At 38.0% G+C, this 144,179-nt stretch overlaps 4 protein-coding genes across 9 annotated transcripts in view; 1 reads left to right on the forward strand and 3 right to left on the reverse strand.

The window, feature by feature from the left end:
* Positions 1-2,869: 2,869 nt before the first annotated feature.
* VPS37A (VPS37A subunit of ESCRT-I) lies at positions 2,870-16,630 on the reverse strand (the record flags this gene model as incomplete). Of its 2 annotated transcripts, XM_081998848.1 has the most annotated exons (11): positions 2,870-2,950; positions 3,674-3,817; positions 5,774-5,842; positions 5,934-5,992; positions 6,078-6,205; positions 8,399-8,469; positions 9,530-9,746; positions 10,555-10,655; positions 11,544-11,658; positions 12,508-12,582; positions 16,503-16,630. In XM_081998848.1, the coding sequence occupies 11 exons, from the start codon at positions 16,628-16,630 to the stop codon at positions 2,870-2,872; spliced, it is 1,188 nt and encodes a 395-aa protein (XP_081854974.1). The 2 variants fall into 2 exon arrangements, with proteins under 2 accessions (XP_081854974.1, XP_081854975.1); XM_081998849.1 differs by lacking the exons at positions 12,508-12,582; positions 16,503-16,630 and having other exon boundaries at positions 5,774-5,824; positions 11,544-11,603.
* Positions 16,631-18,102: 1,472 nt separating this feature from the next.
* On the forward strand, positions 18,103-36,019 carry CNOT7 (CCR4-NOT transcription complex subunit 7; the record flags this gene model as incomplete). 2 transcript variants are annotated; one of them, XM_081999567.1, is made up of 6 exons in its annotated part: positions 18,103-18,222; positions 18,527-18,720; positions 21,811-21,972; positions 28,117-28,261; positions 33,143-33,253; positions 35,891-36,019. In XM_081999567.1, the coding sequence occupies 6 exons, from the start codon at positions 18,106-18,108 to the stop codon at positions 36,017-36,019; spliced, it is 858 nt and encodes a 285-aa protein (XP_081855693.1). The 2 variants fall into 2 exon arrangements, with proteins under 2 accessions (XP_081855693.1, XP_081855692.1); XM_081999566.1 differs by having other exon boundaries at positions 18,106-18,222; positions 18,494-18,720.
* A 15,117-nt stretch (positions 36,020-51,136) lies between these two features.
* On the reverse strand, positions 51,137-81,934 carry ZDHHC2 (zDHHC palmitoyltransferase 2; the record flags this gene model as incomplete). The annotated part of the gene is made up of 12 exons (XM_081999026.1): positions 81,742-81,934; positions 71,492-71,518; positions 68,247-68,341; positions 64,955-65,075; positions 63,952-64,021; positions 62,336-62,368; positions 58,491-58,611; positions 57,614-57,746; positions 53,121-53,247; positions 52,850-52,942; positions 51,631-51,740; positions 51,137-51,177 (listed from the first exon to the last, which is right to left on the reverse strand). Exons 1-12 carry the CDS (start codon positions 81,917-81,919, stop codon positions 51,137-51,139), a joined length of 1,149 nt encoding a protein of 382 aa, XP_081855152.1. The 5' UTR covers positions 81,920-81,934.
* Positions 81,935-98,134: 16,200 nt separating this feature from the next.
* Positions 98,135-144,179, reverse strand: part of MICU3 (mitochondrial calcium uptake family member 3) — a gene marked incomplete at its 3' end in the record, with an annotated part of 52,308 nt that continues 6,263 nt past the window's right edge. For 2 of the 4 annotated variants that reach the window (XM_081998966.1, XM_081998964.1), the window contains exons 2-14: positions 137,475-137,628; positions 133,454-133,485; positions 130,227-130,305; positions 125,527-125,574; positions 123,971-124,053; positions 119,291-119,362; positions 117,912-117,950; positions 114,210-114,305; positions 109,382-109,482; positions 107,237-107,408; positions 102,146-102,254; positions 101,008-101,165; positions 98,135-98,203 (exon numbers count right to left, since the gene is read on the reverse strand). In XM_081998966.1, the coding sequence (XP_081855092.1) occupies positions 98,135-98,203; positions 101,008-101,165; positions 102,146-102,254; positions 107,237-107,408; positions 109,382-109,482; positions 114,210-114,305; positions 117,912-117,950; positions 119,291-119,362; positions 123,971-124,053; positions 125,527-125,574; positions 130,227-130,305; positions 133,454-133,485; positions 137,475-137,628 (1,212 nt within the window). The remainder of the gene's footprint in view (positions 98,204-101,007; positions 101,166-102,145; positions 102,255-107,236; positions 107,409-109,381; positions 109,483-114,209; positions 114,306-117,911; positions 117,951-119,290; positions 119,363-123,970; positions 124,054-125,526; positions 125,575-130,226; positions 130,306-133,453; positions 133,486-137,474; positions 137,629-144,179) is intronic. The other 2 variants (XM_081998965.1, XM_081998967.1) reach the window with 2 other exon arrangements.

Here is a 144,179-nt window from a genome sequence, read left to right on the forward strand (position 1 = left end):
AACCCAGTACACCATTGTTGAATACGGAGACTTCTGTGCTTCTTTTCTAGAGGATGGGTTTGTGACTGTGGAAGGGGCAAAAAAATAGGGTGAAAAAATCCTAATAGGAACAACAATATGAGAGAATAGAAAGGGAGAAAAGAGAAGTCCTTAAACTTTCATATCCCTGAACAAGAAATTCTGTACTAAGAACTTGCATTGAACAGTGACATTTTCTTCCAGACTCTCCTCCACTACCATCAGAAGGACTCCATGAAGAAATCCTGAATTTGTAAATTTGCTCACTAAAGTAGCATGAAGGAAAAGATGACATGTAGTTTGATGTACTAGTTTGGGAAGCAAAGCCCCTGAAGGTGACCTGGCTAGAGAGTTCAGTCACAGTGGAGCACCATAATATACCACATAACATTCAACAGGAGGAGGCAGACGAAGACAGAAGTCTGTCATTCCATGCCATTATAAAATAGATAATAAATAAGTAAGATACTAGCCCAACTCAGGGTGTTTGAACATCTGTTCTTCTCTCCGCTTAGAAGGAAGAAACAGCAACAAAAAAAGCAGCCCTGTACAGGATTGTGTGTCTAGTCTATAAGCTCATTAGCTAGACACTCAACAACCTGTACACTCAGCACAAAAACAGACAGAGTTTGCCAAGAAGGTAACACTGATGACTTAGATAAATCTAACTCTTCTCCAGAGCTGCAGAAATTGCACTACTCACACCCAAGTCCAGAATAACTTGGAAATTTGTGCAATCTCATTTTTAATTAGGGCTTTAGTTAGCACATTAACAGAAGTGCTATGTCAATACACAAGCAGTATTATGTACAGTCAGTAAAAATGATTTTTCACGAGAAGATACTGTAAAATTATTTCTTAACTATGGCACTTACAACCTGTTTATTTTTTCAGGCACCTAAGTATCTTCTTTGATTTGGACCATAGTTCTATTTGCTTGGGACATCTAAACTCAGAATTTGGACCAGATTTACAAAGAAATATCCCACCAAATACCAGTGAATAGTTTACTCGCCCCTGAAAGGCAGGAGCTTAAGACAGACAATCACAGTACTGTAAAGTATGACAGGGCTGAGACTAAAGCCCCATTTGAAGATTCACTAGTCTGTGGACTTCTTGCACTTATGTGATTTTCATAACTCCAAGTTTACTCACTTTTCTCCAATTCAGAAGAAATACATTATTGCATTTTTCTACAAGACCACTGAATTTAGGACTGACTGAAGATTAGTGATACAGAAAAGAACTCGCCTGGACTGACATGCTTTAGTTTGAGACTTGAACCTGTGATGTTCTGTGACTCCATCTAGCCAAGACACTGTGTCTGTGTTACTGAAGAGGTTTATCTCCACACTGCTTCCTGACAAGAAAGAAGGATTCCTGATAGATTATTTAATCAGTGCTTTATGTTATTTATCTTTCAGAACCTTCTGTTCTTCTGGAACTTGACTGTCTGCATGAAAACCTAATGCACTGACAAGATTAAGAAAAAGAATGTGTCTTTTTGCAAGAGCGAGAGAGAACATACATGCATGTATTTAGGGGTTGTATTCTTCTCCTCTAGAATACTGCACTTGGTCCTATCCATTCTCACTAGATATACCCCCATCCTAAAAAAGGTCAGCTTACAGAGGCAAGATTCAGTGATTAAAGAGCAGAATTAAGTCTCGCTTCCAAATTCATCGCTAGCCTTAACATAACACACTATACAACTCAAGCCAACTTAGGTTTTTTGTTCCTTAAAATTCGGAAAAAAACCTTGCTACTTCACAAAGAACTTCAGAACTAGTTTTTGTAAAGTGCTTTTGAGTTCCTCACATGGTGAACATACTCATATTGCATGAAACAGAAACTGGGAGGTGAGCTGATTATTCTTCCTTTAAGTGAAAACAAGTATGAAAATTAAATTGTTAGATGAAAATTGCATTTAATTACAGTGGTAGGTACCAAGCCACTCCTGAAATCAAGTGCATCGGTGCTACTGAGCAACACACCAAATCTATGCAGAGATCATTTATTCTATTTTGATTTCAATATAATTTGTTCCAACATATCCTTGGCTTAATCCAAATCTACTTACCCAAAACACAATACAGGCTATACTTAAGAGTTTTGTATAATTACTTAAAAGTAAAAAACTTGTTCTTAAACATTTTGGCTTCCAGAAATGACCGCTTGTGAATCCACTGACAATCTCAAACTATGAACTTCTTCAGTTTCCAAAGCCCTATCACCGTTTATCTCAAATTCTTCCACAGATCAAGCCAAATCTATGTTTAAAGTTCAAAATACAAAAGATATGAATTACGTTTTTATAAAAATGTAAAAAGCTAGTCAAAATTACATGTTTAGATATTTAATCTCTGAAGAATGGAGTATAGCAGCAGGAACTTAAATATAATAAGAACTATCAACAATAAATACAAGAAATTAGTGCAAAGATTGCAATAGAAGGATTCTCGAGTACAATGAGGATATAAAGAGACATTCTAATTTGTACAAAAACCATCCCAACTCTGTATACAATCTCTTCTATAAATACAACCACATAAGATGAAATGCTTATTTGCAAAGAATAGTTATTAAAAAGTGTGCTTTATTGGGTTTTTCACTCGTTCTCTTGGCAGATGTAGTTTGCAGGAAGTCTGTAAAGACAAATTTCCATAATTAGACATTTTTAACTCCTCCAGAAGTTATATTTTAAATACAACCAACAACAGATGCAGTACATGCTTGATTTCCACAGAAAGCATTGTTAGAACACTAAGCATTGTAACAAATCCACTAAGTGTGTAACAACGAGGTAAACTATAAAAAGAAAAAGTTCAAAAATACTAAAACAGCAGTTTACCTATAGTGGAGCATGAAATTGGCTGTGCATTGCTATTGCCTGTTGAAGTTTTTCCTCTTTGGCTCGTCTACAGTGGCAGAGCTGCAAAACAAGACATAGGAAGAGTGAATTCTAAAAGGAATTTTTTATAATGCGTACTACAGGTTCTCTTTAGCTACTTTGCAGGCTCTTTAAAAAAGGAAAACCCTGTGAACCATCTTCCTTTCAAGCTTCAGGCTGAACAACTGTCTATATTGTTAAGATCATTCCATCCACAACGGCTTACAAGAGAAGAGAATTGTTTCCTATCTTATGAAATCCCTTTATTAGGCATCTTTAAAGACAGGTATGCTGCCCAGTAAGTTGCTTTTGCCACAGCACGAGCAAGAACAGTGGTTTTTGAACCTCAGTTACTTATCTGGTGATAGCCATCAACAGCATAATTAGTTTAAGAAGTTGAATAAATTAAATATTAAGGCTTAATACAACATGTCATTCTATGTCAACTTACCAAATTTAAAACTGTCCCTGTGGCTATCTTCCCTATACGTATATAGGATATAGAAGAAAGTGGCATGAAGGTATCTGCAACAACACAGGACTAGGGTCTACTGCAGATCTTTGCACTCCCGCTTCAAAAATACGTGCCTTCAGAACGCAGATTATATTCTAATAGACTGAAGCCACTTAGGCTTATATTTTTCTTTTGTTTAAGCTTACAAAAGCCCTGCTCTGTATCACAGGACTGCTCAAACTCTTAAGGCTTAAATTTATTCACTACGTGTTGTATATCTCTCAGATGATAATGACTTGTATATTACATACCGTTCTCTTTTCCATGAAACTACTAAGAAAGTCATCTATTTCTGTTTTGCCTTCCAAGAAGTCTTCTGCAATAGTGTCAGATTCCTCTTCAGCTTCATGAGCAGCTACTTTAAGTCTGGCTTGCAGAGTACTTGGACTGCAACTCTAAGAAAATAAAAACTCCTATGTAATATTAAACTGTCAATAAAAACCTACATTTCCAAAAAGAAAGATAAATGACTATATAATTATGGGATATGGGAATAGAGTATTATTATTATATAAAAGCCTAAGTCATCAGATGAAGTTTCATCTCCAAGAAACAGCATAACTTGTTAAACTAGAAAGGAATCAATGTGAGAAAAGCGTTGCTAGTTTAGGTCTTGATTCACAATCATTCTCAGAAACGTATAAAGCTTTTCAATTTTCACCCTACACTGTAGAAAGCATCCAGCTTGGAAATCTGACAGGTTTCAAGTGTCTTCAATAACTAGGGTCTACTTTTGAAACTCAGTAGTGAACCTGAGAAGTGTCAAAAGGTGAAAAAGCCCTTACTGTTCAGCTTTTAAATGCCCTTGAAATGACTGTGGAAATTACATAGGAAAGGAAAAAGCACCTACTCAAGAAGTAAATGGGCTGCTAATTTAAATCAGTATACCCATTCTTCTGTTCTTATAAACCTCAAGCTTTATTTCTGTTTATTGCACATAGTTTCATTAGTTTTCCTCTAATACATTTGGGCAGTTAATCAGAATGTGATTCACATCAGTAGGAGTCTGGCCAGAGCCAGAACTGCAAAATTAAGATATTTATAGATTTTAGATGCTTGGACTACCCCTCATCTACCCCATGAAAAATATTTTACTTACATACTGTAAAACTGTAATGTAATAGAAATTTCCTGTTAAATTTATCTTGTGCAAAATAAGGAGAGTTTGCTCTAATAAAAGATGACTATAATTCACCCACAGTACAAGTAAAAAGACTCGTCTGGAACTTTGACAGAGAGATGACAGGAGATACCAGGTAGTGCACAGTGAACATCAATATATGAAGATACAGCATATGTGAAAAAACAGCACAAAGAAACAGCTGCAACTCCCCAACTCTCGGCCTCCTAACCATCACTAATTTAATCAGCAAATCAAACTTAGAAAAAAGAAAAGGTAATATAACAGTGGGGTATTACAACCTGTTCTTAAATAGTTTCTTACAGAAACAGGAAGCTTCTCAATGCCATCTACCTCTGCTTACTTTGAAAAAGCCAACTTACAATCACACAGAAAGGAGGCATTAGGAGTCAGACTATTCTAGATTTCAAGTGAGGAAACAATTCATTTACATCACCAATGAAACCACTCAGTTTGCTGTCATGTAACTTTTTGCTTGCTATTTCATATTTTGTTACTTTTTGAGCATTTTGAAATTCAGGTACTATGCATGCTATTTTGATAGACTGTTGTATTCTCAGAGGACAAGTCTTGCAAATACTGAAGATTTCAGTGCAGAAATTGTTCTATGAGGCTACATCTTTTAATGCATACCCTGGTAAACATACTCAAATTATCGTCCTTCCCCAAACTGCTTACTGAAGTAATAACTTTTATGCTATTTGTGCTTTAGAATGCGCAAAGTTTGACAGCATATATAACATGTTGCCCAAAGTAAGCATACCCAATGAATCACAGAATTTAAGTTTCTAAAGCAATGATTTTAATAATTTTCATCTGGTACAGTTTTACAAGCTCATTATGTTAAATGGGTGCCATTAATTAAACAAGCTTCTTTAAAAAGAATTCTATTCTTAAAACTGGTTTGACCCAGGATTGCATTTAAGAACAGCTCGAAATGCTCACCACACTCCCTTCTTTCAACTTTGCTTCTGTTGTAGCATTAAAAAAAAACAAATCCAACCCAAAAACATAGTAGTGCAATAGTTAACACTGTTTTGCTTTCAAACTGTTTGGTACTTCATCCCATCTTATTTTAGATTTGATATAAATCTACTTCATATAAAATTAGAGTTTAAGCAAAAGAATATTCTTTATGGATAAAGTTACAAATCAAAACTTCAGTTTTATTAAAGTATTTTTAAAGCGTAATATGATACAGAGATTATACCTCACTAAGTTCATGCTGTCTTTGCATCTTTTTTTCAAAGGCTGCTTTCATCTGTGTGAGTTGCTCATACTGGAAGGAAGAAGAGAGAGAGTATTTTACCCCTGAAAAAACCAGAATATTAAAACTAGTATTTCTGAAAAAGATTTTATTGTTCACTCACTTTATCTAACACAGTCTGTCTTTTTGCCTCGAGACTAGGCTCCAGCAACAAGTTTTTTTCTGTAAAAAAAAGTCACTATTACTTTTTTTTAAAGGATTCAGTTTGCAGAAGACAGCCACAGATGTGAATATTTTGACATCTTACTTGCCAGCTCTTCAATGCTTTTCACTAACTCATCTCTATCAGTAATGACTTGCTTCAGTTGTGGTAGAGTCACAAACTGTTCCAGTAACACTTCCTCTTGCTCGTTCATATTGGTCAGCTGGGATATACTATATTCAAACAGAAAGAAAACTGATTTAAAGCTAACAGCAAACATTACATGTAGTTACTAATTTCTGCCAAAAGTCAAAAGTTTGAGGCATTTATTGGGACTTTTCAGATATATGACACTTGACCACAACTTATTTTTCCCTTTTCTCCTGTATTGTGGACTCTATCTGCAGCAGTAAACTTAAAAAGCAGTGTGTCAAAAATACCTCTCATTTCAAGCCTTACTTTCTATAAAGTGTTTTTTAATGCTACTACAGTGGGTTGATCTTGGCAACCTATCCGACACCCATCCAGCTGCTCTCTCTCTCAACAGGATACAGAGGAAAAGACTGTGGGTCAAGATAAGCACAGGGAGATCACTTACCAATTACGATCACAGGCAAAACACACTCAACTTAGGAAAAATTAATTTAATTTATTGCAAATTATAGTAGGAGTTGGATGAAAAGAAAAAGAAAGGAGAAAGACGAAAACAAAACAGCTCACCCCCTTTTTCCCCAGGCTCACTCCTCCATTCCCAACTCCTCTACCTCCCCCTGCCCCAAGCAGCGTGGGGGAGGGTGGAATTGCAGGGGTTGCAGTCAATACCTAACAGTCTCTGCTGCTCCTTCCTCCTCACACTTTTCCCCTGCTCCAGCATGGGTCCCTCTCCACAGGCAGGAGAGCCTGCTCTAGTGTGGGCTCTCCATGGCTGCTCCACCTGCTCCAATGCAGGGTCCTCTACAGACTGCAGTGTGGATATCTACTCCAGCATAGTCCTCTCCATGGGCTACAGGGAAATACCTGTTCTGCTGCGGTCTTTTTGAAAACGTCTGTGGGCTGCAGATGAGTATCTGCTCTGGTACTTGGAGCATCTCCTTCCCCTTCTTCTCTGACCCTGGTGTTCACAGGATTCTCATGCTTTTCCACCCCTCCCCTCAATCCTCACTGTCTCTGCAGCATTTGCCCTTTTTAAAATGTGTTTTCATAGAAGCACCACCCGCTTCACTGATCGACTTAGCTGTCCTGCAGAGGTCTGCGGCTAAGCTGGCTGTGTCTGCAACGGGGGCAGCCTCTGGCCCCTTCTCCCAAAGGCCACCTGTGCAGTCCCCAAGCTACCAAGACACTGCCATCTACACCCAACAGAGCTGCTCAGAACAGCTGCAATACCATTTGTGATTTAACACAACTACCAGCAGAAGACTCATGGAATTTTAAACCAGCATTCTTGGAAGGACCAAACTTGATTAGAACGTTTTGTTTGAACAAATTATGCTTCCTCCCCAAGCCCCCTAACTTTCATGCTACATAGTAAGGATGCTGCTAGAACTTAGTTGATTTAGCTAAATTAAACAGGCTCTTAAGAAGGTGTCAAGGTAAACAAAAAAAACCCAGAAGTCCTTCTTGCCAAAGGCCTTTTCCTTTTTGAAAGGACAGTGTTTTCAATCACTAAACTTTGACACCACGATAAAGATGTGAGATCAGAAAGAAAGAAATTAATCTCCTAAGGCCCTTTCAGAATTAATAGCTAATTCGTAATCTATTAAATCCCAGATAACTGATCTAGGAGGCTGTCTCATTAGATGAGCACATTGCTGGGAACAATAACTAATACAATATTTTTGAATTGTGACAAGATATGCTTGTGATGAAAGTATTTGTGTAATATCTGTATGAAGTATTTGGATGTGAAAGTGACTTGCACTGGGACAGCTGGCACATTTACCACCTGGATTTACCTAACCAAACCCCTCTGCACATGCTGAGCTGCTCACAAAGTAGTCCACTGTTTACCCTATACTACAGTCCTTTAAGAGAATGTCATTTGCGAAGCAGTCTGAAGTCCATTTCCCTGTCCCCTTTACTCCTGAAAAAGTTACTATTGTATTAGTGGAAATTAAGTCCCTCGCAAGGCCCCAGAAGACAGCAGAACACCAATAGTTAGGAAGAGTAAAAATAAATGCTCTTTTTCTTGATGCTGAATCCTAAAGTATTGTTCCTGCTGAGAAAATTGAAAACAAGCAGCACATTTGAATACAAGGCTGGCTTACTTTCTGGCTCTACAATTTGGTAAGTGGTAGTTCTCCTATTTATGTCTACAAAAACCTTTCAGTGATGTATAGTATACAGATTTCTGACAAAAATCAGTTACAGACCAGCAGTAATTGCCTTTTAATGACTACGGAAAGTTTTGCTACCTTCTGAAAATTTACCTTAGTTCTGAGAGTTCTGGAAATGTATCAGGAACATCAGGCATCTTGTACGTAAATCCATTCTGGCCAACCTAAACGGAAGTTTAGAAATGCTTAGTAGATTTTTAAAGAGCTATTTCTTGATATTTAACCTGATTAATCCAAAACTGGATGAATATTTGCTAGCAACAACAAAAGTAGGAAAAACAATAGCACTAGTCTCCTAACAGAAAATGTCTCAACTCAACCATGGCAACAAAATACTTGGGGATGTTTGGGGTGGCACGTCATAAAAGATGAGTCAATTTTTGAGGAAAATGATTCTGTCTTGCTATGTCCTCCATTTGACAACAGCTAGATGACCCAGAAAACACAGAGGACGAGTATAACTCAGGGAAGTGAGAACAGAGAAAGAGATTGACATTTTGATCGCTTTCATGTGTTTTTGAAGCTATAATCTCTCAGGAGAAAGTTTTTGGACAAGGAAAAAAAAAGTCTGTCTTCATAGAATGTAAAAATTTTAAATTCTACAAAGCCAGAAAAGTGTCTTCCAAGATTAAGAAAGCTTTTGTTTCTAAAGACAAGATTTGATGAAAGACTAAATATGTAGATATAAAGTTTTCAGAGGACATAAAAAAAAAAAATCTCCTTCCAGAGTGCATCAGTGAGAGAGACTTTGTGAGTACACACACCTAGAAGATCTGTGAAAAGAAGCTATTTTAAGCATGAAAATGAGAAATAAATACTCTACTGATAAAGGCTTGAGTCTGCATATTGTTCTCACATGATAGGTTCTGGGCAAGAACTCCCGTATAGAGAAAAGGATCACATTTTCTATGGCTGGAGAAACAGTCACAGCTGCACTATGGGGAAGTGCAGCTCCAAAAAAGAACAGTATATTCAAAGACATTTAGCACAACACTAGTTTCAGTGAAACTCAGAAAGACAAACTTGTTGCTCTGACTTCAAGTTAGTTCTAAAAAACTTTTCATCAATGCCAGAATGACAGTTTCTTTTCCCTAGCACCAGCAAAACAATGAAGCACAGTCACTCAGACTGTTCCCTTGAGTTTTGTGGCAATACCATGTGTGCCCTTGAGGGAACTTATACCCAGTGTCTGATAGCTTCAGCAGCAAAACTCAGCGCACAAACCTGAAGCACTGCTTCTGCTGTTGGAACAGGTAGTGGCAGATCAGCAATCAAGCCGTAAGAGGGAGCAGCAGGCTTGTCTGTAGCGTAGCTTGAAGAAACTGATTCAGCAACTGGCACAGCTGCCATTGTTCTATTTGTTTCTTGAGGTGGGTATAGAGGAAGAAATGGAAACCCCTGAGGAGCATAAGGAGGCATTCCAGCTGGTTTGTTGAAAAGGCTAAAAACAAATAAACAAACAAAATCCCACAACCATGAGCAACAAACTGCTTACAGTATACATCTTGTAATCTGAATTATAATTACTAGACCACATACAAGACGTAAGATTGAATTCTTAAATGATCATAAACTTTGCATCTTCTGTTCTCAGTTACTTCCAATGTAGTCAGTCTACTTTATGTCTTATACTGCAACATAATATACAACTCCATTAAACTATATTCTCACTGAGCAGCCAAATACACACTCACACTCTTAACTGTGAAAACTACTTCTCAAAAACTTATGAGAGCGTAAATTGAAATTGTTTCCATCTAAAAGTCCTGAGAAATGTATCTGTGTCGTATATTACTTCCTATTTACAGTATAGCATTTAACAGCTTGGGCAACACACACATAATTACTTCTAAATAACATGAATGATTTTTTTTTTAATTCACAACTGCAGCTGTATCTACACCCATTATCATTGTCAGCCACGAGAACCATAGTTGAAATGTAACCATAAAGCTGTAATGTCTTGACTTGTCAAGACTTAATTGACAGACTTGTCAATGTCTTGACTCATTTTCTGTCTGAAAACAAGCACATGAAGTTATGTCAGCATGTTGATACATTAACTCTAATGAAATCTAGTGTTTCTTCTCAAAACAATCATGCCATCAAGCATGCAGGTGAAACTGTGCAAAGGCAAGGAATTCACTACGTCGGTCCTGTTCCTGCCCTCCCAATAGTTGGTTTCATCTCTTTTTTTAAAATCTAAGTTAATACACATAATTCCATTCATCATGTTTATAGATACTCACTACGGAAATGATGTTGAGCTAGGAGCCAGAACTGGAGGATTCTTCCAAAACTCATCTAGTAAACTTTGAATAATTTTTCCAAGATCTGAGTGCATTGTAAACTGGTAAAAACAAAACACAAAATCCAATACAGAAGAAAAATTATGCCTGGAATCCAACAGTTTCAAAATGTGCTGAACTTGACCATTTATTATAACCACACGACAGCGCTGGAAGCTATTTCAGCGACATATCAGCTAATGTAAACTGTGTATACATAAGCTCCAAATAAAGTGATAAAGCCACCCAGAACTGAAAAGAAGCTAAAGTCTTTTGTATATTCCATTATGAATGGAGAATCAATCAAGTACAACATTGCTGATGAACAACCAAAAAACCCCACCTTAGTTACCAAGTTACATTTGGGAAAACAAAGAACGGGGAAAAAAAGTAAAAATCAAGATTTGATACAAAAAGCATCAATTGCATTCTGAAGAAGTCAGAATATCCTCCCCCCCGAAATACACCACATCCTTGTTGGCAGAGAAAAGGTGGGGGGAAAAAAAAGAAGAAAAAAAAGAAAAGCATATTAAAATCATGAATATTAGAGTTAAAACCTTGACATCTTTCTAATAGGATTAGAATAGAAAGAACTATGTCACAAAACAGTCTTAAAGCATCCTTCTCCCTTATTTGGCATATGCTGTAGATAAACAACAACTGTGCTATTGGTACTAACAAGAAAAGTGATAGGAACTTTCTAAGCCGTCATAACTTAAAATAGTTTTAGATATATGAAATACTCAACTCAGTAACGGTAGCAGTAAAAGAATAAATGGTAGTATACTGAACACTACTGAATTTTTGTTTTCAGACCCCTCAAAGCACAGCTTGAGAGGGATCAGGATCTGTACTAGTCTTTTTTACCGGAAGTATTAGCAATAATCTAGTGTAAGGTATTAAAATTGCTATTAACAGTAGATATATGTGAAGTTACAAAATATACATACATTATTTATTAATGGACCAGTCACATATACGCCCTGCTTGTCCATTAAATGATGTCTCACAGGTGGGAAAACACTGATGACTGGTTTTTCCTGAGGAAACTGAGGTGGAAGCAAGCTGCAAATACAAGAGTAATCATTACTACAGCTACATCCCATGATAAATCTTGCATAAGAAGATTTCTTATGCAAAGAAAAAGTACAATTAATTATGTAAACTTACTTCTCTACGAGAAGAGTTATGGAGAAATACAGAATGAATGAAACACACAGAAGATTTATTCAGTTACAAAATTAGAAGTATGACAGATTAGAATACCAGACTTCCATGGAACTGAAGAGAGCATTTACTGGGCAAAATTGTAGTATAAGAATGAAGCAATTATGCCCAAGGACAAAAAAAAAGCTGTAGTATGATGAGAATATTTTCTAATACAAATGTTATTACTACAAAGACAACGCAGTGTAACCTGCAAGAATATCACGCAAGTTATCAGGCTAAAATAGTAAAAAATTTGTGCATAGAATACCATCAGTACTTGCCAGAGCAAAAGCACCCCCTCAAAGTAAATTCACAGGAAATGTTACAATAAATCACTTAAGTTATGATCCTGAAGCTTCACTGGGGTAAAAGTTAGGACTTACAGTGATTAGTAAATTACAAACTAAGTTTATTTTCAGTTGTAGGGGATTCAAAGTCATTAGAAACCCTCAAGTGTTTTCTCCTACTTACCTTCAACTAAAAACATGCAGTTATCTTAGGAGCTGAGCACAGCAAATTTCAGCTGAGCATCTGCATCTTGTACAAAACTAGTTTCACTCATATCGCTACAACTACTAATGCAAATCCAGGTTATAGGTCTTGAAATTACTTATGAGATGGGAGCCATTTATGTTCTATTACTACTTTTTTTTGAGAACAATTTTAATTTTCAAGATGTGCATAGAGATATCTCACTCTACTTACATGTTAATATTAATTGTCAAGTTGTTTACAGTGAATGGCAGTCGATATTCCACATCTTTCTGAATTTCTGCAATGCTGTCAAAGAAGAAGTTGTTAGCATCCAATTTATGGCCAATGTAACAGCCTAAAGTCTAAAAAACTGCATGACCTCAGACCTTTGTGTTTAGTTTAGTTTTGAAAAACCTTGTAAGAATAAAATTGGAAATGATGGAGTAAGTTAATATGCTTCAGAGGGATACATTAAGTATTAAGATTAAAGCAAAAAATAGTAGATTCAACTTTTAAACCTCATACATGATCACAAGCAATAGAAATACAGTAGGACAAATTGTGCTACTCACTGATCTGACAACAACCTCAACTTATATTTTTCCACTTACTGGCTTAGTTTAGGACATCACATCAGTGATTTTTTTAATACACTGAATTTCATCTGATAAAACATTTACTTTGCCAAGGTATTACACTTGGTCCATAACTAGGTACTACTCTGCAACACTGCCTGCAGACTAGTATTTGGAACATACCCTGCACTAGGCCTTCTTTATTCATAGATTAGCTTACTATTTAATAGCAATTTTTTCTACATGTACGAAGTTCTATGCACTTGCACAGATATTTTCAAGAATTGTCTGGAGAAGAGCTACTTGCAAGAACGTAAAGCTCTGTCATCCAGTGACACTCAAGAGGAGAGCCTCCTGAAAGCACTGAGTGAAGAAAGATGTATCTTATAAAATCTGGTAAGACCAAATCAAAATTTGCTTCTCCTGTAACAGGTAAGTGACTGAGAAAATCTTTAAATAGCTGCATTAATAGGAAGTTGATTTCAATACTCAAAGCACTCTACAATTTGTATGCATAGCAAGACTGTTTTGAAAGATGGCATCCCAAAGAATGTGGAGGAGGAGGAAGAAGAGTAGAAGACTTTAGCTCAGAAGCAGAATTTCCAGATAATACGAACATACTTAAGCTAGGACTGGGAGAGAAAGGAGGGCAGAAAATTAGCTTCATCATATAATGCCTCAATCAAAAGAAACTTAAAATGCAGACTGATTCCTCTTCCATGTATTTTTCCTGCCTGCACCTGTTAACCTGTTTAATCTTCTTCTACCTCACCTCTCTAAGGCTCCCTTATAAAGGGAAGGAACACAGCTCTGGTTGGGAATAATGGCAGCTGGGGGTTCCCAGAAAGCCTCTTGGCACTCAACTTCAGAAATGGCCTTCCATCCACCACGAGGTACACTCCATACAATTACTTCCTTAAAAAACCCATAACACATTAACTGCAAATGTGTGGTAAGTGTACTACTAGAAGCATTTTGTATTTCTCCACAGTATTAGCTGCACATAGGATTTAAAACTCTAGTTCTCAGAGCTTCAGGAATAAATGGAGTAAGACACAACCTAGCTATGCACCTTGCTTTCCGCAGCCCGACCTTATTCCTCTCACAGACAACTCAGTATCTGCTCTTTCCCTGGGAAATCTCATGCTGTTTGAAGAAACTATCAGATGTCTTCAGCACAGGAGAATTCAAATCATAGCTTAGGGCTCTACTGTGATACACCACACACTGAAATCACCACCTCCTCATTCTTAACTGAAGGATTCTCCCTGGAATCTCTCACGCATGTTCCTGCCCTGTAATCATCCGTCACACATTTTAATAGCCTGCTACAAAATCCTTTTGGGAAGGGTATATAATTACGCCCCATTCACATGCACAGCCTATAGGAATTGGGGAGGAAGAGGAGAATAGGGAGAGAGAAATAAGAAATCCAGAATCTCACTAAGCTGTTATAACCTCCTTTAAGCAAAACCTTGAACCGGTAAACTTAGTCGTCCCTTCCCCAAGTGAGAATGGGTACACCGGAAAAATGATACATTGTTAACTTTGGCTAGAACAATGGCAAACGTAAGAAAAATGTTTTTTAAACACAAAAACCTGATTTCAAGCTCCTAACCTGTGAGGGATCCAGAAAAGGAAGACTACCTTCTTCAATGAAATTAAGATCACATATACCTGGGCTTTCACAACCTAAGACAACACAACCCAAACTTACCTAATTTAGGCAACTACACCATGCCAAGAATTTTATTTTGAGCATTTCAGTGAGGAGCAGCTGGGATACACATAAATGAATGACAAAATACACTTATTAGACAAAACAAACACTAGAATGACATTTATTTAATCATTGCTTAGGAAACAACACTGTTGCAATGCTTAATACATATTGCTATCCTATAGATCCGTGCTGCTATGGAGTCCATAAGCAAGCACATCAGTCCCACAAAAAAAAACCTTGGCACTTCGAAAACATGCACAAGAACACACAGCTTTTTAAAAGCACAGTAGTTGAGGCACTGTTACTCAGCCTTATTAAGTACATCTTATGAAAACTGTACACTTTGCCAGAAATTACTCTTTCACTTGCCTAGTTTTTGGTTTTTTACAGCTGCCGTCAAGAGAGATGAGGTAGGCTAGTTCACGTGACTGTAAAGTTGCATTTGAGCAGCTACCATCTCCCTACCCCTCATCTCCATTCCTGGCTGCAGGGTCCATTCCCTCTCTGTCTATGCTTGAACTGCTGCCTGCACAAATAGGTAGCAAACCAGTTCTGACAAACTGATCACCTTTTTTGAGGACTTAATTTGGGATGAGTTAGTTCATCTCCCTGGTAGAGAAAAAAGGGTAGAAATAAAAGGCTAAGTAAGCCAAATTCAACAAAAACTTCTAGTTAGGTAAGCTGCTGCGTACCCACAGAGGCAGCTCCTTAGAAAAGTGAACCACCTTTCAAAAATATTTGTGAAATCGGCTCTGAACAGATTTAAGTTTAAGCAAGCAACAATACTTAGCAATACTGTCATACTTAGGTTTCCTTGTGTGCTAACTCAAAATATCAGGATAGCGAGCGATCTGCAATTATTAAGCTTAGAAATACAGTAAGTAACTCTTCTACTCCTAGTCTCAGTCTGACATCACAGAAAACATTCTCCTTCCTTTTTCTGGGTCGTTCTGGAGGCATCTATCATTCCACTTCAACAGATATCCTAGGAAGCACGATGAATACTTACACATTCACTGAAAATATAATTTGAAATACATGAAGTGTGGATCTCCTTTTAAAAGATGAACACTCTTAAAAGACTAAAATTTAAGTAAAGCTGATCAGCATACTGATAAGCCGGAATATCTCAGGATAAAGAAAGGCATTTCCCCTGATCAGGGAAAAAACCACCCGCCTCTGGTGAGCATCTAAATAAAATAAGTTACTATAGTTATTACTCGGTTATTAGCAACTTAGCACTGTACATCAGAAAAATAGTTTGTAGAGCCAGCAGGGCTGCTATGTTCCTGCTGATGAGACCGCTGCGACACACAGCTCCTTTACGCTCTATGTTTTCACGCTTAACTTTTTAAAGAACTACGCTCCTACAACCGGTTTCCAGAACGAGGGCTTTTTTCCAACATACACAATCTGCACCTCTGTGTAGACTTTAAAACCCACTGAAATCACTTCGCTGACTTTCCGGCCAGGCGGCCGGTGTAGCCGGGCGCGACGACCTGCACCCAAGCACCCGGCCGCGCCACACCGACATGCCCCCCCCGCCAGCGGGGAGGGTCCCCCCGCCGCCCCCACAGCTTTCGGTCTCCTACCACAACCCCCCATCCCGCCGCGGCCTGCTCCCCGATGTCCTCCGGCCGACCCCCCGGGGCCCTTCACCCCCGAAACACCGCGGGGCTTGGCCGGCCCGGGCCACAACGCCGGCCGCTCGGTTTCCTGTTTACTCGCTCCGCCGGCGCCGCGACCGGCCGAGGGCCGGCGGGACCCAGCCGGGCCTCGCCGGGAGGGAACGGGGCGGGATCACGTCCCTGCGTGTGGGGACACACGACACCCCCCAGAGGCGCGGTCGCACAGGGGCCCCGAGCGGCGCCGGGCCCAGGTCGGGCGACACAAGGGCCCCCCCCACCTCGCCCCCCGCGGCCACTCACGAGGCGTGGGCGCCGCGCAGGGACTCAATCTGCCGCTGCTTCTGCTGCTGCAGGCTCGTGAGGGCGGGCAGCGGCGCGGCGGGCGAGGAGGAGCCGCCGCCCTTGGCGAGGGGGAACAGCCAGTTCATCCTCCCCGCGGCAGCCCCCGGCGGGCGCGGGGGCACCGGCGGCACCGCAGCCCGGCCTCGCTCCCTCGCGCATGCGCAGCACCAGCACCGCCTCCTCTCCCCCCTTCCCGGAGCCGATCAGCGCGCCCCACCCTCACGGCGGCACGCAAGCTGCGTCACCGCCGCGCGCCCGTGACCCGAGCCGCGGACGGGGTGGAGGCGGGAGTAGCGCGCGCCCAGGCGGGAGGACGGGGGTGGGGCGGGGTGGCGCGGCGCGGCTGGTGATTGGCGACCCGGCCGTCGGTCAGAGGTGAGGGGGGAAAGGCCGCGGCGCGTGGCGATGATGTAATGGCTTTGTGCGGCGGGGGGACGGGGGCAGCGTTTCCTGTGTCTCGTGCGGCGACTGGCGGCTCTGGGGCGTCGGGGGCCGCCGCGGGGCCTCGCCAGACCCGCCGCGGCCCGGCCCGGCCTGGCCTGGCCCGGCCCGCCCGAGAGCGTGAGTGAGTGAGCGAGCGAGCGAGCGAGGGGTGGGGGCGCGGGCACGGCGGCCGCGGGAGCCGGGCGGGAGGTAGGCAGCTGAGAGCGGTTCGGTACCCCTTTTCTCCTCGGTCTGGCCATGTCCCGCTCGGGCCTGGGCAGCCCTGCAGCGGCCCTGCGGCCCTACTGGCAGTCGTGACGGCCTGCGGGACGTGAGTGGTGTTTTCGCGGGCCGCGGCGTGGGAAGCTTTTCCCTGCACTGGACCGGGGTGGTGGGACGGAGGCATGCGGGTAAGCTGGGGCGGCCCCTTCCTAATCGCACGCCATCGAGGGGCGCTGCGCACCGTGCAGGGCGGGCTCTGCTGCTCCTCGGGGCGCTCTTGAGGCCTTATATGCACAAGGAGGTGCCCGGCCAAGGCTGTCGGGCCGCGCTGCGGTCCCCTCGCGCTGCTCCCCGGTGTAGCGCGGCCCGTACGAGCTGAAGGGGCTTCACTTGCCGCGGGAGGCCGCCTGCCTGGCGGCTGTCGGTCATCCGCGGCGTCCCCGAGTTTGGCGTAACGCTAATAGTCACTTTGCCGCTTCGTTTCATGTTGCACGCAGCCGTGGGATCCACAGGAATGGGCTCTTCTAAGCCGTGGGGGAATAACGCTTGTGGGCTCAGGTATCTCTTTTATCTGTCGAACTAGTGCGCCTTGCCAAATTCCTTGGCTTTGTGCAAGACAGTTACTAACAGAATCATAGGGGTTTAGTTTTGCATAGTTTTGGGTAGTAATCCAAACTCATGTAGCTGAAATTCACGTGGTTTTGGTGGCTATGTTGTGTTTCTTTTATGAAATTATGAAGAATAAACTTGATGCTGATGTTTAAGCATTCTTTTCAGATAAGTGAAGAATAAAAACTTACACTTGATACTTTCCTTTCTTTGGCTCTTAGGTTAAAAACCCAAATAAAGTCCTCTTTATGAAACTGATCCTCAGTCAAGTGTAACTTTTGATGTATGGTCTCTAAAGCCCCCCACTATGCCAGCAGCTACCGTAGACCATAGCCAAAGAATCTGTGAAGTTTGGGCTTGTAACTTGGATGAAGAGATGAAGAAAATTCGTCAAGTTATACGGAAGTATAACTATGTAGCTATGGTGAGTGAACATTTGATGTTTGTCTAGCAAATGACTGCAAAAACGTGATGACTTTATTTGATGTTAGTAAATTAAAGCTATAAACTTGTTCATCCATTTTCATTGAAAGAATAATGGAGACTTAATGTTGAATTAACGGTGTACAAACATAAGGATCCTAATGTATTATCCTCTTAAAAGCTAAATTTACACACGGTACTCTTCAGCTATGAAATGGTCAGATGATTGAAATATGTTTTATGAAAATGAACAATGTAAATTTTTATGGCAGTATTTTGTTGAAGTTTTAATTATGTTCTTACAGGATACAGAATTTCCAGGAGTAGTTGCAAGGCCTATCGGAGAATTCAGAAGCAATGCAGACTATCAGTACCAGTTATTACGCTGCAATGTAGACTTGCTGAAAATAATTCAACTAGGACTGACATTTATGAATGAGCAAGGAGAATACCCTCCAGGAACTTCAACTTGGCAATTTAATTTTAAGTTTAATTTAACGTAAGTGTTAAATATCTCTACTACTGAATGTTGAATGTTTCTGACTTGCTGATACTGAAAATGTATTATAGGTTGTGAAAGCTGTAACAGCTCTTTTTATCTGTATGATGGAATACCATAGATTCTTTGTGAGGAAAACTTTTGTCAGCCAAGCATGTGCTTTCTTCCCTCATTTCTGTGCAGTCTGTCTGTAATTTGGTCAAAGATGCTAAGCAATTCCAACAAAGGTGTTAAAAAAGATGCATTTATACTTAGTGCAAGAGTTAGCTCTGCGTTTTCATATATAGCATTTCGAAGTGCTTCTACCAAAGCTTAGTTTACCTCTTACTAGTGTTATAGAAGCCTTATGTTGTTCCTTTGCATATTTTTAATGGAAAATACAAACATGAAGAAAAAGTAAAGCTAGCAAAGTGACTGAAGAAGTGTGACAAGTCTTAGCAAGTTCTAAAGCAAGTATGGTCTATCCTCTTTAAAATGATGATATTCTTGTTAAAATGCTCACAACAAGCTCTAGGTAATATTCTAGGTAAAATACTGTCAACTTTTTAATACTGCAGTGGTTTTTCTTGTGTTTTCAAAGTAGCTTATTCTATTAAGCCATGGTATTTTAATTTTATAATAGGTTGAAAGGGATTATTGATTCTGCAGCATAATTCCTGTGGAGATTTTTGTTCTGGATTATCTTGTGTAAAGTGTTGGTTAAAAAGCAAACAGATTTTTATTATCTGTTGGAAACATATTGTGAACTTTATTTCAGAATGTAATTTTTATCAGTGATAAACTTTTAAATATGAACCTAACTTTTCCAGTGAGATGAGACACTTCTGTGGAGTTCTAATTATATCTTTAGCACGTAGTTGACAAGGTTACTAGTATCCTAAATCTTTTCCTGAAGTAAACATAATTGATCTGATTGGTTCTCATATGGCCTCAATTGAATATCAGAGCAAACACTTATCAAACTTAAATGTCTTGAAGGCTTGGGGTTGTCTTGTCAGTTGTGTTACAAGCTGGTAACTGGACAGCTTGATATACATGAGTTAAAACTGCAGTCTACAAAGGAGGTTTAGAGAACAGACCTTTTTTTCTGCAGGTAAAAAGATGGTTTTCAAAGTAATCAGTGTTCTTACAAAGAAAAAAATGCTGCTGCCTCTCTTAATCTTTCTACTTTTCTAAACAAGTAGTGCTGTGGCCTGTCACAAATCAGTTTGGTCTGAGGAATGACATGCTCTTTTTAGTTCTGTTTGAAGCAGGTCTTGAAAGGAAAGGAAGTGCAGATTTGATATTTTGGTATCTCTAAACATACTTGGCAGTCTAAGTGCTGGATGGAAGTTATCCATTTTCTTAACAGAAGAATATACTAATCCTGCTAAGTATGGCAGAAAGAGGAAAAGGAATGAGTTGTTAACTTTCAAATGGTGGTCTCGGAAGAAGAGCCTGCTTTGTTTTACTCATTTTCTGAGCTTCGAAGGTCTATTTAATGTCAAGCAACTGAAAACAAAAGTAGTTTTCCATCCATTTGTGCCAGATCTTTCATACATAAGACAGCTTAGTAAGGCATCATGACTAGGTAGTCACTTAACTGACTTGTTAATAGTTCACTGGAGATACTTTATTCAAAAAGCTGAGCTAGGTAAGTGTTGCATGAAACACGAGTATTTTTTTTACAAGGGTGGAGAAATGACTTATTTTTATCTGTTTATAAACTTCCTTTTGGGAAGTGGCACTGTGCCAAATGTTCTGCTCCTAAAGCAGAACAGCTGTTGGCTGTTCCTAGAAGGTGATTTTGTGTGTGTGTGTGTGGTTCCAGCCATGTCTTGTTACAATGTTCTTTTAAAGAGAATAAATATTTCTCTAAACCAACTATCCACCTGAGGAGTGCAGAGCAACAAACTAGAATTAAAACTTCTTTTTGTAAAATAGGTGTGTTTGTTTTGGATGGGTTCTTTAATGTGTTATGGAAATGGACAGCTGTTGGGAAGCTGGTGCCTTAAAGCTGGAGAATTAATGAGCAGCTGTGTGGGAGGGAGGCAAAAAGACATCTTGAGAATGTATCTCTATGTTCTGATGAATGATGAGTTGCTATTAGGAATAAGGAATATAAGCCTATGACTAAATCTGATAGTCAAGTTTGATATATTGATTGTCTTGTCTGGTTTTTTTTTCTGTTTTGGTTTGGTTTTTTTTAAATTTAAAACTGTATACTGAAGAGACTTTGTAGAATAGTGTGTTGTGGACAGTAATAAGAATATCATCTTCTAAATAGAGCTGCATTTGAATTTTTTTCAGTTAACCATTCTATGTCTGTGTTATGATGATGAAGATTAAACTTTAGGGAAAAAAACCCCATCCATTTAATCACAAAAATATTTAAGAGTTCACAAAAACGTTAGTGGTAAAGGGAATAAGCACAGGGGTAAGAGGGGGTCAAACAAGGCATAGAACAAGTTTTTTCTCTCCTGTTAAATTTAATGTCCAAAATATGGCTAGTTAAGAAAAGTTGAAGTTGATAATTTAGAAAGAAGACGTTAGGCTACCTGAATTTTAAGGATTGACTAGATGGAACAAGTACACAGTTTCCAGTTGTAGTGAGTAGGAAGTTTTGGTGAGCATGTGTCTAACATTTACATAAGCTTAAATCACAAGAAATGTGTGGAAAATATTATCTACAGAACTAATAACAGCACTGGGATCTGGACTCTACTGTGCTTAGTTCTATAATGTAATAGATATTAGTGCTTCAAATATTGTATTTAATTTGTCATAGTTTAAGTAATGGATCTTATTCGGTAAAGTATCTGTATTAATATGTTCACTTTGTAGATTGGCAAAAGGGGAGTTCTGGTTAATCAGAAGAGGAGCAGGAACTAGGTTTTTATGAAGGAGGCAAGAATGGAGGCGCTGGGAATGATGAAATCTAGTGAAGATTTAAAAAAGTGATGAAAAATTGTAATTAACACAGAACAAAGTCAAGTTGTTTTTGCTCTATACTAATCAAGTCTGTGGAATGAATAGCAAAAAGAAATGTTACTAAGTTTGTAATCACTGAGGTTTGTAGATTTTGAAAATTTGCTTTTCCTCTGTTTTTAGAGAAGATATGTATGCCCAGGACTCTATTGAACTGTTGACGACATCTGGTATCCAGTTTAAAAAGCATGAGGAAGAAGGAATTGAGACGCAGTACTTTGCAGAACTGCTTATGACATCAGGAGTTGTACTGTGTGAAGGAGTCAAGTGGCTTTCCTTTCATAGGTAAATTCTGCATGTTAAGTATTTGAGTGTTTGATTTTCATTATTGAATTCTAGAGTTTGGATTTCACATCTGATGTGATATGCATCTGATAGCATATATCAGCACATACCTTGGTAGGTAAGACTTGGAAAACTATTTCTGCAGTAATACCTATAGCACCATTCTGTATTAGAAGAATAGAGTGTACAAGGTGGTACTGGTGTTTTACTTTTGGTGTTTACACTGTAACCAGAAAACTGTAAATCAGAAAGACATGAAACTCATAAGCCAGCAGGTGGCATTTTATCTTTTAATATCACACATGCAAGTAATAATAGCAACAATGATAAAAGCAAACTATTCCTAAGCAATGCTTGAGCAAATATTGTTTGTCCTGTGGGAGAGACCACAGAATTATCAGTGAAGAGTTTTATAAAACACTTTTAGATTTGTTTTAAATCTCCTTGGTAATCTGAGCAGCTGAAAATTACTCAGCTACGAGAGAGAGCCCTGATAAGCCTTAATTCTAGCTGCACTAATGAATATATTTTACTATGTATTCAATCACAGGAACTCATCTTCCAAGTAGAAATAGAAATGCAAATGCTAAATATCTATGAATCTGTGAAGATACAAAAGATGTTCTGGTGTTAATAAGATTTAACAGTATGAAACGTATGCACTAGTAATTGTATAGTCAACTACATGCCAGAGATAATTTGCACTTTTTGCAAGCAACAGTGGCTGTAAAGGCTTATTGCTGTGTAATGCCCTCAAGTTGATATCTTAAATGCTGGCTGCTAAGCAAGTCAAAAAAGGTAGAGCAGATGTTTTAGCTGAGACTAGTAGTTTCCTTGCAGCTTTATTCTTGTTTATCGCACGTGCTACGTTGGTGGATGGCAATATGTAGATGATGGAATTGGAGAAAACGCAAATTCTTCATCCTTAAGTATTAAGTCTTGGAGGAGAGGTTGGAGGAGAGAAAGGCACATGTAATTAAAGAAGTATTTACATTATTAACCAACTGAAAAATGAGGATTGCTTCAACAAAGAATGTAAAACAGTAGTAGAAAGGTGCATATAACAGCTTGTTGCAGAATTCATCATTTTGACTTGCTTTGTAGAAAGCAAGGGTTGCACTGGCTTTCCAAAAGGAGGTGGGGGAAGGACAGGAAGAAAAGACAGTTAAAAAAAAAAAAAAAAGAGGACGAAGATCCTCTTTCAGTATGTGTGTCACCTAATCTGCCGACATCCTCCACTTGCAGCTGTCTTGACTCACAATATGACTCCAAAATAATCCAATCCAATCTTGGCTACTAGGGTAGCACCTTGGGAGCAAGTACTGGCACAAGAATGCCATGAACTTTGTCCAGATAACTACAAAAGGCTGAATTAGTGAAGTTTCTTTCAGCTTCTTAAACCCGTTATGGACTTTTACGTGCATATTTGTGATTTATGCTTGACCACAGTAAAATAACCTGGGTGGTTCAGAAGAAGGGGAGGGGAGGCATGTTATGCATGTAACTGGTACATCAGCAGGCGCTGCCGCATAGAAGCAGCTACAGCTACAAAACAATGGTTTTATAATATCGTCTAATAACTCTGAGGGCCCAGTGTAAGCTATCCTAGCAAAAGAATACCTGAGCCATTTTTACACTAGGGGTTCTTTTTAAAGCATAGTTATATGGATTGTGTGTGATTCCTGACTAATATGCTGGTAAGTGTAGTGCAAACTGTGTGCAATAATGCCACTTCTACTAGTGCAGCTTATGAAGGGTTTTTGGAGTGGCTTTATTAAAGACCAGTTTCATCTGTGCTAAAATGAGTTTCTGTTGTGAACTTCACTGAAAATGTCTTTAGAAATCCTCTTAAGACAGCTATTCCAGCAAATGTTTGTCAAACACTGATTATCCACAACTCTGCTTGAAGTTGGAAAGTGTTTAAAGGCTTTTGTGCTTGATGGAGCATGTTGATATTATCCTGAGCACAAAATCCTGAAGTAGTGGGTTAAATTCTGAGGCAGCTAAGATTGCACGAAGCTATAAATGAGCATTGGTCACATAAAATGTGCCACAAAGAACAGTAAACAGCTGTTTCTAAATATGTCTTAGGTTGATTGTGATTATGTTCTATCAGTGGAAACTTAAACAGCAGGACAGCTCAGTTGAAAACCTGTTTCATGTTGGCTGTCCATGCAGTAGTTCTTTTGACTACTGAAAAAGCTATGCTTGATAATTGCTGACTCTGCTATTGCTTCTGTTTCCTTAAAATGCTTTAATTACTACTAACCCTCAAAATTTATGAGTTTCTTAGGAGTAATTCCCCTCTTCCTACTTCCTTTCTCAGTGTGTGAGGTTGTTTTGCTTTAGTTTCATTTCCTAGTCTCTGATTTCCTTGAAATCTTATGTAGTTTATTTCTAAGCTCTTAGCTTCTCAAATAATGTGTGCGCTTTTTATCACTGCATTTGATGTAGCTGCCTTGGCATCCTGACCTATTGGTAAATCTGTGTGGACCTGCAGTTTTGCCAGGCATAAGTGAAGAAACATTTGCCCTGTCACTGGTTCTTGTGACAATACCGCAACTTCGTAAGCGACTCCATCAAATCTTTTCTGTGTGTTAAAACGTATTTGAGTCAATGAGAGAGGAGAGGGAAGCCCTGAATTTCTGATTCTTGTCACAGTCAAGAGAGCCGTGAATGCTTGGCAGTCTAACAAGCTATAAAACAGAGCAGGTCAAATGCTGTTTTTGTGGATATTCAGCTGACTGATCTGCTGAAGCTTTGAGTGTCCACCTGTGTGCAACCTTCTCCATGTACCTTTGGAGGCTCTATGCAAACATGTCTCTTACCTAGATGTTTTGGGGAAGCTGGAAAGTTCTGAACTGTTGCATTGCCATAATCATTTATGATTAATCTAACTGATTTTACTAAAGTTTAATCTGTTGTCTCATTTCTATTAGCTGGTTATAAAATGAAGTAAAGCTTTCTCAGCCCTGTCAGGTTTTGATTTATTTCAGAGACTGTTGGTGCTTGAGTAGAGTTCACTGTTAATTGGCTATTGGAATTCTTTCTGCATAATGAGGGAAAGAAATACAAGCATGTTTGGTCTTTTCCATGGTTTTGTTGCTTACAGCTGTCCATGTTCAGTTAAAAAAAAAAAAAAAAAAAAAGAAAAAAAGAAAAAAAAAAAAGTGGTTGTAAGAGTGCTTATGTTGCTGTATAGCTCCAGGGATTGTGGCTAGGTACACTTAGTAACTTTAGGTGATTATATTAGAAATGGTGAAAGCTTTTTAAGGGAAGGAATCCTGGGTGCTGTAGGGTATAAACCAACCACTAATTGCCTGTTATAGGATTAGAAGAAAACTTCTTTAATCAGGTAATTACATAATTGCTCACTGTGGACTTTCTTAACCCTTCTGTTAGCATTCAGCAGTGGCCACTCAAAAACATTTTAACTATATATATATAAGTCTTTAATTGGAGTGACAGTTCTTATGTCTCTAAGGTTGGTTGACTGGAGCATATTGCTCCAGTATCTAAGTATTCTAAAAAGATTATGTAAATGTCTTGATATTGCATTGTGATTAGTAAAGTGTAGTTTGTGATGATTGTTACAAGCACAGTGGGACTAAGTGTAAGCAGCTGGAACCTAAGGAATGTGAGAGATCATTTGGTTGAGCTGACTAAAAGTAACCTGTGCTTAGGATCCAACAACAGGTATCTGACTGAATGCTGTCATGCGATCGAAGGGTAATCATATCTGTCAAATCCACTGTTCAGATATCCTGTTCTCTTTTTCTGTGAGAATCTTAGAATTAAATAACCTGCTACACTCTCCAGTGGGGCGGGAGTGGGTGGGTAGGGTATAAAAATAAAATTCTTCATTGAAATTGCAGATCAATGATAGCCTGCTCCCTCTCAATACAAATAGTAAAAAAGTCTTGTTTTCTTACATCCTTCTTAACAGGAATTAGAAGTGTGTGAGAGCATGTGGTTTCTAGTAATTCGGTCATGTACATAATTTTTTGGGGAAGAGGAGGGGAGTTAAAAACACAGTGTTTATTTGTAGGAAGAGGGGCACAAATATGGTTTTCTTTACTTTAAAAGTTTTTATATGGCTGTTGCATTTGTTCCATGACAGATGCCAGGAATTCAGTGAGTTAAGCTCTCTAATCTCTAGAGGAGTATGTCTCCTTAATCCTGAACAGCCTTTTTTGCTAATGTGGCTTTTTTCTTGTCTGTTTCTATAGAGGGTTTTATGCTGATACAGGTTTCCCCCCCCACTACCCTTCCTCCTCCCCCTCCCAAATAGGTGATCTAATAAAATTAAGCTTCCAAGCTACTGTTTTGCCAAGTATACTACAGGGTTTTTTTACTTTGTAAGGTTCAGCTGAAATCTGTCTTTATCTTTGGCTTCTTTGCTCCCTGGCCAGTGGCTGCTGCTGTGGAGATTGGAGTGCCGCCAGCACAGCTTCAAAGCACCAGATGCAGTGCAGGATTCATTCAACATGAAATTCCTGTTTAGAGCACTGGAAACCCCCATAGGAGAGCTGCAGTCATTCGTACCTTTTGTGTACCTTGTATTAATGGACTTTCAGCAAACAATCCATTCACTCCCAGTACGTTCAAGATTTTCTGCCCTCTGACTAGAAATTCATAAGATAAAGATGATGTAGGGAACCTCATCATATACAAAAGAATCAAAAAGCAATTCACTTCACATTGAGTGTGCAAGATAAAGCCTTGAGCCTGCATCAGAATTCACTAATTTTTGTGGGTGTAAAGTATCCGCAGGATCAGTAGCATAGTGCTCTTAACTGTCTTGTTTCGTGTATTGGCTGTCTTACAGTTAAAAATCTTGGTCAAGATTTGGACCAAGTTGCAAAATTCTTTGTTTTGAGTATGATCCTCATGTAACCAGGAATGAACATGAAGTCTTAAATTGGGAATTTGGAGTCTGTGGTGGCCACCCATTCATTTGAATTGTCTCTCAGCTATATGCTAAGGTTCCTTAAGAGCAAAACTGATGCAGCCTTCAGCAGCCCTGCTGCATGTTTTCATTTTTGTTAGTACAGGCATTTTTAAATTTACATGTCAGTAAAAATTTAGGAACTCACCTGGTTCAGTGCAAACCTAATAACAAAAAAGGTAACTTACCAGTCCCCCATCTAGTCAATGCATATGTGCATGAGCAATCCTGCAAGTACAAGGGATCAGAACGGATCAGATTCATGATTAGATCATGAATAATCAGGCTTGTAATCTCTGCCTTCCTAGGGAAAGCTAGGGATAACTAATGATCAGTGCTTTTTGTTGTGGTGATCAGTCCTGCTTAATACCCGACATCTCTCTTTCCTATGCTTTAAACACTGCTTTTCCTCTCATAACTCTGTAAAAGTATGTGGTTTCCCTTTTTACTGCCGCACCTCATTCCTATGTCCTCTTTCTTCAGTCAAGGTACAGAGATGGAAATCTTCCCAAACTCTTCTACTACACACACACTATATATAATGCCTCTGTTTTTTCTGCCAAACCTGTACTGCTCAGTTACCTTGCTGCCTCCTGCTGACTTACATGTACACAAAAAATTTTCTAACTCGCTCCGTCCTTGCCTCTAAATGGAGTAATAGTCTACAAAATAATAATTTTTTCAGTTGTCTAACTGTGTGCTGGTTTAATTGGGAAAGTTGAAAAACAATCTGCTCCTCTTCATTGCTGAGGGTGAAACTTGCCTCCAGGCATAAACATGTGGAAACTTTTGAATCCTTTCGATTTCAAGAACTGTCTAAGTGTCTATCTCGTTCAGTTTGTATTGAGAAACTCCAGTCTGTGTGAAAGGAACCAGCTAGGACTCTTTCTGTTTTAAGTTCCTGTTATCAGATGAAGCTCCAGCAGCACTACCTTGTTTGAGGATTTGGAGAAGTTCCTTTAGACAGATCTTCTTTTGCTTCTTTACTTTGCCTCATTGAGACTAAATTAAAATATTTTTCCCTGAAAGCTGCAATGGGGTCATTTATACTGAGGCTTAGTCTTTGTAAGAGTCAGTCTTAATTGCACTGAAATTAAGCAAAATGTCATGTTGATGTTTAATGAAGTCTTGATGTTGGAAGTGAGAAGGATGCTTCTAAGTTATTTGCTTATATTGCTTTTGTTATTAACTTGCAGTGGATATGACTTTGGCTATCTAATCAAAATCCTGACAAACTCTAATTTACCTGAAGAAGAACTGGACTTCTTTGAGATACTGCGATTGTTTTTCCCTGTCATCTATGATGTAAAATATCTCATGAAGAGTTGCAAAAATCTGAAGGTAAGTAACCTGTTAACAGCTCAGAACAGATTTTGGTTTTGAAGAGAGAGTACTTTCTGCTAAAATAATGCATGTAAAAATAATATACTTCTGTATTTTTATTTTCTCTTTTTGCTTTGATAGTACCCATTAAACAGCCTTGTTGTCTCAAACTTTGTCAATACTTTTTAATATTATATTTAATTATAGAGGCAGGCAGGAGCACACATCAATTTTTATAACTGCGTACCAGTTAAAAAAACATGTTGATACTGTATTTATAGTGCCCAGTCTTTGTTGACAGATGATAAACCCATGTTTGGAATTGATTGTTCACTTCTTGAACCACAAGAATTGATGGGTTTCATATACTCTTATTTCCTCATTGTGCAGTCTAAAGGACTGCAGTCGTCTTGGCAAAGGTAATTGCAACGATGATGCTGTGGAAGTGTCTTGGGAAGAGGAATGGAGCGAAGAATGTTTCAGATGACCCCGTAAGGAAAGATAAACAACAGCATATATTCAGGGACAACGTGTGACATCTAGAAAAAAACGTAGTACTAGAAACTAATCTCTCATGTCAGGCCAGTGGGGTTACTAATTGGCTTATGCTATCAGGCATAAAATTGGGATACTTTATTGGACTGGAGAATGAATGGAAACTGGAACTAAGCCTGTGAAGGGGAAGACAGCAAAGTGAAAGAAAGATGCTACAAGGATTGTTAACAGCTTTACTTGTCAAAGAACTGTGAGAGTATGAACTGCTGCTGGAATGAGGTGCATCGCTTATCTGAAGCAGTTAGTGACTTGCTGCTTTTATGGAAAGTAACTTGATTCTCTAGGCTTTCTTAATGAGAACCTGCAGGAAAAAGGAACACTGACTAGTATAACCAACTCCTAACTAAAGAATGGCTTGCTGCTTCGTCGTGCTCAACTAGTGATCTGTGTGGGGTTTATAGTCCTATTTCTTTCTGAGATAAACTAATAATAAGAGTGTGTCACTTTTAAGTAGTAGCCTATTTGTGTGGGAAGTAAGGTGTGTAAATCCTTCTGTTAATCAAGTTAATGTTGAAAATTGAGACCTCGCTTCCAGTTTGTACGAAAAGTATACCTACCTGTGTTCATCTAGGAGTTATTGATATCATCAGCTGAGCAAATAGCTGAGTATTAGAGAACATCTTAGAAATGTTTTTTTTCCACAGGAGCCAGAACTAAAAATGAAATGTTCGTAAACTTCAGGAGTCTTAAAGAAGGGGTGAGGGAGAACCCCAAACAAAAAAAAAGGGAGAACCCCAAACAAAAAAAAACAAACCTCACTTTTCCTTCACCAGAAGTGAGAAAAGCATCTAGTGTCTTTGTGGTGGTGACCCACTTACCAAGTAACAGAATGTATAATCCAACTGTAGTGATGTAGGAAAGGTGACAGAATCATGCTCCATGTCACCATTCCAGAGGTGACATTCCCAGTGGGCTTGGGGAGGAGAGGATTGTATTTCCTGTCATTTCCTTAAGACATAGTTGTGTGTAACCTGCACTGGTTAGGGATATTAATTGTGTCGGAAGACAAGATCAACCTTCATAGGTCTTATTTCAGTAAACCTTGGGAACAAGGGTGATTCTTTTTTTTTCAGAGCTGTAGGTCAGCTTTCCTGCAGTAAATCTTGCTTCTGTCACCTAACCTGCAGACTGGTAATGACAGGAGGGAAAGGGATGTGGAGTACCCTGCCCCTCCAGATTACCGGCAATGAAGTGATGGTGGACTTGTACTGTACTAAGAGCAGCTGTCTGAAACAGGTTGCTAAACATTCAGTGTTGTGATTCTAAAAATGCACTGTTTCCTAATGGCTGTCACTTTCTCTCTCTATTAAATTGCAGTGAATTGAACTGCTGTGCAGTAGTCCTTTATTGACTTGTCTAAGTTATTTTTTTATATGAAAGTTACTGACCTGCTGTAGGTCCCACACACACCCAAAAAAGGATGTTTGGCCTTGAGAAGAGAAATATGTTTGAGGATTGGGAAGTGGTCTGGTGCTCTTTTTGTGTAATTAAGTAGTCTGAACTTAGAGTATGTTACTCTACCTCAAATGGACATGAGCGTACTTTACTGGCACGAAGATTGGGAGTTAACTTGAGATGTTAATGTATGAAGGTTGAATAGGTTGAATTCTTGCTTGTTTTCTAAAAATCTTTCTATGTAGACAATTGCAGACCTTTTTATAGTAATGGCACCTCTTAAGTAACGTAGATTTATAGACCTTGTTGGAAACTTGCTTTTCATATAAGGGGTTGTACAGAACAATGAACTCTGGTAGCTAGTGTTGTGAAACTTCAGAGTTTGAACTGGATCTGCTGTTGACTATGGTCATGTGATTATGTCAATCATTCTGTGGCCTTTTTCTTTAAAGACCAATGGTCTGAAAATTTGGAAAGAATTTGTCTTTCTCTTCCAAGAGTAAAATGTTCTTATCTGGAGTGCAAAAATCTTGCCTGAAAGAGAATCTCAGGAGCCTGTTAATTTTCAGACAGCCAGGTTTTATTCTGTAATTACTGCAGTTATAGACCAAGAAGTTCTACACAAAAGTGGTGTCTGGTATATTTACAAATAGATATATACCATTAAAAGCACTATTGTAAAGTATTCTTCTGTAGGCTGCTGTTACTGAAAATTTTTAATTACTACATCTACATTCCAGAGCTTGCAACTGCTGTGTAAATATTAACTGATTTTTATTCTTGGGTGTTTTTTCTTCAAAGTTATTTGAAGCTAGGGTAGATCGTCTTACAGCTAGCAGAACCTGATGATGAGGCACTGCTAATTCTCAGCTTAAGGAAGTAGAGGGTTTAGGAGCAACAAATGGTGCCTTGAAAGGGTATGGTCCTAACTGCTCTTGCTAATTCTTAACAGCTCATTATTGGAGTCAGAAAGTGGAGAACATGCTTGTTTCTGAGAGGCACATTTTCCACTGCCCACCAACTCTCAGCATATTTTTTGAGTGTAAGTTAAATAACTGAGCATGCTTACAGTGCTCAAATCTTGTATCCAAGCACGTAAAGAATCACAGAATAATTTAGGTTGGAAAAGACCCTTAAGATCATAGACTTAAGACAACAACCTAGCTTCAATGCTTAACTGTATAGTTATAGACTTATTCTTATCTTAAAATTCTGTAATCTATATTCCTGCTTCTCAAGCTAGAATAAAACTAGCCATACCAGTATGAAGTTTGCATCTTGGTTTGTAGGTGTTACTTGGGAATCTTATTACTGAAGCTTCCAGGCTTTTTAAACAAAACAAAAACCCAGGCCCAAAGCTGTTGACATAAGTCACGAGAATTTTCATAATGTTTGATCTGATTTTCAGGTCAGACTTTATTTTTATTGCTCTTTGAATTTTAATTTTGACTGTTATGCTTTTGCCTCTTATTGCTTCCTTTCCGATACTTGAAACGGGTTAAGAGTGAGAGGAAAGGTGTACTTGGATACTACGCAGTCTTTCTTTTAAAGCATTGCCTCTGTGCAACACTGCCTTGCAAAACTTACGGCAGCACTAAGGATTTTGTGTTTGGTTTTTTGATCTTTGTAGACCTTAAAGAATGTACATATGCTTTAGTCTATTTCCAGTAGCTTTACGGCTTGATTAAAAAAAAAAAGAATTTCTGTACAAAATTATGTACTCAGTGTAGCTTACAGCATTAAAAGATTGCAGTTACAGTATGACATGTCTATCCTTCAACTGATCTGTGTTATCTATGTAAAACCAAACCAAATTCTGATGGGTTTGCTTCCACACGTAGTGGTTATTACCATTTTGGGGGGCACTAAAAAGGTTTATTTAGTCAGCCTGCAGTTAAGAGGATAGTTTTTCAGATAAGCTTATTGGGAAGAAAATTCTCTTTGAAACTGGAAAAGTTTTACCTTTTAAGAGCAGATAGATTTGCAGCGATGTCTACAGCTTCACAGTCTGTCCTTTTAAAACTTGTATCAACCATTCAAAGCAGACAATTATTGTTTTAAATGTTTCCTTTTTTGTGTAAGAGATGTTTATGTACTTTATTAATAAGTAGACTTCATTACATGTGACTTAAATATACACCTCTAATAGAAAAGCTGGCTATACGATTGGATTTTAGTATCTTAGAAAACTAGTTGCAAGAGGATGGATTTTTTTGCATTTTTTTTTCCCTATCCTCTTACGCAGCTAATGAAACAAACTTTAAAGAGGGGTAGAATGTCTTGTAGAGATGGAGTGGGCACTTTCTTCCTCTTTTGACTTTACCACTTGGTTTCTAAATACCTGCTATGTAACGTTTTCCTGGACTACCTGTAGTGTTCTAGATGCTTAAGGGTACTCTCAGTTTTGAAGGGAAGTCGGAAAACCCTCAACTTAATTGTGCAAAGGTAAGTGGAAAGAAAAAGGTCTGTTTTAAAGGAAGCCTAGATACTTTAGCATATGGGCACCTCATTTCTAAGCACTTGAATTCTTGTGTTTGTAGAAGAACTTTTTTTACCTTTTAAACTTTCATTCAAATAGAAGTAGTACAGGAACACCTGGTTTTGGTCTTCAGCATTGCTAGGTCTTTCAGCATCTTGAAGGAATTGTTTTGTTAAGTAATGACATCCTGGTTACTGGAGAAGCTGGAATATGAAGGAGTAGTAGTTTTGATCGTCACAGATATGGCTTCATTTAAGCAATACTGACACAGTATCAGTAGTAGCATTAGAATTCTGAAAGTTTGATTCTACAGGTGTATATTTATCTAGTATAATAAGTTTCAGCTATTGTGCAAATGTTAAAATATACTTGAAGTTATATGGCTTGTGTAACAGATTTTCCCAAATACAGCTGTTCAGTTTTCTGATTTAATTTTTTTCAGCAGTTAACAAAAATGTTTTCTTTTTCAGGGTGGATTACAAGAAGTGGCTGAACAGTTAGAACTGGAAAGGATAGGACCACAGCATCAGGCAGGATCTGATTCTTTACTCACAGGAATGGCCTTTTTCAAAATGAGAGAAGTAGGTGGACGTATTGGTTTTATCTCCATGATAGTAATGTGCTGTGTAAGTCAGATGGAATTGCTGATTCTGATAAGTCTGCTATATTTTAAGGAGGTCTCTGAAGGGCTTCAGGGATCAATCCTTTCTTGACAAAAAGACAGACCACCTGTATTTTCCCTAGAGTAAGTGTGAACCAGCCCTACTGATTCCCTGCTTAGCTGCTCAGTGTAATACCCAGCTGGTGTGCACTGCTGCTTGTGATGGGCCTAGTGTGGGGAAAGAGTGACTGGACTAGCCACTTCTAGCTAAACTTGCAGGCTATAGGTATATTAAATAATGACTTTCAGGCTGCTGTGGAGAACGTTCACGCATTTGTTCCTTACCATGGAATAAAGCACAGATTAATTCAGGTTCTAAAAGATGATACATTGGTCAATTAATTCAAGGTTTGCAGCAAGGGAAGTTGGGTCTTACAAGCTTCACATATCCTTGCTACTTGTCTACATACAATAGGAAGATGATATGATATTTTGTATTAACAAAACAAACGTTGAATGGGCCTCTTCTGGAAAGTAGTTGCACTGGACAAATGCCAGTGCATGTGAACATGGCACTCTGCCAGCAATTTAGTGTGTCAAAACAGATGGCAGTAGCAAACCTCATCTTTTAATAAGGTTTAGCATTGTATGCTGAGGTGTCTACCTTCTGTAATCTAGCCTTTTGTATAAAGGAGAAAATGACCAGGAGTTTCACTGGTGAGAGAGCAGGTGAAAAATAAATGCTGTGATTTTAAGCTGGTTTGCTCATCCGAACAGTGTTCTGCCTCTGCTGGAACAGTTGCAGTTGTGAAGCAGGTCATGGGCTACAGATGCAATAGTTGTGTTTGTGATACCATCCAAGCCCACAGTGAGGCTAACTGCTGTCTGCCTGGTATTGTTAATCTTCCACTCTTGAATTTGAAACAAAATCCAAAGCAAATAAGGAGGAAGGGGAAGTGTATGATAATCATGCCTAAGATACTGCCTTTCAAGTTAGTTTTCCAGAGGAGAAGGTTCAAACCCATGATCGTTTATCTCATGAGATGCAGCTTGTGCTACATGGCAAATTAGCTTCTTGAATTTGTTTACCAAAAGCTCTTATTGGAAGAAGTAGAAATCTTTGAGGTTTTTTTAGTGCAAAACACTTGCTTAATTAAGCCAGCAAAGATGGATTAATTAGGATGATTTTTTCCCCAGTACTTTCAGAGATTCTTTGCAAATAGAATCACAGAATAGTTTGGCTTGGAAGGGACCTTTCAAGGTCACCTAGCCCACCCCCCCACCCCGCAATGAGCAGGGGCATATACAAATACAGCCTTTCTAGATAAGGGCACAGTAGCCAGCAGAGGGAAGTATACTTAATGTGCATTTTTAAAGCCTTTTCAGTAGAGTTAATTATTTAACAATGTATTTCTGAGTGGAAAAACTTTGTTTTACAATGCTTTTAGAGGTACAAAATTTTGTTACTAATTGCTGTGAAAGAGTTGCAACTTGCTGGGTTTTGGACTGCCAGCCAAAAAAGTTACTGATATTTTTCTTCCCATCAGAAATACACACTCATACTACAACAGTAGAGCTGTTGTTCTCGGGGACTGCTGGGGGCTTTAAAACTTATAATTGAGGTCTCCAATTCCTGCAGTACAGAACTTTCCATAGAGACTGCTGCTAAGAGCAAAGCTTAAGGGAGGAGTTTTCAGCCTGTGTGGTATATGCAGTCTTCTGCATTTAGACTGTGTATTGTGTCCACCCTGCTCCTGCATGATTCTGGCTGTCTTACATTTCTGATGTTGATGACGACTCGGAATGTCAACCACTGGGATGTCCAGGGTTGCCATGAAGTTTTTAGGGTGAAAAATTTTTGTGTATGTCTTTTTATGTTTGTGGGGTAATTTGTGGTTTTGCTTGAAAACCTAAGTCTAAAAGGTAGAATATCATGGGGTTTCATATGTCTTCCACTGAAAAGTTCTGTCTGCAGTTAAGACTTGTAAGGTGTAACTGCAGTCTTAGTACAAAATTTATTTTTGCTGTTCCTTATTAAATGAAGTCCCCCTCCATGAAGAGCTAGCTGGAGATGCATCTTTCTGCATTTCTCTAAACTCCGTAATGGATTTTTGTGCTCAAACATTCTCCCCACCCTCAAACCTTTATAATATAAATCAGGACATACCTCCATTTCAAGACACAGTATGATGAAAACCCTACCACTGAGGAGTAGGTAGCATGTGGGCACCGATGACAGATGCTAAGCATATGCCTGTTGTGAGAAACTCCACAGAAATCAGTTGGAGAAATCTCTTTGTTGCATTTGCAGAAAAGTGAGTGATAACTGATAATACAAAATTATCAGAACATTACATTTGTCCCATTTCATCAGGAAAGGTGCACAGGAAGGCTGATTGTATTCCTTGACAGATTTACTTTAAAGAATCATGTCATGTATCACATTTTGATAATGTGTTAAGATTAAATGTGGTGTTATGTTAATTATGTCATCTTTTGCACCTTGGGATTTGATATCGTGCTAAATACAAAGTAACATTTTAGCACCTTTCTCTAGTTCTATTTAAACTGAGCCTTTTCTTTGGCAATAATTCGTGTCTCTCTCTTAACTCTTCAGATGTTCTTTGAAGATCACATTGACGATGCCAAGTATTGCGGCCACTTATATGGCCTTGGTTCGGGGTCATCATATGTACAAAATGGCACAGGAAATGCATATGAAGAAGAAGCCAACAAACAGTCATGACATGAAATGAAAGGCCATCTTTTTGACCTCCACATGCTTGTATATAGGTTTTATCTCTGGTTGAACCCCTTGGACAATAAGGCTTTTTTTCCCCCTTTCTCAGCACACTTTCTTTTCTGCCTTTCTGTGTACTAAACCTGACTGTTCCTATCACAGATTTTGATCTTAATATTGATTGTAAAATTTTCTGGGTTACATTTTGGCCTCATAACTAGCCCATTTGTAAAGAAGCATGTATAGGATCAGTGTGGCAGAGAGAAGGGGAAAGCTAAATCATAATGAATAATCTGGTAAACTTACCTATATCGGTCTTCTAGTTTTTTGTCTCTTTCCCTTCCCTTCTCCAAATTAACTGGCACTGATTGTAACTAACTTCCCCATTCATGTCTGTTCCTTCCAGTATGCAGGCGTTTTAGCTATTCAAGATTGTGGACCATCAAATTTGCACTTTAGAGAGCAACTCTGACTCAGATCCTCTGGTTTATTTGAAGTTTTGTTTGTTTTTCTTTTGCCCTCAGCTAGAAAACAATCATCTGCCAAGTTTACACTGTATTTGCTTGGTATCTCAACCCACAGAACGTGACTTATTTGCTGCATAACTTTAATTTGTTCAAGCAAAACAAACTACTGAAATCATAGTAACTGCTGTTACTTTACTAGTGTTCAGTTGTCTTCAAACACATCCTGCGCATGTCAACTGCTGGTTGGCCTGCTGCTTTAAAACCGCTCTGTGATGGCGGAAAGAAGCTTGAAAAAACAGCTTTACACCCTTCAGGAAAAGAACAGCTATGACTGTAGCATTTTTGCCATTAAGCTGAGAGTTGGAGGATATTGGAATAGTAGGCGTTTTGTAATGTCACACTTCCCTTGATTAACTTCCTAGCTTTTATTCTAGTAATGTACACCGCAAATATTTTTTATGAAGTCATATTTATTATGTACTTGACTTGACGATTTTTGAAAGTCAGTTTAGTTGAAGATAAAACCCAAAGATCTGAAAAAAATACTATTTAATTGAATTATTGAATTAGAAGGACAATTAAATCGTGCTTTTTTTGTAGTTGCTACAAAGACAGATGTTACAGATATTTGTTGTAAGACAACAAAATATAAATAACTTATAGCTAATAAAGTTACCTGAGGAGTGTAATGCTAGTTTATTTTTGAGTATATCTTAGCAATATATTTTAGATATATTGTTTTAAAGGACCCTAAAGTACGTTCTTAACTCTGCATAGCATGTGTACAGAGCAGTTGTGCAGGAAGGATTTTTGGTATTGAATAGCTAAATACTAGCCTGAAATGATGGAATGTGCGACATTGCGTGCCTGTGTGTGCGTGCGCGTATGTGTGTGCGTGTTCGGCACAGAAATCAATAGTAAAAAAATCTCCAAATGTTCGCCAAATTACTCTGTTTTACCTTGTACTGAAAAACAAAAAAATGAAACACCTTTTTTCATTGAGTTACGATGATGTAACTGGGTGGTCCTTTTTAAACAACAAATAATTTGCATAACAGAGGGTATTTGTTTTTAAAGCTTTTGTAAATAAAGGCCTAAGAAATGTTTTCTTACATAACAACAGACTGGTGGTTTTGTTGCAAAATATTTACTGCTCCCTGGCTGATTCCACTTTCAGAGCAGAATTCTGTTCATGTGTTTCCAGTCACTTCATGCCTACTGACCTGTGCTGCAGGAGTGGTGATTACAATTTACTACTGAGGCATCCAAATCCCATTAGTCATTTAATTTAATACCATTATGCATTAGATGATGGTGACTTGTTTTAACTTTGGTTGTCTTTGGCTTTAATAAGATAGGGACTATCTAATGGAAAACAGGATGGATTCTTACTTTGGCATCAATCTGGGTTTTTTTTTTTTCCCCACACTTGAACTGTAGGTTTATGTGGAAAATTTGCATACGCAGGGAGTGAAGAACCCCTGAAGTTTGATGTATTTGCTTTAAAGTTCAGCAGCTTTGCCTAAAGCATATGGATACAGCTATCTGTGGTTAACTTTTGAAGGGAATGACTCTTGGAAGAACTTTGATGGGTTTTTGTTTTGAAGTAACTTTTTAGCTGTGGATCAAAGCAAGTTTTTAGAGGCTTCTAAATGTGTGCCTACAGTAGAAGTTTTAGTTCCAATTGGGATGCGCTTTGAAGTGACTGCTGAGCATCCCATATGCTGTGCTGTGCTTTGCTTCCTGTCAGAGCTTGGACTCCTTTTGGAAGAAGCTAAACCCAAAGATGCATAATAGGTGTGCGCTTCGTGTCCCAGCTGCTAATGAGCACACAGTCTGCAGCACCAGGCTGAGTTTGCCTAAGCCCTAGTCTAAAATTCTCATGGGGCATCTGATTTTAAGCAATTCTACTCTTCAGTTTTCTTCCTGTAAGAAAAGCTTTTCACAAAAGCCACTCATCGGCATGAAACTAAGATTATGCTTTATTCTGTGTGAAAACTCTTGGTCTGATCAATGTGATCTGTTGAGTTGATTAACAGCTGGAGAGTTGTCTGTGCATCATTCAGTTTCCATGGCAAAATTAGATTGAGTTTCCATTAAGGAGTGATTTAAGTGGTGAATTGTAGAGATTATGAAAATAGTAATTTCTTCTTATGTGTAGGAACATTACTTGTAAACTGCAGAGCCTGAAATCTGAATGTGTTTCCAAAGTGGACATCTTTAATTGCTTTTGCAAAAATAAGTGTGCAGGCACAGTTCCAGCTGTCTAGACATGCACCTTTTTGTTCAGTGACAAGAGTTCTCCTTCCAGGCCTCTGCTCTTCCCAAGCCATTTAAAATATATTGTTGTTTGAGTAGGTTTGTCATCAGAAATGCAATATCAAAAACTGTTATATTTGATCTTTCTTTTTTTAATTCACTTGTCTGACTCCAAAAGCCAAAAATACGAGTGTTCCAGGAACATGATGTTCTGTCACTTCTCTTTCTCTTTCTTTCTTTCTTTTTTTTTTTTTTTTTTTTTTTACTTTAAGCATTTAATCCCCATGCTCATTGAAACTAGGCAAGAAGGATCTTTGGGATGGAAGAAAATAGGTCTGGAATATATTCGGAGTATTTGAGGCTTTTTCCCATATGAATTTGGGGATGACCTGTAACCTCAGACATCCAAGAACTTGCTATAATCATATCTGACTGGTTACTCCAAGAATAGTTCATCCCTTCACACAGGAAATGAAGCGAAAGTATCAGGAAGTCAGCACTGAGCAAGGAGCTTCTGACTAAACTCAAACATAGAAAGGAAGTGTATGAAAGACAGAAGGAGGGACAGGTGACACTGTCTTAAGCGTGTGGATTAAGGAAGCCTAGTCTATCTGGAGTTGAATCTGGTGAAGGACAAGAAAAGCTTCTACAAGGACATCAGGAGTAGAGAGAGAGAGAAAATGAATGAGTGCCCTCTGACTGCTGAATGGAGGCAGGAGACCTACTTGACAAAGCACATGGAAAAGGCCAAGGTACTCAATGCAGCCTTTGCTTTGTTTTTTACTTGTAAGACTTGCCTTCGGGAATCACAGGTTTCTGAGATGCCTAGGAAAGTCTGGAATGAGGAAGGCTTTTCCTTGACGGAGGAGGATCAGCCTAGGAACATTTAAACAAATTGGACATAAAGAAGTTCAGATGACCTGATAGGGATGCACCCACAAGTGCTGAGGGAGCTGACTGATGTCATTGTGCGGCTCTTCTCCTTATCTTTAAAAGGTCAAGGTGGTAAGGGTAGCTTCCTGAGGAATGGAAGAGAACAGATGTCACTCCTGCCTTAAAGAAGGGCAAGGAGGATGCAGGGAACTGCAGGCTGGTCAGCCTTACCTTGGTGCCTGGAAACGTGATGGAGAAGATAATCGTAGAAACCGTTTCCAAACAGAGTAGGTAAGAAAGTGATTGGTAGTAGTCAGCTTAGATTTATGAAGGGGAAATAATGTCTGACCAGCTTGCTGTATTTTGCCCTCTTTTGAGCAGGTATACTGGACTAGGTGATCACCACAGGTCCCTTCCAATGCTAACTCTTCTGTGATATTGGAGCAGACTTCTGTAGACTGCACTGGATTCTTTTGTCTGAAATAGATGAGGCGTGAGTATGGGTGTTTTCCACCCAGAAGGTACATATGCTTATTGGTCACCCAGAGGATAATTCATGCAGTGAAGAGTGGTTACTTCATGTTGTATAGCATGGACTAGCAGAAATAACGCGTGCAGACAGCCTGTTTTGTGTAAGGTCCATGCTTTCCCCCCTCATGTAGGCTTTTGCTCTTGCAATGTTGTGCTTTGCTGGAAGAACAGAGGTGTGGTTGATTCCACTTTCAGGTAATGGGGCATGTTAAACTCTTGAAGCAAAAGGAGACAGTGTGCCTTGGAACCGGTTATTGTTCATCTGGTTTTCTTTAGTTTAAAATTACTGTATCAAAGATAATTTCACTAGTATTGCTTGAAATGTGGGAGCCTAAACAATGCAGAGAGCAAACAATGGGTTGGAGTAGCGTCTTAAGAAGATGATTAGTCACAGTGGGAGAAGCTGGTTGATAGCAAGTATGTTCAGCTGTACATAAATCCAGTTGAGAGTTACTTCTGCTGGGTTACAAGTTGTGTTTCTGTTAATTACACAGCACTGATGGTATTAATTTTCTTGCTGGGTTAGTAACCTTAAACGCTACTTGAAGTAACAGGGTATACTTCAGAACAAAAGTTACAGAATCAAACCTGTCTTTTGAGGTGTCCTTGTCATAGAAACCAACATGACAGATGTACAATTTTGTAGTATTTTCATTTCATAGTTGCAAGTAAAATTTCCTACCTTACAAGTATTAAGAAATCTTGCATTTAATTGTGTTGGCTGAATGTTCTTAAGTGGTAGTACTTGTTCAGCTCTGTAAAACTCTTTTGTGTAATCCTTTTGCAGTTAGTTAGCCCTTCACCTATTTTTCTAAGCAAATCAGCTGGCAAAGTGCTAGTCTGATATGCTTTGACCAGATTCTTCTAGATATTCCACATGAGGAGGGCTTAATGCTTGAGTACCGAACTTACTTATTTGAAGGTATTTGATGTTATGTGGGATTTTGATTTAGAGAAGTGATAAAGCCAGATACAGAAAACGCAACAGAAACACATTATAGCAATTGTATGTACAGCTGAATCACAATACGAATATCATTCCCTTTACTGATGTCTATAGCATGCTCACCGTCATGGTGCTGGGTGACCCCAGTCACCAGGAAGGAGCACCTACATGGGTTGAAGCCAGCTCAAGCCCGTTGCTCTCATCAAAGTTGATTTTGCTGGGTTTTGCTGGGTGGTCAGTTTTCATACTGTTGGGCTGAGCCATATACACACTTCCCCATGTTGGTGTGGCTGGCTCAGGAAAAGAATTCTATTGATTAATTTAGGGAAAGCCATCTACATAACTAGCTGACAGACTCGCCTAACACAGTTGGTTATCTACAGCAAAGGATACCTCTGGTCTCCTTGGTGTTGAGATCAGGTCACATTCTTTGACAGCTGTGGTCACTTCCTGCATTCTTTTCTGAGCTTCGTGAGATTTTTATGTAACACCACCAAGTCAGTGATGGCAAAGAAAGCCAAAAGCCTCCAGTATTTGTTTGACTACCACACATTGTTTGTAGAGTTTGAACAAAATAATAAAACCCAATTGTTTTATGTAGAGTAAAACACATAGGTTGTCTTAGCGTACTTTCCCATTCACACTGAAGTTCTTTTTCTGGTATTTCTGAACTTTAGTGTACCTTGGTTGGTTTACAGGAGAGATTGTTTTGGTGTTTTCTTCCCTCTTGCCTGACTAGGTATGGTAGAGAAATGTGGAGGATTCTTCTGTGTTATTTTAGCAGTCTTGGGTTGGGAATGAAATGTGCTCATTGATGCCAACTGTGAAGATCTGATTTCTGCAGAGATTCATCTTGTCCTTTTTCTGCCAGCACAGATGAGATTTTTTTTCTGTCTCTGCTAAAGTGGGAGCATTGTCTTGCCTGTGTGTGCTCTTCCCTGTGCTCATGAGATACTGCCTCAACTAACTGCATTGGATGATGTGAGGAAAATAGATGAAGGGAGGAGAGGGGAAGCTTTCCCTTCTCTGTGCATCAGGTAGAAATTGGCAACAGCTGAACTTTTTGAGCTGCACTACAGAGAACATGCTTTATCTCTTACAGGGTAGCAAAGCAGAGCTATGGTTGTAGTTGGCAGTATCTTTTATTTACCTTTCATCATATAATAGCTGAGCTTTGCAAGCTCCCCCTTCTCCTTTGTTCTTGTCCCTCTGCATGCTCTGGAGTCTATCTGTAGTATCTATGGTAGTGTTTTATATGAAAGTTTATTGCTAGTGTGCTTCTGTCACCACTAAGCTACTGATTTTCTGTTGCATCTGTTTGAACTACTGGCTGGTTTAATCTCCGATATGATAGAGGAAATAACTGGAAATAGGTTCCTGTTGGTCAGGCTGTAACACAATTTGTGTATCTTGTACTTTGTCTTTAACTGGGGCTCCTTCTTATGTGAAATGAGAATTACTCTATTTTCAGAAGAAAAAAAGGAAAACTGCTTCATAAAACGATGACTGTCAGGAAGTGTTGGGTCTGTTCCAGTTATGCCAGTCAGGTAAACTGTGAGCATGCAGGAGGTGGGAAAGGGGATATGGCTTACAGCATGCTCTTCCAACTGCTGCAATCAAAACTGTTGGGCCCATCTGCTTGAGAAGATTAGAGTGATCTAGGATGAAGCATGTAATCATTGCCCCAAATACTGGAAACTACACAGCCAGATTTCAGGATCTGAGTTACTGTATTTCAGGGATGGGTGCCATTAGGAAAACTTGGAGAAGTGAAGGAATTCTCCATCTAGAATAAAGTTTGGGAGTGAGAGAGATAAAGAGGATGTAGATATTGATTGTACATTTCAAATGAAAGACTCTCCAATCTGGACTTCCCCGTCTCTTCCCCTTCCCTGCCATAAAAGAACGACTGTAAAAAAAATTTAAAAAGGAAACAACTGAAAAACTGTGGAGGGAAAGTAGGTGAGGCTTGCCTTAGGTTATGTCAGATGCCACTTGCTCAAAATTTCACCCCAGAAGGCTGCTGCTTTTCCTGTCCTCTTACCAGGTCACTGGTGAACAAGTGATAGCTGCAAGTGCAGTGGCAATAAAGATACCCCACCACCCACAGAGCATAGCAGCATGTTCTTTTTTAAATCTTGTTTTGGATGAGAATGTTTGTGTATGGTTCAATACAAATTTTTATGGAAGGGTTTTAAATAAAAGATGGGAAAAGCTCAGAGCATATACTGTGGGTTATGTCTGAACTGGAACAGGTGAAAGCTGTTTTCATCTTTACATAACTGTTCCTGCGTTTTTAGAGGCCCCTGCATAGACAGTCTCATTCCTCTGCAGCAGAGGCGGATCCAACACTTTCCTAGGGGAGACCGTTAGCAAAGTGCAAAGAGTGGAAAGTCGGGCAGATGGGAAGAATCTGGAGAACCCTCATGAAGCAAAGCTGGTGTGGGTGACAACCCTGGTAAGTAACATACTTCCCTTCCTTGCACCTCTTTAGTTCTATGAAGCCAGGTACGTTTAAGAACCCCCTCTTTTTTAGGATGAAATTCCACCTCTTTGACCTTCAACAGTATCCAAAGGAGTGAAGGGGGTGTTTGCTCTGCCAGCATGAATACAGGGATTGTTTCACCCATGAAAGACCAAAAAGGATTTGGTTCCCTCCTGACCTGTTTCACAGTGTAGGTGCTTTGTGAGGTGCTAGGGCTCTAGCAGCTAACCTGGGGAGGGAAAACTTACCTATAAAAACAAAAGATTGCTGGTGAGGGGTGGGATGGGTACAGCATCTGTGGTGTTAATGAAGCCATAGTAGAGATGAGCTGCTGTTCAGGTACGCTGTCAGGAAAACTGAAGGTAGTGTGTCAGTGACTACTCTGTACATGGCTTGCAGAACATGAAGCATTTATTTGAGCAATACATTAACAAGTGGCAAAGTTATACACTAAATTTATGTAGCAATACTGCCCACCAGCACATCAGTCAACTGAATCAGTGCAAGAACTCTGTCCAAATAATGACTAACAACAGCTACAGCATACCATGCACTAAAACAAACTTGCTTCCTGCAACCTTTCTGAAGTCTTGCTTGAAGACCCTGATTTTACATACACAAACAGTTAAAAATAATTAGCAGTGTTTCATTAATTACCTGCCCACAGTTGTAGGCCACTAAAGAGCTTTCAATCTGCAACTTAAACTGGACAGTGTTTTTTCCTTCAAGTTAAAGAATTAAAGTGCATAACAGTAGCTGTGTTTAATTGCTCAGTGGGAGGAGCTCACCAACATGTAGGTGTTCCATTTTCTGCACAAAAATAGTTCTCTGTGAAGACTTTGAGCACTCCGCCACCAGTACATCAACTGACATAGAACGTGTGGACCACTTCTGATGCAGACACGTATTGGATTTGCCTTAACCTACAAATTAAGGAAGCTTCTTATGCATATGGGGAGCTATGATTCATATGACTGTTTACATATATACAAAATAAATTTAACTGTTGTTATTAGGGTCTCAGGCTCACCTGAGGAGTCTGTAGAACTCGTTCAATTTCCAGTGAAGCCTGAAATTCAGTCACACCACTAGACAAATATCAGGGCTATTATTTTCTTTTTAGCAAAAAAGTATATTAGTAACTGTACAGTAGGTAAAAAGCAGTCTTTAAAAAAAATACAGAAATTACACAAAAGGCTGTAGTAAAGTGCCTAGCAAGAATATAAAGAACAGGAGAATCAGTACAACCAGACAAACAATATTGCATCCTTGCTCCCCTTACCTCTTCACATATTCTCCTGCATGTACTGTAACAGCATTGATGCTCAATGACAATATGTCAAAAAGGCAATTTTCACTTCACTATATAAAGTATTAGAGAGCTTAAAGGCAAGAATATAGTCATGTCAGAAATTATACTTTGGAGCATGATCAGCTCACTTTTGTCCATACTCTATGCAGTGAGAACTGACAGGAACCTTCAACAACCTGCTGACAGTGCTCTTCACAGAGACACAGCTCATACCCATCCTGAGAGCAGCTGTGGCTACAGCCTCTGGCTCAGATCTGCTGAACATTTACCTCTGGGCTACCATCATTTCTCCTTCTCCTCCCTTCATCAGCATGTGTTTCCCATGCCTCCATCAGTTTTCTGCTACTCTGGCTACATCAAAGCTGCAGATTGTTTAGGGCTATTGTGCTTTCTAAGTGTGACTTGAGAGACATGGAGAAGCCAGGCATTTCTCCATCCCATATCCCTGTCCTTTCTCTGCATTGATCACCAGCCTTACTGAGAGCTCTGAGAGTCCTGGATGCTGTCACGGATGCTGACATTTGTATTAAGAGAGCTCTATTTCTGTTGTGGGTTTTGCTGGGGAAGAAATCTGTACTTTGTCTTTATGTAAAAATATGCAGCAAGTAACACTAAAGCTCAATTTCAACTTTTTACTTGGTATTTTTCAAATCCTTGCTCCATGACAAACCACCCTGTGACTAACTGCATAAAAAACACAACTATACAGATAGAGAACTTGCAGTGGTTAAAAATATATTTTCCCTCTCCCCCTTATCCCTTGACAAGTTAGCCTTTGAACAAACACCAACATGAGGTAAGCTGACAGAACAACACAGAATAAATAGCTGTGAAAAACTTTTGGTTGCTAGATGTCTGCAGGCATCATGTAAACTGTATGCTACGTTCATGCTAGTTTAAAAAAAGGTGTTCTACATCAAGGGATCCATACTCTGGCACTTCTGGTAAGAAACAGACTGGTAAAATATTGAGATGAAAAAAAAAGTAGTAGTAAAATAAATGCAATTTTCCTCACTCAAAGCCACATTTGTGCTCCAACTTCTATCACTTAAGTTGTAAACCCAGGAAAGACAAATTTTAAAGCTACCTGCCTGTGGAAGAGTTAGTAAGATTTTTGCTTTTAGAAATCTGTCACTCAGTCCTGCTGCCAGTTTTCTAAACAAACAACTGGCATCTTTACACTGTGAACCAACCTGCTAAGTGACTCAGGTTTGGTAACACAAGTACTTTCTGTTTCAACTAAGCTTTAGTCTGAGAGGTTTTAACTTTTTTTGACTAGTCTTTTTATCTAGCCATCTAGAAAGCATAACTAAGTTCCTCCTAAAGTTGTTTTCATAACAACAATTTGCATTTAAATGTAAACACTGATACCATAAATGTAGTGTATAGAAAAGGCACAAGACAATTAGATTTGCGTTGCTGAAACTTCCTTGACCTTAAAGTTGATAATGCATCTTTTATATCCTGGCTGGTAAACTCTGATCCCAAGAAAGCTGCTAGCTCCTAACTTAACTGAAGGGGGTTTCCTATGTGCAGCAGCTTGGCTTTGTGGTATTGCAATCAAACATCTGTTGTCCTGCAAATATCACAGGTTAGAACAGTACATCTCCTTGATTGTACATAATATTTGTTAAGTTATGCAGTAAGAAAGGTAGTGTCTTAAAGAACAAGTGAAAAAAGAAATCTGAGACAACTACTGATTAATTCCAAAAAACTAGGATTTTGAAAAAGACACCAGCCCTCAGGAATACAGGTTGGTAAAAAGCCTTTTGGATCAAAGTTAAGTACTAACATTTGTTTCCTGAGGGGTTAACAGGTCCAAATGGGACAACAGAATCCCCATTTCATAGCACTGTCCTGTGTAGCTCCCATCAAAATCCCCAGCTGGCCAGCTTCATTTATGTGTTACTCATCTGAATGCTGGCTTTTTATCACTCTACTTATCAGTGACCCACTGTAGCATTCAATGTAACAAAGATTTTTTTCCCCCCTCTGCAACTTTTCAAACTATTGGTAGTGCAGAGCTGAGGGAAAATGGAGCTTTTGCAATAATGTGTTCCAAAAATAGTCACTTTGCTCGAGTCTCCTTATCTTCGAAAATTTCTTAAGCACTCAAAAGAAAATACAGTCCACCAAGCCACTAAACCTATTCCTAATCAACACTGCCTGTTTTCCCAATTCATAAAGCCAGTAGTGCAACAATTGCATTGGAAAGTCAGCTATTAATAGCAATTTGAATCAACAGGTGAATTTTCAAAACCAAGGCAAGAACACGGACTGATACGTAAATAGGTCACATTTTTCTCGTGCTGAATATTGAAGTAAAACCGGCCATTGAATTTTTACAATAGTAAATTCAGACCTTTTTTTTTCATTTCCTAATACTCAGAATCATCCCTCACTGTTCAAAAACAGTAATTTTAAGTTGAAACATTCTTTATATGGTTCAGAAGTAGTATGTTTAGTTTCATGTTTCAAGCAGTGACATGGAGACAGCTAATCATCTGTCAGTCTGTTTTCTGAGCACATCCACACAGGAGCAGCTGGCCAACAGGGCTGATATTTGGAAGAATGCATCCTCCTTCCAATGACAGCTTTTTGGTGAACTGGAACAGAACATTAATCACAAAATACATTAGAATTGAAGAATACTTAAAAATTAAGCTATTGCAACAGGTTTCACCTTTTCAAAGTAGAAAGTGAACAACAGCTGAATGAAAATTCCCCACTGAAGAGGAATACAGTAAGACTGTTCATAGTTACATTATTAATCCACTTCAGGATGACAGTGATTAAAAACTGACTACATAGCAAGCCACTGTTTATAAAACGAAGAGAGCTATTTTTACAGTACTTCCAGGTACCAGCTTCATTAAAAAAATTCTCTGTTACATTAGTGCCACATCTGGCATGCTCAGTAATTAGTCCTCTGATTAACTATAAAGGATTACTGGATATTGAACATATCCTTAGTTGGGACAGAAGTTCAAATTACTAACACCCTGGCAGGGGCTGTGGGCTGTATTTTTCATGTCAAGGATGAAATTAGTTGGTTTTGTTATTGTGACTTCAGCATCTTTAATAAAGTATTGTATTCACTCCCTAGGAACAAATAAACTCAAATACTGACAATAAAGTAATGAAGTTAAATGCAAAATCGCTAAAAAAAGAAGAATATGTAAAAATGTTTTTATATATGGGCTCTTATTCTAGCAACTCTATGTCAGCCATACATATATACACAACATACACACATACACACAGAGTAATTAGCTTTTTTGTTACACCTCTAGAAACTCTCTTAGAGAAGTTATGCACATAGAAATATCTCAGACAGAGCTAAGGGTATAATCAAACTTGCACTTATATTCATGCCAGAAATATTACCAGTCCTTAGCTACTGCCCTTTAAAGATGTGCATGCATTGGTCTGAGGCAAAACTGACTTCCAGGAGCCTCTTCATGTAGCTTTACACTTACTCTTTGGAACATAACCTCCTCTGAAGGTGGTCCCTCTTTAAAAAGCTGCACCTCAAAATGGATGCTCACAAAAAGAAGAAACAAAAACCCCTCAAACAAACAACCAAACCTCCCAAAACCCAGGGGGTGGGGTAATCTGACTGTAAACACAAATCTAATTGTAAAAGAAAAAAACCCAACCAAAAAAGAGCATGAGATGTTTATCAAGCTAAACAGCTTGAAAAGAACACTTTCAGCATCTTGAGAACAATCACAGACTGTGTTTGACATTCAGAATAATCTGAATGACCAAGTTCCAATAAAATGTACATGCTGTTGAAAGAAAGATTAGAGTTTAAACATTATTACTTCAGTAAATAAAGTATTAGGACTTTTGAAAGTAGACCTCCAACGTGACAAAACTAGTTGCAATTAATGAGATTTCTGTAACATCCAGAAATCTGTTTCTTTAAAGCCTGTCTCCAATATTTTACTCTTGAGTAGTGATGACATGTAAGACATTAACTGAAGTTGAATAATTTATTCTTTTCCTGAAGCTATTGTTTTGTTGAAACAACTGATGGATTAAACAGGGCAGAAGCATGTCACTTTACATTTTTAATGATGGGACAGAAATGAGATTTTTAGATTCTATTAAAAAAAAACCTACATAGAGTAGTCAAAATTGCAGCTACCAGCTGAGTTTCATTCACTCCTCTCTAACTCCTTTCATTTGACACCCACATTTTCAACACTAACACTTCACACCATCACCAAATCTGTAGATGTACCTATATCTGGAACCATCTGTGTCTTCATTCACAACTTAACACAAAACCAGAATGTAATGGTCAAGAATCTTCTAGTTTCTCTGATGAATCCAACTGAGCTTCTGGGATCTTTTTGGTACAAGCTACAGGCTACCTGTTGTATTTGCACACCTAGCACTTTTATAATCTGCCTTGACAGTGCAATACCATGCTTGATGGGCCTAGTAAGAATCACTGCAGTTCTCTGATGGCTTTCCATGCCTTCCACTTCCTCCAGGAGTGACCAAGGATGGCCATGACCACATGTCCAGAAGTCACGACACACACAAATGAAGGACATCCACTTGAAATACTTTTTCAGGATGACTGAAAGGGTGCTTCCAAGAGCAGAGATGGAAATGACCTCGCTGGAATGACTCCTCCAATGTTGTTGACAATAGTAAATTATTTGGTATGCTGAAATTCTTAGGGTTGGAGTCAAATTTTTTATCCAGCTTTAAATATGAAATAGTTGATTTCCGTAAGCTTTTGTGGGGTTAGAAATCTTCAAATACTAAAGTGAATATGGTGATCCAGTACTTAAAGGGGGCCTACTAGAAAGATGGGGACAGACTTTTTAGCAGGGCCTGTAGCGATAGGACAAGGGGTAATGGTTTTAAATTAAAAGGGGGCAGATTTAGCCTAGATATAAAGGAAGAAATTTTTCCCAATGAGGGTGGTAAAACATTGGCAGAGGTTGCCCAGAGAGGTGGTAGGTGCCCCATCCCTGGAAACATCCAAGGTCAGGTTGGACGGGGCTCTGAGCAACCTGATCTAGTTGAAGATCACAGAATCACAGAATGGTAGGGGTTGGAAGGGACCTCTGAAGATCATCTGGTCCAACCCCGCCTGCCAAGGCAGGATCACCCAGGGCAGGTTGCGCAGGAACGTGTCCAGTCGGGTTTTGAAGGTCTCCAGAGAAGGAGACTCCACAGCCTCTCTGGGCAGCCTGTGCCAGTGCTCCGTCACTCTCACAGTAAGGAAGTTTTCCCTCCTGTTGAGGTGGAACTTCCTGTGCTGCAGTTTGTGCCCATTGCCCTTCATCCTACCACTGGGCACTACTGAAAAGAGACTGGCTCCATCCTCCTGACAGCCACCCTTCAGATATTTATAGGCATTGATAAGGTCCTCTCTCAGCCTTCTCTTCTCCAGACTAAACAGTCTCAGGTCTCTCAGTCTTTCCTCATACGAGAGATGTCCCTGCACATTGCTGGGGGATTGGACTAGACAACCTTAAAAGGTCCCTTCCAACCTGAAGATTCTATATCAGTTATGTTCATTCCTCCAACCCAATTATTATTAAGGTGTCCTCCTCATATGTATATAATAGAATTTACTAGCTGCTTCTCAAACCTGCATTGAGAAGTCCATATTGCAAGATATCAATGCAAGAAATAAATGAAAAAAATCTGAGCTGTTTTTGACAATAGGTGACAATGCTCAGGAAGTCATATGGACACCTTTTGTCTTCAGTAGGCAGCACTTTTAAAATCACTGAACAAGATGCTCAGTACCTGGCATAGAAGAACAAGCTGCTAATAGTTTTACATATTTTTTTTCATTATCTGATAGACCTTTACCTGCTTTAATAGACCAAGCTTTGCATTCAGTGTTAAGAACTAACTTCATTTTCAAACATAGTTTTACAAAGATCTGCTGGACAGCAGATCACAATTTCATTCTCTTTCTCAAGAAAGGGAATAATAATAGTAATATTTTTGAATACTACCTAAAAGCAATGGGTATAAAGGTTAATATTTTGCAAACATGACTCATCAAGAAATCAGGGGTTTAGTTTAAAACTATGAATTCACGTGCTACTACCTCATAGTAAAAAAAACATTAAAGAAAACAGATAGGAATTGCTTTAGTAATTTTCTTTTGTGATTCTTCAAGTTGTAAGGAATCACAGAATAGCATATTAAGTACACAGAATATTAACATACCTTTCCTTATATGTTCAGATGTTTCTTTTATGGGAAACTAGGTTTCATTTTCCATGGTTAATGCAGGATTGCTCATACCTTTAAAGACAAAAAACTGTATTTCCATGGGAAAAGGTTTCATGCCTCTTTCAGCAAATAATACAGCCTTTAATTATCAATCACCTTAACGTCATTCCACTATTACCAAGTCTATTCCTGTCCTGTGTCCATTACATGGCTTTTCACTAGTTGCAACAAGGTATCACATTCTGATATAAGCAACTCTGTTCCCAAAAGTATTATCAGGCTCAGCTGAAAAGATAATTAGCACCTACTAGTGTTAGTGTTCTCAGTATCTCTTGGTCAGATTGAGCTGCTGCGCCCTTTGCAATTAGATACATGGAACCTCCTACAAACACGCATTTAAAATAAGCTTCATGAATGCTCCTTCATGCACACAAAAACCAAGTAAACCTTGGTAATTTTTGCTCTATATCCTCCAGAACTAGTTTACTACAAAATGAATCATTGCAGCATGAATGAATTACTGACCAACTTTGTCCTTTTCAGCCTTTCCACTTGTTTCTGACCAAGACAGTGTATCTGTAAGAAGGTGGCTCTGGGAGTCACGCAACGGCTTTGCAGGAAACAGGTGGTTCTCACTGTAATGCCAATAAAAAGAACATTGTAGTAAATTGCAGTCATTTTTCATCATCTTACCACACATTACAAACAGTTTGTTGTGCGTAGTATTTTCCCTACCTTACCTTGCTGCTTTTCTGATGAGTCGCTACACTTTTATCATTACATACATTACACCGTAGCTGTCACAGACGCAAGCACAATCTAAAAAGCAACTCACTAGCACAAAACAGGGAAACATTCAGATTTTTAATTTGGCAGATATTATGTATTAATACATGTGCTTCAGTTCCAAATACATTCTAATCATATTCACTCCCACTATAACCATCCCGACATGATAAATAGTGGAGAGAACATCTCCAAAACCTCTTGCCTAATATAAGCTATGGACTGGGATAAGATTTAAAACATGAATAAACAGATAGCTGAAATGTAATGTATTTATGAATAAAAGATTGTCAATACAATTCCATTATCATTTCTTAGTCACATATTCAAGTCTACTATACTTATCACACACTTCGTTACATAAATGTCGCTAAAGAGTTAAAATATGAAATACTAATCTATTATATTTATTTAGTTTAAGGAACATCTTCTGCATACTTTTCACACTTTAAAGATGTCATGGCCATGAAGGATATGGATTAAGAAAATGTCTCCTATTATCAGCAGAAATAAAAACACGTGCATTTAATACACAGCTTCTTGTGCTTCAGCACAAGTGCCAAGATCTGGGATTCCCTTACGCAAAGCATCTTTTCACCAGATACGAAGCAGCAGGCCTCCCCCAAAAGCCTCACAAGGCTGTATCACAGGCAGACCTAATGAACTGTCTCATATGTATGCAGAACAGAATGCTACGGATTCTGTTTAGGCAGGTGTGGAAAATTCAGGTCCTGGGATGCTACTGAACTGAGACAAACCTGTTTCCATAAATTTAATTACAATTGTGAGGATTGGCTGAATTACAATTTAGCTGTTTGAAATCTGACTTGTATTTATTACTAGGATACTCTTCATTTGCTTACCACTTTTAAGTATCTTGTACATGGTTCTATGTATATGTGCACAGGAAAAAAGTCAAATATCAACTATTCAAAATGAGTAACAAAAAGCAGATTACTTTCTGGATGTTGAATTAAGACCACCAGGTGTGGAAGCTTGCTCAGGATCCTGATTAACAAGGCAAGTTGGGAAGGAGCAACCATCCCCTAGACTGAAAAATTTAGAATTAGTCTCATACATACAAAAAACCCCTCAAACTTCAAAGAACTGTTTTTTCGAAAGTAAGTATTACTGTATCTTATTTAAAAAAAACTAACCAACCCCCCCAACCCTGTGGATCCTTATTATTGAACAGTTTCAACAAATGAAGCATTGAAAATTGTGCATACCTTGAAAATACAGGCACCAACCAGTATTTCTTCTCATCACCAAACACCTGCCTTAGGTTTTTGCTGAAGCCCAAGCTAAAGCCATTCTTGTCTGTTCTATGACGAAAAATGGGAGCTCTGAATACCTCTTAAAAGAAAAAAAATCAATTAGATTTCTTCACAAGATAGCACGTTTTGAGTTTCACAGTGGTAGTTAGGCAATCACACTGATATCATCATCCAAGAGGAAAGGCCGTACCACCCAAATGACTGGGAAAGCCAGTCCACTCATGAAAGCCAAAGTCGGTGCTATGCAGTCACTGTGTGCCGAGGATCACAGAATCACTAAGGTTGGAAAGGACCTTCAAGATCATCAAGTCCAACCATTAATCCACTAGTTAGTTGGGAGAAAAGACCAACACCCTTGTCGCCACAACCCCCTCTCAGATAGTTGTAGATCGCGATAAGGTCTCCCCTCAGCCTCCTCTTCTCCAGACTGAACAACCCCAGTTCCCTCAGCCACTCCTCATAAGACTTGTGCTCCAGACCCCTCACCAGCTTCGTTGCCCTTCTCTGGACACGCTCCAGCACCTCAGCATCCTTCTTGTAGTGAGGGGCCCAAAACTGAACACATGATTCAAGGTGTGGCCTCACCAGTGCCGAGTACAGGGGCACAATCACTTCCCTCCTCCTGCTGGCCACACTCTTTCTGATACAGGCCAGGATGCTGTTGGCCTTCTTGGCCACCTGGGCACACTGCCAGCTCATGTTCAGCCGGCTGCCAACCAGCACCCCCAGGTCCTTTTCTGCCGGGCAGCTCTCCAGCCACTCCTCCCCAAGCCTGTAGCGTTGCATGGGGTTGTTGTGACGCAAGTGCAGGACCCTGCAATTGGCCTTATTAAACCTCATACAGTTGACCTCTGCCCATCAATCCAGCCTGTCCAGATCCCTCTGCAAAGCCCTCCTACCCTCCAGCAGATCAACACTCCCACCCAACTTGCTGTCATCTGCAAACTTACTGAGGGAGCACTCGATCCCCTCATCCAGGTCATCAATAAAGATATTGAACAAGACCGGCCCCAGAACCGAGCCCTGGGGAACACCGCTTGTGACTGGCCGCCAGCTGGATTTAACACCATTCACCACAACTCTCTGGGCTCGTCCATCCAGCCAGTTCCTCACCCAGCGAAGAGTAAACCCATCCAAGCCATGAGCCGCCAGCTTCTCCAGGAGAATGCTGTGGGAGACACTGTCAAAGGCTTTACTAAAGTCCAGGTAGACAAAGTCCACAGTCTTTCCCTCATCCACTAGGCGGGTCACCTGGTCATAGAAGGAGATCAGGTTGGTCAAGCAGGACCTGCCTTTCATGAACCCATGCTGGCTGGGCTTGATCCCTTGGTTGTCCTGCACATGTCCTGTGAGCGCTCTCAAGACGAACCGCTCCATGATCTTCCCTGGTACGGAGGTCAGGCTGACAGGCCTGTTGTTCCCAGGATGCTCCTTCCGGCCTTTCTTGTAGATGGGCGTCACATTGGCAAGCCTCCAGTCTTCTGGGACCTCCCCTGTTAACCAGGACTGCTGATAAATGATGGAGAGTGGCTTGGAAAGCTCCTCTGCCAGCTCTCTCAGTACTCTCGGGTGGATCCCTTCAGGTCCCATAGACTTGTGGGTGGCCAGGTGGTTTAACATGTCCTTAACTGCTTCCTCCTGGATTATGGGCGGGTTATTGTGCTCTCCATCCCCATCTTCCAGCTCAGGGGGCTGAATACCCTGCGGATACCTGGACTGGCTATTAAAGACTGAGGCAAAGAAGGCATTAAGTACCTCAACCTTGTCCTCGTCCTTGGAGACAATGTTCCCTGCCATATCCAGTAAGGGATAGAGATTCTCCTTGCCTCTCTTTGTTGTTAATATATTTGTAGAAGCATTTTTTACTATCCTTTACAACTGTGGCCAGACTGAGCTCTAGCTGGGCTTTTGCCTTTCTAATTTTGTCCCTGCTTGACCTAATGAGATCCTTGTACTCTAAGTGAGTTGCCTGCCCCTTCTTCCAGAGGTGATAGACTCTCTTTTCCCTGAGTCCCAGCAAAATCTCCCTGTCCAGCCAGGCCGGTCGCCTTCCCTGCCAGCTCTTCTTACGGCACATGGGGACCGCCTGCTCCTGCGCCTTTAAGATTTCCTTTTTGAAGACTGTCCAGCCTTCCTGGACCCCTTTGTCCTTCAGGACTGTCTCCCAAGGGACTCTCTCAACCAGTGACCTGAACAGGCCAAAGTCTGTTTGGACAAAGATGTCCTATGGCTGAGGAAGGATGGAAGTTTCCTCCACTCTCCTCCCTAATCAAGGCTGAGAAGTGTGAGGAACCCACTTTTTAAGAAGGAGTGATATGTTACATGAAGTTTTCAGCATGTGACTATACCACAGAGAGTGTTCGAGAAAGAAAAACCTAAACAAAGGGTTTACTACAGAAAGAGTAATGGAAAGGAAGAAAAGCTTAACCCACTTTAGTAGTAAGACTAGCTTTTCATACCCTGGCATATGAAAATATTGTGTGTTTTTTCAGTTGCATAAAGAAAGCACTTTACTTGTAGACCCAGATTATTCCCCACAGATGTCCAACGTAAATTTCCAGAGAAGAGAGCTACATACAGCTTCAAGGGTTGCAAAGTGCCTGAAGCAGAAAACTCATTCACTTTCCACCAGTGACTGATAGCCATTCAGTTCCCCTAATTGCCTATATATTGGTAGGCAAACTATGTCCTGATGTCCTGACAGTACAGCTCACACAAATGATTCTGGAACCATGCACAGATCATCCTTCTGCAGTAAATCCTTAGCTATGAACTCCTGGAAATGACCTTCAATATGTAGCATGCATTAGTTACAAGGATACCCTTTCAGATGCCCATGGCAGGCTAACAGGTCCCAGGATGATTTAAGCACAATCACCCTTGAAGCTGTTATGGCTTCTATTGCATGCTCAGGGTTTCACACATCAAGCAATTTCCCAAAGTAAAATGGGAAGAAGAGACAAACTGATCTGTTTGAGTAGCTTAAGTGTACAGAAAACATGGTATATTACCTGCATGGAATTCAATTTGTTTTAAAAAAAATGAAATACTGAATTACAAGCGTACTGCATTACGGTTACCTTTGAAAAAAATTTTTTTTCACTAAAATGGTAAGAACAGTTTATAAACAGAATACTTAATTACTTCTGTTCATTTAAGCATCATTAATAAAACTTTTCTCCACTTACAGCTAGAATGACCAAATTTTTTCTGATACTAATTTCAAAGTAGGTTATTTTTCAGAATGCTAAAGAAACCCACAAACCCTAGAGAAATCTCGAAGTAAACAACAAGTCTTCCTCCAAAGTTTTCCATTAATCATCTACATATTAGTAAATCTGAAGAGAACTGGAAAAATCAAGTCAATTCATAGGCTTACTCTAATTCAGCTTATATCAACAGAAAAGCATTCAGAGATTTAGAAACTTTAATGAATATATTGCAAATTGGTATTATTACAGTCCAGGATATAGTATATAACAGGCACTTGAATCTTGTGCACCTCCTGTTATTTATTTCTTTTTAAGACTTGTAACCAAACATGCATCCAGGTGGTGGGAAATCCTGATTTAACACTGATATTCAATGCAGTTATAATATATACACTCCCCTAGTAAAGGCACCTTTTCTTTGAGGCTTTTAAAATTAACTCATAACACAGAGTCCTTTCTATGCATCTGTGACTATGGGCTAGACAGGACTCACAACTGTGAAACCGCCCTCCAGATCTCTGTGTTCATTTGCTACTAAATACAGAAGCACTGCCTTAAAGTCTGTTCTTCCATATCAGATCATTCTCTGACATTGGCTCTTTGTGCCCATTCATGTTGATCAAAACTAGCAACACCAGGGCCACTATAAGCCTGCCTTCCAGATTTTTTTTTCCTCTCCTTACCTCCAGTAAGGGGCAAAGTTTTGGAATTACTAACGACGTCTTTCAGAGCTTTTAAACAAAACTGTAACCAAACTGAACCGAGAAACTTCAGTTCTGCAGGGGGCATGGGTGGGAACGCTGGAGCCACTGCCCTGACTGAGACACCACATCAGAGGACTCTGACCTGGGTGCTGGGAACACCAAACAAGAAGCCCTTGCGTGTGCATCCCTTACTGCAGCTAACATTTATTACAAAGCAATCGTGATTTTATTTATTTCTTTTTTCTTTATTCAGTTTCTGTTAACAAGCTGTGGCTGGGAAGATGTGCGGGGAAGAGGATAAGTTCATTAATAGCTTGGCCCCTTGGGGCAGGAGGAAAAGCATCAGAATTTCCAGTGAGCAGTAGAACGGAGGAGTCAGTACTGGACGTTGCCAGACCTGGGCAATGTCAAACCAGGACTGAAGTACCCTGTATAGAATTGCCCACTTTTTCCATTACCCCCATACATACACTATACATCTATTATTTACTTTTTTGCTGCCAAACACAGAAGCATTAAATCCACTTACCTAACGTAGACTTATTCTTGCTGACAAGCCAACAATGATACCCAAAGAGAGAAGACAGACTGACAGAAAACATAGCCGCAGCAAAGAATAAAAACATGATGTGAAACTTGGCTTGAGTATCAGGAAGGCCATTCTAAAAATTTTAAAAAATTGTGCTGTTAGAATGGGGGAAATAGCCATTTAATTTGATTATTAATACTCCTCTATTGAGCCAAATCAAATTAAGTGCAAACACAAACGTACCATGCATCAAGAGTCTGAATAAATGAATTATACACCTTCTACATATGGACAGCCATGCAATTAGGTTGTTGACAGTATCTAAGTTAAAGAAATGGGACCTTTCTTGAGAAAGTGTAAATACTGACAACAAGAACCTGCGATTTGGATCTGAACTGCGAAGTGTCTTTCAGAGAAGAATAATTAATCTTTACAAAAATTGTCTTGTTTAAATTAGCCTTTTCAGAACAGTTACATTATAGCATAAATATTGCAAATCTAAGAAGGTAATATCCTAAGTTGTGAACCTAGATAATCATAATTAAAATACTAGAAAATGTCCCTGAAGCCTTTTCATAGCATAGCATTAAAAGAAGTTAACAAAACCTATATATAATACAAATTCCCTTGTAAAATATTTTCTAAATAATTAATAATTGCATACTTGTTCTACACAGCTTCAAAATAACGTAGGAATAACCAAAATTTTCATGAACTATGATAAACAGAAAAAAAATAGATGGCTATGAATATTAGATAAACTTTTGTACCTCGTATTAGGAGATACTAGATTACAATGTAAAGCCTCCAATCTCAGACTTCTCACACAGTGGTAACTTCATATGCTTAAAGACAGTATGTATATTACAGTACTTACTGTCCAAAACTTGATAAAATACTGTAAATCCGTTGCAGCAATGAAAAGGCAATACAGTAGAGAGTAAGCCAAGAAGAGAAGAAAAAATTTGTAATTGGAGAATCCTACACAGTTGTTCACCCTGATAAAAAAAGTAAAAACAAAAATGGAATGTAAAGAAAAAGTTACATTCTTTGCTTTCATCCAGTTTAGAATTAAACTAATTTAATCTAAAAAAGTTGATATCAATATGTAAACCAAGTTTTGCTTCCTATCTGTAATGCCTCAAGCTACTGAAATGTATTAGCTTCAAGTCCCAAATTTGTGTAGAAATTCTAACCAAAACAACAACCCCAAAGAACTTTACCAGGTAATACCACTTTCAACAGTTTACTGAAATTCAGTTTTGACTTATGGTATGAAATCTTCTCCCAGCACATCCGAAGTAAATGCGACTGCAGTTACAGTTACTTTTTTAGTTTGTAGGGAAGTTTAAGTACGTATCAACTGGGACAGTGACAAGCCAAGATTTTGAATCTCAGTTGAGTTTTGTGAGAATAAAAACAGTCTCATTTAATCCACACCCTGCTTCATAAATCATTCTGCGTATCAGTGTAAGCTTTATTAATAAGATTCTCAAACTTAGGCCTATTCACAGGAGATCCCTAAAAGTATTTATTTATATAAAATAATGAGGGAAATACTATTATTGAGTAAACAGAAAATGTCATGTGACAACGTGGCAGCAAATAAAAAAGAGGAGGAACATTTAAATATGCATCCAAATGTTAAAATAAATCTCATTTTAACATTTTTACTTATGGGCTTCAAGCTCATCTGTTTCCCATTTTTAAAGAATTTATACATGATAATGAGCATCAGCAGTGTACACATGAATATACACTATCAGCGAGACACAATGAGGATACATATAATACCATAGCAGCTTCCCACTATAAGCAATATATTAAGTACTATGAATTTTGGAGTTCTATTAAACACGTATTGATGTTACATCCACCAAATGAAAAATTAATTAAGAGTGCTGCCCATGTACAGTTTATTGGTAAGCAGCTTCCTTTTCCTTTTATTTGGTTGCATTAAGAAACTAAACCAAAGTTATCATTGCACTGCTAACTTTGACATAACTCACCATATGAGTAAAAAAAATATTTCCATATGCTTTCTTAACTAATTGATATTGCTGTCAGAAAGAGCACCTAATTAAGAGAAGACTACATCCATGAAAGCACTTGTATCTTGAAAAATAATTCTCAAGAAACAAGAAGGCATGGCAAATCTCAACTTCAGCTTCTTCTAGAAGTACAGGACAAGCTATTGCAACTATTCTCTTCTTTAGGGAGACAGTGATGGTAACAGCAGGATACATAGTAATCAGAATAGAGTAAAATCTTAAAATACCAAATAAACTTTTACTGTACACTACTGTTACCCATCCTCACAGTGGATAAGGGTTTTCGTTGTTTTGTTATTGTTTTTGTTTTTACAAAACATGCCACCCTGGCTAAACATTAAATTTAGCATCGCCATTTAAGCAAGAACTAAGCATCTATATTAACTACAGTTAAGAAGGACTCACGAGAGATTGTTCTGATTAAAAAAAACAAAACAGAAGATATGTTTCTAAGCTCATCATGATTCTTATTGGAAAGTAAATTTTCAGTTCTCCACAGTGAAGTGTCTTCTTCACTTAGTATGTCAAAGTTAGTAATTCCATGATAAACTGCAAGCAATTCAGATGCAATGTTTCTATGATAACCCTAATTTACTTTCATGGTATTTCTTTTACGACAGTTTTTACTTTATGATACTGTTTAGTGAGAAAAGAAATATCAAGTGAAATGTTATTCACCAGAGATTAAATTTCTTGAATCAAAGACAGATTTCTTTCTTCTTGTTCTTTTGCACTACTGCATATAGTACACACATAAAAAAAACCACCAAGCACCCCTGTCATAAATTATCCCACTCCCCACAGTTTTGACAAAGCCCCAGACGGAAGAGTTCTTATTGAAAGAGAATAGTCCATCAAAAGGTGACAGAGAAAGTAAACACCATGGGTTTGTGATTATGCTATTTGAACATGTAGTAACAAATCATAAGACCCAAAAATGGTGGTTAGATTTAAAGCCTAACATCTTGAGGAAGAGTAAAACTGATAAAGGTACAGACAGCTTGCTAAATAATGGTGTGCTATTGCAGTGAAACATTTATACAAAAGAACATTCCAGGTTAAAATTTGGATTACAGGTAACATTTAAAACAATTAATTTTGGAGTACAAAAAGAAGAAATATCCCTTCTATCTCAAGAGTTACTTTACTGAAAATGCCAGGCAAAAAAAACCCCAACAACTTAAAAGGCACTCTCAAACTGGGTATGTTTTTGTTGTTTGGATACCAAGACTCTGCAAACAGGTAAAATAAGCAAGTGCTACTGAGGAAAATAAGAGTTTCATTTTCTAGAAGACTATGCCCTAGTGAAATGCCACGTCACTGCCCCTTTACAGAACACTTAAGTGCTCAGTTTATGGTTTGTTATTTGATACAGCAGATTTTTATTCTGAAGTTGAAGTTTACATGAAGGACATTTTCATGTACTATCCTAAGGCAGGACAACTCAAAAAATCCCAAACAGACCATAAAGCTTATGAGAAGTCTGTATAATACTGAATAATAATAGTAATATTGAGACTTTTCACTGATATTTTGTCAGGAACAGCCTGAATTTGTTCCACATTCAAGGGTTTCATCTGTTTGTGTTTTGTTTGTTTGTTTTAAGAAGCACACTACTAACACAAAGCATCATCAAGTTTCACTTGCTGATATCCCTACAGCAAAAAAATGTGCAGGAAGTAACTCTACCTGATATTGTTGAAAATTTCTTTCAGTTTTACCTACCATGCAGATGCAAAATAAGGGGAGAGTCTTAAATCATATTGCATTATGTCCGAGGCTGTAATCAGGACAAAGAGAAAGAGGAAGAGTCCAGCACCCCTCCCTCCCACAGGACAGTCTCTCCTCTGCCCAGGAATTTGATGTAAGAAGGTCAAACCAGCTGCTTAGAACCATCTACCATTCAGTTTGTTCAATGCAGGAGATTCTTCTTTTCTGATTGGTTTCATGTGATGAAGAACTGCCATCTACCACTCAATCCTCTTAACTTGGACCTTACTAAACAATTATCTTTAATTATTTCCATGAGATACCTGCCAAACTGACATAAAATTAATTACACATCCTGACTACCCAGTGGTTCCAAGGACTGCTGAGAAAAGACAGGAAAACAAAACCACTGTGCAGGCTGACATGGCAGCAAATGGAGGGAGTGTGGGAAGGAGTGGGGAGAAAAAAATGAAAGAAAACAAAGAACCCGTAAAAATAAAAGAGATGATTTGCTGTTTGCAGCAAGTCCACTCAAGCTGTCCTGGGAGCTTCAGTAAGGGGAAAAAGGCACAGTCGTTTGTGTTGGTTTTTAACCTAGGGTAGTATTTCATCATTCAATGCAACTAGGACACAGTAATAATCAAACTCAAAGCCCATAAAGAAAAGATGCAATTCTTAAAAGAAGTTTTCTTACTGACCAGAAGTCTACCTCATCCTAACTGTAAAAACATGGAGGTACCTAACTCAAAGGTCCAAGAAAAATGATATATGAACTCTTTTCCTAGTTGTGAGGTGTGGAAAGAGGACATACATCAAATAACTCCAATAGTCCTGCAAGACCAGTAACTTCATGTAAGTATCTAAGTCTAGGAATAGTGAAGCATCACCTTCATAACAGGTCCCTGAAGAGTTTATTTTACCAAATCAGAAAGTAAGAACAGAAAGGCAATACTACACTCACCAAGGACAATGATGATCCATTTTCAAAATGCATCTTAAAAAAACCCAACAGAATTCCAAGAATCGCAAAAGGCAAAAGAAAAACAAAGTCAGAAGCAGTTACATGTCAGACTGAAATTACTCACATACATATTAAGAATTACCCGTATGTACTATTGGTTACCTAATCTACTTAACAAAGATGTCTATTTAAATTCACATAATACAGTTTACCTACAAGTAAACTGTAGGTAACCCAAACCTAAAATGTTTGTTCTGTCAAGAGCTTAGTGATTTAAGAAAATGCAATCTATAGCTTCAACTTCAGGATTTGTTTCTCATTCTGAATAGGTTTTTCAACTATTATTTATTCTCTGACAGAGACTTAGAACCTGGGCTAATTCAATTATTATATACTTAGTGATGCAACTAAATATATTTCCAAGTACATGATTTGCTTTTATAGAAGTATATGCAGATGCACAGGAGGTTTTTAAGAACTTACCTTGTATGAAAAATCCCAAACATTTTTGCAATTAATCACTCTCCATAACAAAACATGCACAAGAAAATCATATATAATTGAAGCAAGTGAATTTTGACAAGGTAAGGACAAAATTAAGGTACGCTGCAAAATATATTAACTAATGGCATTCTGCAATTTTACTCACATTTCATAGGATAACACAGGTCACCCTTTTTCTCTACCCTGCTCAGACACAAGAATGTTCCTACCTTACATTGCAATCACCATCCCATAAAACACAACCAAGATCCTCTTTCTGCTTCAACTCAGTTACTCTTTCAGCACCTCTCCTGTTCTGTTGGACAAATGGATTGTGGCCTCTGCCTCACAATCATGTTGGAAGGTTTGATGTGTTATCAGCTAAGTGTGCTTGGAACAGCCTCAAAGCTAAGAATAAATCAACCTTTGAGGAAGCCCCTTCTCTTACAAGTTAGAAATTTAAATCACTGGGGGCAAGGGTGGAGAAACAGAGAGACATCCAGGCTAACTGGAGAAAGGTCAGAGAGAACAGACAAAAGAAAGGTTAAATTAGAAAGCAATTAGACTTCTGGGGAATACGGAGGTAAACTTCATTTTGTGTTAGATAAACAAAAAATTTATTTTACAGCTTCAGTTAGAAATGGGGGATGTTTGGTTGTTTCTTTCTTCAAATAAAAATAACCTGCAAGTTATCCAATGAAAAACAGGATATTAAGTTTATTACCTCAGGTAAGATGTAACTGACATCATGATTAGATTGAGATGGTAGTGATCTTTATTCAGATTCTAACAAAAGAAGCAAATTTTTGTTTATCAGCTATTTGTGGTTACATTCTTAAGGAAAGTTCTTTATTAATATTAGTAATTTTTAACCATTACATAAAGAATGTGTAAGACCAAAGAATCCACGCTGGCATCAAGAAAGCCATCAAATGAATTACATTAAGTTACAGACTTCCTTAGAAATAGATAAATAAATAACAACTAAACCTGAAAAAAATATAAGGAATTAAAAAAGCTTCTCTGCCAAAACATTAAACCTGAAAAATCTACACATAAAAAATAAAAGCTTCTGCGTCAAGGAAAAAAACCCCATTTGTTCAGAAAATCAATTATTTAAAATATTTTCTTACTTGTCGCATACAGAACAGTGATGGCAACGATCTGGTTTTACAAGATGGCATCTGTCACAGTATCTGATTGCTAAAGAAAAAAGTTCCAAGATTAGATCTCAATGTACAGTTACACATCTGGATTCCTGAAGTCTGTGCAGAAGTAAATACTAGCAGCTCAGCCAGCAGAACCCCCAGGAAAGCATTTCAGCATGATCAGAAGCAGCTGCAAATACTGAAGCTCATACTTGCAATCTCAGATTCTGCTGAATCTAGCAGAATGAACCCCAAAAGCTCCACTTTTGCAATCTCTGCTAATCATGCTAATCAGGGTTTTTTTTTTTCCCAAGCTCCTCAGCTCTGCAAAACAACCAATGAACCAATAAAACCACAAAATCCTCACTAGAGTGGAAAACCTTTAAAGATTGTTCAACAATATGGCTATTTTAAGCCATTATTCTAACAGCTTTAATTTACTGTATGAGATTATCTCTTGGATTTGCTTAGCTAGCCAGCATTGACAAATTTACCATATCAGTACATTAAAATTAACTCTTATTTTGGAAGAACTTTCATTCTTGCAACTGAACAACCAGCAAGTAGAACAGTAACAGTTTCTTAGTGTGAGCTATCTAGCTATACATGACATGCAGATACTGATTATTTTTTTTTAACCTATGAAAGAAGAAATTTACACAGTTAAAGACTGCTACAGCCTCTTCTGCAGTTTGTTAGGATTACAAGCTATTTGTTAATGTCAGTTTGCAAACATTTAGCAAGGCATTATCAATCCACTTCAAAATCCTAAATTGTATGCAGCAATTTACTTTCCAACAATCTTTCCACTGAATACGTGTAGCTGCACAAAATGACATTAAAATTAAGTTCTTGGGTCACTTTGTTATTTTATGAAGTATGAAAAGCAGTTCTTCCCTACAATCCAAACCCTTGAAATTTTTTTTTAATTAGTTTAGGTAGCACATCAAGACACCTGCCTTCGGTGGTCTCCTGAACACCTATTTACCTCCAGACATTGTCCGTGTATAGATAGGAAGATCCTTGGCTGCCCGTCTTAAGACTTCTTGCTGGGATTCACCTCTAGGCTCCCTCTCTAAGGATTCCTTGTCTGAATACGATAGATGAAACTGGAATAATTTTAAAATCAAAGCTGTGTTAGCAAATTCCAAGTTAAATAAGTATCTGTAGAGATGTAAAGAGAAATAAATATTCATTATATAAAGATGGATTAGCAGCACGTACAAGGTATTACAGCAAATAACCCAGTGTTCCTAAGACCACTAATTTAGCTCATGGCAACTGAAGATAAAATTAAAATTATTTCTGATATGATATTAATGCAATGCTGAATGCTTCCAGAAGTAATAAGCAACACTCTTCAAGAGGAGGATCAAGAGCTTACCATCCCCTTCAAAGATCAGCTAATTTACTTCTGTAATACTAAATATTAGCTAGTGAATATAAGCTAGGGATGTCAGTCTTTAACTGAAAGAAAATACGCTACTAGTAATAGCAGAAAAGACAGCTTTATTTCTCTTCTGGTGTCTGGTATTTTCTCTTTTATTCTTTACCACTGGACAGTTGCTGTTCCCTTCGTGCAGATGTTAGGATGTGTTTTTACTCCAGAAATTGGCTGAGAGAAGGAAGAGATGGGTGTCCTCTATGACAGAATAACCATGTCTTAATATCCTCCTGCATGAAAGGACAACTTATGTCACTGCCCAAAATGGCAATAAAGCTCTCTAGCAAGAGCTGAGAGGGTAAAAATTACTGAGAGATGCATGGTATAGATGAAGTAGTCCAAATTTCTCATACTCTAAAGTCCTCTGCAACACAGCAACATGGTCAGCTTTGTCACTGTGGCTTCTAGAAATGGGCAGATGCTAATGTCTTTGGTATCTCTATCAGAGAAATTGGATACAAAATCACCTCGGAAAAGAAGTCCGTATTCAGCAGGAAGAGTAGCTGTCTCTAACCTGTACTAGAAACAGAAGCCCTCTGCACAGCATTTATGTCTACGGCAAGGCTAGTCATTACAACAATATTATTTTTTTCCCAAATGAAAGTAATGCATATAAAACTAAGAAAGCAGACAGAAACATGCAGTTAGGAGCCTGTTCTCACCTCCATAGAGAAGGCCCCACTCTACCTTCCTGACAAAGCTCACAATCTTCCAGCTGGAGAAGAGGTTCACTGTTTAGCCTGAGTTTCTCAGGTCACCTTTCCTTTTTTCCCTAGCAAGAATACACTCTTGCCAACATCTGAACTGATCTATATTGGAATTTCTCACTTCAGAAACTTGGTTCAGAATACTTTTTTTGAATGCTGCCTTTTGGATGTACACAGAGCTGTTGCTCCATCATTTTGTATTGGTTCTCAGAGTAGTCCTCAGTCTACAAAACCTTCCTGTCTGGGAAGCCATCTCTCCCACCCTCATGCAATGCTTTTATATAGCTGGTACACACAGGTACAGAATGGCACACACTAAAGTGAAGTCCCTCAAAGTCTCTTAAAGGGAAACGGAAGCCAGAACTTTAGAGCTTTTCATATATGTAAAAAATTTAAATGAGCTTAAAAAGAAATGTACAGGCTGTGTGGTTTGCAGCAGCTGCAGTGTTAATAAAAACAACACACAAAAGCTTTATCTGTTTTTTGAGTTTTCAAATCAGTATTTGCTCTAGTTGGCAAGTCAGTTCAGTTAAGTTGAAAATACATCCTTTTACATTTACAGACCTCATCCTAGAAAGTGGAAGCCAAGCAGTAATTTTATGTTACAAAATACCTTAATTAAATTTTAAAAATACTGCTCTAGTAAATGAGGAAAAAGACATGGAACAACAAAGATGTCACTTACTGCCAGCAACGCTGCAAACTCAAAGAACACAGAAACACCACACACTGCTTTCTATTACCCAACTTCAATACTTTTAATATCCCATTTGAAGTTCTCCAGTAGCCTTATATGATGGCTTTGGAATCCCACTATAATTACTAAGGATTTGTCAAAACGTTTTGGAAGTCTTTTATTGGCATCAGCCCAGTGATTTGAAAACCCTTCTAATTATCGCTACAGTCACCATATACATGCGTATATTTTGCCATGTAATTACCAAATGAAATAGGTTCTTAATTTATTTCACGCCTCTCTGCCCCAAGCTGTAGTAAAGACTGCAGTGTGAAATTCAAGGAAGATGCCCATTACTTTGAATTATCTACTTGTTTCCACAATTACATATCTTATTAGTGAATGAAAACTATTCAGAAAAGAACCTCTGCACAACAGACAGTAGCAATCACAAGCTATTTATTTTGTGTTGCCATGGTACTTATAGGAGCTAGAGTTATGAGTCTATGCTGAAATAAGTATTGGCTTTGTGGGTATTTCAAACTCCAGGGCAGCCATAGCGTTATTTCTCCGGGCCTCAGAGGTTGTGTGACATAGCACCTACGGAGGACTCTGGGGTTTCTGTACAATGACAGGATGGAAGAGGCCAAAAAGTTGCGTTGGTTGTGCCAAGCTGCATGGGGAGGATTTTCATCAAGGCTATTGACAGTTTTCTCCCTTCTTTTTTTTTAAATGTTAGAAAGAACGTGAAATTAAAAAACCCAATACTGTACTAAAAGCAATTATCTTGAGGCTACATCATGTTGAACATGGTTTTGTATCTTAATATTCTGCAAGACAGCTGGATCCTTCTTCTTTAACACTTCTGTACTAGCTGAACTTAGACTTGGGGTATGTATTTACTCAGACCTCTTTTCCATGCAGCTGTTCTATTCTAGCTCCCTTCCGGCTTAGCCAGCCGTGGCTTCCCAGCACCAGCTTACCTGTTGTGCACTCACGCCACAACCCCCAAGTTCCTTCATACCAAAACAGATGGGGAAGAAGCTTTAATTCAGGGGACAACAGACAGATGCTGACAGGCAATATAAGATTAAACACAGGGAAATAAATTTTTTGCCCACATAAAAGCATTATATTCCTACACAAATATTTAAGCTGCTAGTTCAAACAACACCTATTTTTCAAGCGGAGAGGTTTTTTTCTTCTTACTATCATAAACATCTAATTTAAAAAAATCTATTAAAAAACCTTTAAAACTTTGAGAAAGTGTAATTTTTTGTATCTTGGTCATTACGCTGTTTGCAATTTGACTTGTATTAAGAAGCTGTAACTATCATCGCTATTCTTCTACACAATGTAAAACTACATGAGATCAGAGTCTAAGTTATTCAAATACTACAAAATCAGGCATTTGACTAGGCTATTTCAGAAACAAAAGTTAAGTTTATCTTACTTCTTTTGAAGGATTCATTGGTAGCGTAAAGATTGTTTTCCAATATGACCAGACGAACAGCATGAAAAATATGTGGTACGCAACCAGGCACGCAACTAAAATAAAAAAGGAACAGAATTAATACAAACAGACCAGTGATATTACAGTACTTAGAAACGGATGCTGTACATATCACAGATAGTTACTCTAACAGATGTAAATACAGAGGCTCTGCAAAAGCTTTGCAACAAACATACTGCACTGCAACTTTACATGACAAATACAGACTGTGTGGGGAAAGTCACGATACAGGCTAATATATTACAGAAGTTTGAGGGGAATGGTTAACAGCCTATTAGAGCCCCATAATTATTAGCAAGCACTCTCCCTTCATGCATTTGTTAAATCCTATTTAACTGATGCATCTCTGGTTTTTAGCTTTATAAACCATGTAGGGAGACTGCTAGCAATGCAAAAAAACCCCAAACAAAAACCCAAAACCTCCTCAAAAGGAAGTATAACTACCTAAACAATGACTAGAGTAAGGGGAGTCTTTGAGTGGATATACATATGATACCTGAGCAGTAACCATAACCAGTTAATTTGTTTTGCTAGATTTTCAGAAGGGAGGACAGTAGGGTGTTTTTTAAAAACATGCAAGTTCTTTAAATTCAAATGTTCCTTCACCACTTTATATTCTTCACAGCCAGTGATTTATTCTTAAAAATTTTTAATAGATGCCAGTCAACATTTACCATGCTGAGTTATTTTACTAGAATACAGGAGGTAATATTAACTTTTCCAAAGAGCCTGCCACGGATGGATAGGTGTTTCCATTTAAAAGCTGTCACTGTACTAAGCAACTCACTACAGTAAATAGTAAATCCAAAACTGGTATCCCCTCATTAACTTGCTCTAATGCACAAGAAAGAGTACTTCCTTGGAGTTTTCTTCCTGGAGCAGAGAAGCAGCAAATAAAGGACAGCTAAGACAGCAACAGTAAAAAATATTATTTCCCTTCTATACAGATGAACTCAGATCATCGACAGCTCACGGTTATACGGAAGCTACACAGTCAAAAAGTCTTTATACAACTTCTATAAATTTGTATGATCATCAAAAAAACATCATAAAGGGAAACTTGTGTACTTTCACTACACAATCTGCCCTTGTATGGTTAGCACATGTTTTTATATATGCAATGCTACTCAGTGCTACAGAATTTTCCATAACACATGCATGATGGTGTGTATAAATGGAGGAACAGTAGCCCAGCATGTTCTTGTTTTTTATAATTTTGCCTCAAAAGTAACGCTGAATAAATATTTCTGGTGTTGAAGTTTGTTTACTCAAAAAAAGCAGCAACACAGTAAATATTTATTCTTATTTGCTAGGCAGTTAAAAATAAAAAACAAAAGCTAACAAAATCTGAGGAGCAACACTGTACAAAGCTTTTGGAATGACAGGGGAAAAGAGCCATGTCTATAAACTGAAAAAAATCTCATCAGTATAATTAAGTGATAGAACTGGACTCCAAATCAAGCACAATACACTAAATGACCATCCTGTTATTGCACAAGCATCTGGCAGGAGCAGTCCACATTTTTATCAGATCATTTCTATCAACTCTAACCCCCCCACACTCATTTACTCAAACAAAATCAGTATTTTTTTAAAGCACAGTATGTTCACAGCATAAAGTGAGGGCAAGTTACATCAGTTCTGTGCACTATGCATTTACTAATCTGCATCTATATTTTACTGTTGTGACAATAGCACTGTGATTGATAAGAAAAGTCCTTTTTCATCCATTAAAAAAAAATAAAAAAGACTACTGGAGGAAGACAAAATTTTAGCCTAAAGACATTATGCCATGTTTCCCCTTTAAAGTCTGCACAAGACTTAAGCTCTTCTTGTTTGCTCTTGTACCTCAGTTCTCTAACTCGACCCACATCCCAACCGGTCACTTCTCCCAGGTTACCTACCCACCAGTTTCCCTGCACTGCAATGGAGATCTTGGGCTACCCAGATGCTCCACTGGGTCTGTGGGTGTTGAGAGTCCAACACAAGAACCTCAATTCCCTTGAGACAGAAAAAGAAGAGCTGTCCACAGCTCCCTGGGCAGAAATCCTTCTATTTTAGACTTTTTCTGAAAAAAAAACCAAATGGCGCATGCCTTGCCTGAAGGCAACCCATTTATAAATAGCTGGCAAAGCTAGAGTTGCCTGGAGATCTGCAACAACCTGTAATCGGACTGAGCCCTATTTGCCCAGTTTTCACCCCTGAAAACACTTAGGGCAGGGGTACAGCCAAGGGTAAATTTCTCCTGCCTGGCTGAAGCTCACCGAGGCTTTGAGCAGCTAAAAACAAGGAAATTTAGTGTTCCCCAATGCATTTTGCTGATAATTCAATGTGCTTTGGGAGCAATGCCTAACAACACACTTGTGTGTTGTCATTGTCATCATCCCCTGAGCAGCAAGAAACCGGAATTATTTCAAAGCGGGTGCTGAAGTTTGCAGATGTGCTTATGCACTCATAGCAGGAGAGGGGAGATCACCGAACTGAAAAAAAGTTTTTCAAGCAAATGCTTCTTAATTGGCAAACACTTTTTCTAAACAAGGGAGTTGCCAATGACTTAATAAAACCTGCTGGAATTACACAAAAGGAAAAAGCATACATTTTGTCTCTTAACCCCCAAACCCTTCCTCCAAAACTTCTGCAGCCCCACACTTTACACTTCCATGTTGTGCTGTAGCATCTGGAAAAGGAATCTAAACATGCTACAGCCTTGGGGTAGGAATTCTAATGACAGCTAATCGGGCAGTTTTATTAGACTTGAAAAGGTTACGTATCTGAAAGATTCTGTTTCTTCAAAGACACTGGCTAAACAGAAATTGCAGAAAAAAGTCACCTCCCATTTAAGTATGTTGCACTCTGCACGAACACCTTGCTCATCTTTAGAAGTCCTGGTTTTACAAGAGCTTTCCTTGCTATGAATAAAATTTTTTGACAACAAAATGTGAGAATTATTTTCGCTGACACTTCAGAAAGACAGTAAGAAAAGTAAAAATTTCTAATTTTTTCTCATCTCTATTTGGAATGGCTAAAGCAATATGCCGGAACCACAGGACAATAAAAGGAGCTGAGGAACACAAAACCATACACTTATTTAAAACAGATTAGTTCTGTATCTCAATTCTGCTAGTAAACTACTATACTACCATGACATATGAATTCCACTTATAAACAGCTAATGAAAATCTTACCTTTTTCTCCAATATTTGTCATTGTCACTGAAAAATAAGAAAAAAGAAAGAGTAAAAATTATGTTTAAATAGACAATGATGTAACTGAATATTTTAAACTTTTGTTTTGCAACCAAAGAGGGAAGAATAATCATCAAATAATACAAGCTTAAGGCCACATACTATCAAGCTTTTATGCCATGTATATTGATCACAAGAATAGGGAGACAATGCCAATTGCTTGTTAGGGTTTTTGGCTCCCATTCCCAGGCTCAGTTCCAGGGAACTAGCACCTCCATCTATCTGAAGTTGCCAAAGTTTAACTCAAGAAAAGTCACCTCTGAAGAAGTTATTTCTTTAACTGTGGTTGTACAGGTTTTGCTGTTTGTATGTTCTGTTCTTGAGGCAGAGGTGTCAGACTCCAGAACTGGTTTTGCCAGCAATATCTTAGATCTCCAAGGCATAAAAATCAAAAGTAGATAAAAGGTGCATTTACTTTAAGAAATTGCCTACAGATTACAGGATTCAGGGATAGAGTGAGAAAGGTGCAAGTATGTCAGGCATGGAGTGGAGTACACAGGTATCAGTCACCACATTTATGAAAGACAACACATCTTTTTTCTACACCTATATTCCACTCTCGATCATAGTGTTAAAAAAAAACCCCAACAAACAATAAACCCACAACAGATATCTCAGAGAGAGAACAGAAACTCCCAAGTAATGAAAAACCTCATGGTGCTCTTCCCTTTCCATCCAGGGCACATTTATCCACCCCAATTAAGTAGTCTACAAACCATAATACAGCGGCACCTAGAAGAGGACAGTGGCTATACAAAACTCTCATCTGCTCTTGTTTTCCTAACAAAAAGTGGCTTCACAAGGCTGGTCTTCAAACAGCAGGCAGGAGGCAACTCCTACTGAAAGGCTAACCAGCCATGCCATCCTACTTTGGCATACAAAACTTAGGCTTTTTGATAGAATACAAGTCACTATTTAAATATGTATCTTGCACAATGCAGAGATCCACCATGGGACCAGTGCTGCTGAACACCTTAACCAATGCTCTGGAAGAATGAACACTCATCAAGTTTACAGATGACACCACCCTGGGGACACCAGCTGACACGCTCCTGTGCAGGACTGCCATCCAGAGGGACCCAGACAGGCTGGAGGAACAAGCCAACAGGACCCTTATGAAATTCAACAAGGACAAAGGCAAAGTCCTGCACCTGGAAAGAGTCCTGCACCTTGTTCAGCCTGGAAAAGATGCGGCTTTGGGGATACCTAACAGCAGCGCACCAGGACCTCCAGGGAGGCATTGAAGAGGTGGAGCTGGCCTCTTCATAATGGTGCAGGGTGGGAGGACAAGAGCCAGTGGGCATAAGCTAAAATGAGAGGACTGGATTTGATACAGGAAAAACTTCTCCACCACAAGAACAGTCCAACAGTGGAGCATGTTGCCCAGACAGGCTGCACAGTCTCCACCTCCACCTTCAAGACTCAACCAGATAAAATCCTGAACAACCTGGCTTGATCTCACACCTAACCCTCCTTTGATTAGGAGGTTGGACTAGATGAGCTGAGGTCCCCTCAAACATGAATTATTCCACGACTCTATAATTATAAAATAGGTCTATTAAAATAGATATTTGACTTCTAGTTCTACCAAAATGAGCATCTACTTTACCTCAGGGGAAGAAAGTAAATATGCATGTTCGTGAAGCTCTTCACAAAAATCAGAAAAACATCACAGAAGTTGCATAAGCCACTGGAAAGAAACCTCTATTCTGCCCTCAGTTTTCTACCTCAGCTAAGAAAAATCTTTAGACCTTGATAAACTAAATATCCATCTAGACAACAGCTAGAAAGAAGCTGAGGGAACATGTATACGTTTGCCTCTGAAGAGCAGACAGGCTGCAGTACAACAATGCACAAGAACTGTAAAATTGTAATAACACAGTCAACCACCAGAAAGAAGCAGAAGACATCTTTAGAGTTGATGTATAATTTAAAAGTGCTGGAACTCTCAGATTAGGACAAACTAGTCACTACTCAAATTCTGATTTTCTTTCTCCACTTGGTGCGTTCAGCAAGGTGTGCTTCTTGGAATAACTACTCTCTGCTAATTAAAAAGCTGTAGCCAAGCATACATTGCAGAATCACCAGTTTCAAACTAAAATCTACTTAACCAATCTTTCAGAATGATTTGTGGTATTTTTCTCTGCTATCAATGGAATGGCATAGAACATTGCTGTGAAAGCAGTTGTCATCTCCCCCCGCCCTTAACCTTGGATAAAATGTATTAATTAATGTGTTTGAGACTTATTTTCTGTCTTCAACAAAAACTTTTCCACACATCTGTGAGGGACCAACACAACTAATAAATCCAAATTTAATAATTTCTACCTGACTGCAAGCCTACAACTTTTCAAAATCTCCATCCACCTCCCAGATGAAATGTGCTCTTCAGAGTCTGCACCTGCTCAGTGGACAATCTTTTCAAGTTTTGCGGTATCTAGCAGGGAAGCCAAAGATTCCTGACAGACAGGAGCTACAGAACGTGAAGGCTAAAACCTAAGTGCCCAAAGATGTCCAGTTAATCCCAGTAGGGTAAGAATCAGGTTTTGGATACATCTTGCCATTTTAATCTCTTTACCACCTAAGTATAACTCGAAGTTATTTCATATACTCTGAAGTTGCAACCACTGAAAGAGACCAAAATAGAAGAGCCAGCTCTGAAGCGAGATGCCAGTATCTTCAATCTTACAATTTTTTTCCTCCACACTTACTGCAACTGGTGTTTACCAGGAAACTGGCTGAGCTGCTTGACAAACATCTCCTCAGATGGTGACACAGAGGAATATGCAAGATAGCCAATAACTTGCAGCTTTACACAAAGTGAAGTATTACTCCTACTTACACCTTTTGAAATCACCTTTGGTAAAGGCTCCCCGAAGGGGGTATAATTTGTGGGAAAATAACAGACAGGCATGTGCAGTACCACAGGACCAGGAAGGATATAAAGGTGGGGTTTTTTCTTTGTTGTTGTTCGCTTGGGGTTTGGGGTTTTTTTTGCACAAATGTGTCAGAATTGACCTAGGAAGGAGAAACAGCTCTTGCAAATCAAGCTCTCTCTTAAATGTCTCTTAAAAATTAAACTATTTGTAGAATAACCACAGTACAAAGACTTCTTAGGGTAACCACAAGATACTTATAATTCTAAAATCACACTATTTAAATGCATGGAAAATAATTTTCTAATAAGAAAAAAAACCTCTAATTTTTTATTTGAGCAAAGAAAGGTTTGCTATTTTCCCCATCTTCTGAACAGCACACATGATATATTTATTTAAATAATATCTTATATTTTTCAGCAGATACTGTGATACAGCTTTGCCATATTATTCAATAGTATGTGATCATATATACCAGACTTTCTGGCAGTTTTCTCATGTCTCTTCCAAGGGGTTATATTCACCACTGATAGCGCACAGAAAAGTAGGTCAGACTGTGCATCCTGTCATTAATAAGTATCAGCTTAAATGCTGCAAATTCACTTACTGGTAGTCAAACAGCACGCAAATAATAAGGGTAAAACGTATTATGTCTACAATAACTAAAATAAGCACCCAGGACACACCAATCCCAACCATTTGGGAATATCTACTATCTGAGAGAAAACAGGGTAAAACCCTTTGAGAGAGGAATGGAATGATACTCCCATATATTCAGAGACAGAGATAATTATAAAACCATGACCTGTCTTCAAGAAGTCATTAAAAAGTTACAGCTCTGTTCGTCTGAGATACTGCAGGGGCCAATTTCATTAAGAATCAGCCTTCCGCTGCTACAGCGTCAGGATGCCATTTACAGTTCAGCACCAGCAGACTATCACATAATTAGAGCCTCTCTGTTTCATTACGCAGCTCGCAGACGGTGCTCATCAGTTAGGGATCACGCTGGGACATACGCGGGACTTCGGCCAACGTAGGTGCCAATTTCCTGAGCCAGAAACATCGTTCCCCACTCCCCGCGAGCCACAGGCAGCCAGACACAGGAACAGCACATTCAGTAGTCAAAGCTGTTGAACAGCCTGCGCTTGCAAAAACCAACAGTGACTGGGGACAGAAAACTGCATTACAAAAGGCAGGAAAAAGTCCAAGATGGAAAGGACATCCAGAGAAGCCTGGGGAATTCATCCCACACTTGCTGGTAGTCTTCCTCACTGGGAAGAAGTCACACAGCACTAGGAATGCTGCCTTGGAAAGCAAAGAGGCACCACAAATTGCCTGCTACAACTCCGTCACCAAATCAGTTTGCTAAGAAGAGAATGCACATTGCTAGGCACTTTGCACTGGGTCAGACCTTAGTTCAGTGATAGAAATGGATTGCCCATTTCTTGAGGTATGGCTCATTTTCCTAGAAATATTTACTCTCACTCACCTGTAGAAAAATTAAGTAGGCATCCGACTCCGTGTAGCTAGAGGCATGGCAAGACACATTGCTACCACAAAACCCAAAAGATTTTGGAAGATAAAATTAATGTAAAAAGTTGCATTGGTTTTCTTCTTCTTCTTCATGTTAAAAAACATTAAATTTTGCTTGACTTCTAAACCCAAAATTGAAGTTCCTGAACAGGAAATCCAATGGTTATATAAAAAAAAAGACTGGAGAAAGCAATTACTTTTTTAAAGCTTTCATGGAAGTGGATATACAAAATCTTGCTTCCATATTTTATGTATAATATTAAATATTTAAAACTTTGAAATGGGAAAATGAGATGCATCTGATTCAGAGACTATGCAGCAACATCTATAAATAGCTGTTTCTCTGAAACTTTTGTACAGTTTAACATCTTGGATCTGATTCACAAAACTAAGTATGTATTTTATCTTTATACTGTATCTGAAGCTGTAAAACACTGATCTATAGATGCAGTTTAACTCAGCTCTCTATACACATAAAAGTGTTTTATAGTTGTAACAAGTGTTCTACCACTGTCTGCAGTAGTCCTTTAGAAAAAAAATCAGTGCTTGCAATAAAAACTACCTCTTTGCTAGACAGAGCAGTGATTTGCATTGGCTGAGAGTGACAAAGTGGAGACTTTGTGACCAGTGCTTTGCTTCAGGACAGAAGTAACAGAAATATTTCTGGGAGATTTAAGGTTGGCATAAGTAGTCAGCAAGAACTCATACATTTTGATTTGAGTATTTGTGAGTGTTTTGGTAAATTCATTTTAACCCCTAATGCTATGTCCATCAAACTACATCAACACCCACCTTCCCAGCAGCAAGCTGCTATTTGATACCTTTTTATGTAAGGTCATAAAAGCGTTGCTTTTGAATTGAGTATGCCCAAGAACTGATCCAACTTTCATCTTTACAAATTCCCATTTATTTTCCAAGGCACATGGACTACCAAAGAGTGACGACTAGAGAAGTTGTATGACCAGATCCTTTTTAGCAAACAAAGAGTACACTGGGACAAGTATATCTATTCAAGCTGCTATATATCAAGCAGCGTTAGATCTTTACCTGAAAACACAATCTCATCTAAGAATTATATCTTCACCACAGACCTCAGTTTTTCAACTTAAAGCCATGGTTTTCATTTCAAGGCACAAAACCTACAGGTAGTACACTAAACACTACATAGAGGGATAACCAATCATACTTAACACAGATGTAAGTGTAGACTTAACAGTTCAATTTCAGAAGTGGAGAATGGCAGCTGTCTCCAAAAGTCTGAGAAAGAAATCAAATGAAATTTGAGAAATTAACCAGGAGTTCTGCTGGTTAAAACTCAGAAGCCCAATTTACTTCAGCTGCCAGTTTTGAAACTTTTCTAAAAGTAACCAGGGATCTCAGAAGAGAAAAAATGTGGTGTTTGCAAAACAAGGTATAAAAATACATACATGCTTTGAACAAAATCCCTTGCTACCCTAGCAGTCAATGTACAGACAGGGTATTTCACCTGTATTTTGCAATAGCCAACCGCAGTGTTCCAATGCACTTGTATTTCTAGACACAAATGTAAGCTGTAGATAATGACAAGACATGAGCAGTAAGTACCACAAATCCTTTGATCCATTTGGAGAACATACTGAGCAAAGAGCTCAAACCCAGATGACCAAATTTTGGGTCCTACCTTCCCCCTCCCCCCCATCAACTTCTATCTCCATATTTTCTGCCACTTCTGATCCCCTGATCACACTGTGCCATGCCTACAGGGCATGCATTAATTCTGCCTCTAAACCGTGATGAATTAAGCAGCTTTTTATCCTGCTATAATTCCATTCCACTGAGGTTACAGAGAGTCAAAAACCTCAATTCAGCACTAACCAAACTGATCCTCCAGCAAAAATCTTTCGTGATCATTAACATCTTCAGCAGCTGGCTGTCATTTCACATTTTCCTGTTCCATACTGAAGGTAGCAGGGATCCCAGTCACATATTATACTCCAAAACCAAAGATGTGGCTTATGAGCTTTCCTGACTGTATTGTGAATGTCTTCTTGTCACCCTCTTCAGCTGAGCTGAAGTCACTTATTCTTGTCCAAATCAGCCAAGTAACTCACTAGGTGGGAGTATTTCCTTCCTTTCCCTTCACTGAAGTAGTCAGGAAATTATTACTCATTTCTAAGTTCCACAGCAAATCTATTTTCCTTCTTCAAAATTACAAAATCAAGCTGCATTTTCAGACAGGATTCCCTGTCATTATCCTTAGAATTCAAATCAGTGACACATAAAAATGGATCAAAACTGAACATAGACAATCAGTTTCTATTTGTTGGAAAACTCTTTCATCGATCAGCACAGTTGATATTTTCACTAAAATCAGCTGTTACAGCACTGTCAAATTTTCCCATTTTCCTTCTTATATACAACTTCAAATCACAAACTGGCAGGAAAATAAAACAAAACTGAACAAGAAACCAAAAAGGATCTCAACATCCAAGTATGTCAAGAACATTTCTGACAAACAACTGTTAGAAACTGCAAATAACTACTGGTTCTGCCTTATCCAAAGCACAGAGTGGATAACTACTTGAGGTCCCTTACACTTCTACTAACCTGAGTTAGAGCTACACCTAAGAAGGAAGACATAAGAATAAGTATTTTCTTTGCATATAGTTTACTGAATCCAGTATGCATTTTCTGACTACAGACACGTGGATGCAGGAGCTGGGGGAAAGAACTGTTTGCACTTCATGTTATTATTGTTCCATATATCCTATGGATTCAGTATTCAGTAGCTTCAGCTATCACAAGTTCAATGTACCCGTATATTGCCTGTATTTCCTCGCCCTTTTTAGAAGAAGTAAATCAGTTACAGTAAATCTGTAACCTTCAGGTTCTCATAAACACTCATTGTTTTTTAAAGGGAAGGAATACTTAAAGGTCCATTCATTTTAAACACAAAGGAAGTTATTTGGGGGAAAAAGACAACTGCTGCCAGACAGGGGTTGTGAGATGACAATACCGGCAAAATCAAGAGAATGGAACTGGATTAGAGAGAAGCAATTTCTAGTCATATATTTTAAAACCAATTCATTTAGACATTTAATTGCAGTATTCTACAATCAGCAAGAAGAAGATAACCATTTGCTGGTGTTCAGTACCCTTCTCCTTTTCCTTAAAGGTTAAAGCACCTTGAGCACTTAACTGAATCCACTAATAAAAAGAGACAGAACTCTAGACATAGTAATACTGCAGTTAAAGTTATGGATTCCTCTTTCTGTTTCTAAAACCTTTTTGTTTGTTGCTAAAATGCTACTCAATACTGTAACTGCTCAGCTTTAGGGATGAAAGGGATCATCTTAGTAGACTTTTTCTTTCTTTTTTAAAAAAAACATAAAAGTCCCTCCTACAACACTCAGTTGAAACTGCAAAAAACATTCAAAATACTACATTTGAAATACTTCCTCATTAATAAAAGCTCAAAGAAACCACTTACAACTGTGCAACGTCCTTGCTAAGTTCTACTGTACAATGGTTAACATGGTCCCTGTACGTTGTCATTAGCATCAATGACGGTAAGCTGCAGTAAAATAAGCAGCTATATAGGTCCTCTTTAGCAGTCAGCGCTGCAGGAATAAAAGATGCACTGAGTAGACAGGCTGGCTTCAAAGCACTGAAATGCTTACAGTCTATTCCTGCGTTGGCTTCCATTCTCAGAGTTGTTAGCTATTCCTTCTGTTGTTTACACTAAATATTCATTAGTAAGACAAGACACAAGTTTATCTTATCTTAATATGCCAAAAACAAAGGAAAACATCCAGATATAGATAAAAGATGGAATTAGTGGAACTCGCAGACAACTGTTATGCTGAATTCAAAAACTGGTGAGCCAAGCAGAATGGGGAAGAGGGGAGACAAAGAAAAAAAAACACAAAACCCACCTCTGTCCATAGAAAGGAATTCAGAGTAAAAGATGTTTTAGCAGAGCCCCAGGACTGCCTCTTCCTCCCTCACCAGCACAGGCCTTTTACTTTGAGTGGTTCTCAAGGAATTATGGTTTATAGTTTGAGCAAGTTTCAAGCATGCCATTTCCTTAAGAGGTACCCACTTTTAGGTAAGCTAAAACCCAATTCTCCTGTTATACAGAATTACACAGAAGAAAAAATATAGTAAAACAACGCCAAGACTAGTGCCCTAATCAAGCCTACTGTACTGTGGCCATGTACATTAGGGCAGATGTTAACTATAGTGTCACTTTCCCCCAAAACATCTTTGCCCTTCTCGTGTCAGCTTACAGCTCCCCTATCCAGGCTCACTCAGTCAACTTATCCTACAGCCTTACAGACAATTTGATTCCCTGTGCTGGAAGTAGACACTTCAGTCCTCCTCTTGTGAGGGCACAGCAACTCAAGTCCCAACTTCTAGTTGAAGAGCAGCAATTAAACCTAACAGATTTGAATTTTGTTGGTGAAAAAAAGATGTAAAAAGCCCACCTCCAATATAGGAACCACACCAAGTCTTGATACCTGCAAAACAGAGGTGCTAGGCCTGGCCACCATTTTTTGCTTAATGTCTCAACTGCTCAGCTAAGCATCTGTAGGACAAAAATTTTATCACAGTCTTATGTTAAAAAAAAAAAAAACAAAATTAGGTATCAGACTGCTGAGATTTGCAACATGAACAGCTGAAGTCTGGCAAAGTTATACAGGTATATAAATGCACTCAGCTTGAGTTGGGCGTTTTCCCCTCGCCACTGTTCCTTAAACAGATGCTAAATGACCAACAGTCACTATAAACCTCACCTACAGTGGAGGAGAAAGGGGAGACGAGCTAATTTGTATTTCTTTGTGCCATTAATAGAATATTGTTCATAAAACATCTCTACACCATATATTAGCCTTCAAAATTCAAAGATAAAATTGTTTTCTGCAAGATACACTGCAACTGAAACAGAAATTAATTCAAGGGAGCCTAGCAAGCCGGTCATTTAATAAAACCTTCTGGCTCGACTGCTCAAATTCACGCAAATACTCAGACCACACCCTGACTCCAGTATGTGATTATTTGCTTAACGCTACGGAAGAGCCAAGCTGCCTGGTCAGGATGACTTCGGAATGAACCGCAGGCAGCCGATGCAAAAGGACCAAGAAGTTGTGCCAGCTGGGCATTTTCTAGATGACTGAAGAGCGGCACCAGCTACCTGTTCCCGCTTCCACGTTAGCTGACAGAAGATCCCGTATATGCGTGTGTATAAATATATGTATCAGTGTGCGTGTGCCGTCAGGCGGTGGGTGGAAAGCGCTGGGACAGGGAACTTTGCTCACGCCGCCTGCACAGAGGAACCTCCGGTTCCCATGGCCGGGGTTGGGGTATCACAGGCTATGCACGCCACGGAAGAAAACGCACGCCCGTGAAAAACCCCGTGCGAACGGCTCCCTCCTGGCGTGGCAGTGGAAACCACGCACGACCAGGTCGCAAGGCGGGACAAGGCAGCGCGGAGGCCCAGCGCGACCCCGGCTGTCTGGGGGTCGCTCTGCCAGTCTCCAGCCCGGCCTGGCCCAGCACGCCGCCGGCCCCTGCCCGACCCGGCTCGGCCCGGCCCGGCCCGCGGGCGTGGCGGCGGCGGCGGCCAGAGGCGGCCCCGGCGCCGACAAACAACAGACAACGCCACCGCCCCCCCGCCTGGCCGACCCCGTCCCGGCAGGCGCGGGCGGCTGCGTTGGCCCAGCAGGAGCCGGAGCGGCGGCGGTGCCCACCCCCGTCCCGCGGGAGCCCGTCTCTCCCCACGCGCGGCGCGGCGGCACTCACGGAGGCAGAGCTGGGTGACATAAGCGTAGTAGGACCAGCAGAGGATGCTGGAGATGAAGAGCACCGGCACCCAGTAGAGCAGCCGCTGGCAGCGCCGCCGCATGCCGCCCCAGGCGCCGGCAGCCCCGGCTGGCGGCGGCGGCGGTGGCTGTGGTGCCGCCATCTTCCCGCACCGCATCCCGGCCGCTCGCTCCGGGGGCCCGGGCCCCGGCCGCGCACTCCGCCGGAGCCCGCCCCGGTCCCGCCCCGCCGCGCTGACAAGGCTCCCCTGCAGGGCCGCTCCTCCCACCGTCCGCCCGCCCACCGCTCCCCGCCGCGGGAGCCGGGGCCGGACCGCCCGAGGAGCCGCAGCGTCGCCTCTGGGTCCGGCGGGGTTCGGGGCTGGTAAGGGAGGGGACGCTCCCGCCGCCTCCCGTGGGCGATGACGGGAAGCATTCCCTTAAAGTTTGGTGCCGGGTCCCGGAGCCGCTCAGCGCCATTACAGAATGAGTTACGTGCCTCGGGTGTCCGGCACGTGCAGGAGCGTTGGGGTGTTACCTTGGCTGGAGGCGCCGGTGACGCCTCGCCCCGTACTAACGCCCGGTGCCCAACGCAGCTTCTCTCCAGCCTTTCCGCCTCCGAAGCAGGGATGGTGGCACTTAGCCGCCCGTGGGAGTACTTTCAAACACTCGGTTAAGAAAAGCGGTGCTTTGTTTGCAAGCAATGTTTCAGAGTAACGTATAGCGAACAACAAGTTGTTGCAGGCCGCCGTGTCAGGGCACGCAAGAGGCTGTGGGAGGCCTGGGCGGCCGGCCCTGCTCTGGGCAGACGGTCGGCCAAGGGAAGGTGGCGTGGGGTTGTGCTGACTCACTCTGTCACAGCCGTTGTAAGGAAGCGCTTGTGAAATGGCATAGTAAACCCAGACTGCGTTGCAGTATGCGCACCCGAATCGTTGCTGAACTATCATTCCAGAATTAGAAATGCCGAGCACAGCCCGTAGTATTTCTGCAATCTGCTAGAGTCTCCCAGAGAATCGGCGGCATGGTAGGTAGGAGAGCGCTGGCTGATGAAAATGTGTTTGGACTTGGAAAAGAGGCTTGTGTAATGTCTCACACGGGAGACTACGCATGAAGCTAAGTAATTACAACCTGGAATGCATACGGCTGCCATTGATTAAAAACAGGCCGCAAGAGAGAGAAATAAATAGAGAAAATGTGACAAAAACAATACTAGGTGGGCTGCCAGATTCCAGAGTATAAAACTGAGTTGTTAGCAATGTTTGTTGAAGAGACAGAGAAAGAAGTTGACCGTACGGCTGCAGTGTTTTTATGTAATGCAAAATCATGCGCCCCTCATTACTGTAAGATTAGGCTGAGGAATTCCAGTTAGCCACGGTGAACCGGGTGAATGAGTAATACAGAATGATGTATCAACAGGAATATTACATATCCCGTGGCAGTAAATTATCTTTACCTTTTCAAAGGACTCATATATCATTGTGAATGGCTCAGTGAAACTATTTCTGCAATGTATAGTTATTATAGAAGAGCAGTGAGCATGATAGGATGCCAGTGAAAGATTGGAAGATAATAACTTAAGAAAAGATTCTGCATAATGAGGAATTACGTATCATACATTAAAAAGGTAGAGAAACAGTGAATGGTACTGAAAAACTAGGTTGGATATTCCTATTTACTGTATTTCACAAAAAAGGAGGAAAGGGACCAAAACCAAACATGACATAGACAATAAAACTGCTTTATTTTACCTGTAATTAATCATGCAAGTCATCACTAAGGCCAACATTTTAATAGAACATTTAAAAGATTAGACTTCAGTATGATTTAATGAAAACATCCATCATTATTCAAAACAGATTTTAAAAGTATAAGGAATAAGATTACCACTGCCTGAAGGCATAGCCCACGCTTTACTGGAAAAAGTTAAAAGAAATTAAGGCAATTTAATTCATTTGATGGCTTTTCACACTTATTTGGAAATACCTGACAGTACTGACCCCTCTCAGGTACAAAAGAATAACACATCAAATGTGTTGTGTGTTTCCAGGGACATGTGGCTGTACCATGAGAAGTTCACACCTGGATACTTTATGCATAAGGATGAAGTAGTTTTTGTATCATACTTGGGGGCTATGAAAAGCTTTCCCCTCTAAACCATTTTAAAATTCTGTATGTGATATGGGGCTTATTAAAAACAACACATGCCAGGGAAACATAGTAAACATTAGAGAAGACTTTTTAAGATACTAATTAATTCTTTGTAATAATAGTTATCATACAAAATCATGTATTACTACCACCCGCTTCTCACTGCCTAGATTTCACAATAAACAGAATGTTCTTACTTAGTATGCTAATAATAACAACATTAATTGTATGAGTATTATAGCATACTCTTTACCAGAGCTCCCAAAATCATGACCATTCTTGTTCAAAATTAGCCCATTTAGTGAAATGAACAGGCAAACCTCACTTTAATTTAGCTAGGACAAAAAAGCCTGCCTTAACTAATACTCCCAATTACCTTGGAGCATCCTTTGGGCAAAGAGCTGTAAAGAATCCCTCTCTCCTGCCCTTGCACTCGTGGCTTCTCCCCATGGACATAAGCTCTCCTTCACACCCACAATAGCTTTCTATTCCCTCCACGCCTCTTGTCACTCTCCAGGTGGGTCATGAGAGACCTTTTCTTTTGTGCCTTTCCTCCCTCTGTGGTACGACCTGCAGAAATTTTAGGCAGCAGCAGAACAGCTCAAGAGCAAGCATGTTCAAGGGAGCATTGCATTACGGCAAAAGTAAATCCTGGGATAATCTAACCCATTAGGTATTCCTGGTCAGATTTCCCAAATGACTGTACTTGGGCAGCCTCTGCCTACAGCGAGAGAGGTTACTTGGGGCACAGTTTATTGATACTTGTATGAAATGTTCACAAGAAGTAGTGGAAATGAAGGTAATTTACTGGCTTTTCTTCTTGTCAGGAGCTGGGCTGAAGGCAGCTGGGGTTTGAGGAAGAGGCTTGAGTGTTTGGCAAATTGAAACAAAATGTTCCTGTCATAAGTGGTACCACTCAGCTTTTCCTCCCTCACAGGCAAGGCATTGCTGGTGAATTTTTTTAAAAAGTGTCTCTTCTGGAATACATTTCTAACATTGCCATGTCTGACTCTTCTCTCTATGGGGTTGTGCGACCTAGGCAGCGTGAAGGGATGTTATACAAAGCGGCTGCCACCTGCAGCTCCGGGGCTGGGCATTCCCGCTGCCCGGCTGCTGGAGCCCAGCCCGGGGACCTGGCGTCTCCACCTCAGGCTGGTGGATGCGGGTGCTGCATTCCTGCTCAGCCAGTGGCAACTTCAACAGCGTCCACGTACAGGATGCACGTAAGCACAGACAGCCCAGTCCCCGTCTCCCCTTCGGCTGTCGGGGCTGAGGCTCGCTAGAGAAAGCACCCACCCACCCAGTCTCTACACTCACCAGCGCACGCACAGTTGCACATCCCCCAGTACAGGCACAGCCTCCCTGGCTGTCTGACACCCCTGCCTGGATCTCAGGCCCCCTTACCTGCTCCATGGTCCCCAACTCGCCAGCTGGTCCAGCTTGGTGCTCACTGCATTTTGACAAGGTCCTTGTCCAGCTGATCTTGCTGAAACAAGCATCCTCCTCCTCCATGTACACTTGCCAATTAGTGCGGCTGACCAGGGCTGTTCCCTGCTGTTGTCTCTGTAGGTGTTGGTCGGTCGGCTTTGTGCTTCCGTATGTTTGGCTTCCCCCCTTCTCATCTCACTTGACAAGGTCCTTGATCAGATGACAAAGCAGGTGATCTCTCCTTCCACATGCCCCGACAGGTAGATTCCAGCTGGGTTCAGGTACAGAAATGGAGAGTGCAAACAAGTGCCTCTTTCCAAAGGAATTCATCTTGCTACCCCAGCATGCGGTACTAATTAAAAACTACTCCTCAGCAAGTCTGGGGGCCTCTGCTTTGTTGAACCAACTTTAGATAAAGAATTACATTGTAGTTCTAATTGCTGACATTAAAGTTCTTTGCTACTTAAAATTATAGTCGGATCATGCTGCGTGTCTACAATGCTCACTGTATATGGGTAGCTGTTAAGAGCATTTCAGTGCATTTAAGGAAGGAACTGTACTAGGAATTCTGATGTTAGTTAAGTCATCTATCTAGAAGAGTAGTAGAAGGTTTGTACATGTCTAATGAAGTTACACAGATGTCTTGAATGTATTTTATTAGGACATGATAAACAGTTCCTGATAATCAACCTCATAATGTAATGGAAGCAAAGTAGAAGGAAATCTCAAGCGAGGGAGGATGTTTAATATGCAGCAGAGAAAAATTATCTGTTATCGATAGTTTAGCATAGAGAGAGTCTTCAGAGCTTAGTTTTGTACCAGTTTGAAAGGTCATAAAATTTCAAACCAGCAAGAATAAAAAAGTAAAATGAGCCACAAAAGAAATGTGATTATTTAAATTAATAGTGTTCTTAATGTATAATTTGAATACCACAGTACTGCAGCAAGAGAGCATTTGTAAAGAAATTACCTTAGCATTTGTTTAGGCTCCTGTGGATTTAATATCCAAGGCTGGCCATAGGTGTTCACATTTACTATCCATTCATAGGTCATTGATGAGTAGCTGGAAATACCGTATGTCTATCTAGCTCGTTACATTTCAGCCATAAAATGACACTGGACTCTTAAGACTACCATTACAACAATTCAGTGTGGAAAAATAAGACTTCACATTATTAGATCTTTTTAAGAGGTCATAGATTTACTGTGCTAGAACATTCTGAAAATGATAAAGTGTGATTCATTTTATAATCTCATAGTAACTTTCTGATGATTTTAAGCACAGTATGTTTTTCATAATTTGGTCAATTAAAAAAATTGCAAACTAAGTATGTGCAGAATACAGTGAAGGATAAACAAACACACAAGCAAAATGCTCTTAATTTAAGAAGTATTTTTCAGAGAATCTGATGGGGAATTTATGGCTTATAGACTCTGAACATCTCCTCCTCTATGTAAGCAATCTGATATGGTGGAATACTTTCTCTCCCACCACGTCTCACATCTTCAGTGGAGCAGCAAGAGGAGGAGGGACAACAGGACAGGAGTATAAATACTTGCCTTTGCACAAGTGCAATACACAGGGCAGCAGCTAGGATCAGGAGTACGCACAGACACAGCCAAGCAGGCACACAGCACTAAGGAGGCGAACCAGTGGCTCTACAGGGATGCTCTCTGACCTTCACGACAGTGACTCTGCCGCGTGCTTCTCTCCAGAATGTTTGTATGTTGGACCACACTTACCACAGATAGAAAAAGAAATCTCTCTGCAATGGCTGGCATAAGATATCACTTAGAAAATGTATGCTGCATCCCAGCTGGAGTCAAGTACCATCTGTGCATAGTTCGTGGCTCCCAGCTACATGAAACCAAGCAGCTTAGTAGCCTCTCCAGTCTCAGTCTAGCTGTCAGATGGATTTTAATTGCAGGGCTGTCCTCTTGCTCTTCCTTCATCCTAGCTAGGTACTTTAATTATTTGCAGCTGTTTGGATACCCAAACCTAACTGTTGTTATATGCTTTTTTTTTTTTTTAAACATTTCCACGATGTGGAAATTTGCCTGGTTCTCCACAGGAGAAGCTCATTTAGCTCTTTTTCCAGTAATGAAATCCTTCCTGGAATTTCTTGATTTCTACCCCTGCATTGATACAATACTATATTTGTCAGTCTGCCTTCAGGGAAGTTGTTTAAAGTCATATTTGTGCTTATTATCCACCCACTCTTCTGTCACTTTCAGCAGTGATTTTTTCATTGTGTTGTTTTTTTCCCAGACGTGTTCATCCCGGACTTTTCATTCCCCTGCTGCTTCGCTTTTTAACACTTACGGTTGGAATCGTGGGAAAAAGTTAAACCACTTCCAACCAGTACTAGTTCTGGTGCAATGGAGATCTGTACGGTGCCTCATGGCATGTCTCTGCTTAGGCAAAAATCACAACCCCTTGGGTGGAAAGCCCCTAACGAGCTGTATGTAAGAAACCTTGTCCCATCTAGTGACATCCCATCCTGTGTGCACCGATCCAGTGGTTTCTGCCCTTTGGAGTAGTTACGTGGCTTAATGGTTGACTCCAAAAGTAGGCATCTAAATGTAAAGCTATCAGTCTGACAACCTCTATTTTTTTTAGATCAGGCAATTTAAACCCACTTTTACAGCTAATGCCCTGAAATGCCTTGACAGAGCTGAGGCACTCAGTGCCTTGGTCACACATCTTGGTTTGGCCATTGCCAAGGGATGAGTTACCTGCCCAGGTTCATGTTTTCTATTTCCGGGGATCCTCAGAATATGTCTCTGCACAAAATGCAGTGACAGCCACAACTTCTTTCTTTCCACTTCCTATGGAAGTGTTTTAACTGCCAGGCTGTAAGCAAGTTTTGGCAATTTGTCCACTGTCATTATGAAATAATATAGAAGAGGATGCAAGATTCATATAACCAGAGAAAGTAAATGCCTCGGCAGCCTCCCAGGGCATCTGTCCAAAACAGGGACTTCTGGATTCCAGTCCCTGCTCCTCATACTGGGTTTTGTCATGCAATGGCATATTATTCTCCTTATAAGCTACGTCATCTCTGGCAAGAAGCAAAATTTGATAGCAACTACCAGCAGCAGCTCAAGTCTGTCAGAATCCAGACGGCCATTATCCTGCTCTTCATCTCTGCTTCAGGCAATGTTACTTCCACTCCCTCTCATATGCTGTCCCCAGCACCTTTGTAACTGGGAGCTGTTTCAGTTGAATCACATATATACCTGCTTGTGTGGGTTTTGGGTTTTTTCCTGCGTTAATTCCTAACTGAGCCATCTCACCACCCTGTCACACACGTGCTACTGGCCATGAAAGAATGCGCATGAGAATGCACAGCTCCCAGGAGCAACATCTTGCATGGTCCCTATACTCAGTACTGCCTGGTTAACTAGTTTAGTTAGTTTGCCGACTTAAAACAGATCTCATGCAATTCTCTGCATGGATCCATTACAGAAGCCTAGGTGACTAACTTCAGTATTTTACTGCAGAGATTTGAATACTTGAAAGTTCATTTTTACAGCACTACACTCTTTTGAATCTACGTTGTAGCTTCTGAATTGGGGTTAGAGTCAGATAGAGGTCATTGTTTCAAAACACAACTTACAACCTCAGGCAAATCACCTACAACCACTTAACAGTAGAAACAGTTACTAAAAAATCATGGCTTATGTGTATGGCTGCTTAAAAAGGAGAAAGATTATAAATTTATTGTCAGGAGAAAACTGTAAATGAAAAGTTACTTGCAATGGAAAGCTATGAAACCGGAACTGGAAAAGCACCTGTACAATGATATTAACTTAATCCATTTTTAAAATAAGATGGACATATAGATAGGCAACTCAGCTCTGTGTACTTTAAAAAAAAAATCATGAGTAATAGTTTATTTGCTTACACTGGATAAACAGAAACATATTACTAAAATTTAAATACATGTTGCTGTTTCTATGAATGTTTATATATATATAATTAGGTCTTTTATATTAAAATTTTCATGTGGGTACTAATATTTTTATGGAATGCTCTTAGCTAATAATAATGTTCCTCTGTGGGAGGAATTTGTAAGTCAAACTAGTGGTAAAAATTAACATTACCCATTCAAGATTAAAGCACAGCCCCACGTATTTAATAGTGCGTGTAAGAAAAAGAACATAATATATCCAAGTGCACCATCTGCTGACAGGTTCAGGATGCCAAATGCTTTCATGGATTTTCAGATACAGGGAAAAATACTGTACATTCAGACCTCACACACATTAGAAGATACTTATATTAGTTTGGGCTTGATTTTAAGGCGAGTTCAGAATTGGTATTGCTACAGATTAGTTTTGTTTCAGATTAATTTTTGAATAGTGAACTTCTGGTCCAATTCTTTTCCTTCTGCAGCTATGGAGTTCTTTTGCTAGAAACTGTCTCAAAAGTGTCCTCAGTGGGACAAGAGAGCAAGACACATTATTATGTAAAGAATATTATGCAATATTGAATCAAAGTGAAAAATTCCTCTATCATATTTTTCCCCATTTTCAATGCACCCTTATCCTCATATTTAGATGGAAGAGATCAAATAACTATAGAAACCAGGCAGTATGACCAACAGTATGCTGCAAGTCACCGTTAAGTAGTGTCTCTTTTTCTTCAGGCTGATAACTTTATATGTTACACAAGAATGTGCAGTGGAAATAATTTATATCGACTTACTGCCAAAATGTGCAAGGAAGGAAACTGCCTATGTGATCTTAAATGTCAGAAGAAGATTAGCAGGGAGCAGCTTGCAGTACAGGATATTCTGCTGGGAACTAGGAATTCCTCAGCACTCAGACAAAAGGTAGGTAGTATCACAAAGCTACCCAAAGCTGCAGGTTTAACAGTTACCATTTCATCACAATTTACAGCTGGTCTGGGCATAGGTGGGCAGTTCCTAAGCATCCACTGAATATCCTCTTACATTATGACAGGTTTCTTAACTTACAGAAAAGAACAAGAGTTGTTTTTACAAAAAAGCCTCAATTTACACAAATTTTCACATAATTCAGTTGCAACACACAGATTTCCTCTGCTGCCAGGAACTTGGCAGATTTTGCATTAAGGTTTTATTGAGCACAGTGACTGCTGCCTATCCGAGGGGTGCCTCTGTAGCAGATGGCATGTCCCATTACCTTGCTTTGTTTTCACCTGTCTGTCCTTGCACTTCCAGCTCTTTTATATGGAATTCTGTGGCAGAAAAGCAAAGCTATCTGAAGAAATGGCCAAAAGAAGCAAAAATGTCTATTTTTTTGTGATGGTGAGATGCTCTAATTCAAAACACTCGTACATTCATGTTATGCAAAAAAAGAAGATTTTTTTATGACAAAAGAATTTGAATGATATACACTGCAAAGAAAAGTAGTTTCAAGTGCATTTATTTTGAAATAAACAAGAATATTATATGCATATATTCATATTTATATTAAATAACTTATTATTAAACATGACAAAAAATACTTTTAAAAACTAATCTGACAGTTTCACATTCTATTTTATATTAAGTGACTATAGTTAGGAAATACATAGAAAAATGATAAAATTGTCTCAAGCCAGCCATAAAAGCAAAGTGCACTATTGCCTAGGGCAGTGGAGGAACAAAATGCTGATGGTGCTGCTGCTTCCTCCAAGGAGAGAATCACTGTGAGTGGGCAGTAGTGAATGAAGAGGAAGGAGGGGAACCCCTTCAATAATTCCCTATCCTTTCTTCCCTTTTTTTGTCCTTCATCACTGAAGCAGCAAACTGGGTTTTGCATATGCTGACAAGAAGCAGTGAGACAGTTCTGCGTACCAAGACGATACATTGAATACAATGAATTCCCTAAATGATCACACAGGTATTGCAGTTTATCCGTGTTCTGTTTTGTCTTTATCCCAATTAATTTGATTTTTCTTGTTGTTGGTAGTTTAAGGATGCCAAGGTAGAAATTTGGTAAGTATTAATCATGAAGTATTAACTAAAGAATCATCCTTCAAAAGCTTTCTGAACTGGCTTTTTCTCAGATAAAAGCCACACCTAGCACATTTTTTTTTTCTAAGATATCTGGAGTGGAATTTCTTAAAAAACATCTTCCTTTTGTTTTGTGGGTTGTTTTTTTTTTTAAGCAGAGATAAATCTTATTATAAATTAATAATTTCTAAACTTAGGTGTACTTAGATGCTATTCACATGTGATGCAGGATGGTATTTGAGCAACGTGTACTAAATACAATTTTGAAGTTTGCTTACAAGTATTTGGAGTAATAAAGATTTAAAACTAGACTCCACCAAATATTTGACTTCCTGATAACAATTTATTGACATTAGTTTTAGTGTGTGTGCATTCAGCTAGAAATATTTCAAGGCACATATTGTTCCTAAATAGATACAGACTTATTTAACGTCCAGTGAACCTTTTTAAGAAGGATATAAGAAACGTGTTTGTGTGTGTTTGGGTTTAATTCATACTACCTATCATCTTGAAAGGGAATAAGGAAAAATGCTGCTGCTGAATAGCAAAGAAAAAACTTTGAGAAAATGAAAACCAAATGTAACAGTGTCCTTACCACTGTTTCAGCAACATCTAAACCTACAGGGCATGAAAGGCCATGGTGGCTACTGATAGCCTATGGTCTCCATAACCTTTGTAAGGCCCAATTTATATCTAATTGATGCATAATAGTCAAATAATATTACTTAGTGAGTGTTGCTCTGTACTGCTGCATGCATTCACTTTTTTTTTTTTGCTTTTTTTGTTTGACACAAATACAAGTTATTTATGTATTTTTAGATACTGCATTCCAGAGTAGCAAATTAAACCACTATAATTTCTACTCAGTGCCACATCTTACTTCATATAAAAGTGCACTATTCACAAGAAACACATGAAGTTTTACTCCACCAAAAATATATCAGTGAATTTATATGTATGCCAATAAAATTTATAATAAATATTACAAATCGTGTGTTAATGTGAATTTGAACATTTTGACTTTTCTTCAACATACTGCTCATTAGACATCTTACAATCTGTACTATTGTTTTTAAAGGATAAATTAATAAACATAGTAGTAAGACTTGGAGAATCTGAACATTACAGTCCATACAGTACCTATCATTCACATTAGAACCACAACAGCTTTACTGTTTTTAAAGGAACAGCTTTGTTAGCTTCTAAGAATTTAAATTGTACATTCAACTTCGTATGTAATTGTTATGCTACTTAGTGTATTCTCATTTCCAGTTTAGCACAAACTTTTGTTAGTGCTCTTCTGAAAGGAAATTCCCAGTCTAAGCTGATGTGGGGCAGTTTCTCTTCATCACCAAAATGTTTGCCTACCCAGGTATAAAACTTATTTTATGTTTGTTATTTAAAAGAAAACAATCTCAAAATAATAAAAAAGAATATTCAAATGTAAAAAGGATTTGCCAAATCAGGTTTAGTTTGTTGTTTAAATAAAATAAATACTTAAAAGGGGCAGAAGAGTTGATGATCACTACATTAAATAGAAAAGGAGTCCTGCGTTTTCTACTGCAGCTGGAAGATTCACAATTCACCTGGGCTAGTTTGTTCTTCATTAAGAATTCATAGGAATAAATAGTTCTAGCCAGTGCAGATAATCCTTCTTTCTTCCTTCATCTCAGCATATCTCGTCTCCGAAATTGCTTCCACAGATCTCTCAGATGTTCACTGGTTACAGTCATCACACAAGAGTAATACTCCTTCCAGCCATACTTTGGAGTCTCCTGTGAAAAGTGAAAAACATACTAACTGAAAAAAGGTATTGTTCACTAAATTCTTTAATATTAAATGCAATTTGACTCGCACTCATACAAACTAGGTATATGTTTTAATATTAAAATCATGAAAGATCAAACACTTCTATGGCTCAGAAGTACGTCTGTAAAATGAAGGCTATAAATCCATTCACAGGTTAAGTATTCAGAATGCATCCTCACCTCACAGCACACAGTTAGCATTCAACAAATAGCCTGTGTAGGTTAAAACCTGTAAGAAATGATTTCATCTTTATTCAGGTATGTCCTGTTCTCTCTGGTTTTGCTTCTTTCTTCTTCATGTCAACACTGTATTAAAAAATTCACCTGTAACACCATAGAGGTGAACTTTTCCTCTATGTTCCATAGAAAGCATAGAAAATTATTGATGCTCATGGAACTGCAGCAGTAGCAAAAGCCAGATACAATACAGGCAGATCATATGAAAGCTTCTTTATACTAGGTTACCTTAATCCTAAACTGTGTTGTAGTTCATTGACACTAGTAAGTGCCCACTGAATGGAGAGGAATATTGGCCAAAGATTGGCCTGCGAGATTCACTAGACTCTGTGCTGTCTGTAGTTATCACTGGATATCATTATTTCTTCTGCTACTCCTAATTTCACAAGCCTATTTTGATAGTAAGTACAGAAAGATGGAGAGGGGCTAAATATTAGATTAACTGGGGAAAGAGGCTAAGTAAGGAACAGGAATTGTAATTGTAGGTAAGTCAGAAGCATTTACAAGTAATTTTAAATTGTAATCTATCTTAGAAATTAAGTCCAGTATCTGGAGGTAAATGGTTACAGTGTCAAGGTAACAGATTATATGATAGCTTGTTTTGGTTGAACTGAGCGAAGAAGTTAAAAATATTGTGACATTACAGTATATTAAAACCAACCATTAGAGAGTGAAGCCTACATTTAATTTATTCTTATTACTCATCTTATATAAATAAAAAGCACAGAACATTATGCAGAAGTTGTAAGTATTCAGAAAACAACCTAATTCACAGCAGTGTATAACCCAGACTTTAAATGAAATATTAGAAACAATACTTACATGAATGCATAATTTAGTTGAGATTTACGGTCAATCTTATGGAAAAAAAAAGCATTACTTATAAATTGCATTTCACTATTTAAGAAAAGGACATTCAGTTGATTAACCAGTGCTTTGAGATAAGCATTTGTTTTTTATTTTATGAAATAGGTTCAGAGAAATGTTCATGAAAATCAGTAACAGAAACACTGAAGTACACTAACTGTTCCTCTACTTATTTCTAATGTATGCATTGTTGTTGTATCTACTCTCAGTGTACCAAATCCATAGAAAGAACATTTTGTCCACATACTCTGCAATGCTTTCACATTTCCATGGAACATTTTCCTTCCACTCCACCCAGGTATGTTTTTAAGGTTCTGGTCAGTTTTAGGATCAAATGTCTGGGTTCTGTAATTTACAGTTACATTTCTAAGATGAATCAGGTATATGTATCACACACTTCCCATTTTATTTTCTTTAGAGAAGGGGTAAGCAACAGTCTCTTCAACTAGTAAGCAACAGCTGCTTCAAGTTTTTTTTAAGCTATCTCTTATGATGGATGTATTCAACTGCTGTATATTAGGAAACTATGGAAATTAAAATCTTTCAAAATATTAAGTACATGACACATCTGAATGGTGCTTGACAATGCAGTATTTAGACAGAAATTTATTCATGAAACATGGCTAGAAACGAGGTTCTAAATCCATGCTCGAGTCTTTCATGTGAACTTTCCTAAAAATGAAATTTCCTCCCCAATTGGTTGCAAGACTGTTTGTAGATATTAACTATTACTTTGTAAAAACCTTTAATCAGAAACTTAGAAGCCTCACAAAATTCAGAGCATCTAGAAAACAGTCTTTTAACGCAAGTATTGTAAGATTTTTCAAGAAATTACTGGGACATACAACTTATTTTCTAGATTTACAATGATGACATATAATATTTATTTTCAGTACTTTAGAACAAAATTGGAATTATAGCTTAACCATTGACTACAGATTTTAAGCATGCAAATAGTTTAGCGAACAGTACTTTCAGATGGACTTGAATCCTCACAAAGTTGGCCTCTAGCATCCTCCTTTGGAAATTAGCTCCGAAAGGGTTTTGTTAGAAATCTCCTAGATAACCCTTCTATAAGGCGTTCAAAGTAGAGCTCTCCTTGCGGCTCCATTTGGCAGTTCCCTACTAATGTGTTTTTTCTGTTCTCCCTACAGTATACCCAAAGGAGTACCTGCCGATGCCGAGTCTGCAGGGAGAGCAATGCAGAAAGACAAGCTCTCCAAGAACACTGCCAACTCTTTGGACCACACAGAGCTTGCACAGTTGTTCCCCAAGGAGAGATTTTCATTATTTATTATAAAGGTATAACATTCTTTATGCTGTGAAGTAAATTGCGTTACGTGCAATTTAGAGAGGCGTAATGTACAGCACAAGGTGCTGTTTATCCCTTTTCAGGGTGCAGATTCACAGTATAATCTGTGGCACATATGCCAAGTATCTTAATCTTTCATCAGAGTTCTACGGTTATCACAGAAAGCATATCAAAGCACAGACAAGGATCTGTATATTTATATTTGGAACAAAGTAAAATTAAGAGTTATTGTATTGCATCTACCTTTGGGATGTAATTGCAGCAGATTTTTGTATTTCGCATACATTTACGTGTCTCTTTGTACATCAGACTGAAATTTAATTACCCACTTGAAATTGTTCAATTTCATATCTCCAATGATTCTCTATTATCTTTTCAATTTTCAAACTAAATAGAAAACAATTATTTTTGGAGTTATGTAAATCTTCACTCCACACTGTATGGCAAAGACAGAATTAGTTCTGTTCTCCTCCGTAGCAACTAACTCCAAATCACTTCATATATATTTTGGCTAAAGTTTCCATTTCCATTAACTGACACTTGCAATAAACTTTAATAAATGTCTACAATAAATCTGAAAAAATATTCTAAGTAACGTAACGCTTTGCACAAAAAGGAACTCAGAATAGCTAACAACAGGATATGTCACTGTGATTCATCACAAGAGACAAGGAGCAGTTGCTCAACTGAAGGTTAAGTAGTTGACTAATGGGTCTGCAGGGAAGGATTTTTATCTATATGAGGTTTACAGTGCATTCTTCAGAGCACAGGTAACAGATACCTGATACAGTCCTACACAAGCAAACTTCGGTACCAGAAGCATTCCTGTTAGAGCATCCAGGAGCTCCAGGTGGGAAGAAGAGCAGGGTAAATAACCAGCAACCTCCACACTATGTCAGTGAGGCTACCTGTAGCCAGGTCAGTGCACTGAGAGCTAACCTGGTTTCTCTGTACTGTCCCCCAGTGTGTAGTGGAGACATATCATTACTCAACTTTGATTTTTTTTTTCCTCGAGAATTACACAGAATGAACAAAAATCTCCCTCTATATGTATTCTACTGTGTTCTTTTTTCCCAGTTTACCCCATCTCAACAGGTGCATGTATTAATTTATTGCCTGAGTTCAGATCTCTGTCAAGGTGTCCAGGTATATAAACTTGATGCTTTTATCACAGTCTCTCTTTTTGTCACCAAGCTAATTGTATTTGCCTTGATTATTAAACATTGGATTCTTTTGTGTCACACTGCATTTTGCTCCAGTTGGACACATACCCTTCACTGAAGTTATTAGGAAAGCATCATGACTGTGTAACATTTTGCTAGCTTTCCTGTAAAAACCATTCCCTATCTTGAAAAGTTTATAGTTTAAACAACACTTGATGTGCGATTACAATGTAGGCTGTGGCAGAATTAGTGGGGACAAAAAGACTACTCATAGAAGAGTGATTTTTAAAAAGACAAGGGAAAGGAAGAGCCAAAAGTTTCAAAGCGATGAAATTACATAAAATTAATCTAAAGCCATTAATTTCTTCTTATATGACTGCTGAGTTGAATTACTAAAATGTTGGTTTAACTATTAGTTATTTACACTTCCCATTAATCAGGTGGAGAAACCAGATGCTTTGTTAAGAACAAATTTCCTTTTCTGTTCCTCACATATTAGTACAATGCTTCAGTATGTAGGATATACTCATAAAGAGGAAGTATAATTAAAAATATTAATAATCAAAATAATAAAGAAATAAGCCTATGCATGCTAAATTTTACAAGAGAATACCATAAGCACATCAAACAGAACTCTTGTCTTTTGTTAACAGGCTGTCAACAGCCTTTGTAGCAACTACTGCAAAGTCTATAAATATAGGCATGAAAAATGGGCTGGCACCAAAACCTTAAATTGCAAAGGAACAAACTCTTCCTTTATTTAAGAAAAGAAATGTCTACTAACACATTTCTGCTGTGTCCACCGTGTGACATACTTTCACAATATGGCTACAGAATATGCACACCCCAGCCTTTACACCGAAACCCACAGTACAATCTAATTGTGAGAATGAATATTCATGTAGTGGATATGCAGAAACAGCCATGGTGGTCATGTGTGGGCACACTGCAGATTTTTGAAAATTGCTGGTACAGCATTAATAGAGACAAAACCACATTATAATTTTCAAAAGTGTATCTGTATAAATCAAAGTAGAATCAAGTTACTAACAGTCTCTCGGGAAGAAAAATCTGCTTCTACAATCTTCACTCATAAATACTTATTAGCTATATGTACCTGAGAAATTACTTGAAAAGTGGTCACAGGACAGACAGAAAACAGCAACAGAAACTATGAAAGAATACTTTTCCTTATTTCAAACATAGTACAAAATCGCAGCTGGCTTACAAAACAGTGAGCGCGCGTCAGTCATTGCCAACTCCAGAACAAAATTCTGTTGCTTCAGTCAAAAACACAACATGACACTTTGAGCTACTACATTGCTTACAGTCTGATAACCTATTCCTGAATTTTGGAACAGGAAACAAAACAGTGACAGTTTAACATTCAGCCATTCCTGCAAGCATGCCAGCACACTCAGACTGGGCAGCTAACACATACCGTCATTTATCTGCTATAGAGTTCCTTCCTCACGCAGGATTTGAAAGTAGTATACCTCTGTATAGGTTTGTAGCCCTGTGGAGCAGAAGATGGAGAAGTGCACAGATGCAGACAACATGTGAAGGCAGCCAGGTGTAAGCGTAAGACAACAGTATCATGAAAAGACAAAAAAATGGCTTTAAGTGACAAATAGCTAGAAGGTACAGTATAGTATGTGCTAGGTAAAATGTTTATCATTTAGTCATTAAGTTCCAAATCTTTCAGTTTAAAAAAGGAATTTATAAAGAAAAGGGAATCTTCTTGTATATGTTTAAATTAAAAAAAAAAGAAAGGAAATAACTATTTTAAATCAAACAGCAAGCAAAAATAAAACTTTTCATGTCTGCACATTTTAATAAGTTTATGGTAATACTCTGACTGACCACTTGATGGCAGCTTAATATACAAGTTTGTTTCAAACTACTAAAACAAAAAAGGTTTGATTATAAAACTATATTCCAGAGAGAAATTTCATTTGATTTACTCTTTAAGACGTTTACATTTCCAAAAACGTATCTAAAATGTATGTTAAAATGAATATTTATTATGTTCCTGTAAGAAGTAGTACCTGACCTTTCTCAAGTTTATAAATTTATGGCTAAGCTTTTAAATAGGGCAAAGCTGGTAGGTACTGACTGACCTTCCAGAATTCCAGTTTCACTGGACTTGTGTAACTCTTTGCTCTTAAATACGTTTGCTTTAGTCAGACTATATAACTACAAAATGGCAGACATTAATTCTAGGACATTTAACATTAAAATCAGACATACACACTTTATAAATAGGTTCAAATTTCTCACAGCAAAAATTTCCATGTTGGTACACAACACTGCCTAAGCAGAAGCTATAATGTTCTTTTATCTGTATAATGGAACTGACCAAATCTTAATATGGATTTGAAACACAGTTATTAACAAAGAAAAGGTTAGTGATTTGTTAGTTTTGATTTAGCACAAGACAACATTTGAGCCCTCCACATTGTAGGAGCAAGAAGGTAAACTTTTACTTGTTCTGGCCACACTAAATACTGTGTAACTTTTAATGTACAAACAATAGGAAGCAATTAATGACACTTTCTGCCAATTTGTTCCGGGCAAAAGGTTCTTACATGTTTTCTTCTTTTCATTCTAAACCAAGATTGAGGTGAGTGGGGGGTGTTTATTAAAATGAAAAGACAAAATTTTGCAGAGTTTTTACTACTATCCACTCTTGAAAAAACTGTGTTTGTGTGACACTTATGAAAACTTACTGGAAATTGTAATTCCTAAATTTGGTACTGTAATTGTCTTGGAATACTACTGATCTGTGAAGAGAATGCATTTTTCTGAATAATCTAACAAGCCTGCATGTAGGCATGTCTGAACATAACTGAATTATAGGACCAAATCATGATCATCTCCTATGCAATCCAGGAGATATATCTAATTAAAATTAGATATCTCATTTATGAAAGATGGTGCTATTCTTCTGAACATCCTTGGATATTCTTTATAGTTCTTCTACAGTCCACTCGAATATTTTATAGTGGCCTAGGCAAAAGAAAGATACATGCATAAAACTGAATAGTGCTGAATGATATAGATTCTTGAGGATTATACGTGATTTCTGTCATGCAAATAGAAACATGTAATACATTTACAAGAATTACTTAAGTAAGCAGACTGTTTTCTGGTTAAATTAACATACACTGCACACTTACAATTAGTAAACGATTAAAACATAGAGCTGAACATCTTGAAATGGTTATGAAACAATCATCATTCCCACAGCATAATAAAAGGAATTGAGGACCAACAAAGAAATAAGTTTGTTACAAAGGCAGTGGTTGTTAATCCACGTTTTACATCTGATCATAATATTAAAAAAATAACAAGTAAACCGTTAGACTCAACACCACAGAAAGTTCTAAAATTATATTTAGGAAGCTAACTAAAATGACTAAAATTACATTACAGAAATAACATACTGAAATGTGAATTTAGGAACCATAATACAGTTTAAGATTTATGTCTAAGGGATTAGGTTGTCAGTAAGAACACCATTTTACATTTAGTTACAAATGTTAACACCTGTCATCTGAAGAAAAAACCATGACTTTTATTGATCATACTCTTAAGTAAAAATTTTTCCGATACTATAAAATTCCCCTTTACTACACAGAACCTGAAGAGGGCAGCAAGGCCTGTACATTCACCTAAAAGGCAAAGCACGATTTACAAGCTTGTTCCTTATGAAAATTTTCTGCAAGTAATTTCCTGCCCTCTAGCTTCTTGTAATTTAATATATTAGATACAGGGTTAAATTATTCAAAGCAACTTTGAACTAGAATATAGCATTGTTCAGCACCACTTTACTAATCCTTTATTTGAAAATTAAAACTATCTTCTGCTGCAACTCTTTCCAACAGTCATTATCAACATTTGGTATTTTAAATAACATCTTCAAAAAGCCAGTGGTTGACCTTTAACTAAACTGCCTGAGTCAGAGAGACAAACTCTTTTCCCTGCAAACAACCCAGACAAAATTGCTACCCTTGTTAAAATTCTTAATGCCAATCTATTAATCATACAATACAAAACAAATGACAGCATGCAGAAGATTTCTCATCTCCAATTTGGTTTCTGTACTATAAAGGTACACTATGTTCTTTATGTATTGCTTTCTAACAAAAAAAAAAAATTTCAAGAATTTAAGAAGGAATTTATCTTACAGACTGCTCCAGGATATGTCTTTAAACACACGCACTGTTGGTTTGCAACCTACTGATGCTACAGGTGCTAAAGTAAGTAGTGGTAAGTAGTAAAGTCAACTAAGATAACTATAAAAATTAGAATTCTTACCCTAAACCCTCGATTGAGTCTGTCTTTCATAATGCCGATAAATTCTTTATAACTCAACTGGTCGTCTTTGTCAACATCAAAAATCTTGAACACTGTGTTCACCAAATGTGGTGAAAGCTTCACACCTGTGGCTACATACACAGCACGCTTGAATTCATCTGCATTAAGAGAACATCAGCAGAAAAAATAAAATACATTAATCCTACTTTGTGGACAACATATCATGAAATACAAGTAAACTTTCAACTTGAGTTTTCACATTTAAACACTCAAAAAATAGGAAAATGTGAAAATTAGGATTGAATTTCACAGTTCTAAACCAAGTAATTCTCAACCAATATAAAATGATATTGCTTAATTGGTATCAATTATTTTACACAAAAGATAGCAGTCCATATACTATACTATGTGTAATAACAAAATTAGAAAATTGTATTATAATTAAACCTATGTGACATGTACACTGATGGAATCTACTTAACTGACAGAAAACAGAACCTGAGAAATAGAGCACAGCAAAAACAGTATACTCCTTTGGTAGGGCCACATGAGGCAGAACTATGCTGGTGTTACTGTGTCAGACCCATGAAGATGTTAGTTAAGGACAGCACATGTTTGAGCACTTCACATGTTCTTCACCTCGCACTCCCCAAGGATCTCAACTGTTGTATTAAGGATTTTAGTCAGTACACACCTGCCTAGTTCCTTCAGCACCCACTTAGTGATTTGTTAAAAAATCTGTCTAATCCCTCTTTGGGCCTTCTGACACTTATTTCCTTCTACAGCCTTTGTATAAGGCCAGATTTCGGACACCCACTGTGTAAAGAAATGCTTTTGTTGCTTTAAACTGATCTTGCTTGCTTGATGTCATCAGGCGCCTCTTAACTCTTGTATTGTAGGAATTGGTGACAAACTATTCTGCATTTAGCTTATCCACCACTTACATGATTTTGTAAAACTTTATTGTATCTCTTACAATATGACGGAGCCTTCTCCCCTCAAAGCTGGAGTCCTAGCCTTTCTAGCCTTTTACCTGAGACATTAAAACTACAAACTAGGAATTATATAACTTTTTTGTATTTTTGTCAACAGTTCTGTGTATTTGTTGACAGATTTTTACAGAAATAGAAGTACTTACCTTGACCTATGGAACGACTTGCAAAATTATACATTTGCATTGCAATTGTAAAGTCTTCTAGGTTGTTCAAGAATTGGAAAAATGATCTAAACTCATCAAATGTGATACCCTAAAAAATAAAAGAACCATATGCACCATAAGAATTAGTAGTAGTGATGACAACTGAATAAATAAACTTTGCAGTTACGTATGTCTACTTCATCTAAGAGTAGATACTACACCCATTGAAAAAAACAGATTTGTACTGAAAGTCAATACAGTAAAGAATTGGAGTTTCCTCAGGAATGCAAGATATCTTTCCTCTTTGCCACTGCAACGAATAGCAATTTTCACCCAAAAAGCAGTCAAAAATATTCATCTATTGCTTAAGGCAATCTTTAAGAATTCCAGGATTATTACGATACAGCAGTTAATGCTGACCATAAGAGTCTAGGTTTGGATGAATATTGGAATATTGAAAACTACTGAAAGCCTGCAAGCCACTATTATAAATATGTAAGCGTGTGTGCTCACATAAATACACTGAATGAATTCATAAATCTATGTTATGATCTAACTTAAGCTCTGTACTTTAAGGTGAAGTTTTTACATTTCCGGTTTTGGACACCTAGGTCTCTTCATCTGATACTCCAAGTATCAAGTATTGCAGGGTTTGTCCAGCTTTTTTTAAAAATCTTTTCCATTTTGACCAGACTTCAGAATGTCTTCTGTGAAAGTTTGTCTGAAAGTGCTGTTGTTAGAAGAGCTTATTTTTTTAGAATCATAGAATAGTTTGGGTTGGAAGGGACCTTTAAAGGTCATCTAGTCCAACCCCCCTGCAATAAGCAGGGACGTCTTCAACTAGATCAGGTTGCTCAGAGCCCCATCCAACCTGACCTGGAATGTTTCCAGGGAGGGGGCATCTATCACCTCTCTGGGCAACCTGGGCCAGGGTCTCACCACCCTCATTGGGAAAAATTTCTTCCTTCTATCTAAAAAATCTGCCCTCTTTTTATTTTAAAAGCATTACCCCTTGTCCTATCGCTACAGGCCCTGCTAAAAAGTCTGTCCCCATCTTTCTTATAAGCCCCCTTTAAGTACTGGAAGGCTGCAATAAGGTCTTCCCAGAGCTTTCTCTCCTCCAGGCTCCTCCCAGCTCTCTCAGACTTTCATAGCAGAGGTGTTCCATCTCTCTGATTATTTTTGTGGCCCTCCTCTGGACCCTCTCCAACAGGTCCATGTTATTCCTGTGCCGAGGGCTCCAGAGCTGGACGCAGTACAGTACACACTTCTTCTTTCCTTATGATATTTGTTCTGCTTTCCTTAGCTACAAATCCAAAGACCTGAAAAACTATCTCTAAATCAATTCTGAAAGAGACCTTAAACAGAGACTTTGAATTAGACCAGGACCACTGCCTATATCTCATGCTCCATGGTCCGTCAGCCATTCTTAACATGGGACAGCATTCTTCATCAAACCCTCGCCTCCTTTAACTGTCATTCCTGGGTAGTCTTCTGTCTGGTTTTATTCTTTTATCCAGTTTAACTTCTCTCGAAAAATAAACCTGAAGATAATCAAAAGACCTGTAAGCCTTTCTGTTCAAACTACAATCTTGACCTATGTCTCTCCTCAAAGATATAAGTAGTCATTACATTAGGGTGGAACACAGATAACATACTGAAGTAGGTTTCTGGCAGAGAAGAAAACGGCAGAGGTTGGGCATAAACCCGTGTGAGACAGCAAGCCAGTCCTGTGGTAAATGTGGAAAGCAACAAAATACTGTTAAAAGACAAGACTTTAATATGCCTCCAGCCACTTGAGATGTGAACCACTGGCTAAGTGATCCTACCTAAGCTCTAGCTAAGTTTTATAAACTGTTTGATTCGTTACTTGACCCACATCCATCATAAACTGCTTTTCTTGACAAGCGTATCTGTTCTCTGTTTCATCCTTTCCAACTGGGAGGACAGTCTCATAGACACAAGCAGAACCACATCCTCATTCTCCTCTAAATTTTTATCTTAAAAGCTTAATTTACTAATACTAACCAATACTGTCTTCTTGTTTCGTTGCTTTTGACACCGAATATATCGAACAGAAGTTTCGACTGAAAACTCTCTGCAACTGGAATAATTTTGTCACATATTTGTGAAACACCTAGATTGGTGAAACTTCAGTCCCCAACTAGGACCCTCAGGTACTATGGCAAAATAGCAATAATAGAAAAAGGCCATCAAAGTCTTGAGCTGACAGTTTTCGGTTCACAATGATTTTAAAAAAATCCTTAATTTGCACCAATTCGTCTGTAAACATTCTGCTGCACAAATCCTAGCTTTTTCCATGTAACTAGAGGGGAGATGATCAGTCTAGATGGAAAGCAGCCCTTGCATAGGTACACTGGTCTACAAACAAGCCTTTCTGCAGCTTCTGTGCTTCCAGTAGTGACAAAAACTGCTGCCATGAGTTGACACTAGAGATGAAGCAGGGAGATAAAGGAGCCACACCTGCAGTCCATGGCTAAACTGTACACACTCGACAACATTTCAGCAATGAGAAAAACACAGAATTGAGTTCTACAGTTCCTGCTGAAATAATCTGCAATCATACATGATTATTTCCTCTCAAGGAAAAATGGCAAAGGACACAAAAGAGGAAGAAGGGCAGGCAAACTGACACTCCGAGAGAGTTGGGCATACAGCATTCTACTCTCTCTCTCTTCTCTCCCAGGATCACGTTTTGTTCAACTGGGAACTGTAATAACATTTTGTATTTGCCATATGTTTTGCATTTTGACTTATGAAGTTATCTTTGTGTAGATATCCCAAAAGTTTCCTACTAGAAACTATTTTCTATGAAAAAGAAAACTAACTTCATTATTTATTTGGACAGACTATATTTTACTACAGCAAAGCAAGCTGTTAAAAATGCATAGACTTTATTTAGGAGCTGATATTTGTAGTAATTCAAGATGCCAGCTTAAATGAATCACTGCTTGGCATCTAGTTAGTAGAAGGAGGAAAACATCCTGTGAGCAGGCAGCATGCCAGCTGAACATTTTAACATGACTAGAGTATGCCAAATGATCATCATGTTGCTTTAGAGGCTTCTACATACAGCGCTACGAAAGATTAACATTGCCAACTGTGAGCGTAGCTGCCTATTACTTTACAGGCTAGACTAATTTTTCTTCTGAGTGGAATCCTCTGGTTTGTATTAGTATTGCAGCATATCACTGTAATAAAATAGAGAGTACATTTTATAATTTTTGAATTATAATGTTATTACAAGTGTAAAAAAGTGCAAGCATATGAACAATGTCTCCATGTCAATAAAAGGCAAAGTCCCATTCTCAAAAGCCTATGGCCAGCACAAGAGGTGTCACAGGGATTTACTTTCTCCACTGTACTAACAGCACTGACAGTGATATGGAGCTATGGAAAATGTCAATGTCTTGTTTTACATAATGGAGGTATAGCATACAATATACAGATATATGGCACTGGTCAAGTGACAGGATATTCCCAGAATGCAGCATAAGCAAACCTGTAACTGAGTGACACAGCTTTCTACATGGAAGTTTTCCTTAGCTGATGGTCCCATCAGAGATCAAAAGACAGAACTACTGTGGAAGACTTGCTATCAGAACAGTGGCATTGAAAGACTTAAGAGATGAATGTCAAAGAATACTTCCTTGTGTTTAAAAGAAAGTGTCTATATTTATATTTACTTAATCAACTTCACCTTTGCCATTCAAAGAAGTATTTCTCTATACCTACGACTGTTGTCATTTTTCAGTTACCCAAGTGATCCTTGTATCATTGTTGCTATACAAGCCCCAAAATGACTTTTTTCAGATTTCCATCTATATGGAAATCTCATTTTCACTCTAAACAAAAAACATCTGGGAACCATGCAAAAACAGCTTTATACCATTTCTGTTGCACTGTCTTGGCTTTGAATACTGAAAGCTGCAGAGACCTTTTAGAGTAGTTAGAACTGAGTGCTTCAGCAGCTAGACTGGGAACTCAGAAAGGGTCAGTAAGCAGGAACTCTGATCCCAATCTTACTGCTTTGTTTCACACCCAATCTAGTGCAAAAGGGACAGCCCTGCTTTCCCTTTCCAATCCCCAGCTATATTTATCTCAGTGGATCTAACTGCTGTACAACCACAGGAAGAATCAGATAATCCAGATATTTGAACAGAAAGCTGTTGATTTTTGGGGTGTGTTTCTATCAGGTCAGCTGACTGATCTTACTTACTCTGTAGACTGAAATTACAATGTAATTTCTCAAAAAAAACAACCAAACAAACAAAAAAACCCAAAAACTGTCCAAACCAATTTATTACTTTTTTTCACAAGTTCTGCTGCCAGTGCTATCAAAATATATAGCTATTGAAAGAGTTAGATTTCTAGGGCAGATTAATCTGATCTCCTTCTGTAAACACAGACAGAAGGAGTATATCCAAACATCCCTTATTTGAAAGGCTACTTTTAACATTATCCTATCATTATCCTACTACCATTAACTCATAGTTGCTACTACATTTCTCTCAGATACACTTCTGACAACACATCTGTTGTTAAACAAATGAAGGACTATCTTCCTTATGACCTTTACTGCTTTGATTATCTTTTCTATCTCTTCAACCATTAACAAGAACCACATACCCATCAATAATTATATACAAGTGATCCATTATTAAGACTATAAAACAACTACATGAAAGGTGGTAATGTCATTTTTGAACAGGTGCTATTCCAGTGGCAGTGCATAAAAGAAGGAAGAAAAAAGTGGGTTTTAATGCCTCACTGCTAGACTGTTCAAGGTTTACCGTTTTTGCTGTTTAAACTGAATTTTCAGGTAATATAAAGCTTTATTATCTAAACTTCAAAATATTACTAGCTATATCCCATGGAACATAATTCTATACTATTTGCTTTTCTACTTTTTGTTCAGTAAATAATCTGAAAAACATGACACACAGAGCTTATATTCAGAATAAAATGCTGGTGCTAATTAATTCAGTGACAGAATCTCATCCAGTCCAACACCTTGATGACACTGGGACTGGATGCTGTGGCCCACTGCTGTCCCAGCTAATCAATTACCTTTTCTTCAGGAATCCTGCATCGCATGTTTTCCAGGTAACTTGATGTATTTTCCACATTTGTATACCTCAAAAGAATATGGGCAAAGTCTTCCTCACTGATGGTGTTCATCCCGTTAGAGTAGGAAAGGAATTCTATCTCTAGAACCTCAGTTTGTAGGTTATCCATAAATCTAAAGTAAAAACATAAATATGAAGAAATAGTAATACTTTGTATTTCTACTACTTAAGTCCCTAAAAGAATCATAGACTATAAAGCCAAATAGCATTATACAAATTAGTTTGATTTTCATAGTACTGATAGTAAATCCCTTATCTATGTTGATATATTTTCTAATCAGTACATTATGAGTTCATATACTTCAATGATGAAGTATTTTAATAAGGATTAAAATGACTTAATACTTACATTTCTAATTTATTTCTAGTTTATGTTTGCTTAATTTTCTTCTTCAGTGTGTCACTGATCTTTATTTTTATATGCTAGACTGAAAATTCCATCATGGTACTAAATGAATTCCCAAAATTTATTCCCCAAATAATTACTTACAGATTATGCTTAAACCTTACCTTTCTCTTTTTAACAAGCTAAGTATGATGAGCTCTTGCAGCCTTTCAACTGAAACTTTTTTTTCACTATTCTTATGATATTTCTATAAACTCTGCCCAACTTAACAACATAGGTAGCATATTCAGGACACCAAAACTGGATAAAGTATAAAACCTCTATAAAGTTTTTTATATTTACATTTATATGAGTATATATAAAAATGTATTTATATATTTACATGCAAAGATACTGTCTTTATAAGCAAATATAAAAAATATACTATTATTTTATATTTCAAAATTATTAAGTATGGGATTGTATTCCAAAACCACCTCCAATATATAAAAAGGAAACATAACTTCCATGAGTCTGCTTGATGTCCTCTACAACCAAGGATGATACCAGCTCTCTGGTCCCAGTACTGCACTGGGAGCTCATGTTCATCTGAATGTCAACCACAACGTGTAACACTTCCCTGTTACAGGTTCCCAAGAGTTACCATCCCATAGACATTGCCTGCAATACTCATTCCTAATATATAACTTGACTTCTAAAGAACCATGAGGAGCTCAAATCAAAAGGATGTCTAGGCAAAAGTATAAGTGCAAGGTAAACATACAGTAGTATTTCCCTCACCAATACATAGTTTAATGATTTTTGAGCTGGTAAAGTAGTGTTGAATAAAACTTGATGGATCCCTCTTTCTGAATATGTTTACTAGGTTTTGACCTCTTTAGCATTCACAACATCTTACAGCAACAGAAAGACATTTTAACTAGATGCCTTTTGAAAAAGTACCTTCTTTTCTGGTTCTTGTTTTGAACTCAGATCATGAGTTCACATCACTTGATGACACAGTTCTTATATTATGTGAAATAATGAATACTTCTCATGACATATATAATCTTAAGGCAAAATATTTTGGAAACATCCGACTGATTAGAATGCACAGGTAAATGATAACTATAAAGACAACAGGTGTTGGGAGTATTTACTGAGGAAACAATAACCAAACACTATCTGTGTATCTCTTTCAATGACACAGAAACATACAGGTTTATGGCTCTCTTATTATGGTACTCTCCCTATATTTTTAAATTCTATTTTAATTTGTGTAGTAATTAAGCCAATAGCTTCTACTGTGTTTTCACTTTTTCCCAGAAGAAGCTTTTTCTAAGGTGCATACATGGTATCCTCAGAAAAATCTTTACATTTAAGTAAGTCCCTAAGAGCAGAGATGTACAGTTTTTTTCAAAAGCACTGAAAATCAGGGGGAAAAAATAAAAATAATTCAAAACCAAGAAAAACATTTCTACATACCAATCAGAACATGGTTGGGGTATAACCTCTCCACTCCAAACCGACTACACATACAAGTGCTAACAAAATTTGCAAATGCAGCAGCATTAGTACAGGACTTTTTATTGTTGGTTCACTTATTGTTTTATTTTGCTCTTTGTACATACAACACACACAAAGGGAACATAAATTTTATATACGTGTCTGCATAAACTATGTGTATAGTAATATAATACACATTAATTAGAACAAGCATGCAAGTATTTTTTACAAGAAATTAATAAAGTGAAGACTCACCTATAAAAATCTTCAAAGTTCAGTTCAGCTTTTCCTTTCTTGCCAAAAAAGTGTACAAGCAGTGTAGTATCTGACAGTGAACTTGAAATATCATCAGCACGCTTAAATATCAGAATAAAAAAAAGGTAAAGGCCATGATTGGATCAGTTACAGAAGTATAATCCGAGAATGCCTATCATCACAATAGACCTTACTATTAAAAGAGTTTGTGTTTTATATTCAGTGTCTTAAAAAAGACTTTAGCAATAAATTCCATTAAATTAATTTAGTCATGCAATTTTCACAGAAAATAGCGTTAGGCTGTTAATTGCATTTAGTAGAAAACACTTAACAATATAATATAATGGAAGCTGCAATGAAGGGGGAAAAAGCATGAAAAATAAAACCAGAAACGCTCAAGGAAAAGAAGTGTTCTAGTCAGTTGAGATATACCATAAAAATAACTCCCGTTCTACACTATCTCCTTTCCCTTCTACTATGCAACTACAAAGAAATTAAAGGAAGTGACATCATATACTCTTATTTTATATTTCAAAATTACTAAGTATGGGATTGTATTCCAAAACCACTCACATCAGTGTACCTTATATGATTCTTTTCTATAAGTAGCAGATGACTACAGTTTAAATTTTATTGCCCCAAAATAGTTAAAAGAACAGAATTGTAAGAAATTTTGAAATCATTAAGTAATATTTTGACTTGTTCTCTTAAGAATGTTCCTCATCTACTGAGTATGTGGCCTCTGCATCAGACAGGAATCTTTGAACAGGTACTAATACTTTTTCCTTAATAGCTAACTATCAACTTTGAAGGCACAGAATTAGAATAGTAAAAAAAACCTAATTTTGATCATTTGTAAGAGCAAGAGTTGTACATAGGAAGACATATAAACAGAGGTAACTATCATCTGTGTATAGTGATCGTGCAACATTCTTCTTTTTACTACATATTCATTACCCCTAACTGTTGTGTATGTGCATAGATTTTACCCCTTTCACAAAGAAACTCTTGATATACTGAAGAGCTTGAAAAATAGTTCAATAATATATGGCTCTTAAAAAAGCCATAGTATTCCACCATAGCAATGTCCTTCTGGTATTAACATGCATTTGCCAAGATTTGAAATTCAAAAAGTAATATATTTAGTCTCCTTGCTGTACCTGCCTAGGGAGAACCTTCTGTCCAAGCTCTTGTTTTCCTTACAAAGACAAGATCTTATGAAAAGCAAAGAGTGGGAGCAAAGAGCAGTAGTCTCTGCTCTTCCTAGGCAAGCTACCACCCACCAGCAACACCATATTTTTGTGGAAGTGTGCCTGCTGACTCTACTGTTAAAGTACAAAACAGAATACACAGTACAGAAACCTAGTAAGTATTTGGGAGATGTAACAGTACTAATTTATCACTATAATGACAGATTATAAACTTAAGAGGATTTACTGTAAGTACAGAAAGCTGTTTATACAGATCTATAAAGATCTGCATATGTAAACCTGCAAGCTGCACTCAAGAGTCCTCTAAGTCTGACTTTATTTCATAACTGAAGAGGCTATAAATTTATAACAGATGGAGAAACTCTAAATGAAGAAACTAGGAAGACATTTTGAACAGTTCAACATCATGTATTGTGAAAAAACATTTCATATCTACATTCACTGAAATACACTATATTAATTTCAAATTTACATTTGATTTGTAAAAAATGTAAAATGCAATATCCATTAAGAGTATTTATGTATCAACAAGGAAAAACATGAGGCAGCAACAACACAAATCCTTTCCTTTCAATATCTAAGAACTAAAGAAATGAGAGAGACTTTTCTGTACTTTAGTATAGTCAGTTTACAGTTCTCAAGATTGTATTTCATGTACTCTAGCTTCCTCTTTATTCTCATATTCTTCTCCAGGGAGAAGTAAGATGACATAGTTTATATATAGGCAGAGAGATATTTCATGTCCTTCAATTAAGACAGCTCTGATCTTAGAGTAAGCAAATTCAGAAAAGTAATCACTATTTGTCTTTTAATATTGTTATCCTCCACCACAGGACACAATATACTGAAATGCAGATACCCTGATTTCTTATGTCTTTTAAGCAATTAAATCCCTAAGCACATTCAAACAATTTCCCTCAAGTACACTGAAAAGATATCAAATGTTAAATTAGCCTTTCATCTTGCAAAAACATTTCAAAACCTTAGACTTAGGTTGCATTCATCCGTATCTAAAGAACCATTAAAAAAAATACAATCTGTAAGTCTTTTCACAATTCCCATTTGGTCAGCCTCCTTAAATGAAAAAACCCCAAACAAAAACCTCCACCCAGAAACTCAACCCAGTATGCTTCTCTGCAAAATTGCAGGCAACTGAAAACTATTCCTGTGCTCCATTATATAAATTCTCTCTCTTAAGGGGTAAGCCTTAATCATTTAAAGCTATTATTTATTGTTCACAATAAAATGGGTTTTGCATTTTAGATCAGTGTAAATGCAATGACTGCACCTGTTTCCATATATACAAATACGAGACTCTATTCTGATCTAATATATTTTGAAATCTTTTAAGTGAGAATAAAACCCTGGCTCACTTCTCTTTACACTAACTGCAATACAAATACCAGTAAAGAGACAAAGAGGAGAGGCAAGTTTCAGTCACATTATTGGCTTGCTGCATAATGGCAACATCTTTTCCTCTCAATTTCCTAACCTGAAGAGCAGTAATTTTTTTTTTTTTTGAATTCTACAAAATTAATTTCAAGCTTTTGATTAAAGAGTGTTGACTAAAGTAAGTTAAACTCATGAGCTATGGTCCACTTATAGCAACACATGCTGCGAATGAAGTATGCATATTATGCTTTGAGTTAGTAAAAGCTTTCTGACTGCAAGTCCTTGATTTTTCAACAGTGATAGTAACCCTTCTGATTTCAAGTTTCATTTAGTAATTTAAGAATAAACCCAAAAACTGAACTCAGTGGTAAATGGCATATTCCAACAGGATGGTGTGGTTGCTTTCAATTAGGAATAGCAGAAACAACACTGTAAACTGTTCTAGAAAGAAACTGGATGTGATGAGTAACTTCTTTTTCCCCCCAAAGAGACCTTGTAAGTTGATTTTTATAAAAACGAACCTTATTGACTCTCCTTTTCAACTTACACAAGACCTTCTCAAAAGGCTATGAAACAACACATACTCCAGTGTCACCTAACTTTATGCCACTCTCTTAGTACAGATGGCTATAATATCATTCAGATGTGAGAGTACTTGGGAGAGAGAAGCATGTGGATAAAAGCCAGCCAACTCAAACTTAAACCAAGCCAGATAAAGATGATTATGGTGAGAAGTGGGAAATTCTCAGTGGAGCAAAAGAAAGATATACACTTTTTTCTCCATAATATTAATTAAAAGTGAGCAGAGAGACTTTTTATACATTTTACAGACAATTTGAATCAATGGTTAATATAGATGCTGTTAAGCTTCAATTACATACAGATACTAGCCTGAGGCATCAGATGTAAAAAATCTCTCTCACCAAATTAAAGGCATTTAAAAGCAAGGAAATAAAGGCTGGGCATACTGCTTTATTGCAAGATTACTATGAATATTGCTATAAATATTGGTCTAAAACTCAGTTCTGTAACTACATTTTGTTTTGTTCAAAGGCAAATGAACTCAAGCTGAGAGAGGTACAGAGAAGGCCTATTTGATACCTGGGAAATGTAAGTTCTACCTTAAGAGAAAAATCAAAGACCTTGTTTTGTTTAGCCTACGATAAATTAAAACTGTGGGCTATGACTGCATTTATAAACACAACCATGAGTAAGAAGAGTAACACTAAAGAAGAAAAAGCCCTACAAAAAATAAGGGACAACAGATTGGTATAAAGGGACTATGAGTAAATTTAGCCTGGAAATTAGAAAAAGTCCATCCAAGTCCTCAGGTTATTCAATAGCTTCTGCAGAGGAACAGCAGGGACAAACCACTAATTACTTTTAATATGGAGCACACATTGCTTATGAAGCCAAGAAAAAGACTGTTTTACCCTGGAGGTCCGTTTCAGTTCCATGTTCTTTTCTCATTATGATCCTGCTTATGAAGCATGGGACTTGAGACCAGTGAGTCAGTGGGGAGTTGCTGTATGTCCTTTAATGCCACAACCACCAGAGCAATCACCCTCACTGTATGGGGCACAGAAAAGCCTAAATGATCTATTCTTCTAACCCTCTTAAACGATAAGTACAAATAAGTGTCTTAATTGTCTGAAAGCATATAATGAAACAAGGATCTGATTAGAATTTAAAAATTGATTTGACAGTACAGTGATATTGCTATCCTCCATAATGATCAAATAGACTGTTTTGGTTACCTTACAACATTTCTGGTTCAAACAATTAACACAATCTTTGCGTGACACTGCTTTTATGAAGATAAGGTTGATAACATACAGAAAAAGCACATTAAAAGACCTAAATGTTAAAAGCTTAAATGGCTGCAACTCTCATTAAAGTTGTCACATCACTGGACCAAGTCTAAACGACAAAGATTTCCTGAATTATTTCTCTAACTGTGAAATACTGTCACTATTAGTGTCAGAGAATGTTTTCTACAGTCAGGACTGAAGAGGACTCAATCTTCCAACTCTTTCATGAGAAATGACAACTTTGAATTACTGCACCACATGGAACCAAATCAATTTCATCTGACAACTTTCGGGTTTAAAAAAAAAATAATTAAAAGGAAGAAAAGAAACAAAGTGCATAAAACAGGAAAACAAACAACAGAAATAAATAAAATAGCAGTTGCTTATGGACCAGAGACAGAGGTTGTCTTATACCTCCGCAAGGTCCGAAAAGAGTGCTTGGCTTGTGCTACGTCTCAAAGTATCCCAATAGCTTCTGGGGACAAGGTCCTCGCCTTCTGTTTTAAGAACCTGCAGAAGTTTCAAGAAGCACAATTGTTTGAAAACCAAAGAACAATAAAACAACTGCTTACAGACTTTAAAATCTCTTCCAACTGATCTTCAAAAGCATGGCTTGATTCTTTTGCTTCTACACAGAAATTTCTACCCAGTTACATGACACTTTGTAAATCAAAGGAACACTAGTATATTACAGCTTATGACTCATAGCTTGGCTGTGCCAAAAGTATCAACAGACTCTACTTTCCCAAACAAAATAATTTAGAGAAAATATTTATTGAAAGTAAATGCAAAAATGTCCTCTAAAACTCAGTATTTTGCTGTTGCTTGTCCAACAACTCTTTTTTGCCAAAAAATATTTATTTATATTCTTACAATATGAAATTTGTTTTCCCATTGGTCAAAATGGAAATGCTACCATCTAATTAGTTATATAAATGAATTTCATCCAATAATCAGGATGACATCCTTCCAACAATAAAGAAACGCAAAAAAAAAGCCTAGTAAGTCCAACTTCAGCTGTAACATACTCATCAAAAGACCACTATGTGCATGTGATGATCAAACTTACCTTGTTTAAACGGAAAATACATTTACATTTTTGCTCTGAAATGTTTTGTATCTGGAAGCCTGAAAAATCCTCCCTTATTAAAATAGGCCTTCCTTTATCTTGCAATTAGTTTTGAAAGATCTACCTAATAAATTTCTTTTTTTCCCCAAAATGAATCTAGGGGAGGTGATCCTAAAGACAGCAGAAGGCTATCTGAATTTGCTTAAGGTTATTGCAACTGAATCAATTTTCCCCTTTCTCTCCAGAACTCAATGTAAACTAGGTCGTCTACTTTCAGGGCTTCCCACTCATGTCCATGTGGGCACGCAAGACAAAGGCAGAATGTGTTTAGTCTTCTAACTACAAATGAAAACCATTTTTTTTTTTTTTTTTTTTTTTGAGTCAACACATACTATTCTCTTAGAAGTTTACACTGATGTGACTGCTGTACCATGTGTAAAACCACACTGTTATCGTAAAGAATACTGTACAGAATTTAAGGTTTATTGTCTCTATATATTCCACAATGTCAATCATGGAAATATAAATTTAATTCTTTAAACAGTTGAAATATAGTACAATTTCTCTTTTTCCTTAATGTTCTTTAGCACAGTATCTCCTCAGGTAACAGGTCTTCAATACACTTGCAGTACATCCAGCAGTGATACACAGTTACCTGCGTGAAGATAGTATTTAAGGGCTACATTACAATCAGTGTAATGGGGCTCAGTACTTATAGAAACATCCTGTATTAATTTGCTTCAGATATATTTTACATGTTTATAAAAATGCATCTGTATATGAACGATTATGTAAATTTACATCGTACACAAATAAGGTTCTTAATACTACAGAAACAGTATTCCAGCAGTAAGTCAGTATGTAATTAAAAAAAAGATAAAAATGCATTAAGATATGTAATACGAAGTGTGTCTGTCTACACAATACTAACGTATTTGCTGGAAGGAAATATGCTAAGTAATTTAAAATTTTTTTCAACTTGTGTACCACTTCCACAAGCTCTATTACGTACTTTCTCCACCAGCCAATTCAACTCATCACTTTCTGTGAATTGTCATGAAAGAAGCATAAGAAACTACCAGGAATTATATTTATGCTCAATGTATATTATACTTTTATTTCCACTTTGAAAAATTCTGGTTTTATCTTTCTCTTATTTTGGAGTGACAGTTCCTACACTGTCGCCACAGTAGTCTCATACAACTCCGTTCAGTCCTAAATTGCTAAACTACAGGATTAGGTCCTCAGGGCATTGGTTTCTCTCTTACATTTATTTATACCTTTGGTATTTACTGGGTCATGTGTATGAACACCACCTCAATCCCTTATCCAGAAAATAATGTAATATAGATATTTTAAGTATTCACTGAATCTGCTCTCTTACTGGAGATTTACTTTAGCCAATGGAGTTAGTATTTCTGGGCATGCACGTTTTATTTTCCTTACATACATCTCATCATAATTATCATGTTCCGGTTGGCATTTGGCTAGTAAGAGCACTCATGCAACACATGCTGAAGTAGTCTTAACACACAACTGCAGTATGCACCAGAACATGACTTGAAAGAATTAACCTATGCAAATGAAAAGACAAAAATATTTAACCCATTTAAAACTTCACTGTATGCACCCTATGGCTTAGGCTTTGTAATTTCTCAAAAAATTAGAACTGTTTTGAAGGATGAAGTGAGGAAAAGGGCCCAACACAGCACTTTGTACTACCCCAGACATTTCAGAGCTGCATCTCCTAGGTCTTGAGTATCTTCAACTATCCAGGACACCAAGTGAAACTGAAAAGGCTGCTACAATTCTTGTTTCAGTAGGAGAAATAGAAATAAAAATATCAATATTCTGGGGTGGGAGATTTGTTGGACACTGTGAATTCCTATACATCTGAGTCTCCTTTGTGTGCAGATCTCTATTCAGGTCGTCGGAGGGAAGGAAAAGATGGTGCACACCTAGGCATGACCTTGATACAGAGTTAGGATGTGGCTGGAGTGGACCATATCTAGAAGGAGATTTTTTTACTTAAGCTGAAAGCTATTATATGAGTAGGAAAGCCTAACTAGTTTGATTTCAGTTTAAAATCGGATGCAGCACAAGAATATGGCAACCACCGTACAGCACCTTTCACTGCAGTAAAGCCTGATCTAAAACCCACTATTCTCACAACATTGCAGCATCTATATCCTGTCACTGCACCTTTTCATTCAACAGAGTTCCTTCCTGAATACCACCCAAACTGTACGTGCTAACTTCACAAGAAATAAAGCTGTGCATTCCTGTGAAAGATTATATAAAGAAACAGACTTTAAAACTGTAAATTCACTAGTTATCTAATTCTTGTAGGTTCCCTCCCCTCACTTTGAATATCACAATAATCATACCAAAACAAGTTTAATTCTTCTATTTTAACATCACATCAAACTTTTTTTACAACAGCTTTACTTCTGCTGTGATCCAAAAATTAATCAGGTCAGGGTGAAGACATTAAAAAACCCAGATCTCTCTTGCTTATTCTCTCCCCCATTCCTTAAAACTGATGACGTTTACTGTCACCTACATAATACAGGGACTATTTTCTGTAAAATCCTATTCTAGCTCAGCACTGAAATGTCTTATTTATTTATTCTGCAAGTGAAGCAGATAGCTCTCTTTTTATTTGACTATTACTTCTCAATATACATAAGGAGACAAGACAAACATGGATCAAATGACTCATGCAGAATGACTTAATTTACATACATTAATTAAAAACAAGTCTGTAATTTCTTAAGATATACTTTGTCCTTTCCATTAAAAATATCATTTCCTTCATTTTATATAAATAGAGCGAGCAACCTTTCCTCCTGGTAGGCTTGCCTGTTTTAGAATGCATGCAACAAGCATGCACAACCTTTTATGCAATTAAAGATCCATCACACTTGTACTAATTAGCAGAAGTAATTTACTTGATGAAAAAGATAAATATAATATATTTTCTTATGGCATATTATTTCACCTCTCTGGTGAAGACTGCATAAATTGAAAATAATTAGAGTACATACACTGTTAGTAGAAGTATGATATCCATAAAGTTGAAGACGCTGACATACAGCAAAAACGGGCCAACCCAAGTATCACATGTCAGAATGAAGCCAAAAGAAGGAAAAAAAAATAAAGACAACAGAATAGGTTAAGACACAGGAATAGTTTATATATTATTAGATTTGTTGTTTTTGAAACGACAGTGAAGAAAAAATGGTTTATTTTCAATCTCATTCTTTAAATTTTCAAAAAAGAAGTAAGAAGTTGCAGACATTGCTCTCAGGAGAAATGTTCCATTTGGTTATCTTTACTTTTTCCAAAAGCTCTTAATTTGGGTGTAAGTTTCCTTTGTTCAGAATAAATAGTGTGTGAGAGATTCAACAAGTGACCTACAGTTTTGAAAAGCTGAGAAGGATAGGTCTCTCTGAGTCAGAAGAAAAGATCCCTTTTTATGCTTAGGGAAGGTTTAAAAAGTATTAATTTTTTAAATTGAAACTTCCTATGTTTTCAGAGACAAAGATCTGAGATCAAGCATCTATGGTCCCAAAAGGATAATGGGCACTATGAGAAGCTTTGCATGTATGTCAAAATGTTTCTTATAATAAGGAAATTTTGCCATAAATATGCAAATTACAAATGAACATGTTTTTTTCTGTCGTGGGCTTGACAGAGATTTGTCCCTAATTTTTACTTGTCCAACAGTAAAATAAGATCCTGCTACTGCTGTCATCCTTCAAGACAAACCACCACAGACTTGTCTATTTCTGACTTACCTTTCTTATGCACAGAAGAAATGCAAATTTGACCTTAAATAAGAATGAGTATTCAATATTCCACAAAAATCTAGTCACATAATATAAGCAACTAAAACCATTTTGCATTAGTCATAAGCAGTATTTAAAAAAAAAAAAAGTGATTTTTAATATAAAATCTAAGTTGACTTGCAACATCAGCTATTTTAAAAGTACTATGTTAATAACAAGCATGGATCAGTATGTCTACCTGAACAGTTTCCGTTAGTTCTGGGAGCAGGAGTATAGTTTGGTCTTGCCACTGAGATCTCTAACTCTTATACACAATAACACTGGGTCATTACTACTCACTTTTCCTACATTTATAGATTCCAAATGGAATCAATGCTATTGTCATAATATGTAATACAGTATTTAAACACCAATTTCTTCTTTCTATAGACCACTTAAATATTTTTTTCAATAACTGCAGTTTAGGCTAAATATATAGCTTTTTTTGTTATATAGTTATACATATTCTTTTAATGATATGAATTTATTTTTTAAAAAAAACTTGAAAGTGATTAGTGAAATCACACACGCACAACTTTGTCCTACAACAAAGAAAACAAGCCAACTACCAGCTGCAACTTTTCTAATTTACTTACCAGCATTGCACGTTTTTCTTCATCTCCTTTTCTTTCTCTCTTCTCATTTTTTTTCCTGAAAATCTCTTGTAGCTAAAAAGTAAACCGTTTTGTTCCTAATTAGTTTTCAGACTATTTCACATGCATAACAATTATTCATCATGCGGAACACTGCAAACAGTATTAAAACACAGTTTTTTACTAAAATATCAGTGTTTCAATGATGCTTTACTGTTCATGTTCATGCCTTCACACTCCTTCTGTCACCTTCACCACCACACAGAAAGGAAAAAGGAAATACTTTTTCCACAAAGTAAGGCTAATAATTCTATTTGGGAGCACAAAACTAAGAACATCCTATTTAGCTTTATATTTTAGCCAACGCAGCCTATATAAAAAGGGGGAGTTCCAGCCATTTTCACCACCTCCTTTCTTGTCGGGTGCTAATTAGTATCTGTGTGGCTATTTAGGCAGCTGGATCAACCTTCTTTTCAGATTGTTAGTTTCCAACAAGATCAGTTTTTACTCCTGCTGGCACAAGGGAAGGGTGGAAACACCCGGTGGGGGTGAAACATTCCCCTTCAGCAGCAACAAACTACTACTCAAGAGTAATTTATCAAGTACTGTTTTTTTTTTTTCAAGTCTGTTCAAAGAATACCTTCAGGTCTTGTAAAATACCCCTTTCACAACTTTCGCTACATTAAGAGCTTTAAACATGACTTCTGAGAAAACCTCAAATACAAGATTTAAAACAGACAGACATTATTAAACATATTTATTTTTGGAAACCGCAAAGAAAAATTTTAGACTAAGAAATGGTATGTACTACTTATCTTTCTTTGTAAGTATCTGTATTCTTTAAATGGTTTTATTTATAGTAATACTTACTAATATTTGCAAACCATTAGAAAAAAGTGACACCGTGTTTACTCTTCATAGGAGACAGAGCAGTATTAACTATGATCCCATCTATATCTCTACCAGTGAGCGTCAGCGTTTCAAAAATTGGACCTGAAAATATTGTACTGCCACTTGCAGCATTTGCTAACCTCAGAATGGCTGAAAAAAGAATAAACACTGTGGCTGACAAATTTGTTTTATCTAGAATATGGTATTTTCAGAACCAAACATCATGGCGGTAGTACCATAAACAAACAATTGTGGCAGTCATTTCAAAGACCCAATTTTACCTACCAGAAGCCTGATAAAAATCTGATACTGTAATGACACACATACAGAGCTCCCTAGGTATTGGAATGAGAAAGTTAAACTATGTGTGATAAATTCTGCAAGTAAATTTTCCAAATTTGACTTCAGAATACCATATTTCAGAGAAGGCAGATGACTAAGACAAAGGGATCAGCAAACTCTACTGGCAGGGGTATAACAACACTGAAATAAATGAATACAGTGTTTAGCAATTAAATAGCAAACACATTTATAAATAACATTTTATGAATACTGATAGAACAAGAGGAAATGGCCTCAAGTTGCACCAGGGGAGGTTTAGATTGGATATTAGGGAAAATTTCTTTACTGAAAGAGTTGTCAAGCATTGGAACAGACTGCCCAGGGAAGTGGCGGAGTGTGTTCAAAAAACGTGTAGACATGGCACTCTGGGACATGGTTTAGTGGGCATGGTGGTGTTGGGTTGATGGTTGGACTTGATGATATTTGGAGGTCTTTTCCAACCTTAATGATTCTATGAATTTCCAAAATTGACTACTGTGTTCTGGAATTGCCTGTAAGGCAAATACAGACCAGAATATTATGTGTGTCACTGTATCTATTCTTGCATACTGCATCAATTTACAGACCTTGGTATGTTTTTCCTAGTATTTTTTAAAAGCTGCAGGAACCAATTACTGTAACCTATGCTGACAAGGAAGGAGTCATGACAGGACATTGAGCTGGATGGCCTAGAGTATTACAGAGTTTGCAATCCAAAACTGTGGAAAGAAGAAAGGTAAACGAAGAGAGAGAAGTAGAAAGAAAATACCTTTTGAAAAGTGACAAGCCATCAAATAGGAGAGAAAAGTGGCAGTAATTGAAAAATAAGAAAGACTGGTAAAAAGCAATGCATCCTTGGATGTATTTTCCCTGCCACAGAGGCAAAGGGAATAGGATTCTGTTGCATTCATCATTAAAGCACTTGCTAAACTTCTGGAAATGGATCTTTTGTTCAGAAGGAGTGCTATAGGATACCAGCGAATAGAAAAGTGAATGTGAAAAGGATCTACGAGTACTTTCATTGGAACGTTGTTTGAAATAGGATGAGATTGACTGCTGAAAGGAGCAAAAACAAGATCTCCTGTAACAAGGGAACACAATCCTTCTGTTCCCTGACCTCACCCCTATGACATAAGCAAAAAGGAAAGCACAAACACCATAGAATTAGCTTACAAAAACGCTAAAGAAGTTACCAGAAAAATTAAGTATTTTTCAACTCTCCACTACACATGCTCTTCAAGAATCACGTAACATGTGAACTCTACACCAATCTCTTCAAAGTCTCTTCACTTACAAAACTGAATAGTATTCGATATATTTCTAATTTTATGATAGCTGACTGTCATCAACGGAGAAGTATTTTGCAAATGGATATAGTTCAAATACCAATACTTACAGTCTCCTGCTTCCAGGCACACAGGAGATGAATGATGTACACCCAAGCAAGGTGAGTACAGATGCCAAATGTATGTTCTGGGGCCAGGTCTACCACAGCTGCAGCATCACCAAATCAACTTTTATTTTCATATTTGCTTTTATTTACACAGACAGACATTACCTATCTACATACCTATCTGTTTTAGTCTTTCTCACTTCAGATCTAACATTCTGACTTATGGGTTTTGATCTAATTTTTGAAAGGTCACTGACATGGAAATCAATCAGAGGGTCAGGTTTATTCTATACAAATTTGTTAAATACAGTAATAGGTGGAGAACAGTATATCTAATGTTTGAAAATTCTCCTTCCTTTCTTCTATTCACCAAGTCTGGCAACAGGAAAAGAATAACAAGGAGAAATTTTTATCAGGGCCCATGACAGAGAACAAATAAAAAGTAGGATATGAAGAGGACTATAAAAGCACAGTTAGAAAGAAAGATGCAATATCCTTAGTTAAATGTTGTCCTTGCTTCCTGCCTTATATACTTATTTGATTTAATTTTCAACATCAGTTTCTGAAAGACAAAGCCTCCTTCTTCAATTTCCTCCCACTTTGCTGTTGCAGTGGAAGCCTTTTCTTTAATAAAAAAAAAAAACCCAAAAAACCCCACCAGTCAGTCTATTCCAACACTTTCTCTTTTATGGAATCGTGAAAGTTTTTTTTTTTTTCTTTCTTCTTCTTCTATTTTTCCTTTGGCCAATTAATCCAATGTTTGCTGGCTTTTTCCCCTGACCAGAGGAGACTGTTACTAGGAATTAGCAAATATAAGGACATGTACCTTTAATATTAGAATACAAAAAATGATCAGCATGCCACAATTTGCAAGTGGTGACAGCTTCGAAAATAAATGAGATCTGTTCTGCTTAAGCTATACCACCAGAAAACAAGTCCCCTAGATGACAGAACTCACTCACTTGGCTGTGTATCACTTCCTTGAAAAGAACAACTGAGGGAAGTTCAGTGGGTTGAGGACAGTTTCTTTCAGGTTTCTGTTTTCTTTAGGTTAGCATAGCTTATCTGAATCAAGCCTTGTAACTTAGCTTGAAAACAATTAAGAAACAGCACACAGGGAATTAGGGTGTCTTCATTTTAAATCAATAGTGGTCTGACACTTAAATCCATTCCATGTGTCTGTTTCATCCTTCATATTTTGTTCCATCTTCTTCAGTAAGACAGGGCACTTTTTCTCATAGGTACTTACTGTATTTATAAACTCAACTACACAAAAATGTACGAAGATAAGAATTGATGTCTTCTGCAAATACCCTTTTTACAAACATCTGATGCAATTCTTTTATTTTTTATACCGTTAATAGCCTGTACTTGTTCAATAGAAAATAAAGGCCTCATGCAGTCTTCAGAAAGCTTGTCTAAACCACTAACCACAACCCTTTAAATGCTAATTTCTAAAGAAATGTCAAAAACTATGTTTGCTATAGCTGAGTGTTTCGGTGTAAACCCAGACATCTGTTGCATATGGACATTATCAGTTTATAAAACTCTGATTTATACTGTATATAAATGGGCTGAACTAGGTATATGTACAGTACGTTTTATTTCATTACAAATCTTGTCCAAAACAGATTATAGTGTTACATTGTATCAGTCAATATTTTCAGGGCACCTGGGATTATAAGCAGAATGAATGACAACGTGAAGTGGTCTCCCAGGAAAAGATTCTTTCACAAGGCCCTCCATCATTATAGCAATTAAATAATTTTGCTGACCACTGATGCAGCAGTATTGCTTTAATAGCCTAATTATCTGTTAACGTAGTAGTAATTTAAAAGATCCAGAATAAAAACTGGAATTAAGTTTCAAAAATCATTATATACAACACACCCATGCACTGTAATAAGGAGACACTATTCACAATTTATGTTACTATTTCCTATTTTAAATACGGCAAATAACTAAATTCAGTGAAGAATACTCTCATGAGTATTGACATCATCACAAGTCTCAGTCCAGACAAAAAAAATGAATTTCAAGATTACTTTCAAGAATTCAAAGACTGAAAATATACATACCACTAAGAATTCCTTTTTGTCCACCATCTCATTGCCATCGGTATCAAACATGTTGAAAGCAATTCTAAAACCTGCATGAGGCTCTGCCAAGAAAAAAAAGCCCCATTCAGTTATTTATTTGCTTGGAAAGAGAGCAAATATAAAACTCTAAGAAATTATTTGATGTCTGTTTATAAAAGCCGTATCCTCAACTAATTTAAATTAGTACTGTTGTGTACATAATAAATGCAAACCATAACATCTGTAAAACAGTATTATCCATGTCATGAAAACAAAAGGCATGCTCACAAATTCATAGATTAGAGGAAAGAGACAGTAGAAATAGAACATGAAATATATAAAAAAAATCTCACAGTAATGGCTGGTTAGGTAGTTAAGAGTGTTAGTTTGTAACTAGAGTCCATTTTATGTTACAAACCACAAGTTTGTAGAAAATAGGCTTTTTATGAAGACACAGTGTTCTAAAAGACACTTGTAAAAAGTTTTGCAAAAAATGTACAGGATGCAACTTCTGGTCAAAACAAATGACGTGCTGAAAGAGACCCAGAATTTTCTTATTTACATGCTTAGAGTAATTGAAATTCGAAATCAGGTTAGAATTTTAAATTCTTTCCAAAGTGTGGGGACTTTGAAGGTAATGGTAAGTGAAAGCCTTTAGGCAACATTTTGGTGATACTCAATGATTTGCAATATGGATGAATTATGGCCAAAAGTTAGTCCAGATAACAAAGAAATGATGGAAGGATATCCATAGATCCAGCAGCTAGGGACTGTAAGGGTTCAGGGTCAAGTGCCTGCTCTGATTCACAGTATGACTCCAAATCATGTCTGAAGGAAAACCTAATGAATCCAACAGAATTTTTTTAATTCTATACAAAGGAAAGACAAGAAAAACACTTCACTCCTTCCCAAAAAACACCTTTTAAAACATCAAAACAAAGTCCGTATCAGGCGTAGTTTACTCTAGTTCTTCTTTGTTCATTCTTCCACTTTGTTTTTATGGATGATAACAGAATAAGTATTCAGTGATAAGAACAAATATTCAGTATTGATAGTGTTTTCTAACATAAATAAACATCTACTTTAGTTTGACAGATCTTATATTTTATATTTTGTCATTGTCTCATTGATGTCACCCATTATGCACTAATAGGTGAAACAATCCAGTAAGAATGTATATCTTTCTCTTCTTCCTATAATCAATGTCCTTTATGAAGTTCAGTAAATTCTGCTAGAAATTTTGTAGGAATTTCCAAGAAGAAAATAAATTTAAGCTTTTAACTGGGGTTTAGCTGAAGTTTATGGCTCAACTTTCTCAACAGTCAGTAAAAGGTGTTCTAGATAATAAAGCACTTAAATAAAACATAACACAGGATTCCAGTAGGAAAGGAGAAGTTCAAATGGACATAGAGATGCATGATACATTTTCTTCCGTATTGGGATATGCAGGAGAAGAAAAAAAAAAAAAAGAAAAGGAGTAACATACAGCAATACATTCAGAGCTTAGAAATTTGTAAGGAAGTTTTGTTGGGGTTTTTTTTTCCAAAAATACTTACTTGTTAAAATACATAAGAGGAATAAATATTCTGTGTAAGATATCACACCTGAAGACAAAAAAAAAAAAGTTATGCCATATTAGTTTCACCTCATCTTCACATCCTAAACTTGAAAATATTAAATCTATGTATAAGGAGGATAATTGTTGTACATGTGTATATGCATATTCATACTTCCATGCACGTGACTGTATTCAACCTGGTCAATGAGTCTAAAATACTGAAGCATGGCGGGGGGCGGGAGGGGGGGGGGAGTCTGGGGGGAGTGTGTGTTGAGTATTTTAGGGGAGGAATACACTAAATATGGCAAATAAACAACTACAGTCAGTGGGGAATGGCTCATTAAATAGGAGCTGCCTAGATTTTTAGAAACTGATAGAAATTATTTTTCCATCTTTTTCCAAAAACCCCCACTAATAGTTCATGGCAACACTCTCTAACAGTATGACAGCATTTACTCTGAGAACATTAATAGTGCTCCCTCCTGATATGTACCACTTGAATACAGTTCTTGACTTTAATACGTGCTTTGTAAGTGGCATGTCCTGTATCAACTGAAAACTTGGCTTCATGTTACCTATGAATGCCTAGATTTGGGCTTTTGAGTTGTCTTCATATGCACATTTTCATAATCATCACTTGGAATTTATATTAAAACTTGTACTAAATGAATGTGTAAATTTTGTAAATATTTTAAAAGCCTGTTAAGAGACATTTGTACTATGTCTTCTACATTCAGAAGATCTGTAAGGAATACATTCTAAGCCTTTCACCTTTTGTTAGATGTCAAAAGGCAATCACAGTGTGGAATGGCACTTCCTAGTCTCTTCAGAAGTGATTAAGGCAAAATTTAAATAAGAACTAAGTCAATATCAATATTGCCTGTATCAGAAATTATGTAGCCAGCAGGAGTAGGGAAGTGATTGTACTCCTCTACTCAGCACTGGTGAGGCCGCACCTTGAATACTGTGTTCAGTTTTGAGCCCCTCACTACAAGTAGGATGTTGAGGAGCTGGAGCGAAGCTAGTGAGGGCTCTGGAGCACAAGTCTTATGAGGAGCAGCTGAGGGAACTGGGGTTGTCCACTCTGGAGAAGAGGAGGCTGAGGGGAGACGTTATTGCTCTCTACAACTACCTGAAAGGGGGTTGTGGTAAGGTGGGTGTTGGTGTCTTCTCCCAAGTAACTGGCGATAGTAGGAGAGGAAATGGCCTCAAGTTGTGCCAGAGAAGGTTTAGACTAGATATTAGGAAAAATTTCTTTACTGAGAGAGTGGTCAAGCATTGGAACAGGCTGCCCAGGGAGGTGGTGGGGTCACCATCACTGGAAGTGTTCAAAAAATGTGTAGATGTGTCACTTCAGGATATGGTTTAGTGGGCACGGTGGTGTTGGGTTGATGGTTGGGCTTGATGATCTGAAAGGTCTTTTCCAACCTTAATGATTCTGTGATTAATATCTAAATAGTATGCCTGGTGCCATAAGCTGTACTTCTCCTTTTCTAGCTCTTCTGTAAAAGAGATAACCTTGCAGAATGCCCATATAGTTCCAATGAAGAGAAGCATCTTAGAGTTCAACAAAAACTGAAAGCAATGACTTGCAGCTCTCCCAAAAAGCCCTTAGCTCTAATGATTTTCAAGGCTGAACTAGCAAAACTGGTTCTTTATTTCTAACCAATTGATTTTTTCTGTTCTGCAAAACCAAAAGTGTTAAGTCAGTCCACAATATTAAACTATTTCAAAAGAGTAAAAAAAAAAAAAAAAAGTATTTAGGTGCCTGAGAGTAAAGATGTCTATCAGCTGGGATTTTCAAAAGTTGCTGGCTGTCTCCTTGATTTCAGTCCAAGTCAGGTGCAAAAGTTTTTCTAAAAACATCCACAGCTTTGGATGTTTAAATATCTTTTAAAATCTGACTTAACTGAATATGTGACAAACTATGTAAATAGTAATCTGATTTTTTTTCACTGAAAAACCTCTAAAATTAAAACTCAAAACACTGTATCATTCATGTGGTTTTTACAATTATTTGAACACATTTAACATCAGCACTTTCAAAGTAAGAAACTTTGGTATCTTCTACTAATATTTACAGCACAAAAAGTTCTAATTAATTCTGTCCTGAAATAATACTCAGAAGGGACCTTCTGTCCTCTTGAATAGCTGAGATATGAAAATCTCAGCTATATTTCTTTTGTATCTGTCCAGATGCCTCCCCAAACCTTTGATCATGCAATACTCCTCCCTAAAAGCCAACTGTTCTGAAAGAGGAGTGCCTTTAAGAGAATCATGTCTACTATCCTCAAACATAAAAGAAAAAATAACCAAGCACAGAGATCTCCACAGATATCACAAAGACCGGAATATAAAGACAATACAAAAGAAAGACAGTTAACTGAATTGCCTTTGGGACCAAATCACATACTAGAAAGAATCACTAAAACCCTCAACCTTTACCAGCTGAAACTCTCCCAATCCTCCCAACTTCCATTCCATTCATGGAAAAAAGGCATTTTCCCACCTTTTGATCCAAGAGCAAATTTAAGTCTTCAGAACCAAAACTTTACTACTGCTAGTAGATGTAGTTAGGAAGGCTACTAAATATTTTTAATTATCACCTACTCTTTTCCTCAATTTACACATAGCTCCACACTGAAAATTAGCAAGCATTTAAGTGACACATGCTCTATGCTTTATCTTCTTGCTTTTAGACAGCCGCTTGCAGAAATTAGTTTTCAAAGGTCTGTTTGAATCTGTTTGGACAAGCAGCTATCAAGAAATCAGATACCTCAAAGGTTCTCATTCAGTGATGTAAAACATTCTTTAATAGCCAGTCAGTAAATGTAAATATGTATTTTTGTTTGTTTGATGACACCTTCTTTGTTGTAAAAGGAGGAAGAAAGTGCAATTGTCAAGTAGTCCATCACAAGTATGAAGAGAGCAATATAAAAGGCCTTGAAAGCATTCTCTCCTTTTGTTTGTACTGGCATATTGTAGCTGTAGACAGATAGTTCTGGTTGATTGCTCTGAGTGTTATGGAAGAGAGGCTCTGAAATGATGACTGAACAGAAAGAAAAGCTTACACTAAGATCAGAAAGAAGAGAGGCAGGTCACTCAAGGGTAAAGCATAAAAATAAAACCTAAGGCCAACTAGCACAAATCTACATGGCTCATTTGATTTAAATGAATCTATGGCAAAATAAATGGACATAGACTTTTGCTACTTACTTCGTATTAAAACGTGCACGCTTTAAAGAAAATGAGTAAATTAATCTTGGAGTTTTCATGTCATGTACTAAATAAACACTAAATTAGAATTAAGGAGACCTGAATTCTATTCCCATTCCTGTCACCGCCTTACTAAATGACCTTATTACCATCTTTTATCTATAAAATGGGATAACAGAATGCACCTTTTCATAAAGCATGCTGAAAAGCTACGTAAGTGCTTAAGTTCATTACTAATTTTACCAGCTAATTATGCCAGTTTTGAGTCCTCTTAATTCCATCAACTTCTGCAGAATTTCACTGGCAGAAAACTGGAGTAGATATTGTTGAATCAAGACTGCATGTTGCAGACATTTTATCACAGATTTAATAAGCAACATCCAGATATGTTTTTTTTTAAACTGATAATATATTGATTTAACAGATTTGGAAGATGAATTTTTATGTAATTAATATTGTAAAAGTCAGCTGTAATGACTAGATAGAAAGCAGCCTAGAGCAAGGAAATACAGTGCAAAGATGTGCCAGTTTCTGCCTCCCTGGGGTTATGGCTGCAGACACAGGGAAGAAAGTGAGTGCCTCCATGCACTAGATATTCAAGCCCAGGACCCTCCTCTGAGAGTAGGTGCATACTCAGTCCTTTAATAAATTTGAGCTGCATTTGAATTAGATTCATCAATTACATGCATAAGTTTGATTGGAATTTTGTTGTTGGCATATGTATTTTAAATATCCATAAACATATATAAACATGTATTTTATAGCAAGTACTTGTGGCTGCTTTTAAAAACATTTCAAACATTCCACCAGATCTTTGCCATTCTGAATATAAGCAAAGGATTATTTACCATAAATAGCTTTAAAATGTCTGCATACAAGACATCATGGAGGGGAGGGGTGTTCTGTGTTTTTTTGTTTTTAAGTGATAGAACTTATTAAGAAAGACAAAAAAAACCCCAAAAACGGAGACCGGGAGGGTGGCTCATGGCTCTTCCTTTACCAGTAGTGTGAGTTTTAAAAGCTATCAAAGCCCTCATCTGCAGAATTTAAAGGGATATATAGCATTTCTGAAACTCTGTGTTGTGAAGAAAATGCTTATTCAGTGATAAAAGATACCATTAGTGTCTTTAGAAATAATCACATCATTGAACCTATTAAAAAAAGTAAGAGATACTGTGGTTTTATTAGAATATTCTATCTTAGGTCTATAGATCATTCTTCATTACAACAAACTGAACCTGAAACATCAGTTTAACAAACACTAAGATACCAATTCATTTTAAAGAGGCTAGCTGTAAGATAGCATGATCAAAACACTGTAAAGACTAAAGGGAACTTTCCCATGCTGCAAATGTAGAAGGCAACAAACACATTTTATATTTTTTAAAGATGTGATTCAGACTGAAGTACATCATCACTTTAGCCACAATAAATTAATAAAAGTAATAATTTGATTCAGGAAAATAAATTCTTATCCCCCACCTTTCTCATTAAGATTACGGAAAAGTTTGGATGATCCTTTCCACACTGGTGGTGTCTCCATAAGGATCTGATTCAGTTCCTGAAAAATAAGATTTAAAGAAGATAAAAGTATATATCGAAATATTTAATGAAGTAGTTAACAGATTATGAGTAAATGCTAGGAAATCAATATAAAAGACAAGGAACTGCATGCAAATCTACCAGTTAATTTAACTTCAGTTTACCACAATGACTTTGGAAGTATTCAAGCACATATATAAATTTTGCACACATGATTATTCCAAGCATTGCTCATCTGCATGAATACTAAGTGTTTGCAGAGTTGGAGAGAGACATGTAACATTTGTTGCTGAAATTACTCACCACTGCCCATAATCACTGAAGCCAAAGATAAGTCCCCCTGGATTTCACAGAATCACAGAATCACTAGGTTGGAAAGGACCTTCAAGATTATCAAGTCCAACCATTAATCCAGTGCCACCATGTCCCCTAAACCATGTCCTGAAGCGCCACATTCACATGTTTTTGAACACTTCCAGAGATGGTGACTCCACCACCTCCCTGGGCAGCCTGTTCCAATGCCTGACCACTCTCTCGGTGAAGAAATTTTTCCTAATATCCAATCTAAACCTCCCCTGGCGCAACTTGAGGCCATTTCCTCTTGTCCTATCGCTAGTTACTTGGGAGAAGAGACCAACACCCTCGTCACCACAACCCCCTTTCAGGTAGTTGTAGAGAGCGATATGGTCTCCCCTCAGCCTCCTCTTCTCCAGACTAAACACCCTCAGTTCCCTCAGCCGCCCCTCATAAGACTTGTGCTCCAGACCCCTCACCAGCTTCGTTGCCTTTCTTTGGACACACTCCAGCACCTCAACGTCCTTCTTGTAGTGAGGGGCCCAAAACTGAACACAGGACTCAAGGTGCGGCCTCACCAGTGCCGAGTACAGGGGCACAATCACTTCCCTACTCCTGCTGGCCACACTAGTTCTGATACAGGCCAGGACGCTGTTGGCCTTCTTAGCCACCTGGGCACACTGCCGGCTCACGTGAAGCCGGCTGTCAATCAGCACCCCCAGGTCCCTTTCCGGCAGGCTGCTCTCCAGCCACTCCTTCCCAAGCCTATAGCGTTGCATGGGGTTGTTGTGACCCAAGTGCAGGACCCTGCACTTGGCCTTATTAAACCTCATACAGGTTTATGGCCTCTGCCCATCGATCCAGCCTGTCCAGATCCCTCTGCAGAGCCCTCCTACCCTCCAGCAGATCAACACTCCCACCCAACTTGGTGTCATCTGCAAACTTACTGAGGGAGCACTCGATTCCCTCATCCAGATCATCAATAAAGATATTGAACAAGACTGGCCCCAGAACCGAGCCCTGGGGAACACCGCTTGTGACCGGCCGCCAGCTGGATTTAACACTGTTCACCACAACTCTCTGGGCTCGGCCATCCAGCCAGTTCTTCACCCAGCGAAGAGTAAACCTGTCTAAGCCACGAGCTGCCAGTTTCTCCAGGAGAATGCTGTGGGAGACGCTGTCAAAGGCTTTAGTAAAGTCCAGGTAGACAACATCCACAGCCTTTCCCTCATCCACTAGGCGGGTCACCTGGTCATAGAAGGAGATCAGGTTGGTCAAGCAGGACCTGCCTTTCATGAACCCATGCTGGCTGGGCCTGATCCCTTGGTTGTCCTGCAGATGCCCTGTGAGCACTCTCAAGACCAACTGCTCCATCATCTTCCCCGGCACAGAGGTCAGGCTGACAGGCCTGTTGTTCCCAGGATCCTCCTTCCGGCCTTTCTTGTAGACAGGCGTCACATTGGCAAGCCTCCAGTCTTCTGGGACTGTTAACCAGGACTGCTGATAAATGATGGAGAGTGGCTTGGAAAGCTCCTCCGCCAGCTCTCTCAGTGCTCTCGGGTGGATCCCATCAGGCCCCATAGACTTGTGGGTGTCCAGGTGGTTTAGCATGTCCTTAACTGCTTCCTCCTGGATTATGAGGAGTACATTGTGCTCTCGATTCCCATCTTCCAGCTCAGGGGGCTGAATACCCTGCGGATACCTGGACTGGCTATTAAAGACTGAGGCAAAGAAGGCATTAAGTACCTCAGCCTTGACCCCATCCTTGGGGACAATGTTCCCCGCCATATCCTGTAGGGGATGGAGATTCTCCTTGCCTCTCTTTTTGTTGTTAATGTATTTGTAAAAACATTTTTTTTTATCCTTTACGACTGTAGCCAGACTGAGCTCTAGCTGGGCTTTTGCCTTTCTAATTTTGTCCCTGCTTGACCTAACGAGATCCTTGTACTCTAAGTGAGCTGCCTGCCCCTTCTTCCAGAGGTCATAAACTCTCCTCTTTTCCCTGAGTCCCAGCAAAATCTCCCTGTTCAGCCAGGCCGGTCGCCTTCCCCGCCAGCTCTTCTTACGGCACATGGGGACCACCTGCTCCTGCGCCTTTAAGATTACCTTCTTGAAGGCTGTCCAGCCTTCCTGGACCCCTTTGTCCTTCAGGACTGTCTCTCAAGGGACTCTCTCAACCGGTGACCTGAACAGGCCAAAGTCTGCCCTCCGGAAGTCCATGGTAGCAGTTTTGCTGACCCCTCTCCTTACTTCACTCACAACTGAGAATTCTATCATGTCGTGGTCGCTAAGCCCAAGATGGCCTCCGACCACCACATCTTTCACCAGTCCTTCTCTGTTTGTAAACAGTAAGGTTTCAGTAAGGTTTTCATACAAGCTCCAAGCAACTGTTCTTTTAAAACACTCACCCTGAACTAAAGCAAACTTCACCCATGAATATGAACGTATTTTACTTAATACAGGTATACAGTCTTCTTGCAGATGTACAAATGTAAAAAACAACCAACCAACCAACCTAAAAGGAACTTAAACATCACAAAAGTTAGAGAGTGGCATGAGTATTTCAGGCAGCTTTGGATACACCTGTTAGACACTAAAGAAACTGAGTCAGATATAGGCTGAAGAAGGGACTGACAGAGGCTTGAGAAAGTCAGTAAATCCAACATAACAAGCACAGCTGCTCAAGTATCTTTGAGGTTCTGGATTCAATTGAGTCTGAAGTGACAAAAATGAAGAAATCAAAATATCTCTTTTTTTTTTAATAAAGATATAGAAATTCCTGTCTTTCTCTTGTGAGACTGAGTTTACATCATGAAAGAAAGTAACTATATTAAAATCTATGGTTATAAGACAGCACAGGAACTATTGCCCACCTGCTTTGAAAGGGATCGCCACTTTTTAGCACCTGCAACAAAAGACAAAATTATGAATGCACAGAATTCAGTTATGCTAATGTGGTGTCATAAAAATTAGACTGCATTTATACTCTGTGTGTTCTAGCTGAAGAAGAGGTATTTTCCCTATTTCATGAGGTTAATCTTCAATCTGGTTTCAAAAAATTCTCTTTATGTTATTAAAAAATCATTAGCTTAATACATAGCTAAACTCCTAACATAAAGAACCAATTCAGATGTATAGCTTTTAATCCAACCCCGCTTCAGTGAGAGAAAAGACTTTCTACCTCCAAAATACACCACTAAAACATTAAACAGGAAATAGTGGGCATTCATGTTAACCTCTGGTATCAATATTCTGAAAAAATTATTTAGTAGCAATAGTATTACAGTGCAGCCTGTAGGGAGACCTGGATTCTGGCCCTTGATTCAGGGACTACTCATACCTTTTAAAGCAAATACAGAAAAAAAAAAATCATTGAAACTACACCAGGTGCTACGACTCCCTTCAGCCATTCCTAATAACTCAGATTCATGCTTCCTCTTACAGCCTCTGTCAGGCTCAATTTTTTGTAAGTACTTTTAACAGAGGAGCTGAAGAGGGCCCCCAGTTCAGAACTGGATCTGCTCGTTAACACTGAAAACTGATAATGAGTAAGAGTCAGCAGATGCTTTCTTCCCAACACCTTACATGAAAGATGCCAGGAGCAGAAAAAGATACTCGCATTCAACAACAGTTGTCCACAACCATTCAAGAATTGAAAACTGAGGTTCATCGCCCCCCTCTCAAGACAAACATTTGCACAAATTCAATATTAAGATAAAGCACTGAATATCAGAATTCACAAAGGTACAAGAAGTAGCATAGTATGTAGTCAAATCCGTAACTTCTTGGTTGGTAAAGGCTCATTTTTATAGAGCAAAACACTCTGTGGTATTAGAAATCCCTTCCTCATGATGAACTCCACGCTTTATTCAATCATTATCACAACACTGAAGTTACTCACTATGATCTTTTATTAGTTCATGGTTAGAAACTCACTGAAATTTTAGTTTTACATCTTGGTAAAGGTTAGCACCAAGACTGTCCGCAAATCCCACACCAACTATGGTGGTTATATCAAGCAACATCATAACATGAGCTAACAGATTTTTGTATACTTCTCAGTTTAATTTTTTAATGTCCATTAAAGTCCAATATGTCTCAACATACTAAATAAAACCCAACAAAACAACCTCATTTGCCATACAAATTGATATATGTTTATGCCTACCATAAAAACCTTGAGGAATAAATGTATCTAGCTTTCTAATCACATAATCTCCCAGTATCATACACTATACATAGATTTTCTTTCTAGACAAGCAAGTGGAGATTTAGGTGTATATACATACCTCTTACAGCTCAGTATTAGGCTAACTTTACTATAGTTAGAGTTAAAGGGAACAAAATATATTTCTTCTTCTCTTAATTGACTTTCTAAATATATAATCATGTATTCTGATGATAAAAATGTATTAAGCATAACGTAAAATATTATATTTTCCCAAATGAAAGCCTGCACCATAAAGGCAGCAGCAGCAAGTTAATTATAGTATATATTGTATATTTTTTATAACAACTGCCTGGAGTCATAAGTTACATTTTATAAAAGAAAATATACTCTTAACCATACTAGTTAGTGTTTAATCAAAAAAGGAAGCGAACACCCTCTTGACTTTTGTAGGGTTTACAAGATTTCCAAAGTAAATCAATCACAATAGATGCATTCACTCCATCACAAATCTCATTCAGGTCTAGTATTATTAGCTTTTCTAAAAGCAGACATAAAGAGCTACTATTATTACTCTTCAAAGGACATTTTTGCTTTTTGACAGAAGTCAAGATCTTGCTAGTCTTCATCCATTAAAAAAAAAACAGGTGTATGTTCTTTTTTTTTCCCTGCAAAATATAGATGCTCTAGTATGTCAGACAGAATGGACCCAATTATTTACCACTCGTAACTTATTTACAAAATGATCCAAAAATACAAAATATGATGTTTAGAATATATTATTTTATTCAGAAAAATATCTTCCTTAAACTTACTACCTTTCATAGAGCAAGAGGGAAAATTAAGACATGCCTGAACAGACAAAACGGTACTTTGACAAAGCTGCAGTACAAAGGTTAAAATTAATACAGTCAGAGATCAGAAGCGGGAAGTGGTAATACCTGCAGGTCACTCACTTCATCTATTACTTCCTACTTGTCAGCCTGCTGTCCAAATGTCCCAGACAATATAACTTCCACTACAATGAAGTCATCCACTTCTACTTAGTTACAGCCTCTTACACTATCCCTTAAAATAATTATCTCAGTCATGTAATCTCTGATACTAGTCTATAAAAATAAAGGATGTCCAGGTTAGTTTTGCTTTCAGTCTGAGATGAACTGGATGTACAGGAAGGATTTTGATACAAACAAGATTTGCTACACTGAACTCCAAAGGGTGCCTGAGTGTTCAACTACAGATCTATGGCACATGATGAACAGAATATCCTTGTGAGTTTAACACTTTTTGGTTTGGTTTTGTTTTTAAAATCTGAATAGCTGCTGTGAGAGAGGAGGAATCATAAATTTCATTGGCATGGAAAAATCTTAACAGCAAACCATACATGCAGAGTGGTCAAACCAGTCAAATTGTCATAAAATGGAGTTAAAACAAAACATTTAACTGATGTCCACTATATGGCACAAATACTTCATGATCATACATAGTGAAACCTAATTCCACAGTAACAAAAAAGGAAGACTTGGAGATCTGGGCAGAGGAAGTAGATATAAAGTGCTGATGTGTATTTGTATTAACTTCTGTGATAAGGAATCTGCTTCCTCTCTTTTAACTGCAGAGCGGGGGGGGGGGGGGGAAGAGAATGAAGATTTGCTTTCCAGTAAGAGTTTCAAAGTTTTACAAGTTTTCAGCATCTAAGCTCTATCTTCTGTCTTCACTGTTACAATGAGATGATATCTTTATTCAAAAGTTATAGAGGTTTTGATCACTAATGTGCCATGGCTGAATTCTTTCCTCATTTCATTACTGTTAAGAGAACAAAGGGGGAAAATGGAACAGCTGCACAGAGCTTTAAGCTCTCCTCTGACTGTTTTAAATGCTTTTGACTGTTCTCTACACTAGCTTTGTGATGTAGACTTTAGGAAGAAAGACCTAAGGTAAGTTATTACACATGTCACACCTGAGCAAAGATATTCACTTTCCCCAGAAGTTGTGTGCTGCTACCAATGCACTGCAAGCCCCAGGGCCAGGAAATCCAACTAGATCAGAAATGGATCACCTTACTATTTAGTCACTCTTTGATACTTAAAGCAAAAATTTTACAATAAGTGAACTAAAGTTGATAGTTTATTTTTTGTTAATTTAATTAACACATAGTGCTAACTCTGGCAACTTTTAAGTGTAGAAAGTGGATGCCCTGGGGGACTGAAACTCTTACTCAAAGTATAATATGGTTATAAAATCTCTGTAGGGCAAAAAAAACCCCAACATGATAGCATATGACAATTTAAGATGGCAAAAATTGCAAAACAATGTTATCCTAAGTTATTTAAAGAACTCGTATCTTGCCTGCCTATTTACACAGAAAATATACAGAGGAGGAGGCAAAAGTTTTACAGCAGTACTGGCGTGCTCAGAAAGAAACTGTAACTGTGTCAATGCAAATGGTACAGATGAATTTCTTGTCTTTCATGCCTGCTGAGCTGTCTGTGACCTCTAAGACAAGAACGCTGAACTAATTACTAGTATACAGATGTTTACAATCTAGTAACAATCAGGACACTGATTGTACGCACTTGGATACCATTAAAAATACAATTCTGGAAGATGCAGTACTTTTTTCCCCACAATCAGAAACAGCCATAGTAATCAAAAGCAAATGGAAAAAAAAAATACACTAGTGGCATTTTCCCTAGCAATTTTATTAATATAAAACTCCTGCTTACGTTTGGGTTCATCATTTGTGACAGCCTGAATGAAGTCATATGGAGTCATATATAGCTGTCCTTCAAATTCTAAGCTGGCAAACCTACGAAACCGTTGCTCCCGAGGAGTTGCATAAAGGTGTAAATCTTCAAGGTCTGATCTGTTTTCTGTAACCTTCAAAGACAGAAGGAAACAATTTTAATGTATGAAAAAAGTTTTCTTTTACAATTGTCAAACCCATTCACCATAAAGAAACTGTAAATGTAAAGGTGATAATTTGTAAAATCAAATACATCCAAATATTTTTGTATGGTAAGAGCTGAAACTACAATCACGATTTCACTGCTATCATTTTCAGACTTCTGCAATTTTAGCAATAAATGCATTGAAATTGTTGACACCACTGAAGCTCAGAAAAAAAGACAAAAAAAAGAAAGAAAAAAGAATAATAGAAAAAGGGGCAACTTTAACTCAGGGAAGTCCATGTAACTTCAGCAGTCAAGACTTTAAACTCTGCTAAAATTATTTCAGTTGTCTGACATTTCCAGAAGAGAATGGAATAAAACTTTTTTTATATTGCTTCTTAGTGTAGAATGCAGCTTTTGACAATAACAGACAAGACACATTCATAATACACTCCAGTGCAAAACTTCTACTGATACTGCTATTTCAAATATTCAATGTAATTAAAGCTACCATACTTGGGGGAATAGGAGAAGAGCATAACTACTCCTCAAGAGTTACAAAAGTACTATATGGCATTAAGTTCACACCTCGTAAGAGTTTATAGATGTCAGGAGTGCCTGGTATATTTGCCATCCAGCTGATTGAAATGTAAACTTAGTAGTACAAAACTGTAAGTGTTCTAAATTATTACATCTTTGTGTTACCTGTCAAACCTTTTAACAGAAAACATGCTACTGAAAACTTTTTTTAGCCCATAACAAGGCAAGCTCCTCTGTGCAATCAGTATCTTGAAGAAAATGTATCTTGAACTTTTTTTCAGAGATGAAAAATCCAAACCCAAACTATTCCATAAAAGGATATGAATTATATAGCTAACTTCTCCCAGTATAGGAAATGCAGCATTTTATCAATGAAATATCCCACTCTGCCATTGTCCTCACTACTCTTGTAATTTCATACAATATCCCTAAAATTCTTCAGTTGTCAAACTAAGGAAAGGTGACAAGTAGCACACGGTTTAACTAATGTCTATGTTTTCTTTTAACAACTAAAAAATACATTTTGTTTTTCAGAAAGGCATCTAAACACAAAAAGAAGCTGGGACATGTCTGCAGTTGCTGTCTGCTAAGAGATAACAGTCCTCAACTAAAAGTGGAAATTGGTTTTTCAAAACCTTTCTAAGAATATGTTTCAGTTTTCAGCAATTAGAAGCAAAGGCATATTTATATTGGGCAGCCAAATATCTGAGCTCACTTTCCTTCTGCTTTCCAAACAACGTTCTTAAAAAAATAAAATGGTGAAACAAAATTTTATGGTCTCAGTTGTAGCTAAGAGATTAAATTATATTTGTAAAACAGACACATCAAAAATAAATGTGTCTAGAAGAGGTCAAATACTTTCTATTTGGAAAAAACACAAAACAAAAAATTGCATATATAATCACAATGTAACAGAAAACTCACAATTTCTTGATTTCATATATGGGAGTCTCAGTACTTCAGTACTTTATCTAGGACATTTTAATCAGCCTTCTAGGAGGAAAAAAGGCTATTGACTGCATAGTTCTCCTTCTGGACTGTGTCTAGCCTTTTTGAAATTATTGCTTCTATTGTATGTGTGTGTGAAAATGTTTCATTTCAATGGAAATAAGAAGTCATAGAAAGTAAGAGTAACAGAAACACTTATACAATCATTTCATTTTCAGTAGACTGCTCTACATACAAATATTCTATATTTCTGCCCAAGAAGCAACTTTAAACCTTGTCTTTGTGGTTTTTATCATTTTCAAATGATTACCAAACTAAATATGGGGAGAAAAAAAATAAATATCTAACAGCCAGACCTGCAAACTCACCTCAGAATGACATAAAAAAGCTGAATTCTCTTCTGACATACCCACATGCAAGCCAAAATATTTCTGTCCTAGCTCACTGTTTGAATATTATGGTCTTACTGACCCTTCAGCAGTCTGGTGGCATTCAAGCTATGCGTTCATGTGGGATTTACGCAACTCAATTGTTTTGCTAGAGCTTGTAGCAACATAACTGATTATACCTGTATTTGAGGATTAATAATCTATCTTATTTTTGATACATATGTTATTTTATCACTATTACAAACAAGCTTTTGAACACATTCAAGTTGTAGGCATGAGTAATAAAGCAGTATTTCTGCAAAGTCGATTTTCAGAAAAGAAACTGCTTCAAGGCCATACTACACATGCAGTACATATAATTGATTGTAATCGGTCATAATCATACTTACTCAGGAGAATCTGTAGATAATGTATCACCCAAGAAATATCATCTTAGTTTTGATCACTGTTAGTATTTGGAGAGCATGTTGAGATTCTTTGCGCTCTCAAGAAATTCACAGTATCACAGGTACTACTGCTTAATATTCCGCTTGAGACACTTAGAAAAGCATTTGCTAAATTCTCAGACACATATTTCAACATTATCTTAAGTATTTTATGTTGCTATAAGTATAAAATAACATACTGCAAACATGGAATTTTCAAGATACGCTTAAACTTAACTCATGCCAGTACTTGGGTCTGCAAAACCTTAAATTTCTGCTTCATTTTAGCCAATCTAGTTTCCTCTCTGACTATACAGCAATGCCAGTATATCACACTTTAGCTCAAAGTCATTTTAACCTGATATGAATACAGACTGCCATGGAAAAGAGCAGTACCTCCTTAAAGTCTCAATACGCAGCATGTCCTTGCTGGCACTTTATTTTCATTTTTCCAAGCATCAAACTGGATGAGGGAACTGGTCTGAGTGAGAACTTTTTGGTTTGGTGGTGTTATTTTTCAGCCAGATAAATGCCTGGATCTAGCCCACAAGAACAGTTATTTGTTCTAAAACCTAGGAACTTGCAGCTTATGGAAAAGAAATATCACCTGTTACAGCATCAAGCTCCATCAACTTCAAGTTAAAGTGATGGGAAAACTGCAGGCTTAAGCACAATTTTATTCCAAGAAATAAAATACCACTTAATTTTGAACTTTGTGGTTTTACCTGAGAGAATCAAAAGAAGTTGTTTCTTCTATTGATCCAACATGAATTCAAACAAATATATGCAGGGTTTAACACGTATTAGATTACTGGTCCATATACTAAATGTCCAAATAAAAGCAAGGTTTGTCTGCAGAAGACTCCAGACACACACCTTAGCAAACTGACAAATACAACCATCTTTGGGAGTAATATTATTTTTTGTTCCAATTTCTTGTTCAGAGCTTTCCTTCTCTATTACTGCTTATCAACTTATGTAACACAGAGAAACTTTAACTCTCTTCCATAAAAGCTGTAATTATTAGGAATTAATCAATATGCTAATTAAAAGCCAAGCCATTCTAAAGTACGGCCTCAATTCTCACCTCTTCAGGCATTAATTTAAGAAATTCATCTCAACACATAGCTATGAAATGTCTCTTGTTTTCCCCAACATTAGCAGGTCATAATCCAGCGAGGCAAGTATGAGAATCTCAGCGACACCAATTGCTCTCAATTGATTTATTTCATATTTATGCCCACGTTAGGCAATCTTATTGTAGCAGCAATTAGTATCAAATCCAATGGACACATGAACAAGACACAGAAAGTAGATGTTGAATACCTCAGGGAAGGTACTGTTGGTGAAGGAATGAAAAGGATTCAATAAGGTTCCAATTTCTATTTGAAGTTTCAAGAGCTTATCCAGACTAAATCTCTCTGTAGTTATCAACAATCTTCAAAAACTTTCATGAAAAGTACATCTCTCTCACAAACAAAAGAGGGGAGATTTTTTTAATGCTTCTGTTTACTAACCCTCTTGGCAATCCTGCCTACTAATTACTATGTTCTTGTATCATGTTATGGTTCTCTGCCTTTTAAAAACTGGACATGGCCATTTCCTTCAAATCAGAATGTCACAACCTCCCCATATTATCTTAATTTTTGGTGCAGCAGGTTAGCTCTGGTTTACCTGCACATGTACACCAACCTACTGTGTTGTTAGAACTTTCAGGGGAAAAAAAAAAAGCCCCACAGCTGAAACCAAGAATCTAGCTGGTGGCCAGAATTTCCATCCTTCCAACTTCACAACTCACGAAGTAAATAGAGGCAAGACTAAAGCTCATCAGCACTCACAAACAATATATTATCTTTTCCCTATTCTCAAAAAAATCTAAACGTTAATAGTTGTAATCAAACAGCTCATGGTTATAATCCTTCTGCCCTTCCTCCCTCAAATTCTGATATACCTCATTGCTCCCTATTTCACATCCCACCCCATCCTCCTGTGCCACACCCTTGCAGAAGGACTCCAGAGGGAACAGAGCACCTTTCTGGGGTGCTGCTATGCATGGTCTTGGATTCCACGTGCCTTCTGCAAGACCAACACAGACACCATGTGGCTCTTCTAAACTCAGTTTAAATCAGCTGAGGAGAAAAAAATGATCTTGGCCTATTTTCTTGCTGTCCCCTAACGCAGAAATGTATATGCACATACCCAGTTCTCACACAGAGGAGACATTTCAAAGCACTTTCTAAAATGGATTAAATGAATTCAGCACTTATGTGCAAACCACCACCAGGCAAAGGAAACAGAGAGAAATATTTCCTATAAGGAAGTCCATTTTACCATCAGCTTATCAAAAAAAGGTAAATAAAAATTAAATTGAAGACCAAATAGCAATTTGGCAAGGTTGTTCTCTGAATGGAAAGTATAATTCTTCAATTACATGTGCTTCCATCATAAATCTATGCAACAAGTGTATTACAAACAGCCTAAAAATATTTGGTAGAGGCCTCAGAAGTTTCAAATTTATTATGCAAATGAAAGTATGATGATAATGCTCTCTTACTAACTTATTTCAAGGACTTAGCAGAATTCCTAAAAACTATTTTCTAGAAGTACTGCGTTTAGAGAGGGCCATCTAAAGCTACAGTAACACCACCACATGTCTCACAGAGTAGCAGTCCTTTAGACAAAGGTCTTTGTTATGGACACTCAACATTCTTAAGTCAATCAACTTCGAAAGCATTCCTTGCAGAATCTCTTTTACCTCTCTGTATATTCTCCCTCTATTCACAGCAAAAACTTGAGTGGAGAACATCAAGGCTTTCTATCGAGCAAAATTAGTGACCAAAACCCATTCCCAGTTTGGGTTCATCTTTCATGTGCTATCTATCAATGGAGACAAGCGAAAATGCCCTGAAAGTCTGGTGCTCTCACTCAGGTTTCCACGTATTACTTGAACTTCCCTGAAGCGTGGACTAATCTCCATTTCTGGTCCCATGTTTGTCGCACTGTCTCTCTTTCCTCGGAGATATGGGTTGTCTGAATTTGGTATAATGTGAATTAACCTGTATGACCTTCCAGTGAAATCCATGCAATAATTCTACATTGCCGTAAGATGGCCTAACACAGGACAGGAGCTCACAGAGTGACATTAAAATAACTAAAATGTTGCAGTAGTTATGACCCCAAACTATCTGAAAATACCAATAAATGGTAATGATATGGCTCAGGATCAGTGGAAGTAAAGTGCAGAAGATAAAACATGACATCATTACCCTTTCTATCAAAAAACACAAAACAAATGTTCTTTGATAAGTGTTAAGTCTCGTATTACATTGTCATAAATGCAGAAGTTTTATCCTGTGGCAAAAGATTTCGTTTTCAAGCTTAAATGCCACATACAGGATTTTTCACTTGGAAATTAGAAAAACTGATGCCTACAAGCTCATAAAACTCTGAAGAAGTAATCCACAAGAATCCATTATCAAAGCCCAGAACAATACTCTAACTCCCAGATTCTAAGAATATCTACAAATAATGCAAAATATTTTACAGAACAAACAGGTAAAAATATGCTGTGTGTGCATGCATATGAGGCAAAAAGCTCCAGCAGTATCACATAAAAAAACACAACTTTGCTGTGTTCCAAGTCAAATCAGTGTTCTCTTGCTTTTTCCAACGAAGATAAAGGTGAGACTATTTTAGCTAAAGAAGCCAACATTTACTACTAAAGTACCTTTTGCTTGCAGTCAAAAATATATTCTGTTACGGTAGCTTAATCTTTAATTTATTTCGTGAGTTTCTTTGAATTTTTGCTTGCAAAGTAATCTGTCTTCCATCAATGAGAATCTGTGCAAATTATTAAAATAAAAAGGTTTTCAAAGCAATGTTGTTCCTTACTTCCTTCGTTTATATTTGACTTCAGGCTTATTTAATATGCTCCCATGTAGATAAAAGTAGCACGATTTTGTTTTCATGCTGGGTGGCCAAAAGGTTAAACGTCAAGTTCCTAGTGTGGGAAAATCCCAAAGTAGACAAAACTGTTTTGATGCTTACTGAAGTTATATTTCTAGTAGACTACTTAGATGTAGTACAGCCAACAATTCTGTTAGTTGATCCTGCTTCACTGAGATAAGGACACTATTATATTAAAATATTTACAAGCATAGGAAGCTGGAATGTATTTAAAATACTGTAAAAAGGGCCCTGTTCAATACAATCCTGTTACAGGAAGTCCTTGGGGTAAC

The sequence above is a fragment of the Phaethon aethereus genome (genome assembly GCF_964289735.1).
Source record: "Phaethon aethereus genome assembly, chromosome: 4".
NCBI classification, from domain to species: domain Eukaryota; kingdom Metazoa; phylum Chordata; class Aves; order Phaethontiformes; family Phaethontidae; genus Phaethon; species Phaethon aethereus.